This window comes from Melanerpes formicivorus, unplaced genomic scaffold, assembly GCF_026170545.1.
Source record: "Melanerpes formicivorus ecotype bairdi unplaced genomic scaffold, bMelFor1.0.p_v2 SCAF_37, whole genome shotgun sequence".
Taxonomy (NCBI): Eukaryota; Metazoa; Chordata; class Aves; order Piciformes; family Picidae; genus Melanerpes; species Melanerpes formicivorus.
In genome coordinates, this window is record NW_027142389.1 from 3467384 (window position 1) to 3608027 (window position 140644).

Genomic DNA, 140644 nt, shown 5'->3' on the forward strand with positions numbered 1-140644 from the left:
GGAGCTGCTGCTTAGAGGGCTTGTACTGAGGTGTTTAAGGTGCAGCAAAGCCCAGCCTTGGCACATGGAATGCTTCTGGGTTTTTGGAGGTGTTGAGGTGCCTGAACCTCTCATAAACCCCCCTCAGGCAGCACTTCCACCCCTTGGAGACAGCAGAAGAGATCTCCCTGATGGTAGAAGCTCTGTCAAGACAATGCAGAGACTGTGCTCAGCACTGACCTTTCATGCCCACATCCCACACTCCCAGCTGCTGGCTGCTGAACAGTGCTCCCGAGTCCTCCTGGCAAGGACAGCTGTGAAGAGCAGAGCCCCGAGGAGAGCAGAGCCCTGAGGAGGGCAGAGCCCCGAGGAGAGCAGGGGAGGCTTATTTTGTAGTGGGGACCCTGCTCACTTCTGCCAGCCCCCCAATTCCCAGCTGATGGAAGAGTTTCCCAGGACTGGCTGGGCAGAGCCTACTCTGGCAGCCTCTGCAGTGCCATGTCCCTGCTCGCTGCAGCTGTGAGTTAAGCTCCAGCATCCCAGAGCCTTCCCTGGTGTTTTCCCTCATGCTGGCCCCATCTCCCCTCACCCTGGCATTTTCCAACTCACCATCCCTGATCCTTTCTGAAGTAAATCAGGGATGAGTGTCAGCCTGTCTCATTGGGAGGACTGATGACCAAGTAAAGCTTTCCTGCCCTATCTCAACATTATTAAAGCACCCTCAGGAGAAATTTCCCACTTAGCAGCACATGCTGGGGAGGAGCTCGTGTGGGAAAGGCCCTAAGTAAACACAGAAGCATGGAAATGAACTGGCCCCACTTGGGCTAATTGTTACTTCCAGTATTGATGAACTGTTCTGCCCTGCTTGGTACCTGCAGGAAGGTTTTGCAGGGTAAGGAGAAAGGGGCTGAGTGCTTTGTGCAGCATCATTACCTGTGTGTAGGTGGCAGATGGATGACAGCAGCGTGGGGAATGGCTGCACAGAGTCACAAGTGGCTCCAGACAGTTTCCTCAGAACCTGCTGTGTGCCAGGGAGCTTGGGCATGGCAGAGGCCTCCCACTGCAGCAGCACTATGGCTAGATAGTGGTTGGAACTAGATGATCTTAAACAGCTTTTCCAATTGAAACAGCCACAAATGGAAAGCAGCTCTGTGGAGTGGGACCTGGGAGTCCCTCACCACGAGCCAGCAATGTGACCTCATGGCCAAGAAGGCCAAAGGTCTCCTGGGGTCCATTAAGAAGTGTGGCCAGCAGGTCAAGGGAAGTTCTATGCTCCTGGACACACCTGGAGTACTGGGTCCAGTTCTGGGCTACTCAGTTCAAGACAGAGAACTACTGGAGAGGGCCTAGTGGAGGCTACAAACATGAGGAGACTGGAGCACCTCCCTGCCCAGGAAAGGCTGAGTGGGGATCTGCTCAATGCTGATCAATATCTAAAGGGTGGGGGCAAGCTGACTGGGCCAAAGCCTTGTCAGTGGTGCCCAGTGAGAAGACAAGAGGTAATGGGCACGAAGTGGAACCCAGGAGGTTCCCTCTGAACAGAGGGGTTGTGGAGTCTCCTTCTCTGGAGAGAGTCCAAACCCCCCTGGACACTGCAAGCCCAGGCAGCCTGCTTTAGCAGGGGGATTAGCCTGGCTGACCTCCAGAGGTCCCTTCCAGCCCTCACCCTGCCAAGGACTCTCTGACTGCTCCCACATCGAGATCCAAACCCAGAAAAGCACACAACCACCCCGGGGGCCCAAGTTTGAATACATTTGTCATATTTATTGGCTGTATTAAATATATTATCTATTTGATAGTTACAATTTAGTAATACAATGCATGGCAGCTTTAACATAAGTTTGAGATACCTCAAAAAATTAACAATACAAGGAAAAACTGAAGATACCTACTACATGAATTAATGCCACGAGGGTACATGGTTGTGGAATGGTAACAGCTGATGGTTAAGGTCTGCACTGCTGTAGCTCACCCAGATGGTGCCTGGGAACAGGAATGTTGTGGCAATGACACACAAGAGGGAACTTCCTTTTGCTTTCCAGGAGCTGTGTGACTCGTTAGTAGTTACTCTGCAACCCTAATTTAAAACGATCAGAAGTGTTATTGCCAAAGAAGCCTCCGGGGGGGGAACTCCCTTCGGGGAGGCAAAGAAGTTAACCCTTTTGGCCACAGAGGTTTGCTGCAGGCAGTCTTCATTGGCTAAAAAGGAGGCTATGAAGAGAAAAGAAGGAGAGATTGTAAACTCTGCTGCAAACTAAGGACTAATATCTGTATATAAAACTCTTTCCACCGCTGGAGGGAGAGGTTTCTAGGAGAGAAGAAATGATTAAAGTTCTGCTACAAGTAGAACAATACATTCAAACATACTTGTTTTGTTGGGTTTGCTTTTTTTCTCCTTTCTCCAGGACCTTTCTGAAATCAAAATAAATAGAGTACAAAAGGAAGAGTATGGTTGGGGCAGGGGGAGGGGGGAAACAAAGGTTCAATTTCAGATTGCACCATAAATCTACTTTTGAAGGAGCATTTGAGTGATGCTAGGGCGCTGTTGGAGGGTTCTCCCACATCTGAAGCACAGCTAGAACACCAGGTCACTGACTGCCACAGGAGAAAGACCCTGCAAGGGATCAGTCAGGGGAAACACTTCAGGCCTGCAGCGCTGCCACATCTGACCCTGCAAGGGATCAGTCAGGGGAAACGCTTCAGGCCTGCAGTGCTGCCACATCTGACCCTGCAAGGGATCAGTCAGGGGAAACACTTCAGGCCTGCAGTGCTGCCACATCTGACCCTGCAAGGGATCAGTCAGGGGAAACACTTCAGGCCTGCAGCGCTGCCACATCTGACCCTGCAAGGGATCAGTCAGGGAAACACTTCAGGCCTGCAGTGCTGCCACATCTGACCCTGCAAGGGATCAGTCAGGGAAACACTTCAGGCCTGCAGTGCTGCCACATCTGACCCTGCAAGGGATCAGTCAGGGGAAACACTTCAGGCCTGCAGTGCTGCCACATCCGACCCTCCACGTCCGAGTGCCTCGCTCTGACTCGGGCAAAGAGCAGCCCCAGTCCCTGGGGAATACTCCAAACCTACCTATGGCAATTCCAAACCCGTTGGGGAGCTGGGAACTGCAGCTCGTGAAATGTTTGCTCTGCAGCAGCCGGCTGCCACCATTCAGCTGTGGGTTTCCCCCTCCCCGCCGTAGAAGTCGTCTGTAGTGCACAGTATCCCCTTCCCCCAACACCACCCCCACCCCCCCAAGGGAAAAAAAGAGGAGGATGAGTTTCAGAAGAGTTCATAGCAGGTGGAAAACATTCCCATCTTGGAAACAACTGGAATGTGAGAGGCTGCTACCGCCGGGATAGCGAGTCGGGTTAAAACGTCCTAGGAACGGCGTCTAAAAAGAGTTCTCGGCTAAGTCAGCTGAAGCTGGAAGGGCATCCAAAAAGCAGAGGGAACTTTTGTGGGTTAACAACAGTACAAAAAACAGGAAAAGAAAAAAAGAAAAAAGGAAAAAAAACCCAAAGGTTTGCTCAGTTTGAGCCAAATAGTGTCACATTTATCATAAATGCACTCGTTCTCCTTAAAGACAATCCCTGTGCTCTGCTGCAAGCGCTGCGGAGATCTCCCTGGGCAGCACAGGAAATTACTTTTCTCTCAGGCACTGAGAGTGAAATGTGGATTGGGCCAGGAGCTGCTCCCCGGCAGCAGAAAGCGTCTCTGTTCCGAAGCCTGCGGGGCCGAAGGGGCCCCTTCTGCAGCAGCACCTGCGCTGTAGCTACGTCACCTCCTGCCAAGGTCTCGTCCAGGGCCTCGTCTGAGGCTCTCAGCAGGCTGGGCACCCTCGGCTCCCAACACCTGAACTGCTGATTACCGGATCCAGAAGATTAGAATAAGTGAAGCGGTGCTAGCGCTACGCCAATGCTCTGCAGGCCCTCTACAGTATATTAAACCTGGAATGCTCTAGGAATGCTCTAAGCTGAAGCATCTGTGCCGCTGTATTTCGCCTACACCAAACTACGACGAGACCTGATTAAACCACTGCTCTGGCTGGACTGGAAAAGGGACTCGCTCTGGTCAATGCCTTCTCTCCCCCCCACCCCGGCCCCGAGGGCCCCACTTTGAGCGGGGAGAGAGGAAGGGGGCGTGCGCAGCCCCGCGCGCACCGTAAGGCAGTTTGTCGCGCTGTCCGATTAACAGCTAACCCTGATTAGAGAGGACCCAGGATTCATTACCCCTGCTACAAGAAATCTCTGCTCAGTATTGGGAAAGGATCTTGCCGACCCAGCCTCGCCGTCAGGCAGCAGCACGAGCGGAAACGCACCGAAGGAGGCATCCCCAGCGAGGATTCTCATTAGGACTACCCATAAATACCCGAGATAGCTCCTGCCCAGAGAGCCGAGCGCCCAGCAGGGCTCTCCTCTACTTGATGACGAAGTACTGGATGACGACGGCGAACAGGATGGCCACCACGGCGAAGCCGCAGAGCAGCACCACGGCGATGAGGCGCTCCTCGCGCAGGCTCTGCTTGCCCTCGCCCGGCTGCGGCGCCGCGTCGGCGCAGGCCGGCACCGGCTCCTGCTTCTGAGATGAGAACACCGTGCTGGGGCTGTAAGGGCCGTACAGCTCCTGCGCCCCGGCGCAGTCCTGGGGCTGGCGGCCGGCGCAGACTCGGACGCGGTATTCACAGTTTGTCTGCAGGCTCGGCAGGCGGAAGGAGGTCTCCGGTCCCTTGTACACCTGGTGGGAGGAAGAGAGAAGGCTTCAGTGGGGCTCACCTTACAGACAGCACTCGGCACCTTCCACACACACCGCTGCACCTGCACACGCAGAGCTGGGCGCTGCCTGAAGTCACGCTCTTCACGCCAACTTAGTGGAACAAGTTCTTTACCCTGGTGGTGGTGGAACCCTGGAACCCTGGCTGGGGCACCATCCCTGGAGATATTCAAGGGCTCTGAGCAACCTCATCTAGATGAGGGTGTCCCTGCTGACTGCAGAGGGGGTTGGACTGGGTGACCTTTGGAGGTCCCTTCCAAGCCAGACCATTCTGTGATTCTGTGAATCTCAGCTTTTATTTCTGAAGAATTCAGAGTCATTTCCTTGTGGATGATCCAAAGCTTCCTGCAGTGCCCCACACTGACAGACCTGGGCTGTGAAGCTCTGAACACAAAGGAAATCTCATTCTGCACAACTATTGTCCCACAAAGCTCATCCAAAAGCAGGAGGCAGGTGCTCTCTGTGACTAACAAAGACCATAAGGTTTAATAAGCAAAAGAGCCCTGGGACATGCTGGGAGCACAGGGTAAGACAGGTTTAACTCACTTCCAGATAAGCAGCTCTCCCAGTGACTTCCATGCCTGTCTTCACTCTCAAGCACAAGCACAGAGCCAACAGGAAAATGAAGCTTTGTGAGCTTCAGTCTGGGGCACCTTTCACTGCTGTAAAGAGAGGGAGCAGCAGGACCCTCCACTGAAAGCTGCCCTCAGCCATCATCAGCTTAAAGCCTAAGTGGGAGGAACTCAGATGGGAAGTGGAGCAGGCTGGGAGTCAGGACTGTAAATCAAGGCCCTTGCCCAAATTAAACCCATCCCTGCCACGAGCATCAAACACAGCTTCAGCCTTCAAACACAGACAAGTCTTTTGGCAGCAGTGTTCCCAAGTGAAAACCCCTCAAGATCCTGATGCTGAGCAGAAGGTACCTGATCAAACTCTCTCCCAGCAGAAAGCTGAAGGATGTAAACAATGGAATCTCCTTTCATGGGCTGCAGAGGCTCCCATGTGATCTCATAAGTGTTTTCTTCCAGCTGAGTTGCTTTGGGTGCTGGCAAAAAACCACAAGTGATTTTAGAAAGAGAACAATGGTCTCTACAGATCTTCTTGTGTTCGTGGTCAGGTGGAACCCTCCTGGGTTTCACTGCCCCTTGCCCTGTCACTGGGTACCAATGGAAAGAGTCCAGCCCCATCTGCTTGTCCCCCCTCCCACCCTTTAGTTATTGATCAGCATTAAGCAGATCCTCTCTCAGGCTGCTCTTCTGCAGGCTAAACAGCCCCAGGCCCCTCAGCCTTTCCTCATCAGAGAGATGCTTCAGGCCCCTCAGCATCTTTGTGGTCTTCCCTGGACACTCACCAGTAGTTTTGTGTCTCTTGAACTGGGGAGGCCAGAACTGGACCCAGTACTCCAGATGTGGCCTCAAGAGAGGAGAGGAGAGGAGAGAACCTCCCTTCACCTGCTGACCACCCTCCAAAATACCCCTGGCTGCCACCTTGGCTGCAAGAGCACACCGCAGGCTCACAGGCAACTCGTTGGGCTTGCAGAAGTTCCTGGCGTGGTGCAAGCTCACCTTTAAGAGGTGCAGGTGGAGACTTGGTTGTAGTGAAAGCATAAACTTCAGAAAATGCTCCCTCTCCAGCATCGTTGTAGGCCTGGATTTTAAAATAGTAGGTGGTGGATTCACTGAGGCGCTGGACCTTGTAGGTGTGGCAGGGACCACTATAGACTGTAACAAACCTGCAGGAACAGACAAGACACACACCAGAATCACTCAGCAGGCACAGATCTGCCTGTCAGACCAACCAGAATCACTCAGCAGGCACAGATCTGTCTGACACCAACCAGAATCACTCAGCAGGCACAGATCTGTCTGACACCAACCAGAATCACTCAGCAGGCACAGATCTGCCTGTCTGACACAAAACCAGAATCACTCAGCAGTCACAGATCTGCCTGTCAGACCAACCAGAATCACTCAGCAGGCACAGATCTGTCACAACTCAGAGTCACTCAGCAGTCACAGATCTGTCTGACACCAACCAGAATCACTCAGCAGGCACAGATCTGTCTGACACCAACCAGAATCACTCAGCAGCCACAGATCTGCCTGTCAGACCAACCAGAATCACTCAGCAGGCACAGATCTGTCTGTCAGACAAACCAGAATCACTCAGCAGTCACAGATCTGTCTGACACCAACCAGAATCACTCAGCAGGCACAGATCTGTCTGACACCAACCAGAATCACTCAGCAGCCACAGATCTGTCTGACACCAACCAGAATCACTCAGCAGCCACAGATCTGCCTGTCAGACCAACCAGAATCACTCAGCAGGCACAGATCTGTCACAACTCAGAGTCACTCAGCAGTCACAGATCTGTCTGACACCAACCAGAATCACTCAGCAGGCACAGATCTGTCTGACACCAACCAGAATCACTCAGCAGGCACAGATCTGTCTGACACCAACCAGAGTCACTCAGCAGTCACAGATCTGTCAGACACCAACCAGAATCACTCAGCAGGCACAGATCTGTCACAAATCAGTCACTCAGCAGTCACAGATCTGTCAGACACCAACCAGAATCACTCAGCAGACACAGATCTGCCTGTCAGACAAACCAGAATCACTCAGCAGCCACAGATCTGTCTGACACCAACCAGAATCACTCAGCATAAATCTGTCACAAATCAGAGTCATTCAGCAGTCACAGATCTGCCTGACACCAACCAGAATCACTCAGCAGGCACAGATCTGACACAAATCAGAGTCACTCAGCAGTCACAGATCTGTCACAAATCAGAGTCACTCAGCAGTCACAGATCTGTCACACACAAATCAGAGTCACTCAGCAGTCACAGATCTGACACAAATCAGAGTCACTCAGCAGTCACAGATCTGCCTGACACCAACCAGAATCACTCAGCAGTCACAGATCTGTCACAAATCAGAGTCACTCAGCAGTCACAGATCTGTCACACACAAATCAGAGTCACTCAGCAGTCACAGATCTGTCACACACAAATCAGAGTCACTCAGCAGTCACAGATCTGTCACACACAAATCAGAGTCACTCAGCAGTCCCAGATCTGTCAGCATTGGCAAATGCTTTCACACCTAACTGCAGCACAAAGGAGTGATAATAAGTTCTGGTGACCCAGGTGCAGTCTGAGCTCTGCTCTTTTGTCACTGACAGTTCAGTGTGTGCCTGAAATGAGCAGCACACCCCATCCATGCTGGTGGAAGTCTCAGTTTACATTCCTGGAGCATCCACTCACTGAGCTACATCCAGACACAGCTACTCATGAAGCTCCAGAGAAGAATGCTTTCCCATAGCAGGTAAGTTGGAATGTCACGTTAGAGGACAGCTGTCAGCTCCAGGTTTCCTACATGCAAACTGGCCTCTGTTTAGAATGTCCAAGCCCCAAAGAGGACAGGATGATATGGCTATTTAAACAGCAGAAGTGGAACAGCTATCAACAGCATTTCTAGTTGAAAGATAGGGTGCAAAAATGCAGAGCAGGAGGCAAACCTTGTGCTGGCAAACCAGTCACCAGTGCAAACAGAAGTGAGGATGACTGAAACATCTTAGAAACTCAAGACAAAGCTGCAAAGCACCAATGGCCTTCTGATTGTCTCACCTGCCAAACCTGTCCTCCATCTGCAGGTTGAATTGTGTAGGGTTGGTAATTAAAGCTCTGCTTGGACCTTCACCCCATTTAAGTTTAAGGCTCTGGTAGCTGAAGACCACACATTCAAGATGAGGAGGGTCAGGAGGTAGTGGTTTTGTTTTGGCTTTAATGGAATGACTGAAAGGCCCAACTCCCAAGCTGTTTATGGCCTGTATTCTGATCCTGGAGAGGGGAGAGAAGAGCAGTTACATGGTGAATTCCCTGGGGAAAAAGGTAAACCATAAACCCAAGGAATTGTTTAGGCTGGAAAAGACCTCCAGGATCATCCAGTCCAACCATGAGACTTAACACTACCAAGCCCACCACCACTACATGGCCTTTCAGTATCTCCAGGGATGGTGACTACTCCACTGCCCTGGGCAGCCCATCCCAGGCCTTGACAACCCTTTCAGGGAAGAAAGTGTTCCTCATGTCCAACCTAAACCACTCTTGCAACAACTTGTGGCTGTTTCCTCTCATCCTATGCCATGCTACTTGAAGAAAAGTCCCACCTCACTCCAGCCTCCTTTCAGGGAGCAGTAGAAAGGGAGAAGGTCTCTCCTCAGCCTTTCTACCCTCAAGCATATCAACACTCCTGCCCAGCTTGGTGTCACCTGCAAACTGATTGAGGGTGCCCTCAACCACCTCATCCAGATCACTGACACAGATATTGAAGAGAACAGGCCCCAGGACTCAGCTCAGCTGCCAGCTGGATTGAACTCCACTGACCACCACTGTGGGGACCTGGCCATCAGCCATGGTAGGTAAAGAACACTTGGCAATAAAAAAGGGTTAAAACACTCCAAACAATAGAGCAATGAAAATGCAGTTAGAAATTAACTGTAAAAGTCATTAACTCCCAAACAAGGCAACACAATTCCATTGTCTGCCACATAATGAAGCTGCAGAGTTTCTCAGCATTGTTCAGGTTTATTCTGTGCACTGAACAGGTGCCTGAAGCCTCCATGTTCACCTGAATGGTTTGGTTTCTCTCCTACTGATGCTGAGCCATGCTTTAATGAAGGCGGAGTAGAATCACAGAGTGGTTTGGGTTGGAAGTGACCTCCCAAGCTCATCCAGTCCAACCCCACTGCAGTCAGCAGGGAGATCCTCCACTAGAGCCCTGTCAAGCCTCACCTTGAATAGCCCCAGGAATGGGGCCTCAACCACCTCCCTGGGCAACCACTACCCTCATGGTGCAGAACTTGTTCCCAACATCCAATCTAAATCTCCTCTCATTTCAGACCACTGCCCCTTGTCCTACCACTGCAGGTCTTTGCAAACAGTCCCTCAGCAGCCTTCTTGTAGCCCCCTTCAGGTACTGGAAGGCTGCTATTAGGTCTCCCTGGAACCTTCTCTCCTCCAGGCTGAACAACCCCAGCTCCCTCAGCCTGTCCTCATAGCAGAGGTGTTCCAGCTCCCTCACCATCTTTGTGGCTCTCCTCTGGACCTGCTCCATCAGGTCCTTCCTGTATTGAGGGTTGCAGAGCTGGATGTAGTCTGCAGGTGAGGCCTCACCAGGGCAGAGTAGAGTGGCAGAATCACCTCTGTCCCTCTCCTGGCCACGCTCCTTTTCACACAGCCCAGGATGCCATTTGCCTTCTGGGCTGCAATGGACCACTTCTGGATCACATCCATCTTCTCATCCACCAGCACCCCAAAGTCCTTTTCTGCAGGGCTGCTCTCAATGTCATCATTCCCCAACTTGTACTGATATCTAGAATTGTTCCAACCTAGGTGCAGGACCTTACAGGAAGAGCTGCTCCACTCTTTGTCCATACACTGATCCCCTTCTGATGAGCTATTGATCATCCCATTGTACACACTGCTTCAGAAGAGAAGACTCTCAACTCAGAATCTTTAGAATAAAGCTTTGGCTGGGAGACAGAACATTCATCCTGACACAGGAATCTCAACTCTGCTCCCCAGGGTTTGATTCTGGAGATGACAATTTTGGTTTGGGTTTTTTTGGAGTTGCAGGGCCAATAGCCTGAACGAAGAACTGCTCTGAAAATGTAAACCCCACCCTCAAAGCTGCTGGTTGAGACTCCTACAGATGCAGGTTCCAAAGGAAATGGCTGATGGTTACCTGTACAGGGTGTCAGGCAGCAGGTTCTCGAGCACGTGGCTGGTACTTCTTCCAACAGCTACTAGCTGCTTCTCCCCATACTCTATATTGTAGCCAGTGATCTCTGACCCATGACAGCTTGGTTCTTCCCACTGGATTGCAAGGCACGTGGATAAAGGAAAAGGACTCTCCACTTGATCTTCCTCAAGCAGGTGCAGCACTGACACTGCTGCAGGCACTGAGGCAGGGGTGGTCACCACAGCCGTCTCGCCGAACAGCCCCGCTCCAGCCACGTTCACAGCCTGAAAGACAGACCAGCTACTGCCCACCAAACCTGGTGGGCACATCCACCACCCTGCCTCCTGCACCCCATTGAAAGCCATGTGGAAGGCAATAGGAAATGTCCCACAGAAGAGGTAAGCACCACGAAGTCTGCATGTAATGCAGCAGCGGAGCTGCGTTTCCCTGCAGTCAGGGAGGGGCTTGGGCAGAAGGCCAAGTGTTGTCACCTTCCACACAGCATGAGAATCAGGAAGGTTGGAAGAGACCTTCAAGACTGAGTCCAGCTGTTAACCCAGCACTGCCAGGTCACCACTAAACCACATCCCTCAGCACCACATCTCCATGGCTTTTAAACCCCTGCACCACTGCCCTGGGCAGCCTGATCCAAAGCTTTGCCACACTTACAGTTAAGAAAATTTTCCTCGTGGCCAACCTAAACCTCCCCTGATGCAACTTGAGACCATTTCCTCTTGTCCTATAACTTGTTACCTGGGGGAAGAGTCTGACCCCCACCTGGCTCCAATTTCCTTTCAGGAAGTTGTAGAGAGTGAGAAGTTCTCCCCTGAGCTTCATTTTCTCCAGATTACACAACCCCACTTCCCTCAGCTGCTCCTCACCAGCCCTATTCTCCAGACCCTTCACCAGTTTCACTGCCCTTCTCTGGACCTGCTCCAGCACCTCAGTGTCCTTCTTGGGATGAGGAGCCTAAAATGGAACTCAGTATTTGAAGTGCAGCCTCACTGATGCCAAGTACCTGGGGACAATTTGTGCCTTGGTCCTGCTGGCCATACTGCTGCTGCTAGAGGCTATTAGGAGATGGCAGCTCAGGACTTATCTCTAGCTGAAGTTTGTCTTCTCACTGCCTGCACTTTGCTCAGTAACACATAACAGAAGGCCTTTCCTACCTGGACTCTGCAGTAATAGGTGGTTGCAGGTGTGAGACCTTTCACTTCATGGCTGTGGCCAGGGCCGGTGTAAACGATGTGCATCGATCCTTCCATCTGCCCCCAGTCCACTCTGTACTCACTGATGTCTGCACCATTGCAGGCAGGGCTCTGGGGGGTCAAGAGATGTGTTTGCATTCAGCTGTTGCACACACAGGTTCCCCACCCAAATGTCAGCTTGTGACACTGAACAGAGGCACTGGAAGCACTGGGGTTGAAACCTGAGGTCCTCTCCACCACAGCTGCCTTGAAGTGCAGCTGGTTAAAAGGGTTCTAGCTAGACACGTGGCTATACCACCACCAGCAGCAGAGCTCAGAGCAGAGCTCTGAGTGATTCACAACCTCCCACCATCTGGGTGAACAAAACAGATATGGAATGTTAGTTACCATACCATGAGGAGGATTAAATGTCACCCAGTTGATTAAGGGGGAAACTCACCAACCTCTATAAAGAAATCCAGTCCCCCTCATCACCCCTTCCATTCCTGTGTCACACACATCCCTCCAGCAGCTCCAAAAGCCAGCTACTGATCATCACTGAAGATCACAAACACCTACCTCCCAGGAAACCACAGCACAAGTTGCACTTTTACAAGTTATCAGGGGTTTACAGCATGGATCAGGGGGTCCTGGAGCAGTTGAGACCTCTGCTTTGTCTGAGTGGGGGCCAAACTGCAAGAGAACACAACTGGATGAATCCCACAGCAGCAGCAGAGCACATCATGATGAGTAAGAGCTGCAGAAAACAAAGCATTTTTGACTTGATGGAGCAATAAACAGAAGAGTTCAGTGCTTAGTTTCACAGCCCTGGCTAAAATTCCTTTCAGGTAGTTTCTAGGCTGGCCCTGTGCCTACAGGATATCTCTAATCCTCCCACTGCTGTGCTTTTGGAACTCCTCCTTCCCCTCTAGCCAGGAGCTGGCTTCTAGGAGCAGCTAGGTACTGTTTCAGACAGACTTTTATGCAACCAGCATTTATCCCAACCTTGTTCAAACCTGGCATTACTTGAACACACCCCTCTCTACACAATGCTATTCCCACACCACAAGCCACAGAGTCCAGACCTATTGTAAACCAGAAGGCAATTTCTCCAGGCACAAGCTTCTCAGTGGCCATCCAGAGCCAGAAATGATGCCACTGCAGTCAAAGAAAGGACTAAAAGCAGCAAGAGAATGTCCAGCACTGACTCAGGAGTAGGCCCCTTTGGTGCTGACAGAAATCCAGCAAGCAACAAGAGAAATGTGCTACACAAGGAACATGCCCCATGGTCAGGGACATTCATAGTATCATAGAATCAGTCAGGGTTGGAAGGGACCACAAGGATCATCTAGTTCCAACCCCCCTGCCATGGGCAGGGACACCCCACACTAGATCAGCCTGGCCAGAGCCTCATCCAGCCTGGGCTTAAACACCTCCAGGGCTGGGGCCTCAACCACTTCCCTGGACAACACATTCCAGGGCTTCACCACTCTCATGGGGAAGAACTTCCTTCTCACCTCCAGCCTGAATCTCCCCACCTCCAGCTTCATTCCATTCCCCCTAGTCCTATCACTACCTGAGATCCTGAGCAGTCCCTCCCCAGCCTCCCTGTAGCCCCCTTCAGATACTGGAAGGCCACAATTAGGTCACCTCAGAGCCTTCTCTTCTGCAGACTGAACAGCCCCAACTCCTTCAGTCTGTCCTCATAGGAGAGGTGCTCCAGCCCTCTGCTCATCCTCCTGGCCCTTCTCTGGACACCTTCCAGCACCTCCACATCCCTCTTGGAATAGGGGCTCCAGAACTGGAGGCAGTACTCCAGGTGGGGTCTCCCCAGGGCTGAGTAGAGGGGGAGGATCACCTCCCTTGCCCTGCTGGCCACACTTCTCCTGCTGCAGCCCAGGATCTGATTGGCTTTCTGGGCTGCAAGTGCACACTGAGAGCTCCTGGTGAGCTTCTCCTCCCCCAGCACCCCCAAGGCTCTCTCCTCAGGGCTGCTTTCCAGCCAGTCCCTGCCCAACCTGGATTTGTGCCTGGGATTGCCTCGACCCAGATGCAGGACCCTGCACTTGCTCTTATTGAACTTCATGAGGTTGGCTTGTGCCCACCTCTCCAGCCTGTCAAGGTCCCTCTGGATGGCCTCCCTTCCCTCCAGGATCTGATTGGCTTTCTGGGCTGCAAGTGCACACTGAGAGCTCCTGTTGAGCTTCTCCTCCCCCAGCACCCCTAAGGCTCTCTCCTCAGGGCTGCTTTCCAGCCAGTCCCTGCCCTTTCAACCCTTCTTCAGCCCTAACTGACTGAATCTTCTAATTTTTTATGCTGTAAGAAATGTTGCTCCTTCAACAGAACTGCAACAGAAGAGAGGAACTGCAAAGCAGGATCAGGAGTGTGAGGCAACAGCATCATCACCAGGGAAGAGAGGGGCTCTCAGGAGCACAGTGCTTACCCCGACTTTATTGGCTGCTCGGATCCAGAAGCAGTAAGTCCTCCCTGGAAGCAGATTGCTCACCAGATGTTCAGCTGCTGGGCCCTGGTACACTTGCCTGCGCTCCTCCTGCTCAGAGTTTGCCATCTCTAGGATGTATTCTGTAATGCCAGAGCCTCCATCTGCAGATGGTGGGCCTAGGAAATAAAAGATTGGGTGGTTTTTTTCTCCCTCCCCCCCCCCCCATTAATGTCACAACAAACTTTTGCTGTCCAACAGTTTCTAGTCAGCCTTCTCAAGCTCAAAGTTGTGTCAGCTGAATTCTGCAAGCCAAGAATGAAGGCTTTTATCCTATGTCTGAGCAGAAACACTTCCTCAAGCTTGCTTTTGGCCCCACAGGTACTGACAGGCTACCCTAAGGTGGCCTTCACCAGTTTTTTTCACCTGTTTTCTACCTTCATTACTTTTCAATGTGTCTCCTCCACTGAAATGTAAATAAGAGGAGAGCTGAAGTTCAATTGCCAAGCATGTCAGCACTCCACAAACCTCCTCACTGCATGACCTTTATGTCTGCTCAAGTCTCAACATAGTGTTGCATATGCATCACCAACTGGAGGTGGTTAGCAAGCTTTGGTGTTAACCACCCCCCACCCCCCCAAGCAACTATGGGCATGGACCACAGCTACCTATTTGAAGTCTTTCCCTCAAGAGTTCTGCAGATCTTTCATTTCCTGGAATCATGGAGTTGTTTGGGTTGGAAAAGACCTTTCAGACCATCAAAGTGACAGGTTGGACTCGATGAGCTTTGAGGTCTCTTCCAACCTTAGTGATACTGTGAAAGTCCAACCATTCTCTGACTCTGTCAAGCCTGGGGCTAAACCATGTCCCTCACCACCTCTTTAAAACACCTCCAGGGATGGGAATTCAGCCATCCCCCTGAGGAGCCCATTCCAGTGTCTGAGAACCCTTTCAGTGAAGAAACTTCATTGACTATCCAATCTAAACCAGAGCAGCAAAGCATTTTGCTCAGCAACACTGGAGCTTACCCCACTGCAAAGTGATTTCCTTAGGCTTAGCTTTGCCCACCAGGCATGGAGCAGGACAAGGGCCAGGAGGAACAGCTGAGGTGGTGACAGTAGCAACATCAGAAGCCTGGGGGTAATAGGCAGTAGGTTAGAAGGGGAACATGAAACATGCCACTACAACATCACTAGAAATGGTGTCCAGAAGCAGATTGATTCTCCTTTTTCTCACCTGGCTTTCCCCACCTTTACTGACACAGTAAACTCTCAGTCTGTATGAAGTGCCAGGCTTGAGGTGATCACACACATGCTCTCTCTGGGAACCACTGTAGACAGGCTCCCATTTACCTCCTGAGGGAAGAAAGCAATTACTTCACCCCACAAAACCTGCAAGCATCAACCCTGGCAATTCTCCCACACAAGGATTCATTAAGATTAATGAATGCAATTAAGATTAACCTAATTGAGATGTTTATTTAACAATCTGCTTAATAACCATTAAGAGGTCAAGCCAATGAGTGACCAGTGGTGCAGAGAACACGTGGGACACAACGTGGGACATCTGGAAACAGAAGAGTAATGGCTGGAGCACGGGGCAGTGACTCAGGACAGTGACTTAACACCAGCTGAGTCAGTACTTGAGGCTGATGTCTTACCAGCTGATGTGTCTGAGAGTTCCAAGAAGTACTTAGTGATGTCTGCTCCTCCATTATCTTTGGGTGGTTCTGGAAGAAACCAACATCTTGCAGTAAGTGACAGAGGGTTTCAAAGCAAGGCATTATTCCCCTATCAGCTTCTCAGAGCACACAGCAAACCCTGACAGACTATATTCAGGTGAAAAACTCAGCTCAACCAGAAGCAGCAAACTCTGCACAACACATTTCTCCACAATGGTGATGGTGGCAGGAAGAAGGCACACCAGGAAGATGCTGCCTACTTCAGGTACCACTGCTTGAGTTGTAAGGGTATGAAAACCCTGGAGTCCTGTGTTCAGTTCTGGGCTCCTCGGCTCAAGAGAGACAGAGAACTACTGGAGAGAGTCCAGAGGAGGCTACAGAGATGCTGAGGGGCCTGGAGCATCTCTGTCATGATGAAAGGCTGAGAGCCCTGGGGCTGTTTAGCCTGGAGATGAGCAGCCTGAGAGGGGATCTGCTCAATACTGATCAATAGCTAAAAGGTAGAGGGCAAGAGGATGGGACCAGACTGTTGTCAGTGGTGCCCAGTGACAGGACAAGGGGCAACAGGCACAAACTGGAACCCAGGAGGGTCCATGTGAAATGAGGAAAACCTTTCCTGTGGGGATGTGAAAGCCCTGACCCAAGCTTCCCAGAGAGGTTGTGGAGTCTCCTCCTCTGCAAAGCTTCCAGGACCACCTGAGAGCAACCCTGGGCAAGCTGCTGTGGGTGACCCTGCTTTGGCAGGTGGGGTTGGACTGGATGATCTCCAGAGGCCCCTTCCAACCCCCACCACACTGTGACTGTGCTCACAACAAATCTGGAGGGTACTGCACCAGCCAAGAGCACTTCCTGCTTCCCTAAGACGAGCAAAACCAGCATGGCTTCAGTACCACAGCCCTGCCACGAGCCAAGCTGGAATTCTGGGCAGCACTCATGATTTCTCCTGCAATAATGGTATCTGCAGAGAGAAATCATTAGCCTGAGCTCAGCTCTGGTTTTCATCCTGCCCTGCTGGGTGACCACAAGTACAAGAGCTGCACTCAAACCCAGCGTGCACACCAGGCCACCTACCCCACATAACCTTCACGCTGTGCGAGTGGATCTTGCCCTTCACAGCTGGTTTACTCGGTGGTCCAGGCTTGTCAGGGTTGGTGCTGTGCTCTACCACCTCACTAGGGCTGCTTTTGCCTTCACTGTTGTAGGCAAAGAGCTGTTGGAGGAATGAATGGAGTAGGTAAGTAAGTGCTTGATGAACTGACAAGTAACATCCTGTTGGTTTACGAAGCTCTTCCACGACAAACAAAACCAAATCACACAGCAGGAAACACAAGAAAGAAAATGTGCTTTGGTTTAGGACTGCACCAAAACCCATCATAACTCTCCCTCTTTAGGGGGAGGCCTTCTCACTCCCTACAACTACCTGAAAGGAGGTTGGAGCCAAGTAGGAGTCAGTCTCTTCTCTCAAGGAACAAGCGATAGCACAAGAGGAAACGGCCTCCAGTTTTGCCAGGGGAGGTTTAGGTTGGACAGGAGGAACAATTTCTTCCCCAAAAGGGTCATCAAGGCCTGGAACTGGCTGCCCAGGGCAAGGATGGAGTCACCATCCCTGGAAGGATTGAAAAGCAGTGTGGATGTGGTGCTGAGGGACATGGTTTGGTGGTGACCTGGCAGACTGTGGTTGGACTTGATGGTTTTGGAGATCTTTTCCAACCTTAATGAGGAGAGAGACTTGGGGGTGCTGGGGGAGGAGAAGCTCAACAGGAGCTCTCAGTGTGCACTTGCAGCCCAGAAAGCCAATCCCATCCTGGGCTGCATCAAGAGAAGTGTGGCCAGCAGGTCAGGGCAGGTGATTCTCCCCCTCTACTGAGCTCTGGGGAGACCCCACCTGGAGTACTGTGTCCAGTTCTGGAGCCCCTATTCCAAGAGGGATGTGGAGGTGCTGGAAGGTGTCCAGAGAAGGGCCACAAAGATGAGCAGAGGGCTGGAGCACCTCTCCTGTAAGGACAGACTGAGGGAGTTGGGGCTGTTCAGTCTGGAGAAGAGAAGGCTCCCAGGTGACCTCATTGTGGCCTTCCAGTATCTGAAGGGGGCTACAGGGAGGCTGGGGAGGGACTGCTCAGGATCTCAGGGAGTGATAGGACTAGGGGGAATGGAATGAAGCTGGAGGTGGGGAGATTCAGGCTGGAGGTGAGGAGGAAGTTCTTCCCCATGAGAGTGGTGAAGCCCTGGAATGGGTTGTCCAGGGAGGTGGTTGGGGCCCTGTCCCTGGAGGTGTTTAAGCCCAGGCTGGCTGAGGCTCTGGCCAGGCTGATCTAGTGTGGGGTGTCCCTGCCCATGGCAGGGGGGTTGGAACTAGATGATCCTTGTGGCCCCTTCCAACCCTGACTGATTCTATGATACTATGATGACAATAAAGGACTGCAGGCCATTTTCTGCTGCCTCCATAGAAAAGTGTCTTAGCTAAAACTCCAGGAAAGCAGGAAGCTGTCACTGAATCAGAAACCAAATCCAGCACAAACCCTGAACTTGTAGGATGTGCTTCTCCTCAGATTTCTTAGAGTGCAGGAGAGCTCCTCGCCGTTGTACTGCGGCTGGAAACCGTAACCCTGGCAAGGAGAAGAAACAGGAACAGTCACCAACTCCTCACAACAAAGCCCCAGTCAGGTCAGGTCAACTGTTTTTGTTCTTAGCCTGAACTGCACCTTTAGTTTAATGAGCAGATGCAGTACTTGCCAGAGGCTGCAGTACTCTGCACCGTTTCATTTGGAGCTGGGATGGTTAATGCCTTTCTTGAAGCACCGCGGCCTAGGAGGCTTTTACACCACGCAGCCACCCCCAGCACTTACAGAGCCTTCTTCTTCCATGTCTAAGCTGTAAGTGAGAGAGTCATCCACGGCCACCCCGCTTGGTGGGCTCCACTTCAACGCCAGCCAGGTCACTCCTGCTTCAAGGAGCACGGGAGGTGAGGGGGCTGGAGGGACGATCCCGGCCGTGTAGTACGTCACCGGCTCGCTGAACCCGCTGGAAAGGTGGCGACACAAAAGGTTAACAGCAGAAGCCAGAGCCGAGGAGAACATCAAAGAGCTGAATGCTTGTGCTCCTTACCTCATTCCAATATCATTTTTAGCAGCTAATCTGAGTGAGTACTTCGTAGAAGGAGAGAGTTTGGTGAGTTTGTACTGCTTCAGGTGTCCGTAGTAGCACTCTTTGAAGGGTCCGTTCTTGCCCTTCGAGAAAGGGAGAGCAGCCTCAGTGTGTTTGACATGGGGACTGTGCTCTCCCTGCTAAGACCACTCCCAGTTTTCCTAAGTCTCATCAGCATAATGCAAATATGAGCAAGCCTAAGGAATGGCTGCAGACCTGGGCCAAAAGGAAGCTCAACAAGGGGAAGTGTAGGGTCCAGCACCTGGGGAGCACTAACCCCCCGCACCGCTACAGATTAGGGCTGACCTGATGGAAAGCAGCTCCATGGAGGAGGACCTGGGAGTGCTGGTGGACAAGAAGTTCCCCATGAGTGTGCTCTCACAGCCAAGGAGGCCAACAGTCTCCTGGTGGCCAGAAGGTCAAGGGAGGCTTTCCTCCCCTCCTGCTCTGCCCTAGTGAGGCCACACCTGACATACTGGCTCCAGTTCTGGGCTTCCCAGCTCAAGAGAGACAGAGAACTATTGGGGAGAGTCCAGGGGAGGCTACAAAGAGGCTGAAGGGCCTGAAGCATCTCTATGAGAAGGAAAGGCTGAGAGGCCTGGGGCTGTTTAGCCTAGGGAAGAGCATCCTGAGAGGGGATCAGATCAATGCTCATCAATATCTAAATATGGGGAGGGGGCAAGAGGATGGGGCTGGACTCCTTCTAGTGGTGCCCAGCAACAGGCACAAACTGGAAGCCAGAAAGTTTCATCTGAACATGAAGTGGGGTTGGAACTGGATGATCCTTGTGGTCCCTTCCAACCCTGACTGATACTGTGATACTATGAAAACTTCTTTCCTCTGAGGGTGCCAGAGCCCTGGTCCAGGCTGCCCAGAGAGGTTGTGGAGTCTCCTTCTCTGGACAAATTCCACACCCACCTGAATGCCATCTTGGGCAACCTGCTTTGGGGTGACCCTGCTTTAGGAGTGGCATTGGGCTAGATGACGTCTACATCATTTCAACCTCTAGAGAGGTCCCTTCCAACCCCCACCATTCCATGAATGTCACAGGGAGTATGCTGGGAGTAATCCTGCTCCTAACCCCACATTTTGACTGAGGTGTCTGTCTGGGGTTTTGGCACTGTAGGTTTGACAAAAGGGCAGCAAATGACAGCAGGAGACAAGAAGAAGTTCAGAAGCTGAGAGCTGTGTTTCCCAGCTACCAAAGGCAGAGGCCCTTTAAACAGAGCATGGGGAATAACCATACCCTGAATGACAAGAAGCCAGGGAGGGAGCTTGTCACTGTCCCCTCAGAGGATCTGCCAGGTTTGTCTTACTCTAATTTCTGCAAGCCCAGGAGTCTGATTCAAGCTTTTTGACTTGACTTTGTCCCTTTAAAACTGTCTGGAGAGGCTGCACTGAAAATAGCTGATGGACCTAAGCAGAAAGTATTTTTAAGTATAATTGGCCTACAGATGTCATTATGAGTGGGGTGTTGGTTTTTTTGCACTAGAAAAGGTCTTACCTCATCCCATTCTAAAAGAAAATTGGTTATTTTGGAACCATTGTCATTTGAGGACTGAAAACAAAGAAACAATGAGAAGAGTTAAAATCCAGTGGTAGAGCTTCTCCAAACATCATTGCAGAGTCACACACAAACCAGACCCCAATTCTAACAATTAATACACACCACCTGCCTGGGAAAGCAAACTGTTGGGCACAGGGCTGAAAGGAAGGCTCAGAGCAGAGCCTCCTCCTTCCACAGACACTCCTGTGACAAATGGAAACTACTGTGGGCACAGGAGGTGGGGTGAGGCAGGAAGGGAAGAGCTAGAAGGTGCTCCAAGGTGCTGAGCTGCTGCTTCCTGATGGCTCTCCAGCTGCTCTACTGCTTCTATTCATTCTGACTCTTTAGACTCTGAACTTTGTTTTATGAATCATGCAAATGATATTTGTAGAGCTTCCCCCCCCCCGCCTTGGTGTCCCTGCAGTGTGTGTTCAGTGCTCAACACAAGCATTCAGACAAGCAAGTGTTGTGCTTGTCATGACACACCAGTTGGGAACTTCCTAAGTGCAGGTCACACAAATAATGTAACTGATTAAACTTGCTGAGCTATATAAACTGTTTTCCAGGTGCAAGTGTAGTCATAACAACAGCAGAGGCTACCAACAAATCTTCCCAGCTGCTGTGTACATTCAAAAGTCAGGCTCCAAAACAATTAAAGCTACAAACTGGCCAAAGAAATTTACCTTTGGGTGGGTCAAAAAAGCTAAAAGAACTTTCAAGGTTTGGTAAGAATTATGTATAAGACTAGCAGTTACAAGGTTAGGTCATAGCCATTTATCAGCCAGGATAAAATACTTTCCAGCACCTGGAGGGGGCCTACAAGAAGGCTGCAGAGGGACTGTTTGCAAAGGCCAAGGGGCAGTGGTTTGAAATGAGAGCAGCAGAGTTAGACTGGATGTTAGGAACAAGTTCTACACCATGAGGGAGGTGGAAGACTGGAGTAGGTTGGCCAGGGAGATGGTTGAAAGCCCAGCCCTAGGGATGTTCAAGGTCAGGCTCTACAAGGCTTTAAGCAACCCTAGAGGTAGGCTGGACTAGATGACCTTTGGAGGTCTCTTCCAACCCAAACCATTCTATGATTCTACACCAACAGATGCTCAATCCTTCCCTGTGCTGCTGGTCAGCAGCACTCCCCTATCTGAGTAGCTCTGTGGTAGTTTCATTTGCTTCCACCTGAGCTGGTCTGGCTAAGTCAATGTTGGGGGGTGGAATTTCAACCCACCACAGGCTCAGACTTAGTGAGACCTGCTGCCAACCCTAGCACACTTAAAGCAAAGTAAGTCAACACTGCAAGAAAGAGGAACTACCACAATTCATCAATCTCAGCTGAGCAAATGAAAAGGCAACACCACCTCAAGCACAGCCTAAACTACTGACAACAGCTAGATTCAGATTGGATGTCAGGAAGAAGTTCTTTCCCATGAGGGGGGTGAGAGCCTGGCACAGGTTGCCCAGGGAGGTGGTGGAAGCCTCATCCCTGGAGGCTTTTTAAGGCCAGGCTGGATGTGGCTCTGGGCAACCTGCTCTAGTGTGAGGGGCCCCTGCCCCTAGCAGGGGGGTTGGAACTGGCTGAGCCTTGAGGTCCCTTCCAACCCTGACAACCCTCTGATTCTATGAAGCACACCACACATGAGTGCTGCAGATGCTTACCTTCCACTGCAAGCTGAGGCTGTTCTTGGTTCTGTTGATCAGCTTGGGGGCAGCTGGGCAGTCTGGCTCACAGCTCTCGGTAGTGAAACTCACCAGCTCCGAAATGGATTCTTTGATGGAACTGCTGGTTGCTGACACTCTGAAGAGAGGACAGGGAATGAGGTTGCTATTGCATTAGCACCTGAACATTAAAGGCAAGAGCTGTCAGCTTTAGAAATGCATTTCATTTCAAGCAGTGGCTCCAGCAACAGGATCAGACCAATTCCTCTTCGTTCAGCTCACTGACCCCAAGAGAGAGCCATTTCCTGCCTTTTCCTTCAGGCAGAAACGACAGAGAGTGAGGTCATGATGTCACTCCAGGCTCTAGAAACTGATGCCCATGCCACAAGGAGCACCTAGAGCAGCTCACACAGGAACACATCCAGGTGGGTTCTGAATGGCTCCAGAGGAGGAGACTCCACAACCTCCCTGGGCAGCCTGCTCCAGGGCTCTGTCACCCTCATGTGATAAAGTTTTTCCTTCTGTGGAACCTCCTCTGCTGCAGCTGGCACCCACTGCCCCTTGTCCTATCACTGGACATCACTGAGGGGAGCCTGGCTCCATCTTTCTGACACTGCCCTCCACATCTTTACACACAGGAATGAGGTCACCCTTCAGGCTCCTCCAGCCTAAAGAGCCCCAGCTCCCTCAGCCTGTCCTCACAGGGAGATGTTCCACTGCCTTCAGCACCTTTGTGGCTCTGCACTGGACCCTTTCAAGCAGTTCTCTGAGGTCCTTCTTGACCTGAGGGGCTCAGAACCGATCCCAGTGAAGAGAGGCTGAGGGAGCTGGGGTTGCTTAGCCTGGAGAAGAGGAGGCTCAGGGGAGACCTTCTTGCTCTCTACAACTACCTGAAGGGAGGTTGTAGCCAGGTGGGGGCTGGTCTCTTCTCCCAGGCAACCAGCACCAGAACAAGAGGACACAGTCTCAAGCTGTGCCAGGGGAGGTTTAGGCTGGAGGTTAGGAAGAACTTCTTCCCAGCAAGAGAGATTGGCCATGGGAATGTGCTGCCCAGGGAGGTGGTGGAGTCACCATCCCTGGAGGTGTTTAGGAAGAGACTGGATGGGGTGCTTGGTGCCATGGTTTAGTTGATGAGATGGTGTTGGGTGAGAGGTTGGACTGGATGATCTCAAAGGTCTCTTCCAACCTGGTTAATTCCATTCCATTCCATTCCATTCCATTCCATTCCATTCCATTCCATTCCATTCCATTCCATTCCATTCCATTCCATTCCATTCCATTCCATTCCATTCCATTCCACTCCACTCCATTCCATTCCACTCCACTCCACTCCACTCCACTCAGTATTCCAGATGCAGCCCCACCAGGGCAGAGCAGAGGGGGAGGAGAATCCCCAGCGACTTACCTGGCATGGTAATCAGTTGCTGGTCTGAGATCAGGCAGTGTAATTGTCAACTCTTCCCCACTGTGAAAATGCAAAGCACAAAGCTCAGTCACAACTCTTCCTCTGACTTCCTGAAGGCCCAAAGCTCATTGCAAAGCAAACCCAGGTGGAGCACATTTAATTGTCACGGTTTTTTTACCATGGTCCATGTAACTCTTAGTGACATTACTTAACATTTATGTCATGGCAGGTAGGTAGGTAGGTAGATAGGTAGGTAGGCAGGTAGGTAGGTCTGCAAGTCAACAAAGCAGCTCCTGACAGAGAGATTGCTGATGGGTTAATGTTGGAGGTTTATTTTTCGGTTGTGTTTTTTAAACATGGGAATTGTGCTTAAAGGAAGAAACTAAACTTACACATAGACAGACTTAAATTTTCCATTTTTACCACTGTTGGATATTGCTACTTCAAATGTAAATGCTGCTGGACTATGACTATGGCTCTCTCCATTCTGTGAACTAACTGGGAGATTCCAGGACAGAACGGCTGATCTTGCTTGTATCTCAGAAACCTATTGAAAGCATAAATAATGCAAGTAAGTTTGCTTTCTGAAAGAAAAGGTTTTGTTAGTCAATAACATGGTGCCTCTCTCTAGCTTGCCTCTGAGGTTCCTCACTGGAGGAATCCTTTCCTTGTTCTATCTTTGGTTTTTTTCACCTTTGTAGTGGAACTGTTGAGTCCTCATCACTTGAATCAAAACTGACTTCCTCTCTTTCCAGTGCCAAAAAGACAACACCAAAGGATTTCCCTCAGGCACAGACAGGCTCAAGTGTACCCAGAGAAAGCTTCTGTTCCAACCTGCACTGCTCACAGCACTCAATTGGAGCAAATTTGCAGCTTTGGAGTCTTGCACGCTGACACCAGGTCTATATTTAGGCAGTCACAAGGCCTAACTCTCCGCTCTACCACAATTCCCTCACACCACCTCAAGGTTTAACCACCAAGCTGCAGGCCAACCAGAGGCCCTCATTTGGAGTGCTCATGGCTCAAAAATGTTGGTCTTTTTGCTGCTTCCATCCCACACTCCCCATTTGCTCTGATAAACCCAACACATTCCTCTGTTGGCACCGAGTGCAGATGTCAGAAACAGCCACCATAAAAACCAAATACAACCAGGAGAGCAGAATGGCTAGAAAGCAGCAGCAAAAGAGCCCAACCCTTGCTTACTGTGTAGCTAATGCAAAGAAGAGTGCTCCAAATCAAGAATCTCAGGGCAGTTTTAGCCTTGAGATGGTTCAATTAACATCACCAGACTCCAACTTCCCAAGCAAGCCTGCCAATGCTCAAATATTTGCTCCAATTTCTAAGTGTAACACACACACACACACACACACACAAAACAAAAGGATGACAGCTTTTTAGGTCAATCTGATTCCCCAAGCTCTTAAATCCTCTCTGCTGATAGAAAGATGGTTCCAAGAGTGGGCAGACCTCCATTATCTTAGCAACCCCTCACACACACACTCAACAGCTTCAGCAGTGGGCTGATTCTTGCCTGATAGGCTGGGAAGCTGAGACCATGTCTTTCAGCAAGTGGGTTTCCACAGCAGGGCTGCCCTTTTCCCAGCCCTAACCTCTGACAGCTAAACCACATTTTCTCTCTTAAAAACCAAACCAACAAACATTAACAGAGGAACAACAACAACAACAAAAAGAAGAGGGGGAGCAGTGAGTTGTGATGTTACAGAAAGGCTAGGAGCAGGAAGGAATGTTTGAAGGGGAATACTTACGACTGGCTTGCCAATGCTCAAGTGAGTATCACATTTCTTGGATTCTATGTCAGAGTCTGAAAATTCCAAATACAAACCAGATCAGCCCCAAGCCCCCAGAGGGAAAAGCAGCCCTGCTACAGCAGTGCCACCACAAGATGGAGTTCTCCTCATTAAGAGCTTAACAATAGCACTTATTGTGCGAAGTTCATCTCCCCTGTTTGTTTTGGCTGAGTGAGGGGCAGAAACATGAACTGTCCAAAACCAACAGCCTTACAAAACCCCTTTTAGTACATCCTGCACAAAGGGTATATTTTCCTCATCCCAGGATAAATGGCTTTTCTCTGACAACACAGAAACATTCCTCCACAAATGGAAGGTGTCATAAAAATGACAAGATCTCATCTCCCTACTGCATGTGCTCTCTCCCCACACTGCTATTGCAAAGCACTCACTGTGAATCCCACCTTTACACTGCCCATCTCACACAGTTCAGATGAGAGAGTTCTTCCCAGAGAGAGTTGTTAGCCATTGGGATGTGCTACCCAGGGAGGTGGTGGAGTCACCGTCCCTGGAGGTGTTCAAAAAGGGATTGGATGTGGCACTCCATGGTTTAGTTGCTCAGATGGGGTTGGGTGATAGGTTGGACTTGATGATCTCTGAGGTCTTTTCCAACCTGGTTGATTCTATGACTATTCTGCCTGCAAATAAAAGCTCTTCTTCCCTTTCAGTGCACTGGCACTTTGAAACCCACATCTATTGACACTGTATTTTTAGTCTCCAATCAGTACACTTTTCATCCAGGAAACAAGCTTGATAAAAGCTTCCACCTCTGCTTCCCAACATAAAAGTCAGATTTCTCTAACCCAAGAATCACAGAATGGCTCAGGTGGGAAAGGGACCTCAGAGATCATCTGCTCCAACCTCCCTGCCACAGGCAAGGACACCTCTCAGTCAGACTCAGCTGTTCAAGACATCATCCAACCTGGCCTTGAATACCCCCTGAAGCAGACATCCACAACCTCCCTGGGCAGCCTGTTCCAGAGTCTCAGCCCCCTCATACTGAAGAACTTCTTCCTCAGCTCCAGTCTAACCCTGCTCTGCCTCAGCCTCAAACCATTCCCCCTTGCCCTGTCTCTAGACACCCTTAGGAAAAGTCTCTCTGCAATCTTTTGGATGGCAGCTCTAAGGTTCCTTCAGAAGTCTTTTCTCTGGGCTGAACAACCCCAGCTCCCTCAGCCTATCCTCACAGCAGAGGTGTTCCAGCCCTTGGATCATCTTTGTGGCTCTCCTCTAGAGTCATTCCAACAGCTCTTGCAACAACAAATGACTAAACCTTGCAGCCTGACAGCACTTAAAGAAACACACAAACCCCACGACGAGATGCACAAGTGATTTAAAGAGCCACACTGAGAAACTGCCTGCATTTCAGTGCCACTGTTTGATGTGAGGAGGAAGGACACAGATACTGCACACAAGGTGTTCCTGCACATGCAAGCAAATAGCCATAAGCTATTTAGCTCAAACATAAATAGCCATAAGCCATGAAAGCTCAAACATTCATTTGAGCAAACTAAAGCAGCCAACTGCAATGACAACAGAAAAGACCACTGCTCAACCCTTCCTGTTTCTGGGCAGCCTTAAGTAACTCCTAGTTATCCAAAAGGTACCACAAAGAATGGCACCAGAAGTCTTATTTGAGCACCCACAGGTCATCCTCTCTGGGCTTATCCTCACTGATTGATCCCAGGTGAAAAGGCAGAGGGGTTCATAGAATCAATCACAGAATCAATAAGGTTGGGAAAGGCCTCAGAGATCATCAAGTCCAAGCTCTCACCCAGTACCTGACACCTCCTGACAACTAAACCATGGCTTCAAGTGCCACATCCAATCCTTTTCTGAACACCTCCAGGGATGGTGACTCCACCACCTCCCTGGGCAGCACATCCCAATGGCCAATCTCTCTTGCTGGGAAGAACTTTCTCCTCACCTTGAGCCCAAACTTCCCCTGGAGCAGCTTGAGACTGTGTCCTCTTGTTCTGGTGCTGGGTGCCTGGGAGAAGAGACCAACCCCCTCCTGGCTACAACCTCCCTTCAGGGAGTTGTACACAGCAATGAGGTGTCCCCTGAGCCTCCTCTTCTGCAGGCTAAGCAACCCCAGCTCCCTCAGCCTCTCCTCACAGGGCTGTGCTCCAGACCCCTCCCCAGCTTTGTTGCCCTTCTCTGGACACCTTCAAGTCTCTCAATGTCCTTCTTAAACTGAGCAGCCCAGAGCTGGACACAGGACTCAAGGTGTGGCCTAACCAGTGCTGAGCACAGGGCACAAGGACTTCCCTGCTCCTGCTGGCCACACTGTTCCTGATGCAGGCCAGGAGGCCATTGGCCTTGGCCACCTGGGCACACTGCTGGCTCATGTTCAGCCAGCTGTCAACCAGTACCCCCCAGGTCCCTTTCTGCCTGGCTGCTCTCAGCCACTCTGTCCCCAGCCTGTAGCTCTGCATGGGGCTGTTGTGGCCAAAGTGCAGCCCCTGGCACTTGGACTTGTTGAATGAAACAATTAAATCTTCCTAAAGATTTTATCTGATAAATCTCCAATGAACAAACCTGCACCACCACTCTTTGTGGAGGGAAAAGGAAACCCCAACACAATGCAAAGCACTTCTGGCTACCTCTAATCCTGATTTAGCCTAACACAGTGACAAATTCAGTTCTTTCAGACACTGTTTGGCAATGAGCTTTCAGCATCTTCTGTTACAAAAGCACCCCAACAGCCTAGGTTTGTATGTTGTTACCATTTCAATGCCACCTACCTCCCATCTCTGTGTCTGGACTGCCCTTTGTTTTCCCAATCTGCTTCTGCTTTAGTGGTCCTCCTGCCCCTTGCTGGCCCTTTCCATTCCCATTCTGAACTGTGGCATTGGAAGCATTCACAACTTTATGTGGGGAAGAGGGAGGGCTGTTGAGTTTATTGTTAGTGTGACCACTGGCTTGTCTGTCTTTTAGTCTCTTCTTCAGGTGCTCTTGCATTTTAAGACTCCTTTCATCTCGCTGAATGAAGGTTGTTCTTCCATGAGAACGAGGTTCTACAATGAAAGGAGAACTTATTCCATTAGTCAGAGCAACTCCTTGGACAGCTGAGAAACACTGAATCTCAGCTTGAGATCTGAGTAACTACAGCAAAACCACCACCTGAAAACCCATGGAAACCGAGGAGCTTCACAGTGGGTATTCAGGTGGCTCTGGGCAGCAGAGCAACAGGGCAGAAACACAGCATCACACAGAATGGTAGAGGTTGGAAGGGACCTCTGGAGATCATTTAGTCCAGCCCCCCTGCTAAAGCAGGGCACCCACAGCAGGTTGCCCAGGATCACAATGTCCAGGTGGGTTTGGAATCTCTCCAGAGAAGGAGACTCCACAGCCTCCCTGGGCAGCCTGGGCCATGGCTCTGGCACCCTCACAGCAAAGACATTTTTTCTCACCTTCAGATGGAACCTCCTGGGTTCCAGTTTGTGCCCACTGTCCCTTTTCCTGCAGCTGGGCACCACTGAAGAGAGTCTGGTCTCATCTTCTTGCCCTTTACATATTGATAAGCACTGAGCAGAACCCCTCTCAGGCTGCTCCTCTCCAGGCTAAACAGCTGCAGGGCTCTCTTGTCAGAGATATGCTTCAACCCTCTCTGGACTCTCCCCAGTAGTTCCCTGGGGATCTGGGGAGCCCAGAACTGGACCCAGTACTCCACTGCCTCGCTAGGGCAGAGCAGAAAGGGAGGAGAACCTCCCTTGACCTGCTGGTCACACCCCTTTTAAAACATGCAGGTATGGCAGTGCTGACTGGAGGTCTACAGACTGGGCTCAAACCAGTGTAGGAGCACAAAGCTCAGGCAGGAGCAGAATGAAGCTTGAGGAGGGCAGAGTTAGACTGGAGATTAGGAAGAATTTCTTTACAGTGAGGGTGGGGAAGACACTGGAAAAAATTGCCCATGGAGGTCATGGATGGTGCTCCAATGAACAAACCTGCACCACCACCTCCTTGGAGGTGCTCAGGTCCAGGCCACCACTGGAACTAGAGGATCTCTAAGGTCCCTTCCAACCTAGTAAGTAGCACCCAAGTCACAGAAAGGTGTGGAAGAGCTGCTGACAGACCTCCAATAGATGCCCTGAGTGAAAGGCCACCCTGTGGATGTACACATCACCTCCCTCTCACCTTGCTCTTGAAACACGTGTGGTGGTGGATGCTGGTGAATGAACTGTGGTGGCAGCTCTCCTGTCCCAGGAACTGGAGGGTACACTGGGTGAGGTGGGTGGGGAAGCAAAGCATGGTGGTGATGCATGTAATGTGGCACATGGGGAGGAGGAGGAGGAGGATGCATAGAGGGATGGAATTCAGCCGAGTGGGGCAGCACCACCACCTTCCGAACTCCGTTTTCTTCTACCACCTGTCATGCAACAGAAGACATTGAGAAGTTAGGGCAGCAACATCTTGTGACTATTGTGCACTTAGTATCATAGTATCAGTCAGGGTTGGAAGGGACCACAAGGATCATCCAGTTCCAACCCCCCTGCCATGGGCAGGGACACCCCACACTAGATCAGCCTGGCCAGAGCCTCAGCCAGCCTGGGCTTAAACACCTCCAGGGACAGGGCCCCAACCACCTCCCTGGACAACCCATTCCAGGGCTTCACCACTCTCATGGGGAAGAACCTCCTCCTCACCTCCAGCCTGAATCTCCCCACCTCCAGCTTCATTCCATTCCCCCTAGTCCTATCACTACCTGAGATCCTGAGCAGTCCCTCCCCAGCCTCCCTGTAGGCCCCCTTCAGATACTGGAAGGCCACAATGAGGTCACCTGGGAGCCTTCTCTTCTGCAGACTGAACAGCCCCAACTCCTTCAGTCTGTCCTCATAGGAGAGGTGCTCCAGCCCTCTGCTCATCCTCATGGCCCTGTTCTTGAGCTCAGAACCACAACCTGAGAGCCAAGGACCAGTGAACTCCACTGGAAACTCAGCACTGTGTCACTGAAGAAACTGGAGTCTGAGGCAGTTTTAAGAGGCTGAGCCTCACACAGCAACCCCCTGAGCAATCTGTCTCTTATGAAGGATGTAAATACTCTCTGACATGTGAAGTGTTCAGGCTTTAGCTCCCAGTCTCCTTGTAATCCCAGTCAGAAGAGCTACTTCACACCACGTCCTGACTGACAGCTGTCCTGTACAAGCCACTGCACGCCCTCTGCTCTGAGGGAGATGCCTGCCTGCTCCTTCCTAGCCTGTGGCAGCTACAAAGCACTGCAAGTCAGCTCTGCTGTCTTCCACTCTGATCCAACCCAACTCAAATGTCAAAATAGCTCATGTTTGCCATGGGCTAAGAGCATCCAGACAAGGAACCTGTCTGTGTGTCTGAAGTGCAGGGTGGAAGCTGCCAAGACAGCACACGCACATGTATGCACACACGCAGGTCTGAGCATGTCCTCAGCTGGCAGCTCCCTCTGCAAGCATGGCATCACAGAATCACAGAATGGTCTGGGTTGGAAGGAATATCCAGAGGTCATCTAGTCCAACCCCCTCTGCACTCAGCAGGGACATTCTCCACTGGATCAGGTTGCTCAGAGCCCTGTCCAGCCTCACGGTGAATAGCTCCAGGGTTGGAGCCCCAAGCACCTCCCTGGGGAACCTGCTGCAGTGTTCCACCAACCTCCCAGTAAAAGCTTGTTCCTAACCTCCAATCCAAATCTGTTCTTGTCTAATTTCAAAACATTGCCTCTCACCCTGTCACTGCAGGCCTTTGGAAACAGTCCCTCTGCAGCCTTCTTGTAACCCCCTTCAGGTACTGGAAGGCTGCTCTCAGGTCTCCCTGGAACCTTCTCCTCTCTAGGCTGAACAACCCCAACTCTTTCAGCCCGTCTTCAAAGCAGAGGGGTTCCAACCCTTGGATCATTTCTGTGGCCTCCTCTGGACCTGTTCCAACAGGTTAATGTCCTTCTCATGCTGATCTCTTAGAAAATGCCAACTTATTCCTGTAGCCCTCTGCTGCTAACCATGGACACAATTTCTGGTGGGGGGCATCTCAAGATAAAGCCCTCAGAGCAAAGCAGAGCCTATGTTTTATCCTGTAAGTTCCTTCAAGCTCCTCTCTCCCAGTGTATTTGGTTTGGCTGTAAGGAACCACTGCAGCATTTCCTAGTTGGCCAAGGAGGCTTTAGGGATGTTGAAACCTTGCTCAAGCCAAAAGTACATTTTGCAAAGCTCCTCAGCTGCAGGCAGAGCAAACTAAGGAGAAATTACTCTTCTGAAGGGAAAGAGAATGTGTCTGCTCAGGAACTGCTGTGACAAAGTTCAGCTGTCAGAGGCCCTCAGAGTCAGCTGGATTAGCAGGGCACTCTCAACTGTCTGTAAATAGAAGGAAAAGACTACAAGAAGTCACTTAAGACTAAGCTCAGAGTGAACAGACTTTGGTTTAGAAGCAATGTGGGGAGGCTTTCTGATTCACCAACAGACCTAAAGACATCACTTGAACCCCACTACAGTGCACAGCATGGGGACACAGGCTGGAACACACACAAGCCAAAGCTCACTGTCAACTTTTCTGCCTCTCTTAGCTCTATTTCATGTATATATTAAGCAAGGAGATGTGGCACAGTTCTGAGCAGAAGGGTCTCAACACAGCAAGACTTGCACAGTGTTTAACAGCCTGGAGTTGCTATGTTCCCAGTAACCACTGCTGAATCACTTCAAAGGACCTTTCAAAGGTCCCTTCCAACCCAAACTCTCCTATGGTTCTATTCTCTGATTCATTCCACTTGGGCAGAAACCAACACAATAACTCTGGGCTCCTCCAGACAGATTTTGGGAACAAAAAGTTAGAGTCTCTTCTACTGACAAGAAGTAACTCAAGCTCTGATTTAAGACTTGTCTATCCCTGTCCTAATGACCAAGGGGAAAAGAAAACAACCCAAACCTCCCTGGTTTCATGTGACAGCAAACACAGAACAAAGGTATTTCTCTGTTTGCACACCTCAGCCTTTGCCAGTGCTTTGCTGTTGTTTGCACTGAAGACTCCACTCCATACTGATGCATAAATTCTCTGGGGGAGCTGTCTTCAGGGGTTGCATGAAAGCATCTGCTCAGGATAGCAGAAGCATGAGATGCAGAGGCAGCTGTGTGCAAAAAGCCCAACTGTCTGGAGAGCACAAGAACTCTTACAAGGTTTTCTGCTCAGAGAACTCCAGGTTTTGAGGAAGGGAGAGACTTCACCTGTCCTGTCTCAGCATTTGTTTTTCATCACCTCCCTTTAAAAATGCAGTCATTCAACAGCAAATCAAACTGGGCACCTCAAATCCCTCTGATAACACTTCCAATGCCCCCACACAGCTCTGGTCTGCAATGGCTTCACAAGACAAGGGAGAGAAAAATGGGTGAGGATGGGAATGTAAAGCTGGGAGAGCAGCCCAGAGCCTTCTTCATTTCATAGGCACCAGCACTCACACTTCTGCTCCAAGAGCAGAGCTTTGCTGGATCACAGAAAGGAGCTGAGCTCAAAGATCACCTCGCTGCAACTCCTGGAGATGTCCTCCAGGGGCAGGGTGCTCAAGGCCCCATCCAGCCTGGCTTGGAACACTTCCAGGCTTGAAGCCTCCACACCTCCTCTGGGCAAGCTGTTCCAGTACCTCACCACCTTACTGTAAGTTATCTTTTACTGCCTGGTAGTACTGAAAAAACAAATCCCCCAAAGAAGGTCACATTTCACCTCCAGTGCAGTTGAACAGTTGATAGGTTCCATGAGGAAAACACAAGCAATGCTTTTAAGAGCTGCTCCAGATAAAAATCAGCAACAGCCTGATCACTGAAGAAGCCACACCCACAAACACACTGAAATAGAAGGAAGTTTACCTGAGATACATAACCAGGAGGCACAAATATAGGTGGCATAGACCCATTTGGTGACATCATAGGAACATGTGCTGGACCTGGGAAGCAACAAGGTGCCACCAGTTAACAAACAAGGCTTTTACAAGCTCAAGAGACATTCATTCCAAAGGTGGTGGTGGCTTGCTTTGGGGCCTGAAAAGCCAGCAGCTGCATCCAGCTCTAGTTATGGAACTACTTGCAGACAAGCAGGTTTAGAAGCCAGCCTTAAAATAGCTCAACGAAAAAACACCCCCAACAAACAGGTGAGGGGAGGAACTTAAAGCATCAGGAGTGTGAGTTTAAAAAAGAACAGTGGCTGTACCAAGCAAAGTAAGGCAATTTACAATGGCTTTTAGTGAGGGATCACTCGTTTTCACACTCAAAATACATTGAGTATGATGTAGTCACCTCCAAGAAGCATCCAGAAGGTCAGGTGATGCTGCTGAATGCAGGCATGGCTGTGCATTTAACTCTACAAGAAGCACAGGTTAGATGTAACCCAACCACCACAACGTCCAGGCCCAACAGGAGGTCTTGAGTTGTTCAAAATCAAAGCAGCAGAGACTGATTTTAACTCTCTTATTTTCTGCCAGAGTTCAGTCCTGGAGCAGCAACACTGGCACCACAGGAACACCGAGAGCTGCTCTAACCAAGCTCTTCTTCATCTTAAGTGAGATTGTGTGGTGTTTTTCACATCAGACTGGAAGAAAAGCATGGCTCTCTGGGACTTGATCCCAGTAAAATGTACACACTTGATGTAGCATCATTTGAGGCCACATTCCAAAAGTCCTGAGAAATTCAGTTTGACTTCCAGGAGGCACTTTGACCTGATGGAGATGTTCAATTCTGTCACTTCCCCAGAAGGCAAAAAGCAGTTTGTGGAGGCACACACAGAGGGTAGCAAAGCTTCCCACAACACCAGCAGGCTGCTAGTGCTGCTACCTGACAGTACAGTGAGGCCACACAGCATCTAGTGAAGTTACTTGGGTTAGTGTGCACTAAACCCCATGTCAATCCATGTGGTAGGAGGCTGAGAAGACAGCTAGTCATGGCTCATTACAAAGCCAGCTGTGATGCCAGCCTGGTACAAAGCAGCAGAGTCTGCAGAGCTGCATTTCCCACTGCTGCCTCCTTTGTGCTTTAAGCACAGACTGACAAATCAGATTCATGCCCCCCCACATCTGACATCACAGAACCAAATGCTGGCAGGAATCCTGTGATATCTGCAGAAGCCCAGGTGCTCAGGCTCAGTGTTTCAGTTCTTCCTTTACCTTGAATACACTGGATGTGTCCATCTTCAGTTGTAATGGTAAATGTTTCACCTGGGTTCACCTGCACAAGAATAACCTGCAGCAAACAAGAAGGAAAATGAAATGGTTGAGTGGCTGAGGGGTTCTTCTTGAATTTCAGACATGATCTGAGCCAACCCCCCCCTCCCCCCATCTCTCCCTTATACCTGTGTGTTAGATGCAAACAATAAAGCTTTGGTAACCTTAGAGGGGGAAAAAAAAAGCCCAAAAGATGAGGAACACTGACAAGTGGAATGAAATTCCTTCATGCTTTGACATCATTCATTCTGCACAATCACTATCTTCCCTGCTTTCCTCTGATTGCTCCCAGGAGTGCTTCCCTGGATGCCCTCAAAAGAGTTAACTAAGCTTTTGTGTTTCATACTTCCACACACTGCTTTTTCATCTTTCACTGAAGCAATAGATTAGCTAAGATTCCCCCTTGCTTTCCAAGCTTTGCCTAAGAGTTTGTTGCAGCTTCAGGGCTAAACTGGCACAATCAGGACTGCATGCAGCTGGAAGAAAGGAAAAAGAAAGAAACAAGATCATTTGCCCCCAAGTCAGCTATGTTTTTCCACTGAAAGCATGCTGGCATGGATTTTGACAGTGTGAAGATGATCACAAAGCTGGAGCACCTCTCCTAAGACAACAGGCTGAGAAAGTTGGAGCAAAGAAAGCTCCAGTAAGGCCTTACTGCAGCCTTTCAAGTGTTTGAGAAGGGCTTACAGGACAGATAGAGAGGGACTCTTACAAAGGCATGGAGTCACAAGGAGGAATGGCTTCAAACTGGAAGCAGCTCAATTTAGACATCAAGCACTGGAACAGGCTGCCCAGAGAAGCTGTGGAGGCTTCAAGCCTGCAGTGTTCAAAGCCAGGTTGGATGAGGCCTTGAGCACCCTGGTCTAGTAGGAGGTGTCCCTGCCCACGGCAGTGGGGCTGGAACTGGATGATCTTTCAGGTCCCTTCCAACCTAGGCCATTCTGTGATTCTCTGATGCTCTCAAGTAGCTGAGTCAAGCCTGGAATCCCTTGGAGGCAGAAGGATGAAGCAGGCCATGCTACCACCTCTGCTTTCCAGCCCTGGATAGATCAGTCCTATCTTCTCATGTCTGTGTACCCTGCAGCTAAAGGAGTACAACTAAGAGGGAGGTTCTGCAGGTCAGTGTGGATGTGATCATGTTCACTTCCACACAAATCAATGTGGACATCTGCCAGCACTATTCCTCAGGCAGAAGTTTGCCTTGCATTGGGTAACAAACAATCACCTCATTCCACCCTGCTCTCAGCACGTGCTGCAGGCTGCTTGTAAAACACTGCCAGCTCTGCTTCAGCCTCACTGGCACACAACAGCTTCACCACAGGAGTGTTGCAGTGAGATTCTACTACACTACATAGGCACTGCTCTAATTCTTTAGTAAAATGAGGGTTTGGCTCTGTAAGAACCACAGTTGGACAGTCTAAATCCTACCCTGGTGGCAGCCAGCACAGTAAAGAATGCAAAGGCCTATTGTAAAGCCTATTTGGAAGAGTGGCTTTGGAACTCCCAAGGTGAAGTCTTCTTTCACTCTAGTGTTATGCAAGACTTTTACACTCTTCATGGAATGACAGTTGTGTCATGTGGATGTCACCTGAAGAGATCACAGAGCTGTTTCGACCAGGAAAGACCTTTAGGATCACTAAGTCTAACCATTAAACCTAACACTACCAAGCCTGCTGCTGAACCACATCCCTCAGCACCACGTCTCCATGGCTTTTAAACCCCTCCCTGGATGGGGACTCCACCACTGCCCTGGGTAGCCTGTCCCAGAGCTTAACCTTTTTCAGTGAAGAAATCACACTTGCAATTGAAATTCCAACCTGGGAGCCAAGGCTGCTTATCCAGGCAGAGACTTTTTGTCCTGCTGCCCTCACACCATTTGGTGGAAGCTGCGATAGCCACTGGCTGGTCTCTGAAATCCCCCTGGAGCAGCTCCCTTTCCTGGCAGCCTGTGCTGGGAAAGGTGAACACCTGATTTTCCTTTTTGGGGAGGGATGTTAGAAAATTGGTGATAGAAATTCTTTTTCCTGTGAGTGCCTCTGTAGCTGCCTGGCAGTAGCTATTTGAGAGTGCAGCTTCGGATGATGCAGAGAAAAGCCTCCAGAGGAGAGGTTATCAGGCCTTAGAACAGGCTGCCCAGGGAAGTGGTGGGGTCACCATCCCTGGAGGGCTTTTGAAGAGGTGTGGAGGTGGTGCTGAGGGACATGGTTTGGTTAGTAGTGGCTTAGGAGTAGTGATGGGATGATGAGCTCTAGGTGAGTGGACCGGGAGGAGCTCAAAGCTCTCTTCCACCCTCAACAACTCCATGATTCTATGAACAACAGACTGGAGATTTGCCAGACCACAAAGAACCAGGAGAGAGGAGGTCTGCTGCTGGGGATGGGCACAGGACTCCATAGGCAGGTATTAAAGCTAACAGCAAGTCTCATCTTGGACAGCAAGAACATTCAGAGGCAGGTAAGGCCATCGCTCAGGAATTCCGAGCCCCTGAACGGTCAAACCTTCAGACAGGCTTCAATTAACTGAAGCTCTCACAAACACTTCAGGAAACTATTAAGTGAAGCCAGTTGCAAGGATCCTAAGTGAGTGGTGTAATCACAGGGCTGCAGGGCAGTTCTGAGAAGGGAATTTCAGGAATGCATGGGGCAATGTCATAGAGGAATGACTCACTATAATTAATGAAGCAAACACAGTTCCACCTCCCTCTCACCAAGGACAGCTTCCAGGAAGCTTGAGAGCTTCTAATGAGTTAATCTAAGCCCAGCCAGAGGACAGACTGCTGCTAGGAGTGACAGCAATGTCAGGCTGACTGTAAACCACTCAGGTGTCCAATGCAACCATCTTAGCCCTGGTGAACTGAAGCTCTTCCCAAGCACTGCTCAGTGCTTTGCCTTCCTCCTTTCATCACTTTCCATTGCTGGCATTCTTTTCTGAGCAGGAAACCCCTCCAGGCTTTATGTGAAATGAAACTCCTGAGCTCAGTGCTGCAGCTGACTGTTTGAAGTGACTGGCCAAACAGCCAAACAAGTTTTATTTCTGAGCACAAACCCCCTGTGCAATAATCTGCAATCAGCCTCCCCTCTTCTGGCAGCAAAATAATTAGCCTCCCCCTGTGTTAATCAAGCTTCTAAGCTAATCCTCTACCCAAAAGCAAAGTTGCAAATGCAAGAGCGTGGCTCAGAAGCACCTCTGTAGGGAAAGTGTCCCAAAGAAGGGCAGCAAGTGTATTTGTCAGGCACCCAAAGGGCAACAGCTTGAGCTGGTGGTTTATGTGCAGGCATGGCAGAATGAGAACCCTTGGCACATGAAATCACAGTTTTGGTCCCATGAAGATATTTTCACCAGACTGGGCTAGACATGCAGAGCCCCAGGCTCGAGGAAGAGAGGCTGGAAAGCTGCCCAGCAGAGCAAGACCTGGGGGCATCCATCAGCAGCCTGCTGAAGATGTGCCCAGGTAGCCAAGAAGGCCAACAGGCTCCTGGCCTGGATCAGCAATGGTGTGGCCAGCAGGAGCAGGGCAGGGACTATGCCCCTGTACTCAGCACTGGTGAAGCCACCCCTTGAATACTGGGCTCAGTTTTGAGGCCCTCACTGCAAGAAAAATATCAAGGTGCTGGAGTGTGCCCAGAGAAGGGCAACGAAGGTGACCAAGGGTCTAGAGCACCTTCTCACTGTTTTGCTACCCAGATTTGTCCTATCTGTAGCTGCTAGGGCTGGGAGAAGTTGCTTCTTAAATTAAGATGCAGTGTAAGATGTCAGGATGCCTGGAATATTTCTGAGTGCCCTGGAAGTGTCTCTCCACATGATGGGAGGAGCTCAGCACTTACTGTGCAAGGCACTCAGCCTCTGAAACAGTGAATGCACTTCAACTTCACTGCCAGCTTACCCAAGCTTGGCCTTCCATCTATTTTGCTTTCACTTTTGTCTGTACTCCCAGCCCTACCAGACACCTCTGGCTGGCTGTGCCCAAGAAAACTCTAAAGTTTCAACTAAATGCACTCAGGTTTCACCCCTGGGCTGTAATTATTAATTAAGGTACTTCACAGCAGAAAGCCAAGATCCTTCCTCTTATTTCCCTGCAACAGGCTCCCTGGCTTAGGGCACTGCAAACTCTTGCTGATCTTTATTGATTATTTAACATGAGCTGCAAGAAGAACATCCAAACCCTTCATGCTTTATTAAATCCATTTTATTGCTTTTCCTCCTTTTATTCTTTGACATCTTTGAGTTTTGTAGATGAATGCTGAAGTGTTTAGATGCACAGAGCAAACATCCCTTGCAGTCTACAAAATCCCTTTAAATTTCCTCTACATTAATGTTTAAGCCCAGGCTGGATGAGGCTCTGGCCAGCCTGATCTAGTGTGGGGTGTCCCTGTCCGTGGCAGGGGGGCTGGAACTAGATGATCCTGGTGGACTGATACTATGAATGTGATAGGATGAGGGGCAGTGGTTGGAAATTAGAGCAGAGTGGATTCAGACTGGATGTCAGGAATGAGTTCAACACCACGAGGGTGGTGGAACACTGCAACAGGCTGCCCAGGGAGGTAGCTGAGGCCCCATCCCTGGAGCTGTTCAAGGTCAGGCTCTACAGGGCTCTGAGCAATCTGCTGCAGTGAAGGATGCCCCTGCTGACTGCAGGGGGGTTGGACTGGATGACCTTTGGAGGTCATTTCCAACCCAAACCATTCTATGATTCTATGCTGAATGGTTTCCCTCCTGCTTGCACTCCTGGTTTACTGATACTGGCTTTTCCATGGAAGCTGAACAACAAACAGCTTTGCAGCCTCCCTCTTGCCACTTGCTGGCACAGCATGCCATGGCTTACACCAAGGAATGTACTTGCCTGCTGTATGCTGTCCCCATTAACCATGTGAGGTAGAAGTGGCACTTCATTCAGTATGGGTGTAGCTTCTAGTGGAGGTGGCTGGTCGGCCATCATGTCTGAAAACCACTCATGGACAGCTGCTCACGGACACCACCTGGCAAAAGAAGAGAGGGACAGAGTTAGCCAGGCCTCCCCTCTGCCCCACACCATTCTCTGCTGCTTCTGCCAACCATGGGACCAATGCTTCTGAAGGAGAACACAGCCCTGCCTTCAGGGCATTGGTGGTTTTCTCCTCCACAACACCAAGACCTCAACTGTCTCATTAACAGACTCCTTTAAGGACAGCAAGTCAGGAGCACGTGAGAGCCAACAGGAAAATGTCACCAGACTTCAGCAGCCTGTCCTAGCTTGTTAGAATCATACAATGGGTTGGTTTGGGAGGGACCTCCAAAGGTCATCTGTCCACATCTGTCCATCCTCCACTAGAGCAGCTTGCTCACAGCCTTCTCAAGCCCCACCTTGAATAGCTCCAGGGATGGGGCCTCAACCACCTCCCTGGGCAACCTGTTGCAGTGTTCCAGCACCCTCATGGTGCAGAACTTGTTCTAACATCCAATCTAATCTGCTCTTCTTTCATTTCAAGCCACTGTCCCTTGTCCTATCCCTGCAGGCCTTTGCCAACAGTCCCTCTGCAGCCTTCTTGTAGCCCCCTTCAGGCCCTGGCAGGCTGCTGTTAGGTCTCCCCAGAGCCTTCTCTTCCCCAGGCTGAACACTCCCAGCTCCCTCAGCCTGTCCTTGTAGCAGAGGTGCTCCAGCCTCTGGTCATTTATCATCAATTAGAACAGAACTAATTCTGGTCACTGACTGTGCTTTCTGGCTGGCTCTGCTCTACAGGACAGAGAGTAAAAGGCACAATCTCTGCAGTGCCTGCTCCCTGCAGTAGTATCACTGATGGGCTGGGCTGCAGAAAGGCTCTTGCTCAGACCTGCTTCTGTGGAGACCAAGGTCACTGCTAAATCTTGTGTGCCACATTGAGGGGCAGTAAGAGGTGGTGTCTGTGGGAGGAGTGAACAGTTCAGGTGAGCAACAAGGGACTCCAGCCCATGTATCTCCTATTCAGTGTAAAGCTGAGGCATCACCAGGGTGAAGCCTCTCCTCCAATGGCCAGGAGGATTCTCCCTCTTCTGCCTTTGATCCTGACCCTTCTGTTCCTGAACCTGGTTCCCATCTGCTGCAGTGTCCAGCCTGGGCCTTGCCCAGTGCCTGCCCACAGCATCAGTGGTGAGGCTGATGAAACTATCATCAGGGGGCTGGGTTTGGTACTGGCCTGTACCTATCTGTATCCATTTCATGTCACTGTTATTATTTTCTTTAAAGCAGTGTTAGTTTTCTTTCCCAAGCCACCAGCCTCTTTAATTCCCTTTCTCTGCCCTTTGGGAAGGCAGAGGGGCTGATGGGGAGCAGCTGTCACTCATTTAGTGGCCAGCCCAGCCTTGACCCTTGGCACCTCCACAGATTTCCCCATAAACTAACTTTAATTGGGAACAGAAGTGACTGTGAACACCCTCAGCCACCTCCACTGCACAGTTAAACACTTGTGCAAACTGACAGTCTCAGAAGGGTGGAGAGGGTCTCCTGCCATACTTGGGCTCTGTGGTTCCCATGTCATAGACTTGAGCTCTTAGAATCACAGAACTGTCAGGGTTGGAAGGGACCTCAAGGATCATCCAGTTCCAAGCCCCCTGCCATGGGAAGGGACTCCTCACACTAGATCAGGCTGCCCTCTTCACAAAGGCCTGCACTGGAGCACTCCAATGGCTCAGCCTACTTCCATGTTTCAGCCCTGCACTGAAGCAGCACACATCCCTCTCCCCAGAATATGTTCCCATGGATATGCACCTTGACATGCCCTGAGGGATGAGATGGGGATGCAAGTGAAGCAACTACACAGCAACAGAATTTGCACTTAGGAGGCTCATTAAAGTTGGAAAAGACTTCTGAGACCATCAAGTCCAACTGTTAAGCCAGCACTGCCAGGTCACCACTAAGCCATGTCCCTCAGCACCACAGCTGCCTGTGTTTGAATGCTTCCAGGGGCAGTGATCCTGTCACTTCCCTGGGCAGGCTGCAGCAGGGCTTCACCACTCTGTCAGTGGAGAAACTGTTCCTCATGTCCAACCAGGTGCAACTTGAGGCCACTCCTTCTCATCCTATCACTTGTTATTTGGGAGAAGAGACACCCTCCAACCTGCTTCCAACCTCCTTCCAGAGAGTTGTAGAGAGCCAGAAGGCCTCCTCTTAGCCTCCTTTTCTCCAGCTCAAACAACCCCCACTTCCCTTGGCAGCTGCTCCTCTTGTGCCTTAGACCCTTCACCAGCTTCACTGCCCTCCTCTGGACATGCCCCAGCACCTCAGTGTGGAGTGAGGGGCCCAAAACTGAACACAGCATTTGAGATGCAGCCTCAGCAGAACTGAAAGGAGAGGGACAACCCCTGCCCTAGTCCTGCTGGCCACACTATTGCTGATCCAGGCCAGGGTGCTGGTGGCCTTCTTGGCCACCTGGACACAAACTGGCTCACCTTCAGCCACCTGTCCCCCAACACCCCCAGGTCCTCTCCAGCCACTCTTCTCCCCAGACTGGAGTGTTCATGGGGTTGCTGTGACTCCAGTGCAGGACTTCATTCCTAAATTGGCAGTCACAATTACCAGAGTTGCTTGTACTCCAGAACCCAAGATTTAAGCCAAAGAATTCACATCCTGCCTGCACATTTCAGTCCCAATCACAGAACGTTAGGGGTTGGAAGAGACCTCCAAAGATCATCCAGCCCAACCCCCCCTGCCAGAGCAGGTCACACAGGAACACATCCAGACAGGTCCTGAATGCATCCAGAGGAGGAGACTCCACAACCTCTCTGGGCAGCCTGCTCCAGGGCTCTGCCACCCTCATGGTGAAAAGGTTTTTCCCTATGTTCAGATGGAACCTCCTCTGCTCCAGCTTGCACCCAGTGCCCCTTGTCCTATCACTGGACATCACTGAGCAGAGCCTGGCTCTGTCCTCCTGACACTCACTCCTCAGAGTCCTCTTCTCTTAAGCTAGAGACCTAGCTCCCTCAGCCTTTCCAAGATGTCATCAATACAGAAGTCTGAGAGGTTGGACAAAAAGCTGAAGGCACCACAAGAGTGTGCAGCATTTTGTCCAGAAGGCTTTCAACTGAGTGCCAGGGAAAAGTGCTGCATAGTTTTAGGCTTCCAGTGAATAATCTGCAATTACAGAAGGCCAAACTGCAGCCCCAATGTTAGTGAATTTTCAGTGCACAGTTAATTCAGCATCCATAAAAAGCACAAGATAACAGGATACAGGAAATGCTGACATTTCCTCCCTTCCCCATTACCTCCTAGAAACCCAGACAGAAGGCAAAATGAGGTTGGGAGAGTTCAATTCACTAAGTCACAAAAGCCAAAGCCAACAGGAAAACATTTCCCCCCACTCAGGTCTGTGCATGAACCAAGACACTCTATGTACAGAGACAAATCCTCCTTCAGTTCTCTCTGACTAGTATGGAAAGCATGAAATCATAGAAGAGTTTGAGCTGGAAGGAGCCTTAAAGTTTATTTAGGTCCAAGCCTGGCTGCCATAGGCAGGGACACCTCCTGCTCTAGTAGCAGCCCCTTGCAGTGCTAACTTGAGGGGAAATGGCTGTGAGCTGGAAGAGAGGGGACTGAGACTGGAGATTAGGAAGGAATTCTTTCCAGTGAGGCTGGTGACACACTGCAACAGGTTGCCCAGGGAGGCTGTGGATGCCCCTTCTCTGGAGGTGTTCAAGGCCAGCTTAGACTGATCTTAAAGGTCTTCTCCAGCCTAAACAACTCCATGATTCTCTGCTTCTGAAGCACTCCTTTAGGACAGCTGGAAGAAGGAAGAGTGAGGCATTCAGAGAGGCACTGGAACAGGCTGCACAGGGAATTTCTGGAGACTCCAACACTGGAAGTGTTCAAAGCCAGGTCAGATGGGACCTTGATCAACCAGGTCAGGTATGAGGCATCCCTGCCCATGCCAGGTCCCATCCAACCCAAACCACGCTTCTCATTGTTTCTGCAGCAGAAACAGCCTGAGCTCCTGCCTGCTTCCACAGCTTGTTTAAGGCAGAGGCTTGTCAAGAGCTGAGCTTTCTGTCATTTCCCAACATCACCCAAGAAACTCAAACTGCATTCCTGCTCGGCTACTCACTCCTGTTTTGCAAGCACCCCGACGCCGTGCTGATGTCACAGCACATGGTTAATCATGTTCACCAGATCCAAGAGGAGGCAACAGTTTCCACTGCCACTCTCCACGCTACAAAGGCTCCTAAGAAAAACAGCACCTCCTCAGGACCAGCCTTCCAGAACACAATCACAGCACACAGCGCCTGGGCCTGACCTCACTTCCTGACATAGTAAAACTGCTGAGGCTCTGGAAGGCTCAAACATCGGCCTTCCCTTTTCCCCAGCCCAAATTCTTCCCCAGCCGGGCTGCAGCCAGCCTGGCCAGCGGCCAGCTGCCGAGGCTCCGCGCCCAGCTCAGCGCTCAGTGCTCAGTGCTGGCCGGCGCCTCAGCCCGCACGGCACAGCCAATGGCACAGCCAATGGCACAGCCAACGGCACAGCCAACGGCACCGCCAACGGCGGGACTCGAGGGCTAAGTGACACCAGCTCATCACCCCTGAGGTCTGCAAAGCATCATAGATGCCCATGAGACATTCTGAACTCCAAATCAGAAATAGGGCTGGGGGCAGGAGTTGATCTGCTGGAGGGTAGAGAGGCTCTGCAGAGGGACCTGGACAGGCTGGACAGATGGGCAGAGGCCAAGGGCAGGAGATTGAACACATCCAAGTGCCAGGTGCTGCACATTGGCCACAACAACCCCAGGCAGAGCTACAGGCTGGGGTCAGAGTGGCTGAGAGCAGCCAGGTAGAGAGGGACCTGGGGGTGCTGACCGACAGCAGCTGAACATGAGCCAGCAGTGTGCCCAGGTGGCCAAGAGGGCCAATGGCATCCTGGCCTGCATCAGGAACAGTGTGGCCAGCAGGAGCAGGGAGGTCATTCTGCCCCTGTACACTGCACTGGTTAGGCCACACCTCGAGTACTGTGTCCAGTTCTGGGCCCCTCAGGTTAGGAAGGAGGTTGACTTGCTGGAACGAGTCCAGAGAAGGGCAACAAAGTTGGTGAGGGGCTTGGAACACAAGCCCTATGAGGAGAGGCTGAGGGAGCTGGGGTTGCTTAGCCTGGAGAAGAGGAGGCTCAGGGGAGACCTTCTTGCTCTCTACAACTACCTGAAGGGGTGACCTGGAGACAGGAGGAGGTTGGTCTCTTCTCCCAGGCAACCAGCACCAGAACAAGAGGACACAGTCTCAGGCTGCACCAGGGGAGGTTTAAGTTGGATGTTAGGAAGAAGTTCTACACCGAGAGAGTGATTGCCCATTGGAATGGGCTGCCCAGGGAGGTGGTGGAGTCACCATCAGTGGAGGTATTCAGGAGGAGCCTGGATGGGGTGCTTAGTGCCATGGGTTAGTTGATTAGGCGGTGTTGGATGATGGGTTGGACACCATGATCTTGAGGGTCTCTTCCAACCTGGTCTATTCCATTCTCTACTCAGCACCGGTGAGGCTGCACCTTCAATACTGGGTTTGGTTTGGGGCCTCTTGCTCACTACAAGACAGACACTGGGGTGCTGAAGCAGGTCCAGAGAAGGGCAATGAAGCTAGTGAAGAGTCTAGAGCACATGTCCTATGAGGAACAGCCAAGGGAAGTGGGCTTGTGTAGCCTGGAGAAAAAGAGGCTCAGGGAGACACCGTACTGCTGTCCACTACTTCCTGGAAGGAGGCAGGAGGGAGGCGTGGGGCAGTCTCTTCTGCCAGGTAATGAGCAGGAAGACAAGAGGAAACAGCCTCAAGCTGTGCCAGGGGAGAGGAAGAAGAAACCCAAACCACTCTCTCATTCTATACTAAAAATCTCTTTCCAGAAAGATCTCACACAGAAACTCAGTGAGGGGGGCACCTCAGATAAAAATGGGTCAGCTTCATTCCACTGTCCAGAGGAGAAGCTGAACACATTGCATAAACACTAAAACCCTCCCCAAATGTATAAACACCACCACCCCCCAGCAGCTATCACAAAGCCTGCATTTTCATTATAGGAAGAGTTGGATTTAATATGAGAAAGTTCCTATGCCAGGAAGCTTACTGCTTAACTGAAGACCTTTATTTTCCTTTACCCCCTTTTAAACAGAGCCTGCCTGAGCTGGACAGCAGAGAACAATGTGTCCAGGAGCAGAGAGGAAGTCTGATGGAGAGCTAGAGACTTGGCTTGGACTTCCTGATTTCTAGGTTCAGAGCCTTATGCAACCTTCCAGCCTGATCAGAAGTTTCTGCAGGAAGTAAACCACTACAACATTGCTATTTATTAAGAGCAGTAGTACATAAACCCTTCAAGCTTTAATTATACTTCTCTGCATTAATAGAATTACCAATGAGTGCTATAGAGTGACTAGAGTGACTATACTTTGATGTATTACATAGAATGGTTTGGGAGGGAAGGAACCTTCCAAAGCTCATCTAGCCCAACCCCCCCTGTAGTCAGCAGGGACATCCTCAACTAGAGCAGGTTGCTCAGAGCCTTCTCAAGCCTGACCTTGAATAGCTCCAGGGATGAGGCCTGAACTACCTCCCTGGACAATCAGTTCCAGTGCTGCACCACCTTCATGGTGCAGAACTTGTTCCTAACATCCAATCTAATCTCCTCTCATTTCAAACCATTGCCCCTCATCCTATCACTGCAGGCCTTTGGGAGCAGTCCCTCAGCAGCCTTCTTTTAGTCCCCTTCAGGTACCAGAAGGCTGCTGTTAAGGTCTCTCTGAAGCCTTCTCTTCTCCAGGCTGAACAACCCCAACTCTCTCAGCCTGCCTTCATAGGAGAGGTGCTCCAGCTCTTGAATGATCTTTGTGGCCATTCTCTGGACCTGCTCTAACAGTTCCACAACCTCCAGGTAGGTTTTCCTGAGACTGGAGCAGAGCAGCAGAATCCCCTCCCTTGACCTGCTGCTGAAGCTGCTTTTAGTGCCCCACAGGGGACAGCTGGCTTTCTGGCCTGCAAGTGCACACTGCTGACTCATGTTGAGCTTCTCCTCAACCAGAATCCCCAAGTCCTTCTCCTCAGGACTGCTCTCCATCCATTCTCCACTCAGCCTGTATCTGTGCTTGGGATTGCCCAGCCCAGGTGCAGAAGCTTATGTGTGGCTTTGTTGAACTTCATGAGGCTGCCTTGGGCCCACCTCTCAAGCCTGTGAAGGTCTCTCTGGATGACTTCCCTTCCCTCCAGTGTGTCAACTACACCACACAGCTTGCTGCTGTCAGCAAACTCAACGATGGTGCCCCCATCCTACTGTCCATGTCACTGTCTCCATGTCCCTGGTGACTAAGACTTCTGAGAATTTTAAACATATTCCAACCCATCAGTGAAATTTTGCATCAGAGATCACCAAAGGTTGTTAGAAAGAAGAACAACAGACTCAACCAAAAGTCCTCCTCAACCTCAGGCTAAGGAGCAGCCTCATCACAAAGGTCCAGCCCTATTTGTGAGCTCTAAAGCCACTCTCACTCCACCAGATATGGAATTGTGCCCCACACAATCCTGATACAGGAAACATTTTGGAGAACAGATACAAGCTACCCTGCCCCCCACAAGTGAGGGTTTTTTCCCCCCCACATAAACAGTGTTAACAAGGTGTTTAAGCTACCACCCCAACCCTAAAATAGCTCTCCTCTGCCACAGGACCACCCCTGAGATGTGGCAAGGCGGATTGGTTTATTTTAGCAAGATTAAGGGAAGGAGAGAGTGAACAAAACTCAGGCTTTAACAGAAGCTCAGTTACAACTTCAGCTCTGAAGAGACCACCCCCACTCCATAACAGTCATCTGTTCAAAACTCAATCCATGTTTTGATTCAAATGTTGGGAATCATTTCTAATGACACCCCAGTGAGTTTGGCTGCACCAGCCTGCGCGAAGCTTGGCCTCTAGCCAGGAGGGCACCACAGCTTCCATACTGAAAACCTTCTTCATGGCTTTACCCAGCACAAACGTGCTCAGTCCAGCATTTTTAATGTCATTTAGACCTTGCTGTTGCTGGGACGTCACAGTTCTGACCTAAGTGAGGTCTGGGACCCAAGTAAAACAAAGAAACCTCAACAAAACGCCGGTGCCAGCTCCGCAGACATCGTGCAGGGCTTCATAGAATCACCAAGGCTGGAAGAGACCTCAAAGGTCATCAAGTCCAACCTGTCACCACAGAGCCCATGACTAAACCATGGCACCAAGTGCTACATCCAATCCCCTCCTGAACACCTCCAGGGATGGGGACTCCACCACCTCCCTGGGCAGCACATTCCAATGACGAACGACTCTCTCTGGGAAGAACTTTCTCCTCACCTCCAGCCTAAACCTCCCCTGGCACAGCTTGAGACTGTGTCCTCTTGTTCTGGTGCTGGCTGCTTGAGAGAAGAGACCAACTCCCTCCTGGCTACAACCTCCCTTCAGGTAGTTGTGGAGAGCAAGAAGGTCTCCCCTGAGCCTCCTCTTCTCCAGGCTAAGCAACCCCAGCTCCCTCAGCCTCTCCTCGTAGGGCTTGTGCTCAAGGCCTCTCCCCAGCCTTGCTGCCCTTGTTTCCACACACTGTGCCAAGTGTTTCCCTCTAGAAATCCTCTCTTCATTTCCCTCTTTTGACAGCTAAAAAAGTGAAAATTCCAAACCACTCCTCTTGTGTTTTTGAAGAGGTCTAACTGTTACTCAAGTGCTTATTCCAAAGTCATGCTAATAGCTCCCACAGTAAAACCCAGAGGTGGCCACAAGCCTTTTATCACAAATAATCCTTCTGCCCTCACAAGAGCCAGCTGGAGGTCAAACACTAGAGGTCCTTCTGGTGATGGGCCTGATGTAACTTCCCAAATTCTGCAGAAAGCTGACTCCTGTGGCTGCTGCCAATGACCCATGGAAGGAGAAGTCAAGGTATAAATGCTCTGCAGGGGAGCAGAGGAAGGAGGGAAAAAGAACTCAACCCAAAGATCAACCAGCAAGTGATTAAGTAGTAATGCTCATTTCTTGGGGTGCCGAGAGCTGATTGCCCATGGAAATTCCCCCTTGAAGGTGACTGAGAGAAAAATACCTCACATCACAGCCACCAAAAAAAAAAGCCCTGAAACTGCAGAGGAACAGCAGCTCCAACGTACCAAGACACACAGGAACTCTGACATAAGTGATAACATCAAGCTTCACCCTCCCTTACCAGTCAGGATCAGGTTCCTGATGTGACTGTGCCAGGAAAGCAACAAACAAAGAAATAAACCAACCAATTTGCTCTTCCCCACCCTCCAAGAGAAACTACCCAAGCAACCACCCATAACACTTCAGAATTATTTTCCAGCCTGAATACACTCCCTCAAAGTCTGAGAGCTCTGCTCCACAGGGACAAAAAAGCCAAAGGCAGAGCCTGGAGGGTGGTGCTCATCCTGCAGGGCTAGATGCTTTTTCCCAGGGACTGCAGAACTTCTGGCTGCTCTTTACAGGAGAAACTCCACTGTTAGGAGCTGCTGAGCTGAGCAGAAAGTGTCTGTCAGTGGCCAGAGTACAGGAGATTTGACTTGCTCTGAGCTGCTCTTTAACACTGTGCCATTTGGTCACTTCAGGGCCACGTCTGTCCTCCTTCATTCTTTGTTTATGAGGCCTGGAAAGCCTGCATTCAGTTTCTAGCATGCAAACAAGACATTACATTTAGATAAATATTTTCCCTTCATTGTTTTAGTTATTTTATGGCTTTGCTCTTCTTGCCAGAAAAGCAGAGTCATATTCCCAAGCACTTCTGTGCTGCTTCCTAAGCAAACAGCCCCAGCAAACGAAAGCAAGCTGGCCCTGAAAGACCTGATGCCTGCCTCTAGAAGGGTTCAAGACAACTGAACACCTCCAAGGACTTGAGCCCTTGCAGTGTTTCATTCTTCTTTCAGCTTTTTAAAGGACCAGGATTAAGACATTTTCCCAACTGCAGCAATGTTGTTTAAAACAAACAAAAGGAAACTGAAATGCCAAACTGCTTCGTTCCACTGGCTGGGAACATGCCATGCCCTGGCCCAAGCTGATTTGCTCATTTTGATGTCCTGAAGCAACACAAAGCATGAAATTTACATGAATTTATATGAAAAAGCTTTCAATCAATGGAGTGTGACAGTGTCTTTGCTTCAAATCTGATTTTGTAAGTGTAAAACTGTGCCCTATGCATTTCCAAGCAACCTTCTGTCCTTCAGGCCTTGCAGGAAATCAGTTCATTGACACCTTAACAACTGGAATATTTGAAGGGGACCCACAGGATGGATGGAAAAAGACTTCTTACAAAGGCATGTAGGGAGTGGGTGAGGGGTAATGGCTTGAAACTGGCAGCAGCATGATGTAGATCAGGCCTTAGGAGGAAATCCTTCGCCATGAGGGCGATGAGGTACTGCAACAGGCTGCCCAGGGAAGTTGTGGAGACTCTAAGCATGGAAGTGTCCAAAGTCAGGCTGGATGAGGCCTTGAGCAACCTGAGCTAGCAGGAGGTGACCCTGTCCATGGCAGTGGAGTTGGAAGTAGATGGGGTGGCTGGAATACATTTCCTGTGAGGACAGGCTGAGGGAGCTGGGGTTGTGCAGCCTGGGAAAGAGAAGGCTTCAGGGACACCTAAAAGCAGCCCTCCAGTACCTGAAGGGGGCCACAAGAAAGCTGTAGAGGGACTGTTTGCAAAGGCCTGCAGTGATCAGGGGCAATGGTTTGAAATGAGAGGGGATATAGATTGGATGTTGGGAACAATTTCTGCACCATGAGGGTGGTGCAACACTGGAACAGGGTGCCTGGGGAGGTAGTGGAGACCTCATCCCTGGAGCTATTCAAGGTCAGGCTTGAGAAGGCTCTAAGCAACCTGATCTAGTGGAGGATGTTCCTGCTGACTGCAGAGGAGGTTGGACTGGATGACCTTTGGAGATCCCTTCCAACCCAAACCATTCTGTGAAATTCTACACCCAAATATCTTTCTCAATCACTCAGAAGTTAAGGCAGAGGCACCATATTTATGGCACCACATAGACAATGGTCTAGGGAAATAGACCAAATACCAGAATTTCTGCAAGAGTCACCAGATACTGTTGAAACAGCAACAGAAACCCAACCCAACCCAAAGCAAAACACCAAAAAAATGAGAAAGGAAAACCCTACAGAGAACAAAAGCAGTGATGGTGTCCTCCCAGGCCTGATGGTGCAGCCATGATCTTCAAAGTGGTAAAGAGCAGCTGGAGATAATGGTATTCCTCTCCAAACTAAATACACAGCTGCAGAAAGACAGCCCTGGACTCTGAAGACCACAAGCCCTTCTGCAGATCTGAAACTACATCTTGTGATCATGCAGCAACAGCCACAGGGAAACTTTTAACTGTTCAGCAAATGGGCAGCTGGAGTTTACACCTTTTAGTAACTACAGATCTGACCAGGTGGAGCAAAATGTTTAAAACCCTGCCAAGATGTGCAAGATGGGAGCTGCAAGTTTCTACAGGGAGCTGCATGTGCTTCACAGCTCTCAAACTAGGCTTAAGCATCTGGAGAGCCAGGTAGACTTCTTCCCTATGGGGCAAACTTGGTCTCAAAGTGGAACACAAAACTGAATCCCCTTCATGATACTGTGTTCACCCCCCTCAAAAGAGACAGCATGCCCATGTGTTTACCAAACCTTCTTCCACTTCAGGGGGAAAAAAAATGTCTCAAAATCTGGAAGCAAACCAAAGAGAAGGCTACTGGCTGTGCAGAGAAGGCCACAAGAGGAACACCTACTGCACTGCAGCTGGCTCACCTGAGTTTCCTCCCTGTAATGAGGAATATCTAGTTCATAGTGAGGAACAAGCAGCTCAGTATTTTTAGAAGCTTTTCTTGTCATCCCCAAGGAAGAGCTGGCCAAGGCCCAGCCAAAGTGCCAAATTTAAGTCCTCCTGAGCTCTACCTGAGGTCTACGGAGTCCTATGTGATGCATTTCCTGACACCAAACATGCCACATGGGTATCACTTTGCCAAGCCAAGGAAACCTCCTGGCACTACACCATGGAAGCACCAAGAACTCCAACCTTTGAAGTGCCACAGCTGGCTAATACCTGTCCCAAACTAAGCTAGAGAGTGCTATGGGATGGCAGAGACAGGCACAAAGTTGGGACAGCTGGTATGACCCCACCAAGATGGGATCCAAGAGTCCAGTTCTGGGGCCCTTCAGTTTAGGAAGGAGGTTGACTTGCTGGAATGAGTCCAGAGAAGGGCAACAAAGTTGGGGAGGGGTTTGGAACACAAGCCCTATGAGGAGAGGCTGAGGGAGCTGGGGCTGCTTAGCCTGGAGAGGAAGAGACTCAGGGGTGACCTTATTGCTCTCTACAACTCCCTGAAGGGGTGACCTGTAGACAGGAGGAGGTTGGTCTCTTCTCCCAGGCAACCAGCACCAGAACAAGAGGACACAGTCTCAGGCTGTGCCAGGGGAGGTTTAGGTTGGGTGTTAGGAAGAAGTTCTACACAGAGAGAGTGATTGCCCATTGGAATGTGCTGCCTGGGGAGGTGGTGGAGTCACCATCACTGGAGGTGTTCAGGAGGAAACTTGCTGGGGTGCTTGGTGCCATGGGTTAGTTGTTTAGGTGGGTTGGATTGGTTGATGGGTTGGACACAATGATCTTGAAGGTCTCTTCCAACCTGGTTTATTCTATTCTGTTCTCCAAGTGCTTGCATTGCAAATCTTGGACACTGTTTAAACATGACCAAGAAAGAGCAATCACACAGCTCATGAAGATGAAGAGCAATAAAACTATTCCCAGGAAAGGTTTCCTACCATGACCACAAACTGGTCAGAGCAGACAGCTGCCATCTAACCCAACACAACAGAAGGGAAATCAGGACTTCTCAAGACTAACACAGGCAGGAGTTTGCTTTCTGTAGGTGCTGGGAAAGCCCAGGCTGATTTGCCCCTAGCTCCCACTGGCTCTGAAGTGTTTGATGTCTCCTGTCCAGCTATGGCCACAGACAAGCTTTGTAATTTAAAACTCCCTGACAGACCACCACTTCAAAACCAAGCATAAAAAAATCCTCTGCAAGCAAAGGAGTGCTTCAAATTCTAAGAGATTATGCAAACTCCAAGCAAGGAAGAATTATGGTGATACCCCAACTGGAGCCTGTTTTCCTTGAGCAACATGAGAAGAGGCTGGGGCTGGAACGCCTCAGCTGCACGGCAGATCAATTAGGCCAGTCAAAACAGGTTACACTTCGACCAAGGGCTAAAACACACCAATAAACTACTTCAATTACCACATCTGAGCAGGCTCATGGTAACAGCCCATGTGCATGCTGTTTAGCTCATGGAAAACACGAGGTGGACTGCAAGGATGAGATCATACACATGGGGTTTCAGCAAGCGCAGCTCGCCCAGCACTTGTGTCAGGCCAGGGACAGGCTGGGACTGTTTATCACTGCTCAGCTGGGGCAGGGGAACACACCAAAAGAATTTGCTCCTGTAGCCAAGCTCTAAATATTTATTGGTAAATCAGTTACCTTGTGTTTACATCCCCAAACTTGTTACATCTTGACATAAGCGAAGTGGAAACTGTCACAGGTTGGAAGAGTCCAAGGATGGCAGCTTGTGTGTTTAGAAACATTGGATTGTTTAGGTGGGAAGAGACCTCCCAGATCATGAAGTCCAAACATTTACCTAACACTAACAAGTCTGTTGCTAAACTAAGTCCCTCTGCACCACATCTACACTGCTTCTAAACCCCCCCCCAAGGATGGCAACTCCATCACTGCCCTGCGCAGCCCTTCTTCCCACTAGTGAGGCTGTATCTCAAATACTGAGTTCAGTTTTGGGGACCTCACTGCAAGAATAGAATAGAATAAACCAGGTTGGAAGAGATCTTCAAGATCATCATGTCCAACCCATCATCCAACACCACCTCATCAACTAAACCAAGCACCTCCTCCTAAACACCTCCAACGACGGTGACTCCACCACCTCCCCGGGCAGCCCATTCCAATGGAAGGACATTGAGGTGCTAGAGCTGACCCAGAAAAGGGCAATGAAGCTGCTGAAAGGTCTAGAGCACAACTCTTGTGAGGAGCAACTGAGGGAGCTGGAATTGTTTAACCTGGAGAAAAAGGAGGCTGAGGGGAAGCCTTCCTGCTCTCTACAACTACCTGAAAGGAGGTTGGAACAAGGTCAGTGTTGGTCTCTTCTCCCTAGTAACAAGTGACAGACAAGAGGAAATGGCCTCAAGATGCACCAGAGGAGGTTAAGGCTGGACATGAAGAACAATTTCTTTCCTAAATGGTTGTCAAGGCCTGGAACAGGCTCCCCAGGGAAGTGGTTGCATCACCATCCCAGGAGGGGTTTATGAGATGTGTAGATGTGATGCTGAGGGCTGTGGTATCACTAAGGTTGGAAGAGACCTCAAAGATCATCAAGTCCAACCTGTCACCACAGACCTCATGACTAGACCATGGCACCAAGTGCCATGTCCAATCCCCTCTTGAACACCTCCAGGGATGGGGACTCCACCACCTCCCTGGGCAGCACATCCCAATGATGAATGACTCTCTTGGTGGAAAACTTTCTCCTCACCTCGAGCCTAAACTTTCCCTGGTGCAGCTTGAGACTGTGTCCTCTTGTTCTGGTGCTGGTTGCCTGGGAGAAGAGACCAACCCCTTCCTGGCTACAACCTCCTTTCAGGTAGTTGTAGAGAGCAATGAGGTCACCCTGAGCCTCCTCTTCTCCAGTGGAGAAGTGGAAGGCTTGGCAGTGCTGGGTTAATGGCTGGACTTGATGATCTTAAAGGTATTTTCCAACCTTAATGATTCTATGACCAGAAAATAAGTCAGAGGAATCTTCCCTAAAAGCACAGAAGGTTGGAGAACTCTTGCTCTCACAAGGGCCAACTTTCCAACAGATTTCTTTCTGCCTTCCCAGGAGGTCAGTGCCACGAGCTGATCGATTCCATGACCGAGAAGCTCAGGGCCATGAGTTCCAACTAAAAATAACCTAAGGCCACCTAGTTAGTCATTTATCAGTATGCTGCTACCACCCACCTGTGCTGTGCCCTACACAGGAGATGCACTTCACTAAACCCAGAATTTACTTTGCTTATCCAAAGGCCAATTAATACAAGCCCCCTCAAGACAAAACTTCCAGCTGTGTGTTGAGGAGAGTGAGAGAGTAGAGTGAAAAGAAAAGTGAGGCTGGAAAATCTGAACCTCTCTTACCTCAGGAACCCTATCAGTTCTCCCTTCCTTAATTAAGTTTTTCCATAGATATATCATCCAAACTTTCTTCCAGGAAAAAACTGTCCTCTAAATTTAGCATAACCAACTCAAATATTTGATGTTCTGGTGAGACCTCACCTGGAGCACTGTGTCCAGCTCTGGAGCCTCAGCACAGGAAGGACATGGACCTGATGGAGTAGGTCCAGAGGAGGGCCATAAAAAAGCTCAGGGGGTTGGAGCACCTCTGCTATGGAGACAGGCTGAGGGAGCTGGGGGTGTTCAGCCTGGAGAAGAGAAGGCTCCAGGGAGAGCCTTCTGATACCTGAAGGGGACTACAAGAAGGATGGAGAGAAACTGCTTACAAAGGCCTGCAGTGATAGGACAAGGGGCAATGGCTTCAAATTAGAGCAGAGCAGATTTAGACTGGATGTTAGGAACAAGTTCTTTACCATGAGGGTAGTGAAACACTGGAACAGGTTGCTTGGGGAGGTGGTTGGGGTCCCATCCCTGAAGATACTCAAGGTCAGGCTCAACAGGGCTCTGAGCAACCTGATCCAGTTGAGGATGCCTCTCCTTACTGCAGAGGGGGTTGGACTAGATGACCTTTGGAGGCTGCTTCCAACCCAGACCATCCTGTGAGTCTGATTCTTTCCCTGTGAAGTGTTCCTTAGAGAGAATGGGGGGAATGCTTTATGTGTAAGTGATGTCCAATTACCGTTGACACTTTCCTGACTTGAGTTTGCTCCTGTTGAGAACTGCCACCCGGTCAGTGCCTCCTGGACTGGCTCCTGCTCTTCTTTCTGCAGACAAGAGGAAAAGAAGAGTCATTTTCTTTGAAATAACTTGGCAAGCATAAAGCCTAAAGAAGGAAACAGTGCAGAAGACAGCCAACACTCAACAAACCAGCAAACAGATCAGAGAGCAGCCAGGGATTAACTCCACCAGGATCAGCAAACAAAACTCAAGGCAGATGCCGCTGGGGAGGAACCAGGAGAACTTCTGCAGCCTTCTTGGGTGCAGGACACAGCCTGACAGCTGCACCAACACTGCACATACATTTAACACCACATTAGCCCAAGACACTCCACTGGCTTATCTGTGATCTAATCAGTGATAGGTGATTTGAATGCTGGGAAGATGGTTCCACACACTTAATTACCATAAAATGAGCTTTGTGTTTACTTAGTTACCTACTCAGTGCCCTGTTCCCCTACACAGATGCACAGAATGGGTTGGGTTGGAAGGCACCTTTCAAGGTCATCTAGTCCAAACCCCCTGCAGTCACAAATAGAGCAGGATGCTCAAAGCCCCAAGAAACCTGACCTGGAATGGTTCCAGGAATGGGACACCCACCACCTCTCTGGGCAACCTGGGCCAGGTCTCACCACCCTCAGTGGGAAAAAATTCTTCCTTGAGTCTAAATCTCTCCTCTCCTAGTTTTAACCCATCAGCCCTTGTGCTGTTGTAACAGGCCATGCTACAACATCTGTCCCCATCCTTCTCACAGGCCCTTTAAAGTACTGAAAGGCCACAAGAAGGTCTCCTCTTTAGGCTGAACAACCTGAACTATCTCAGCCTGGCTTCACAGCAGAGGGGTTCCAGCCCTCCAATCACATTTGTGGCCTTCTCTGGACTTGCTCCAGCAGGTTAATGTCCTTCTTGGCCACAACAGGATGAAAACAAACAAACAAAAATCTCCATTTCCAAAAGGTATGTGAATCTACCCAGACTGAACATATTTATCCTCTGATAAGGCATACAGACAAATTGTGCAATCTGGGAAACACAGCCACAGTTTACTGTCACAGGGCAGCACAGTTTTACCCTGGAAACTGTTACTCCAAAGGTGCTCCACCAGGAGAAGGTAATGAAGAGCTTCAGGATGTTCAACTGAATGATGTCAACCCCATTACCTTTCTCAAGCTACTACATCCAGTACCAAACTCCAGTTCCCAAGCCACCTGCACACTGAGGACTACAAATTGTGCTGTCTGGGCTCTCCCAGCTTCCAAAGTGTTTGCAAATGGCAGTCAATCCCCAACACAGCTTTGCTAAAGAGGAGGCAGAGGCAGGTGTGTTCTGCACTTCTGCTGGCACCCTCCAAGGAAGCCCTGCCCTGCAGCTGGCTGAGGGAGTTAACAGACCAAGCTGGCTTCACTTTGCACCAAGCCAGGCAGCAGAAGCTCCCAGCTTCCTCCAGCAAACACAGCAGCTCCATTGTTGCTCTCCCCAGAAAGGTGACACTGTCTGGAAGTTGCAGATGTTGCTGAAGTCATCGCTTAATAAATGGAATGATAGAATCGTTTTGGTTGGAAAAGACAACTTTAAGATCATCAACTCAAACCATTATCTAAGCCTACCAAGACTGCTGCTAAACCATGCCCCTAGGGATGGGGATTCAATCACCTCCCTGGGGAGCCTGTTCCAGTGTTTGAGACCTCAAAAAGTTTCTTCTAACATTCAACCTAAACCTCCCCTGGTGCAACCTGAGGCCATTCCCCTTTGTCCTGCTGCTTGTTACCTGGAAGAGACCAACACCTACCTCTCTCCAACTCCCTTTCAGGGAGCTGTAGAGAGTGAGAAGGTCTCCCTGAGCCTCCTTTTCCTCTGAAGGCCTGTTCTCCAGACCCTCTATGAGCTTTGGGGCTCAGATGTTCCTCCTGAACTTTTAATAAGATGTGGGCAAAAAACCCAACCCCACACAAAACCATCAGGCTCCAATGCTGGAATCTTGAGCAAATAGAGGCATTTTCCACATCAATCAAGATAGTGGGAACAACAGGAGATTTACATTGAGATTGGAAGGGAGTGAGGGCTGTGAGCCAGGGGCCTGCCTTTGCTGGTCCCCACACAGAAAGGATTGTGTTAGCACCACCGAGAGAATAAATTATCGCCGCTTTTACAATAAGCTCTTCAAGAATGCAATAAAGAGTTCAGTGTGTGCTGTGTGTGCTCCTCACTCAGGAATCCAAAACTTTGCAGTGCAGGTCTGCCTCACAGCAAAGATAACAGCTGAACACCAACCAGCTCGACCTTGGGAAGCGCTTCATGACAGCTCGCTAAAAACACGTGGATACTAAAACCGAATGAGAAGGATACCTTGGGGACTCTATCAACCTGGAACCCAGAGCAGTAAGCTACCACAACTTTTAGACACCCAGAGCTCACCCTGTGAGCATTGTGAGGTCCAGCAACAGCAGAAGTGAGAAATGCAACTTCCCAGCCTCCCGCAGTACTGCAGCATCACAGCACCGTCAGGGTTGGAAGGGACTCCAAGGAGCATCCAGTTCCAACCTCTCTGCTGTGGGCAGGGACACTTTCCACTAGATCAGGCTGCCCAGAGCCTGGCCTTAAAAACTTCCAGGGATGGGGATTCCACCAGCTCTGGGCAACCCCTTCTCATAAGCATCCCTTATGGTGAAGAACTTCTTCCTTATGTCTAATTCAAATCCACCCTCCTCTAGCTTGGATCCACTCCCCCTAGGCCTGGCATCCAGAAAAGGGTAATGAGGCTGGGGAGAGGCCTTGAGCCCTATGAGGAGAGGCTGAGGGAGCTGGGGTTGCTTAGCCTGGAGAAGAGGAGGCTCAGGGGAGACCTTATGGCTGCCTACAACTACCTGAAGAGAGGCTGCAGCCAGGAGGGGGTTGGTGTCTCCCAGGCAATCAGCACCAGAACAAGAGGACACAGTCTCAAGCTGTGCCAGGGGAGTTTTAGGCTGGAGGTGAGGAGAAAGTTCTTCACTGAGAGAGTTGTTAGCCATTGGAATGTGCTGCCCAGGGAGATGGTGGAGTCCCCATCCCTGGAGGTGTTCAAGAGGGGACTGGGTGAGGCACTTGGTGCCATGGTTTAGTAGTCATGAGGTGTTTGGTGACAGGTTGGACTTGATGATCCTTGAGGTCTTTTCCAACCTTATTGATTCTATGACCATCCAACACCCTAAAAAGTCCCTCCCCAGCTTTCTTGTAGCCCCCTTCAGATATTGGAAGGCCACAATTAGGTCTCCTCAGAGCCTTCTCTTCTCCAGACTGAACAACCCCAACTCTCCCAGCCTGTATTCACAGGAGAGGTGCTCCAGCCTTAACACTGAAGTTTTTAAACTACTCTCAGAGATAAATTCAAAGTTCTTCTCTGATGGAATGAAATTTTGGCAGGAAGTTAAGACACTTTTTACCTAGGGAAGGCCTTCTGACACTATTTCACACCAGCTTGTGACTCTGATACAGAATACTGTAAGAATGCCTCCCCAGTTGTTCGTTTGCCTAGAGGTTAGGAGCTTGCTTTAACAAGAAGTCTTCTAAATGGGGCACTTAGCGGGGGGGGGGTGGTCATCAAACAGAAGTGACAGTTCCAGTCTTCCAGGCCCCAAACACCCGTTTTAATTTGCTTGAAATTCACCCAAAGGGGATTAAAAATAATCATCATCACCATCTGTTTTAATAATGGGTGCACAAATGGGTATAAAAATACCTACACGGCGCTGCTCAAAAGCACTGCACTCCCAGGGGGCATCTGCCAAGGCTTGACTCTTTGCACAGGACACATGAAATCTCCCCTTTTTTTTTTTTCCTTGTTTTTTTAAAGGAGTCACCAAACCTTCCCCCCCAAAAAATAAACACACACACAAACAAAAAGATGAAAGGCTGGTGGCATGGGTGTGACAAGCCACACAAATCGACACGACGCAAACACCGGCCTCCAAAAAAACCACCCCAAGACAAAAGCGAGCTGCCAGCCTTCTAGAGAGCATTTATAGTCAGCTTTGTTGCAGATTTGGTTTCAGTAGATCAAAGAAAGATGCAGTTTGTGATCAAGGGTTGTGGCAGGAAGCTCGTTTGTGTAGAGCAAGTTGTCTTCATTCTCTCTGAAGGTGAGGACACCCAAGAGCGATCGGTTTAAAGCGCTCTAACCCCCAGAGTCTCCAAAGCAGCGGCAGGTAAAGCACTGCAGTGAAATCAAGTACCCTGTTTTACTACCCTTTTTTTTTTGATCCTCTTATCCTTTTATCCAGGCTGCAGAATGGATCTGGGCAGATCCAAAACGCTGCGATAACTCCACCTCATTGTCAAAGTGCTGCTTAATTGCAGCTAAGGCCAAGCTTTTCAACAACTTGCTGCAACAATACCGAGCCTACAACCAAGTGAACAACTTGTAATAGCTTGCTCCAGGAGACATTTAAGACAGCCAACACAAGTCCTGTTTATTCAGATTGCTGTTATGAGGAGTCACAAATCTGTGATCCAACATACCAGCGAACCCCACGTCTGCTGCTTTCAACTCAGCTTTACAGACCATCAGATTTATTTGATCCCAGCTACGAACAAATTATTCCCAGACAACACCAGCACTCCAAAACTTGCAGGGATTTGGAAGGCAGCAAGATGAAAAGACCTAAGAGAGAGGACAGTGTAATAGCTGGCTGGTTTTCAACAGGCATGATCACACACTCAGAGCCTTGAGAAAGTCAACATCTCTTCCCTAGTTTCCCACCTCATCCTTTTCCACACACAAGCGACAAACACCCAAGGAAAGGAATGCAAGTGTGGGAAGCTCTGCTCCTTACAGAGACACACAAAACACAAGCACTTTCTTCTACACTGGATAGGAACTCCAAGGTCGATCTATTGGCTTAAAATACAGCCAGAGGATGCTTCCCTGGTTCAAATGCTAATCTGAGTCTCAGGAAATCTAGATTCAATTCCCTGCCTCACCACATACTTCCTGCGTGACCTTGGGCCATAAATATTTCGGTGCCTCAGTCTTTCCATCTGTGACGGTGATAGTATTTCCCTATTGAACTAAGTGTTGTATAGATAAATGCATTAGAAGAGCATTAGGTATCACAGACCACAGGCATATGCACACCGGGCTGCGGGAGAGCTTATCTGCGGCAGGAGGTGTGCCAATAGCCACTATTAGCCAGCAGGTAAAGCAAGGAAGGGCTGCCGGCCTTAGGATGCCAACCTTCCAGCCACCACGGGACACAGCACAGACAGAAAATATTCCAGGCATGGCTAGGAATTGAAACCTGGGTTATGAAAATAAATTAGCCTTGCAGAAAAATTTCCACCGTTCCAGCTAGAAGCCCGAGAAGCAAGTCTGAAACGGAAACAGAACGCAAGGGACCGGCTGGGAGCGAGCTGCTAGAGGAAGCAAATCCACCTGCCAGCAGGGCGGTATGAGCCCGCTGCCTGGGATTAGCCCCACGCACAAGCACCGCCAAAAAGACTTGTCAGCAGAGGGGCTGGCTTCAGGCTGGGGGGGTCACCAATCCCTGCAGCCTCTCCCCTCAACCCCGGGTAGGAAAGCAACCGCGTTGCTGAAGTCAACAGCCTTTTGTAACAGGCAGTAAATAGGATTGGGCTGAAAAGCAGTCACAGTAGGGTCCCCACCTTTGCTGCTGCCCCAAGGCAGAGGGGGACAAAGCGGGATGGGGGAGGGTAAAAGACGGTCACCACCCAAACAGTAGATGACAGGACTGACCTCCCCCTGCCCCGACCCCAGGAGGAGCTGGGGGAGGTGTCTGGTACTCGAGCTGCTGATCAGCCAAGGGGAACAACTAGAACGCGACGTGGCATTTGCAGGCAGCAGCTCCGGCTGCCGAGGAGGGAGAACGCAGGCGGGGGGGGAGTGGGGGGGAAGCTGTGGGGAGGACACGACTTCAGATCTCCACTCCTTCTCCCCAGAGAAGCAAACAGGAGAGGAAGGGGGGAAAGAGAGGGAACCAGAGAGTTCGTGTTGAGAAGAGAAGCGGGAAGGCGAGGAGGGAAGGGGATCGCGCTGGCACCAGCCCCATGCAGGGAAGCACTGCGGGGCTCGCCGGAACAGCCGGGACACTGCCGCGACCCCGGCTCACCCCGCCCGCCCGGCAACCGCCCCGTTAGAAGCGGCCCCGCCGCACAACGCACCGACCCCAGCCCCTGCACCCCAACCCCCCTGCGCAGATCCCAGCGCCCCGGGGGGCAGCCCACCCATACAGCGCTCCTCTAGCCCCAGCTTCCCCTTCGCCCTGCCTCCCCATAGCCTGCCCCATACCCCAGGCACCCCACCTTCCCCCCAGCCCGCCCCATGCTCCAGGCTGCCCCGTTCTCCACGTCCCCCCCCCAACCTGCCCCGTACCTCCAGCTCCCCGTCCAACACCCTCCCCACACCCCGGGATGCCGCTTCCTCCCCTCCCTCGCCCCACGCCTCGGCTCCCCCTGCTCTCCCCAGCGGGCAGGCTGATGCCCCCTGCTCCGTCTCGCACGGCGGATCCCCGCTGTCGTTCCGCCGTCCCCACTCTCCCCCGCCGCCGTCCCGCACCCTGCCACCTTCCCCCCTCTTCCCTACCGCCACCCCGCTCGGCTTCGCTCCCCACCGCGAGGCTGCGTTCCGCTCCCCGCAGCCGGCGGGTCGAGCCGGCCGCCCGCTCCTGGCACTGCCCACCGCGCACTGGGTGGGGAGCGCCGCTCTCCCCCCGACCCGGCCCCGCCGCTCCCTCCCTCCCTCCCGCCCGCTTGTCCCGCGGGGGGCAGGGGGAGCCCAGGGGAGCAGTCCGCCTCCCGGGCCGCGTCGCGGCGAGCCCCGCGGCAGCACTGACCGTACGCGGCACCGCAGCCCCTGCCTCAACCCCGGCGCTGCCGACCGCCAACCGACCGTTCCGCCATGATGGAATGCGGGCACTGCGCCTGCGCCGCCGCCGGGCCGGGGGCGGGCGGGCGCGCCAACCACAGGCCGAGCCGATCTGCGTCTTCAGCCTCCCGCTGCCGCGAAAAGAGGCGCGGGGGGGCGGCGGGGGAGCCCGCAGGTGGCTGGGAGGACCCGGCCAAAGGGAACGCGGGGCTGAGGGTGCCTGACAGTGGAGCAGGGCTGGGAGCGAGGGAGGGCAGATAGACCTTCGGGGCAGAGGCAGCACCCCCTAGAGACAAAGGTGCCACGGTGGCCGGCCGGCACCCACCCTCCCGCCGTGGAGGAGTCCCGCGGTGCCCCTGGCGCTGGGTAGCCGGTGCTGTGGCACCTGGTGGCCGGCGCCTTGCCTGGGCACTGCCTGTCACCCCTGCCCCTCGGCAGCAAGTATGGGTGGCGTCTGACAGCAGGTGTCCTGCCTGCTTGTCGCCCCATGGCACAGCCGGCGCCGTTGTTTGTGCCCTGACCCTGGCAGGTGAAGCGCTGCCTGGCTCTGCCCGGGAGGTCTGCAGCCTCCGTCTCCCATCATCCATCCCCAAACCAGGACAAATGTGGTGTTTTAGACACATTTCATCTCTTCCCCGTCTCACTGAGCGCACACATGGGTCAGAGCACGTTCAATAAAGCTATATTACCGTGTCGTAATATAATGTAAGAAGCATTAATGCATAAGAAGTGAGGGCTACGATGCCAGCTGTTTACATGGGCAAAGCCAAGAGGAAGGCAAGATTTTGTTAGTGGCTTGTTAAAGGTGTCCTGCTGTGTGGCTCCACCTCCCTACCATCAGAGCATCCCAAGCCCCCGGGGGCACTGAGCCCTGCCCCCAAAAGGATCAAGGGCAGGGGCTGAACAAACGAGCAGAGACCAAGGAGCCCGCCTGGCACATCCATTTTTGTCTGGCAGTTAATGCAGCAGTAAATTTTGTGCTCTTCGGCGTGTTTCCAGGGGACAGTTTGCACCAATCCGTTCCCATGAAGGTGTTTTAAGCGTGTCAGAGGCACACACTTATTAAAGCAGCGACTGAAGGGACGTTTTGTGCACAGCATGGAAGTCGGCTTCTGCGTGGATGCAAAACAAATGTGACAGCTGTGCTCCTTTGCAAGCGCCACGTAAACGGTGGATCACAGCAGTTTGGAGGGAAAAGGTCACACTCCACCTTTCTACACAAGCTTTTCAATACACATGTAAAGAACCCAACCTTTTAAACTGAATCATGGCCCTGTGCTTGCCACTGGAGGGATGGTAGAGCTGTTTTTAATGACTACAGGAAATTTCCTAATGAATGGAAGAAATTGTGCCCTCCCCCCACTCCCCCAACCCATGTCAGGGAATTTTCCCTCTGGAGGCTTGTGGAAGTGGTTGCTTTGCCATCCCTGTGCTAAACAGGGCTGAAATAAACTCCCATCCATCTTTCCAAATAAGCAGGCAGTGTCAGGGGAGGCCAGAGGTGGTGGTGTCTGCTGGATCTCCAAGTGCCTAATAACTTAACCTTGCTCAATAAATGCCACCAAAAAACCCCAACTCAGTGTGATTTTACAAATGGATTTTACTCCTGTTGGCCCATAAAATGATTAACTCTGCAAACTAATAGCAAGCAGGGAAAGGATGGATCAAATCATCCTCAGATCCTCTGTTTGTGTGTGGCACGTGCTGAAGAGCTGTCTTTTCTCTTTCAGTGAATTTAGTCGCTGCGTAGTAAGACTTCAGTAATGGTTTTTGAACCTTACATTTGTTTGGGGGAGAAAACAGGCAAATGCTATCACTGTGCTTCAGTATCCCTGGAAATGTGCATTTGGTGCAGAATGACACTGCTGGTGCAATTTGAAGAAAGGCTCTTCCAGGAGACTGTTACCTTTCCATTCTCTCATCTCTGCTGACACCCCTCTTTATTTCAGCTTCTGAGCGCAGAGGAGAGCTGCTCTGCCTGAACAGCTCATTGTCATGTCCTTTGTAGTCTGAAAAGCAAAGTCTGGTAGCTGAACTGCTGGCCAGTTCCAGGTGGAGAAGGCAGGTTCTGGTGTGATCTCACCTGGAGTACTGCATCCAGCTCTGGAGCCTTCAACACAGGAAGGACAGGGACCTGGTGGAGTGGCTCCAGAGGAGGGCAATGAAAATGATCAGGGCCGGAACACCTCTGCTGTGAGGACAGGTTGAGGGAGCTGGGTTGTCCAGCCTGGAGAAGAGAAGGCTCCAGGGAGACCTAACAGCAGCTTTCCTGAAGGCAACTACAAGAAGGCTACAGAGGGACTGATTCCAATGGCCTGGAGTGATAGGATGAGGGGCAATGGTTTGAAATGAGAGAATAGATTTAGATTGGATGTTAGGAACAAGTTCTGCACCACGAGGGTGGTGCAACACTGGAACAGGTTGCCCAGGGAGGTAGTTGAGGGCTCATCCCTGGAACTATTCAGGGTCAGGCTTGACAGAGCTCTGAGCACCCTACTCTAGTGGAGGACATCCCTGCTGAGTGCAGGGGGGTTTGGACTAGATGACTTTTGGAGGTGCCTTCCAACCCAAATAATTCTATGATTCCTCAGAGAAACCTTTTGCACCTAACAAGACAACAGGTGAGATCTCTGTCATGGTCTCTCCATGGAAACCTCCTCTTCTTTCTTCCTCTTCCACAAGTTTTACTGCACACATGAGACTACTGGCCTGGTTCTGCTACAGAAAAGCAGCAGCTCTGCTGTTGCTCTCTGGAATGGTGTGGATCAGCACAATCAATAATTCTTCACAACTATAGAATAGATTGAATCTTCCAAAAAGGATTGAGGGGGGGGGAAAAAAGTTGCTCTTCATTTCAATCAATCATGGAATCAACCAGGTTGGAAGAGACATCCAAGATCATCCAGTCCAACTTATCACCCAGCCCTATCCATTCAACTAGACCATGGCACTAAGTGCCTCATCCAGGCTTTCCTTGAAGACCTCCAGGGATGGCAACTCCACCACCTCCCTGGGCAGCACATTCCAGTGGCAATTCTCTCTCTCTGTGAAGAGCTTCCTCCTAATATCCAGCCTGAACCTCCCCTGGCACAGCTTGAGACTGTGTCCCCATGTTCTGGTGCTGGTTGCCTGGGAGAACAGACCGACCCCCACCTGGCTACAACCTGCCTTCAGGTAGTCGTAGACAGCAATGAGGTCTCCCCTGAGCCTCTTGGAGTCAAGTCGAACTTTTGCCAATGATGAAATGAAATTCTTGAATTCCAGCTCAGATTTAAGGCTTAGAAAAGAGAGGAGACAAGAGCAGTGTGGGGCTGGCTGAATGCAGACCTGCCTTCTGCATTGTTGTGCTCAGGAATCTTCTAACTCCACAGGCTCCAACTGATCTGCAGTGAAGTGTGTCCAGTGCCCTGGGGATTTCATTGCTGAAGTGAAATGTTTGTGCTTCATGTTAGGGAGATCCTCTGAAAGAAAGCCATCAGAATGTGAATTGGGGAGCTGCAAGAGGTTGCATTAGATGAATGCTGCTGCAGAAGGCAGAAATTCAAGGACTGTTTTGACTCTGCAAGGCTTGGTATTTATTCACTGCCAGCTAAACCTTCAGAGTTATGACTGCTGCTGGTGGTGTGTGATATGTGAAGGTCTGATCCTCTCCCCATCATGAACATGCTGTGTCTGATAGCCAGAAGAAAGAAGGTCTTTGGGGGTGACTGCTGAGCAGTCTTTGCACTGAAGGCTACTGGACCTCCCAGCTTCAGTTATTACAAGAATTCCTTTGTAGGTAATAATGCAGCATTTTAGCACTCAGAAAAATCCTTTGGCTTTCACTCCAGCCTCTCACTAAATCATTTTTCCACTCTAAACACACTTTATATCCTAGCAAGGTATCCACTGGTGATTCTAGCAAACACAATGTCTGGAGGAAAAGCTTTGCAGAGCTGCAACTAGTGGCTAGTGAGACTTAGGGGGAAAGATCTAAAACCTGCCCACATTCCACAAGCTCCAGGGCTCCTTTAATACTGAAATTGCTTCAAGTTAGAGACCTATTCCCACACCATGGACAAGCATTGAGTGTTTGCTGCTTAACATCCAGCACTCAGATTGCTATGGGATGACAGTAAAGGAAAATTGTGGTTGGTTGGGGCATTTTTTGGGCATAAACTGGAAACTCTATGGTCAGTTGGTGATGCTGAAGGCTGCTCCAGATGGCAGAGCTGCAAAGGGGAGGGTTGGACTAGTTGAGCTCTTGAGACCCCTTCCAGCCCCTAACATTCTGTGAAAGGAGAAGGAGAAAAGAAGGAGCAGCTAAAAAAAGGGAGAAATATTTCATGTGTGCAGCACAGTGGCCAAGCTGCCTGGAAAGAAGGTCCTGGTTAGATGGGTCAGAAATGACAGAATGCCATGGAACAAGTTTTATGGAAGCTTTGACTCTGGTTTGAAATTCCTGGAGAGCTGTTAGGACCGTGCGAGGACAGCGGCGATGCTGGGCTCACAGAGTCCCAGCAAGGTGGGGGCTGGAAGGGACCTCTGGGGAATCATCTAGCCCAGCCCCCCTGCTAAACAGGGTCACCCACAGCAGGTCCCCCAGGATCACAATGTCCAGCTGAGTTTGGAATCTCTCCAGAGAAGGAGGCTCCACAACCTCTGTGGGCAGCCTGCTCCCATGCTCTGGCACCCTCATAGCAGAGGAGTTTTTCCCTCGTGTTCAGATGGAGTCTCCTGGGTTTCACTTTATGTTCCACACATGAAGGCAGGCAGTGCTCCTCTCGAGTCCTGGATCAGAACTGGATTTTGAGGAAATGATTGCCCAGGCAGTCCTTTGAATCTAGAGAGGAAAAGGGCAGGGAGCCATCTGATATCAGGTCAGGCAAGGATCCAGGCCTGGGAAGAAGGAATTAAAAATAGCAGAACATAAGATCAGAGAACATTTGGAGAAAGGAAAAGGAAAGAGAAAAGAAACAGCCAAAATGGGAAGTGGAAATGAGTCAGGAGGGAGGGAAAAGAACACAAATGGGAAGAAATCTGGGCTTATAAAGGAAGGGCAGTCTGCAGAATGGAAAAGGAGAGTTAAGGAGAGTCAGTCTTAACAAAACAATGGCACAAAGCAGTGCCAAGCCCAAGCTAATTCTCCCAGTAGGGAAATTGATATTGTAATTTCTCCTTTTTCTTTGGGCTAATTTGACTCTTCAAGGTGAGTTAATAAAGAAAAGGAAACCAACCAACCAACCAACCAAACAAGAGAAGGGAGAAAGAAATATATTAATGAAATAGAAAAGCCTTTGACAAGAAAGGGGAGAAAAGAGAGCTAAGGAATATTGCAATTCCAACACAGTCCAATCTGACCATGGGTGGGAAGGGCACTGAAAGGCTACAACAAGAAAGCCCACAGCCTTCTGCTTATGGTTGGCTGCAGTAAATACTGGGAAGCACTAAACCCATCCAAGCCAACACACTGCACACAGGCTCAGGGTTGGAAACGACCTTTGAGACCATTGAGTCCAGCCACTGTCACATGCTACCACGTCTGGGGCTAACCCATGTCCCTCAGCACCACATCTCTGGGTCTTTTAAACACTTTCAGGGATGAGGAGACAACCACCTCCCCAAGGAGCCTGGTTGAGAACCCTTTCAGTGAAGAAATTTCTTTCTGCTGCCCAACCTAAACCTCTCCTGGTGCAACTCAAAGTCATTTCCTCTCAGCCTCTCTCTTGTTAATTAGGGAGAACAGACCAACACCCACCTGGCTCCAACCTCCTTTCAGAGAGTTTTAGGGAATGAGCAGACCTCCCTCAGCCTCCTTTTCTCCAGGCTGAATAACCCCAGTTCCTCAGCTGCTCCTCACCAGTCCTGTTCTCCAGACCCTTCAGCACCTTTGTTGTCATTCTCTGCACCTGCTCCAGCACCTCAGTGTCATTCTTGTAGCAAGGTCCCCAAAACCAAACCCGGTACTGAAGGTGTGGCTTCATCTGTGCTGAGTGCAGGGGGATAATCACTTCCCTGGTCCCCCTGGTCACATATTCCTGGTACATGATGATTATGATTAACCTCTGCTCTGGAACTCTAGCTCCAGCCTGTGCTAAAGACATTTTTCTCGCCCAATACTTGCATGGCAATAGAACAGATGATTCTGGTTTGTTAACTGCTGTCTAGCAAAGCCTCCCACCTCTTGAATTTATCAGGACCTGTGAATGAGGTTCTGGAGCACATTCACTTGATTTTCCCTTCTTGATACACAAAACACTGTTGTGTACACTTCAGGAGGGACCGAGGCAACACAACCTGGCAAACAAATTTGTATCAAGCAGCACTTTGTTGGAAGCCTGTGTGCTTGGATCCTCTACAGTAAACAGTGTACACTAGAGCAGACTTTCCACCACCATGGGCTGGCATCGCTCCATCCACCCCTGGTGGAACAAGGAGTGTTTTCTCCCACTGAGGAGCTGGTCCACTGGGAGCAAACCAGTGCTCTGTGAGGTGTGTTTGGAAAGAAGCACAATGGGGAAAGCCCCTGGGGCTGCAGAAGTGGGAGTTTCCCTTGCAGGTCGATGAAGCATGCCTGCTGTGCTTGCATGTGCAGCTGCACTCATCCCTGCCCCAGAGCTTTGCTGTTTGTTTGCAAGTCATCACCAGCAGAGAGCACAGAATCACAGAACAGAGGGGTTGGAAGGGACCTCCAGAGATCATCGAGTCCAACCTCCCAGCCAAATCATTTAACATCAGTCAAAACTATCTAAACAAGTAGCTGATGCCATAGAATAAACCAGGTTGGAAGAGACCTTCAAGATCACTGTGTCCAACCTATCATCCAACACCACCTAATCAACTAAACCATGGCACCAAGCACCCTGTCAAGTCTCCTCCTGAACACCTCCAGTGATGGTGACTCCACCACCTCCCCAGGCAGCCCATTCCAATGGGCAATCACTCTCTCTGTGTAAAACTTCCTCCTGACCTCCAGCCTGAACCTCCCCTGGTGCAGCCTGAGACTGTGTCCTCTTGTTCTGGTCATCATCTCTTTGGTGATGGTGAAGCTGACTTGCCAGAGGGATGTGCTGTCATCCAGAGGGAGCTGGACACATTTGAGAAGTGTGCCTGTGTGAACCTCATGATGTTCAACATAGCCAAACACAAGGTCCTACACCTGGGCTGGGACAGTTCTCCGTATTAATACAGGCTGGGGGATGAAGGGCTGGAGAGCAGCCCTGTGGAGAAGGACTTGGGGGTGCTGGTGAGTGAAAAGCTGGACATGAGCTGGCAGTGTGCACTCCCAGCCCAGAAGCCAGCCCTCTCCTGGGCTGCATCCCCAGCAGCGTGGGCAGCAGTTGTTTACATTCCTGGTACAACTGGAACAGTGGTAATGTTCCAGAAAGAAAGAGACAACTTATGCAGGCAGAAGGCAGGTTCCTGTGATAAGTCTGAGCAGGCCAGAATGGATTGATGGAGTGCTGGAGGTGCAGACAAACAGCAAATTTGGCTGTCTGCACTTCTTTCTCCAAGCAGGAGCCTGAAGCTCCCTGTGAACCCACCACTCCAGACCTTCCATAGATGGAGAACCTCACATGAACTCCCTGCATGTCACCACTGTATCCACACTGCTGTGGGTGATGATAAAGGTGCAACCCACAAGCCCTCCAGAGCCCGCAGCAAACAGCCCTCAGGTTTATGGCTGTTGTCAGCAGCAAAGGATGAAGTTCAGTGCCTGGGCAATTTGCACTTTGCACAGAACATCTGGTTTATGGTTCTTTCTCTGCCTCACTGTACCTACAGTCTGGGTGCAAACACCATGTGTCCTGACCCAGAGCTGCACCCGCATCTCCCTCCAGTCCTGCCCTACGACTTGACTGAGTTCCTTGGAAACACCACAGGGTTTATCAGGAAAAGTAAAATAAACCCTGGCTCGTTGCTGCAGCTCCACTGCCGACCTCTGTGTGCAAGGAGGGGAAGCTAAGCTCATCCTTATCACCCTCACAAGCTGTTGTAACATCAGGAACAAGGATGGCTGGAGGTCCCATCTTGCTTGCTGCCAGGGGCTGCCTGTAAATAGCAACAGAGGATACCGGGAAAGGCAGCACACAGGAGCTCGACACAGGCTGCTGATCAGCTGTAGCAAACTAATTGCTCTCTGGCTGCTTTTGAAATGAGGGGGGAAGGCAGCTGGAAGGGGCTTCTCAGAGCCAGAAGGATCTCTGTAGGCTGAAGGTGCCTGTTGGTTTGTGAGAGCCAGGAGCATTCATCTGAGTGCCTGCTAACGTGTAGCAGCAGCTCTGACTCCTCACTGAGCTCAGTCCCTGTAACTGACACATTCATTTTTGCTCTTTGCTTAATCACAGCAGTCCAGAGGCAAGCAGAGGACTCTCTGTCAGAGGGTTCTAGTGGCCAGTCCCAGCAGCTCTGCAGGGCCTTGAAAAAGCACCTGTGAGCACAGGAACTCTTTGGCTTTCTGGCCAAGGGGAGCACGGTAGCCTTCAGCCCCTCTTTACCATTTGGTTGGCTGCCACGGCCTTGAGCACCAACATTTTCCTTGCCTGAAGTCCTGGTGTGGAGTGGGATGGTCATTGCTCGCTTCTCTTGGCCTCAGCCTGGAGCTGCTGCTCTTCTGCAGCACCACCACAGAAGGAGATGGCCATGGGACACCTGCCCAGCCCCTTCCACATGCCTTTACCACCTTGTGCAAGGTCTTTCTGCTCAGTACCTCCTGAAACTGTGCAGCAAGAGCTCAGATTGGAATCAAATATCCTGATCCAGTCTCATTTCAAACCCTAGCTGTGTTTACCCATAAAGTTATAACTCTTCCCTCAAGCCAAGAAGCAAACATATTAAAAAGAGAGAGAGAGAGAGGGAGAGAGAGAGAGAGAGAGAGAGAAATCAAACAAGCTGAAGAACTCTGTGCTGCAACATAGCTCTGTGAACAGGCAGGCCCAAGCAGAGGTGGAAGAGCATGCAGTGTAGCACTGTACCTTGTGCTCCAGAGGAAAACATCCTGCTAAAAGAACACAGAATCTTCTTGCAAACAGCTTCTCCTTGCAGGAGGGAGCTCAGCCTGGCCTCACTCCCTGGTGCTGCAGCATTCCCAGAGCACACAGGAGCTGGGAAGGTGGTGGGAAGGTCAGGCTCTGTGGAGCTGGAGCAGGGAAATTGGTGCCAGGGTAAATACACAGGCAGTTCTTCAGCTGACCTGGTAGCACAGCTAATGGAGCTAAGGCAGGTCTGCTTGCCTGGGACATCGATGTTGTCACAGTTCAAAACAACCCGAGGAGCTGGACCCTCAGAGATGCTCCAAACAACCCTAATTTAAACACACTGGGGCTGGAGGGTGCTTGTCCTCACTCTGGCAAGAGGAGGAGCAAGCCCCAAAGAGGGTCTTATAAACCAGACCATCAGGTCTTAGAAACTAGACTGCAAATGTTTAACCCCCACCTCACTGACATGTTTTACTGTTGCTCTGCATGAGGATAAAATCTACAAGCTGCTGAAGCACCCAGGGTGTGTTTTTATCCCTAGGAGGGGGGATTTGGATGGAGTGGGTTCACTCCCAGGGCTGGGCAGGGGCTCATTTCCTGCTGCCTGAACCTCAGCTGTGAAAGGTCTTTGGAGAGCAAGAAGAAAGCACCCAAGCCAATTTCTGAAGAACAGAGAGGAAGGGAAGGACAAAAAAGGAGAGCAAGCAGAATAAATCTGAACTGTAGCAGAATTGTGGGCTGCATTGAAGGCTCCACATTTGGAACTGATTGTTGCCATCAGACAAAAGGCTGAGGCTTTAGTTCTGGAAACCCTGGTCCCTTTCCTAACGCGTTTGAAGCAGCCTGTCTGGGGGAGCTGCAGGTGAACCAGAAGCAATGAAGAGCTGATGCAATCCGGCAAGGCTCCGGTGTTGAGTGTAACGTGATGCTCTTCCCTTTGTCCGCGCTGTTTCCTCCCCCGCTCTGCCTGCGCTGCCAGGTTCCACCTCCCGGCAGGTGACGCAGGGTCATTCATTCCTCTGGCTGCTGCCCATTTCCCAACCCTCTCCCACTTCACATGTTGAGGGTCGAACCCCCCTCTCCCTCATGGCAACACATCAGCAGCATTCAAAACCGCAAAGCATTCAAAGCCTCAGCTCAGCTACGTGTGCAGAGAGTTTTCTGTGCATCCCCTAAGCTGGGTGGGCTGGGGGTGGACAAAGCTGCAGCACCTTTGTGGAGAGCTCCTGGGCTGTCACCAGCCACCCCCTGCTCGCTTTTACCAGGAGGTTTCCAATTATTTCCCTCCATTCCTCCATTGTCTTTCTTCCCAGCACTATTCCTTTCCTATCTGGCATTTTCTTCTCTGTCCCCAAACAACCTCTTTTACTTGCTCTCTCCTACAATAACCCATTCCTCATTATTGTTTCCATTCCTTTTGTTGTTGTTGTTAGGTTTTTGTTGGGTCCCCCGTCCCCCCCCCCCCCCCCCCCTTGATAGAGGCCTGGGGGCTTCTGCTCTGCATTGGGAGTTCCTCTCCTCTGCAGACACGTCATACCTGGAGCACCATCTCCTTCACCTCAGACTGGTGTCTGCACCACAGCAGAAGAGGTTTGCCATGCTCTCCAGCGAGGGTTTTCTATCTGCTGTGCAGGAGCAGGCATAATCTATCCAAGTGCAGAGCAGTGATGAATCAGGTCTTTGATGCAAATAAGAAGCAGCCCCCTGGCATGAAGAGTTTGGGAGCACTTCAGGCTAAGAAGGGGGGTGGGGGGAAAGAAGAAGAAGAAGAAAACAACAGAAAAAGAAAGGATGCAGCTGTGAAGAATACAAATATTGGCTCCTCGAGGAGCCCTCCATATTGTATCCATTACTGCAATCTACTTATTTGTCCAGGCCTAATGCTCTCCAGTTTGAGATTGCCATGAGTCTGGTTTCCCATCCTCAGAGAGCCAATGAGAAGGTCTAAGCAGCAATATTCTGCCCGAGGTGGCTGCATAAGGAGTCTTTCTCTGCTGTCTGGCTGATGGAGCAGATTGCTGTGTGAGACAACCTGTATTAAAATGAATAAAGACCCTTTTGTCTGTGGAAAAAAAAGATATAAATTGGCCTCTTCCCACCTTCCCCATCTGCCCTGCCTTGCCTGCTGCAGCTATTGTGGAAGCTGCTGGAAGAGGGCAGGTTTTACACAGCCTCTCGAAAAGCTCCTCCGCAGGAGCACAGAGCTCTCGCCTTGCTGAGTTTCCGGCCAGCACCAGGCTCTGGAGAAGGAGCTGGAGGCTCTGAGTGTGACCCTGAGCAGCTGCCAGCTGAGGTCATCCATAGGGATCATCGTGGGGCTTGTCCCTGCCATTCCAGCAGTGAATTTTCCCCATCATCTGCAGGAAAAGCAGGAGTGTGGGGCGTAAGCGGCACACCGAGCGGTTCCACGGCTGGGAGCGTGCTTTCACGCCTGGAGCCTGGCTAGCCGACGCCTCCGGCCGCCCCCGGGGGCTCGCTGGTGGTGAGCTCGGGATGAGCGTTTCAGCTGGTGATGCTTTGACATCACTGCCTCACTTCTTCATTCACACGCCGGGAGTAACAGTTGCTGGCTGCTTAAGGGGGAAGTCAGGAGCCCGAGTTCGTTAGAGGTCACTCTGTGCTGTGATAAGGAGGGCGAGATAAACGTGGCAGCGCTGGAGGACAGTTTGCTCCTGGAGCTGCAAGAGAGGGGTGATGAGCCTCTGCCAAGAACTCAGTGAGACCCTTGAGCCAAATACTCCTCTGCTAGGAGGAGTCAACTCAGGCAGAACCTGCAGATGAGGCCCCAGGTCACAGCTGGTGCTCCATTAAGGGCCAGTTTTGCTTTGCATTCCACTCACAACCTGTTCCCTGTGATGTGGGATAAAGCTGCAGCACACACTGTGACATTTGTGTGGGGCTCTGAGCAGCCTGGGCTACCTGAAGATGTCCCTGCTCACTGCAAAGGGGGGTGTCTAGATGACCTTTAAAGGTCTCTTCCAAACACAATCATTCTATGCTTCTGTGAAACACGTGAGGAAGGAGACCTGGGAGCAGATTCCCTGCAGCACAGCCTCAGCTACCAGAGTGTTAGCAATAAAAGGTTTGAAATTACTCTTGCTGCCCTCATTCATCCTTAAGCATTTCAAAGACAGCCAAAGGAAAGCTCCCAAAATGAAATGTTTGTACCTATGGGCAGTGACCACCTGCAGGGAGAGGCCCAAATCCTTCCCCCCCTCTACACATGTCCTCAGTGTCTATTGCAGGCACTTCTCTAAAGCCAAGAAACATAAAGCACATGTGTGAGAGAGCATAAAGCACATGTGTGAGAGAGCATAAAGCACATGTGTGAGAGAGCTACAGGACACCAGCTTCATGCAAAAAAAAAGCAGCAGCAATATGCTTTTCACTTCCCCTTTTGGCAGTTACTTCAGCCTGAAGCCCCACATGGTGCCAGTGGGGTGCCACAGCTGTGCCAGCAGCGTGTCCTCAGGGGTAAAACACAGAATCATTAAGGTTGGGAAAGACCTTAAAGGTCATTGAGTCCAACTGTTGACCTAACACTGCCAAGGCACCACTAAACCACAACCCTCAGCACATCTCCATGGCTTTGGAATCCCTCCAGGGATGGAGACTCCACCACTGCCCTGGGCAGCCTCTTCCAGGGCTTCACCACTCTTCCAGGGAAGAAATTGTTGCTATTGTCCAACTTAAACCTCCCCTGGTACAACTTGAGGCCATTTCCTCTCCTCCTGTTGGAGAAGACACCAACGCTCACCTGGCTCATGAGGTTCACCTGGGCCCACCTCTCCAGCTTGTCCAGGTCCTTCTGGATGACTTCCCATCCCTCTAGCATATGGACAGCACCACTCAGCTTGGTGTCTTCTGCATCAAGAGTAGGGCTTGGGTTAGGGTTAGCTAATTGCATATCCCTGCTGCAGAGTCTGTGCCCATGGAGGAGGCCACGAGCTGAGGAGAGCAGTGCTCTCATATTTCTGCAAGCTCAGTGTAGCACACAATGTTTGATGGGGTTGCTTCATCTGAAGAGCTTCCCACCACGAGAGGCTTTGTACTAAGTTTAATGTGGGTGGCTGCCACAGCTGAACTGTGGGTGCTGCTTGCTGTGACTGTCAGTTCTCCTGCCCAGCCCTCACTTGCTACAGTGCCATCTCCTATGGACCAGCCAACCACACCTAGCCCACACTGATGCTCCAGGAATGTTTGGTGACCCTCAGAACAACCTCAGATCGCAGTGATTGGGTTTTAATTACTAATCTCTGCGGTCAGCTCAGTATTAGCAGCACAGTTTGGACGTGAACAGGCTCCTGGTAGATCACAAGACGAAAGGACCCAGGACTGCCTGTGCAGAACTGTCCCTCCAGGGCTTTGGCAACAGTGTCTCACATCCCTGCTTTCCCTACCACAGGATATGATTAACCCTGACTGAAGTCATCACACTGCATCCCAAAGCAGAAAATCCACCTGAATTCAGCACAGCCTCTTCCTGCCTTGAGTCCTGCCCAGCGAGACCAAGTAGACACCGTGCATGGCTCACGGATCTCTGATGGGGCAGGCCTTGTGGGCTACCTTGTGCACGCAGAGCCTCGCTGGTCTCCTTTGCCCAGGGAGGGAGCAGGGTGCTGCCCCAGGGCCAGCTTGGAGCTGGGAACCATGAGTCCTGCTGCACAGGGTGAGGATGCTGCTTGAGTTCCATCCAGGAGCTGCAGCGATGTTCTTCTCACCCAGGTACCTGGGACCAGGCAAGGAGGAACAGAAACCAGCTCTGGAGCTCTGTGAACCTCTGGCTTAGTAACTCGGTGTGATGAAGGACACGGAGGCACGTGGGAGGAGACGCTGCTGACGGGAGGCAGAGGCTCAAGGTCAGTTCTGGGGAACTTCTCATTCCATTTTCCTTGAAAAGCAGTGGTGAGAGGCCAGGGCAGCGTTCCTCAGCCCTCACTCACGTCAGCAGCCAGCGCTCGGCGCTCCGGCGAGCTTCCTGCTCTGAGTAACGGGGAGGAAGAACAGGGCAGGGAGCAGGGACTGTCCCGGTTCAGCTGGTTACTCAGAAAGGAAACAGAGCCCAGGCTGAGCCCTGCCTGGGATAGATGCAGTTCTTCACCAGAGTCAGGCCACAAGCTCACCTTCTGCAGCAAGCGCTTGCAAAAGCGAGCAGCTGCCGACTCAGCCCCTCACGGCACCCCCAGCATGGCCTTTGCTAGACAAAATATCTGCAGGAGCCTCCTGCCTTGTGCTGAGGGCAGTTCCAAAGTGGTTACACACAGCACTGCTCTGCCTTTTGCCCTTAAGGAATTATCTGGTGGGGGGGAGGAGGGAGGAGTGGTGGTTCACAGGGGCTGCGTGGAGCCTTGTTGAAGTTAAAAGCGAAGCAGAGCATCACAGAGGTTCTCCTCCCAAGTAAAGGGATTTCCAGGGGCTAAACCAAAAGCAAACTCTGTTTAGTCTTCAGTACTCCTAACAGAGCCAATGCATCAATGTTCCTGGAAAGGGAGCTTTTATTAATGACCAAAAGAGGGTGGTTTTGCTGCCTCCACCCTTTTATCTCCTGCCCCAGCCTGGTGAATATCCATCTGGAATATATTTATTGAACTAACCCAGGGTCCTCGCTTGGTTCCCCTGAAGCATGAGAAGCAGCACTGACAGGAAAGGATTGGGCACATTTCACCCTCGAGTGAAGTCTGCAAATACTCCAAATGCTTGTTTGAACGTGTGGTCACTTGCAGGGCTGCAATTAAGAGCCTGGGAGAAGCAGGGCTGAGTTCCAAATCCTGCTGACCCACACGCTGGGAGATGGATTTGCAGGCTGGGCTCCTCCTCAGCCCTCAGGTTGCCTCTCAGTAGCACTTCCAAGACATTTTATTGCTCACACTGATGGCACTTTAAACTCCAACCTACTGCCCTTCAGTTTTGCTGCTCATCCCCTCCACCCCCCCGCAGTAATCAGGTCATACCCTCCTCTGCTGTATGTGAAGGATAAAGAGCTCAGTGTTCACCCTCCTGCCATATGGAAAAGGTCCCTCTTCTAATGTCAGACTGCAGTGGAAATGGGAGGAAAACCTGCCAAATCAGGATTCACTGTGAGAATGAGCTGCTGCTAAAGGACCTGCAGCACCTGGGGGCACAGCCCCCTACTGCAGCTAGTGTTTGTGTGTGTGGGGGGAACTCAGGAGCTCCTCCATAGGCTGCAGAGACCCCTCCACCCTGCCCTTCCAGCCCTACAATAGGTGCCCAGGCTCCTGCTGCTAGTGAGGACAGAAAGCACCTTGCTCAGAGCAGGAAATCTGCTTTTTATTGCCAGTGCATGGAGTTTATTGCTTGTTAAACTAAAAGGTTGCTTCCTTCTCACATCCTGCAAGCTTTTTATGTGAAGACACTTGGTGCAGAATAAGGGTGGGTACATCCTGTGCAGAGTTTCTGACTTTTCCCAGCCTGTGGCATTGGATTTAGGTCCCACTGCAGGGAAAAAAAATGGTGTGGAGTTAAAGAAAAACCCCAGCAAACCCAAACCAACACAATCCAAACCAAATGACAACTTGGGTGAGCTTCACAAGTGTCAGGAAAGGAAATATTCTTAAGCCTGGGGAGAAAACATTGCTGAAGGCTTGCAAACAAGAGAGATATGCCACAGGATAGTGGAACTAGGGCTTCATCTGCTGTGATCTGTAGCTTGTTCAGGCATGCACATGCAGGTGGCAAGACAAAAAAAGCCCAAACAAAAACTCCCCCCAAAGGCAACCTTTCCAGAAGCAACCAGCAGCTCTGACTGATGGGGTTTGGGTGTGCACAAGAAGTCAGAAACTGCCCTTCTCCCTGCAGTCAGAGTCAGACAGTGTTGCTGTTGCTGAAGAATGTTAAGAAAAGTTAAAAGCAAGAGAGGCTCCTGCCTGAAAATCCTCTGCACAGCACCTGCCTGGCAGCAGGTCTGAAGGAAGGCAGCGAGGTGCATGCTGGAGGCCATCACAGCATCCCAGCATGGTGAGGGTTGGAAGGGACCTCTGGAGATCACCCAGCCCAACCCCCACTGCTAAAGCAGGGTCACCCACAGAAGGCTTCCCAGGATTGTAATGTCCAAGCAGGTTTGGAATGTCTCCAGAGAAGGAGATTCCACAGCCTCTGTGGGCAGCCTGCTCCAGGGCTCCAGCATCCTCACAGGAAAGAATCTTTGCTCAAGTTCAGGTGGAACCTCCTAGATTGCAGTGTGTGCTCACAGCCCCTTGCCCTGTTGCTGGGCACCACTGAAGAGAGTCTGGCTCTCTTGCCTCTCCCTCTGTAGATACTGCTAATCATTGAGAAGATCCACCCCCACCCCCCCCCCGCCAGGGATGCTCATACCCAGCAGCTGCTGAAGAGGATTGCAGAGCTGTCCAAGCCAGGGTTAAGTGGAAAGCAGGATCTGTGCTGGGGTTGGTTTATTTTTGCAAACAGAAATCTAGTTTGTGGTTAGCTTCTGGCAGCAGGTGGCTGCCTGGGACCTTCTCTGAAAGTGAGCACAAATAAGAACACGTTTTAGCCTGCTGCAGAGACAGACCAGCACCCATATGGCTCTCTCTGCTTGCACAGAGGTTTCCCCTGAAACTGATCCCCCAAGAAGTACAGAGGAGAGGATTTGGCCTGTGGGGGAGGCACTGACTCCTTGACATCTGCTAGACCAGGATTCCTTGTGTGTCAAGGGTGACCTCATTGCTGTCTACAACTACCTGAAGGGAGGTTGTAGACAGGCAGAGGTTGGTCTCTTCTCCCAGGCAGCCAGTACCAGAACAAGAGGACACAGTCTCAGGCTGTGCCAGGGGAGGCTCAGGCTGGAGGTCAGGAGGAAGTTTTACACAGAGAGAGTGATTGCCCATTGGAATGGGCTGCCTGGGGAGGTGGTGGAGTCACCATTGCTGGAGGTGTTCAGGAAGAGACATGACAGGGTGCTTGGTGCCATGGGTTAGTTGGTTGGGTGGTGTTGGATGATAGGTTGGACATGATGGTCTTGAAGGTCTCTTCCAACCTGGTCTATTCTATTCTATTCAAGGGCAACTCTCTGCCCTGTCTTCCTATGATGGAATGTGAACTTTACTTGCTGTGCTGTAATCCCCCACCCCCCAAATCACTGTGTCCATCAAGCCAGGATGCTGATTTCTCTCTCCTGTGTTTAAATGTTTCGTTCCACTTCATGCTCTGAGAAGTTGGTGGTGCAAATTCAGCCCACTGGGAAAAGATCAAGATTGGGGAAAAAAAGGGATAAAGAACAGGAACTACAATATTATAGAACCATTGAATTCTTTAGGTTGGGTAACAACCTTTAAGATCATCAAGTCCAACTGTTAACCCAGCACTGCCAGGTCACCACTAAACCATGGCCCTCAGCAGCACATCTACACAGCTTTTAAACCCCTCCAGGGATGGGGACTCCACCACTGCCCTGGGCAGCCTGATCCAGGGACTGACATGAAGTTGTTCCTCGGGTCCAACCTAAACCTTCCCTGGTGAGGCCATTTCCTCTTCTTCTATCCCCCCCTTTTTTTTTTTCCTTCTTGGGAGCAGAGGCCTACCCCCACCTCAGTCCAACCTCCCTTCAGGGAGCTGTAGGGAGCAAGAAGGTCTCCCAGGGTCTGTTACAGTCTTGTATGTATGGTTGGCATACTGAAACCATGAAAGGAGAACAAAGAACTGGTGCCTCCTCAGAGCCTCAGCCCTGACTATCCCTACACCTGCAGGCTGTAGGTACTTCCATGTGCTACAAGCTTCAGCTGAGGTCAGGCTTTTTGTGCCCCTCCACACAGGAGTGAACCCTTTGCCCTACCAAGGGCTGGTGGAAGGAGTGAGCAGTCTGACTTGAAGCATCACTTGTTTCCTGCCCTGAGTGATGCTCAGGGGATCCAGCAACTTCACAGTCATAAAACCCAGCAGTGAGAAGGGGCAGGTTCCAGCACTTACTTTCTTTCATAGCAAACACACTATGAATCAGTTTGAGTTATTTCAGCCTGTAGAATACACTCACCACACAGCCTGAGCCCCAGCTCATCCTGATGACACTTTCTGTCAGAGCTATACTGGGTTGTTTGGGTTTTTTCCCCAGCAATAATCTTCCAAGACAAAGGAAGGCCAAAGTGATGGACTTCTGGTGTGATGATGTGATGCAAGTGGGTTGTAGTTACCATCAGAGAACGGTGGGGTTTGGAAGGGTCCTCTGGAGATCACCTAGTCAACCCCCCTCCTGCTAAAGCAGGGTCACCCACAGCAGGCTGCCCAGGATCTGAGTGTCCAGGCAGGTTTGGAATCTCTCCAGCACAGGAGACTCCACAGCCTCTCTGGGCAGCTTGCTCCAGGGCTCCAGCACCCCCACAGGAAGAAATCAGCTTCCAGCAAATGGTTTGCAGGTCCAAGCTCTGTGCTGGGACATCAACTCAAAAGAGAAGCAGCGTTTTGCAGTGCTGTTGGAACCCAGGACAGGAGGATGGACACCACTTGGGTGCTGTTGGATGCTCTTCTGTGGCTGGCTCCTTCCCAGCCTGAGATTCCTCCCCTGGAAAACGGGTTAAAAACCCAACCCAAAACACGAGAGGAAGGCAGAGAGAGAAAACCTAAGGATGATGAAATACAATTCGGGCAGGGGTGGGAAAGAGGAGGAACTGGACATGACCAGCCCCGGAAAAACCAGGCCAGCATTACGTGTGAGGAGCTGGGGCTTGGCCGGCTGAAGAAAGGAAGGAGAGCCTTTGCTGGGGGGTGCTCGGGAGCTGCTCAGCACTAGGGGACACTCTTGCACCGTCAATCGCAGCACGTCCGGCAGAGGCGAGTCCCGATTTAGCAACAGACCCAACACCTCACTTTCCTTTTTGAGGCGTTTCTAACACCGAAACTGGTCCGGGATGTCCCTTCGCCTCCTCTTCCTCAAGCCCGGCGTTTTCCAGCCCCTGCGAGCGCCGCAGCTGCTGACTCACCGCCGCCCTCCAACGGGTCCTGGCTCTCCGCACGTAGCTCTCTCCAGGTCTCGGTTCCCAGTCCTTGCTGCCAGGATGGCACTTTTCTGTGTGCCACGGCAGGGGACAGCTGCCCTCACCTCTCACCTGGAGCTGGGCTCCTGCCGAGCTGCAGATCTTGTACCTGTTTGCCTAGAACGGCTCAGGTTGGAAGGGACTTCAGAGATGATCTACTCCAACCCCTCTGCCATGGGAAGGGACACCTCTCCACCAGGCTTGGGAAAAGCCAGGTAGAAAACCTCCTCTGAAGACTTTCAAAACCCACCTGGATGCATTCCTGTGCAGGCTACCCGATGGGACCCTGCTCTGGCCGGGGGGTTGGACTCCATGGTCTCTGGAGGTCCCTACCAACCTCTAACGTTCTGTGGAAACATTCTCAGCAGACTTTTCCCTGCAGGAAGCTGTGTGTGATATGTGGCCACACAGGACACCCAAATCCTCCATCCTCACCACAGCATCGCTCCCTCCAAGCGTCTGCAAGCATTTCCTACCTGCAAGTACACATTCAGCAATGTCCTAGCTGCTGGTTCCTGAGGGGCTCCACCTCTGCAAGACCTACCAGCACCCCAGTTACCATCAGAAATGGTTTAGCTCCAACAGGTCCTCACACCAGCACCCCAGACAGTGCCATGAGTTCAGTGAAGTCAGGCTACAGCAGGGACCTGGGGGTACTGATTGACAACCGGCTGAACATGAGCCAGCAGTGTGCCCAGGTGGCCAAGAAGGCCAATGGCATCCTGGCCTGCATCAAGAATAGTGTGGCCAGCAGGAGCAGGGAGGTCATTCTGCCCTGTGCTCGGCACTGGTTAGGCCACACCTTGAGTCCTGTGTCCAGTTCTGGGCTCCTCAGTTTAAGAAGGACATTGAGAGACTTGAAGGTGTCCAGAGAAGGGCAACGAGACTGGGGAGGGGTCTGGAGCACAGCCCTGTGAGGAGAGGCTGAGGGAGCTGGGGTTGTTTAGCCTGAAGAAGAGGAGGCTCAGGGGAGATCTCATTGCTGTCTACAACTACCTGAAGGGAGGTTGTAGCCAGGAGGGGGTTGATCTCTTCTCCCAGGCAAGCAGCACCAGAACAAGAGGACACAGTCTCAAGCTGTGCCAGGGGAGGTTTAGGCTGGAGGCGAGGAGAAAGTTCTTCCCAGAGAGAGTTGTTAGCTGTTGGAATGTGCTGCCCAGGGAGGTGGTAGAGTCACCATCCCTGGAGGTGTTCAAGAGGGGACTGGATGTGGCACTTGGTGCCATGGCTTAGTAGTCATGAGGTCTGGGGTGACAGGTTGGACTTGATGATCTTTGAGGTGTTTTCCAACCTTACTGATTGTATGGTCCACCCAAACTGGCCATCCAAAGTCCAGCTTTGAGACACAGGCTCAGTGAGTCCACCAACATCTCAGCCTGCTCCAGGAGTTGCCCTCAGCAACTTCTGTGCTGCTTTTACTACGTCTTTTAGTGCATCACTATAAATGAGTCTGTGAATACTACACTCCAGTGCTGGCTGTAGGTAAAAATGTGTTGTAGGGAAGAGGAATCTGCCTGCAGAGTCCTGAAAAAACCAAGGCACAGAAACCAGAAACTGCTAAAATCCTACATTTAACAGTTTCATTTCATTTCCAGCACTCTCTTTTTAAACAGCCTATCCCATTGCACAAAACCCTCTGTCCTTTCTCTTACCATAACCACACAAAATAAAGATAAAAAGAGACAAAAAAGTACCTCTGGTATAGCAAAAAATGCACAGTTTGCCATGCTCCACTCTACACTGACTCAAACTGTGGCTGCTTGGCTGGGCAGATAATTCTCTGGATACTCTGAAACTCTTTTCCATGATGAATTTCTGTTTCCAAAGGGCCTTTAATGCTTGGAGACCAAACTGCTGATACTCACTGCTAACCCTTGAAAAGAAGGGTCAGCCAGCTCCTGCTCTCACCTACTCAAAGCAGCCTGGTGGTTTATCTAGCAGAATAGGGCAGAGTATGGCAGAATAGGGCAGAGTATGGCAGAATAGGGCAGAATAGGGCAGAATAGGGCAGAATAGGGCAGAATAGGGCAGAATAGGGCAGAATAGGGCAGAATAGGGCAGAATAGAGCATACCAGGTTGGAAAAGACCTTTGAGACCATCCAGTCCAACCTATCACCCAACACCATCTAATCAACTAAACCATGGCACCAAGTTTCCCATCCAGTCTCTTCCTAAACACCTCCAGGGATGGTGACTCCACCACCTCCCTGGGCAGCACATTCCAATGGCCAATCTCTCTTGCTGTGAAGAACTACTTCCTAACATCCATCCTAAACCTCCCCTGGTACATCTTGAGACTGTGTCCTCTTGTTCTGGTGCTGGTTGCCAGGCAGAAGAGACCTAAGGTCTCCCCTGAGCCTCCTCTTCTCCAGGCTAAGCAACCCCAGCTCCCTCAGCCTCTCCTCTTAAGGCTAGAGGCTCCTGTGGGTTTAGAGGGAACTGTAAAGCTCCCCTCCATCAGGAGCTTCCAGCCCTCTTCCACTCCACAGATCCTTGGCATTTCCTAAAGGGGTTTCAGATCTCACTGGAAATTCACAGAATCCCAACGTGTCAGGGTTTGGAAGGGACCCCTGGAGATCATCTACTCCAAACCCCCTGCAGGGTCACCCACAGCAGGTTGTCCAGGAAGGTTTAGAATCTCTCCAGAGAAGCTTCTGTAACCTCTCTGGGCATCCTGATCCAGGGCTGCAGCAGCCTCACAGGAAAGAGCCTCCTGGGTTCCAGGTTGTGCACATTGCACCTTGTCCCATCACTGGGCACCACTGAATAGAGTCTGGGTCCATCCTCTTGACCTTTGCCCTTTAAATACTGATAAGCATTGAGCAGATCCCCTCTCAGGCTGCTCTTCTCCAGGCTGAACAGCCCCAGGGCTCTCAGCCCCTCCTCATCAGAGATGCTCCAGGCCCCTCAGAATCACAGAACTCTTTTGGCTGAAGCACCTTTATGATCACTGACTCCAGCCATTCTCCAGCTCTACCAAGTCTGGAGCCAACCCATGTCCCCCAGCACCACATCTCTGTGTCCTCTGAACACCTCCAGGGATGGGGATTCCCACCTCCCTGGGCAGCCTGTTCCAGTGCTTAAGAACCCTTTCAGTGAAGAAATTTCTTCCAATACCCAACCTAAACTTTCCCTGGTGCAACCTGAGGCCATTTCCCTTTGTCCTATCGTTTGTTACTAGGGAAAAAGAGACCAACACTTGCCTGACTACAACCTCCTTTCATGGAGCTGTAGAAAGCCTCTGCTGGACTCTCTCCACTCCTTGGCTCTCTGGAGTTGCAGAGCCCAGAAGTGAACAGAGTAGCCCAGAAGTGGACTCACATCCAGCAATTGTTCTGCAGCCAACTTTGCCTTCTAAAGTGCCTTTTTCCAGCCCAGAAATACACAGACTGTGGCCCAAAGAGTGACCTTCCCCTCTGTGTATCTGTACAGACCATTTCTCGAGCAGAGCTCTCTCCCCAGGAAGCTCCTTTTGCTCACTCTCATTTCTCAGCCTTAACACTGCTTGCTTCATTGAGGGTAACATGAATCAACTGGCTAAATACCACATCAAAACACACTTGCTGCTTGTTTATCAAGAGCTTTGCCATCTAAAAGCCTCACTCCTACAAGATTTTCTATTTCTGTCTTGCTGTAGCACACATCTGAGGCTGGGCTTTGCTCCAGCAGAAGGCAGAACCGTGCTGCCTCTCCACGGGTTCACTGGAAAAGCACAGGAGTGTCTCCTTCTGCCCAAGATTTTGATTAAAGACATAAGCAAAGCTCTTTTTCACCATGCTGCACTCAAGAGTCCCTCGTGTTCTATCCAGACTCAGACTCTCAACCTCCACTTCTCCCTGGAGATCCCTCCAAGGGCCTTGGGTCGCCTCACACTGCAAGGTGTGAGCACATTGAACACTCTCAAACAGGGTCAGCTATCATTTATCATTACTTTTAATGACTTATCCATTATGCTTCTTAATTATGTTCTTATTTCTTTCAAAAGGCTTGGCCAACAGCTCAGGAAGGCAGGGCTGAGCTTGCACTGTGCCCCAGGCACCCAGAGCTCTGCTTTTAGGTAAGACCTCCTGAAGAACTGGAGTGATAATCCGGATCCTGCAGCCTTCTAGACAGGACTAGTCCCAGTGCAAAAGGTTTCAGGTGCACACACAGCATACTGCAATTCTAAACAGCTCCCACAGACAGAAATGTATGGCAGGTCTGCTGCTCACGAGAGTGAGTCTGAAGAGCTGCTCATTGAGGGTGGCAGAGGGGCTCAAGCCTGAGTTCTTGGATTTGCAGACCCATTGCCCACAGGAGCAAGTCTGAAGAGCTGCTCATTGAGGGTGGCAGAGGGGCTCAAGCCTGAGTTCTTGGGTTTGCAGACCTGTTGCCCACAGGAGCAAGTCTGAAGAGCTGCTCATTGAGGGTGGCAGAGGGGCTCAAGCCTGGGGTCTTGGGTTTGCAGACCTGGCCACCAACCCTGCAAGTCTAGCACACGTAATTGCCTTGAAAACCCAAACCCAAAGCAGAGGCGGCTGTGAGCAGGGCAGGACTCGTCCCAGCCGCTGCTGTGTGCACACAGCGGCTGTTTGAAGGCTCACTGAAGCCTCTGCCCTCTCTGTTTGTCAGCAACTGCTCAGGCTGTGCCTCTGGCCAGTGCTGTTTACATTTCCCACTGGCTGGGGGAAGGATCACTCTTTGCAGAGTGGTGGAATGAAGAAAATGCACAAATAAAGGCTTTGAAGAGCTTGTGAGTTTATCATCACATCAACAGCTTTCTGGTGCTGGCTGGTGGTGGCTCCTCCGTCTTAAGTGGCTGTCCATGTCCAAGCAGCGCTCCTGAGGAAGACTCCGGACCATCCACCATCATTATTACACAGCTAATGGTGACAAAGGCTCACGATCCTCTGTCATGTCTTCTGGAAGGCTTCCAAGACCTCTGCTGGCCACCTGAGATCCTAAGGGAAGGTCTAATCCCCTTACAAAGGGGACACAGCTTTCTTCCCGTTCGCCCTTTCTCCAAAGGGTTCCTCATCCTTCTCTTTGATGGAGAACTTTTTCCTGAAGGCTTGTGTCAGGCTGGAGGAAGAACCTTTCCTGAGGGTGCTCAGCCTCTTCCGAAAGTTGCCTCCCGAGAAGAAATAGAGGAGAGGGTCGAAGCAGCAGTTGGCAGCTGCCAAGGGGAGGGTCACCACGACGGACTTCTGCAGCTTGACGGCGTCCTCGCAGCCGGTGTTGAGCCGCAGCACGTGGAGGTGGACGGTCCGCAGGACGTGGTAGGGGGTGAAGCTCACCAGGAAGGTGAGCGTCACGATGACGATCATCCAGACGGCCTTCCTGCGGCTGCCCTGGTTCTTCCTCAGCGAGTTCTTCAGCAGGGTCCTTATGATCATGGTGTAGCAGATGGTTATGACGACGAAGGGGACGATGAAGCCCACGAAGAGGGCGATGAGATCCAGGATCACCACCATGTTTGTCTTCTGGGAGTCCTCGGGGGGTTCGAAGCACTTGGTCTTGTTGCCGCGGCGGTAGGTGCCGTTGCGCAGGAAGGGAGTGCTGGTCAGGGTGACGAACAGCCAGACCCCCACGCAGACAAACTTTGCCTTCTTCTCCGTCACCAGGTGGATGTTCTGGACCGGGAAGACGATGGCTATGCAACGGAAGAAGCTCATGGCGGTCATGAAGAAGATGCTGCAGTACAGGTTGACGTAGAGGGCGTAGGAGCTGATCCTGCAGAGGAGGTCGCCGAAGAACCAGTTGCCTTTGTGGACGTAGTAGATGACGCGCAGAGGCAGGGTGCACACGCAGAGGAAGTCGGACACGGCCAGGTTCATCATGTAGACCTGGAAGGCTGTCCTCTGCTGGTAGGTTTTGATGAGGACGTAGAGCACCACCCCGTTGCCCACGAAGCCCACGATGCTGATCATGGAGTAGAGCGTGGAGTAGACGCGGTTCCGGAAGTCATCGATGGAGTGCTGGCACGACAGGTTACCGAGCAGCCCCGACATCTTGCCTGCCTCTGGCGCTGCCCTTGCCTGGCGATGAGAGTAAGGCCTGAGGAGGAAGAGCTCAGGTGAGCTGTGTAAAGCAGCACATGGAAATAAACCCTCATTTTTAAGTAGGAGGAAACGGCCTCAAGTTGCACTGGGGTAGGGGTTTAAGTTGGATGCGAGGAACAACTTGTTCCCCAAAAGGGCTGTCAAGCCCTGTAACAGGCTGTCCAGGGCACTGGTTGAATCCCCATCTCTGGGGGGTGGTGGTGTGTGTTTAAAAGCCATGCAGATGTGGCAGAGGTTGCCCAGAGAGGTGGTAGATCCCTCTTCCCTAGAACCATTCCGGGTCAGGTTGTTTGAGGCTCTGAGCAACCTTCTGTAGTAGTCCCTGCGGACTGCAGAGGGTTGGACTAAATGACTTTTAAAGGTCCCTTGCAACCCAAACCAACCTGTGACTCTGTGAAAAACCTTGTCCCACACAGAGGAGGGGATGGGGATCTGTGCAGAGCTATGTTATTGTGATCATCCACCACAGCCACCCTGACCGTGGTGCCAACAACTAGGGATGTACAATGAGTCCAAGTCAACCAGCACCAGTACAAGAGGACACAGTCTCAAGCTGTTCCAGGGGAAGTTTAGGCTGGAGGTGAGGAGAAAGTTCTTCACTGAGAGAGTTGTTAGCCATTGGAATGTGCTGCCCTGGGAGGTGGTGGAGTCACCATCCCTGGAGGTGTTCAAGAGAGGACTGGACGTGGCACTTGGTGCCATGGTTCAGTCATGGGGTCTGTGGTGACAGGTTGGACTTGACAATCTTTGAGGTCTCTTCCAATCTTGGTGATTCTGTGAGAATCACATTTAAGGTAAGTCATAGAATGGTTTGGGTTGGAAGGCATCCCCCAAAGTCACCTAGTTCAACCCCCCTGCAGACAGCAGTGCTCATTTGAGTGCAGTGATACATGAGGCTCTTCATTTGGGTTGTCATAAAGTAAAGCAGGAGAAAAAGCACACACTTACATATTCTCCCCCTCCCTCCCACCCCCCATTCATTTGCAATTTCTCATGCTCCAAACACAGAATCTGACTTGCAGTGAGACCTTGCAAAGCTGTGGTGAGAGCTGCAGGCTGCATGCAGGATGAAATACCAGGACTTAAGAAAAACCACCCTGAAAGCAACAGCTAGGGAGACCTGCACCGTGTATGTGCTCAACACTGATGTTAAATTGCATGCATTCTCACCCATAAACACAGCCTGGCAGCATTAGAGTGGAATTTCTCTCTGCCTCCAGGATTTACTGGGAATCCAGAACCTCGCTGGGGTGCTCAAGGCTTCCAGGTTTCAGTCAAGTACATTAAACCCCAGCACCTACCAGCACAGAGGAGATGAGGGAAACCTCGAGGCAAGAGAGGATGGTTTTTCTTTCCTCGGGCTACTTCGGGACTCGCTGGGGTGCCTGAGCCACCAACCCTGTGACTGCACAGAGGTCTTTGGCCAGAAGAGGCAGCCGAGGCTCGGCACAGCTGTCACAGATCAGAAGGCAGCAAATTCACAGCCACGTCCCCTCCACACCCCACAGATGCTGCCCTCGCTGCAGCCTGGTTCTGGTGGTGGCAAAATTCAGATCTCAGACCCAGCTTGGATGAGTCTGGGGGCTTCTCAGATCCAGAGGATGGGAAGCCCAGGGTGGGTCTGAGCACCAGCAGACATCACTCCTGTGAGCTTCTCATGGCTCTATCCATCTCTCCTCTGCAAGGACCAGCCAGCAACATGGAGCTGCTGCCCTGGTGGAGCTGTGAGAGGACACCAAGCCCTGGGTGCTGCTGAGATCCTGCCTTCATCCCACACTCGTGGCATCTTTGCTTGCCTGAGGGCTTCACTTCAGGCTTGAGGTTCAAGTCATGAAAAGACAACACCCCAACAAAAGGCTAAAATGAAGCTTGTGGTAACACTGGTCTGGTGAACCCATTGTTTGGGTGGAGCAGATAGTGCAATACTCTGAGTTTTAAAAGCTCATTGCTTGTGCTTTTGAACTGTCAAGATAATCTAAGAGAGGTGCTGAAGCACTTCCTAGGGTTACCCTTATCTCTGGGTTAGTGCTGAGCAAGCAGACCTGCCAAGCAAACCCTTCCACACTGTGCACTGCATGAACACAGCAAGGTCAGTGCCTCAGCCAGCTCAAGAACTCGTCTCTGAGCTTCCCATGGCATCACAGATGTGTTTAATGTCTGAGAAAAGACCTAACACAACCAAGGTGTTTGAGATCAAGAGGCTGAAATGAGCTCTTCTGAGCACTGAGGCTTTCCCCATCTGCCTGCACCCCCAGGCAGCAAGGACTGGGATGAAGGAGGAGTGGAAAATGGGACAAACTAAGATGCATGGCCAGCTCATGGGATAGAGAGTTTGTCCCAAAAGCAGCAATGTGATGCAGCACTCAGAGACAGGGCTGCAGGTGGAGAAGTGGAGAGGAACACTGAGGGGAACCAGGCAGTGCAAGCAGAACCTGCATCCCCTGCCCATTTGGGCTCAGATGCTCATGTGGCTTTCCAGAGAGCATGAGCCACGTGTGTCTGCAGAAGGACTTGTGACCTTCTGCCACTGTGGGCTTCTGCCCATTTAGCTGTCCTGCCTGGGAGAGAACCAAGGGAATTACAGAATCCCATGTTGGAAGGGACCTCGAAGATCACCTGGTCTAATCTTTCTTAGGAAGAGCCAGGTCTAGATCACGAGGAGATAAACATTTCAGCCCATTAGCTAAACTTCCTTATTTGATCTTTGTGCCTGGGCACACTGCTCATATGGCTTTGAGCTGCAACATAAACATTCCATCACCTTTGGGGACAAACCTTCAGCCTTCCAGCTGCTGTTGTTAGAGGCGTTAGCAGAGGGTGAGCAACCACACAAGGGACTTGTCTGGAAGACAACTACAACCTGCTGCCTGGAGGATGTCTAAACAGGATTTAAAGTGGTGACTAAAGGAAAGCTGCTGAGTTCAATACTGAAGTGGGCTGTTGAAGCATGAGAGAGCCCCACAGCTAGAAGTATAGCTGGAAAGGCCAAACCCCCCAACCCACATTTCCTAGCTGAGGCTTTAGACCAGGTTAGCATCACAAAGACAATTCTCACTCCTGCCACGTTTTATTTCACAGAATGCTTTGGGTGGGAAGTGACCTCCAAAGGTCATCTCATCCAATCCCCCTGCAGTCAGCAGGGTCATCCCCAGCCAGATCAGGCTGCTCAGAGCCCCGTCGAGTCCAGCCCCAAACGTCTCCAGGGATGCCTCCCTTGCCCCAACCCCAGGCAACCTGCTCCACTGCCTCACCACCCCCCACAGCAGAGAACCTCCTCCCAATGCCCAATCTAAATCACAGAATTGTTGTGGTTGGAAAAGACCTCTAAGATCGCCGAGCTGGGGCTCATCAGGGCTGTGCACGAATTAGGAGGTGAGGTGGTGATCACCGGCTGAGAAAAGCCACAGGAGATAAGCAAACCCCGGCAAAGGAGCACCGCCGTCTTGCTCTCCCTGCCTCACGCAGCACACCTGGTTCACAGCTGTCATAAGCAAACTACACTACAGTTAAGTACACAATCCTAAAGCACACGACCCAGGAGGATGCTGTTGCTTGTTTTGAGCTCAGAAATGAAGCACCACTGGTCCTTGGACCACTGCGAACCCCGAGAAAGGATTAGGAGCTGCTTCAAAACACCTCAGAACGAACTCCCTTCGGCAGGAGGAATAGGCTTTGGGCTTAGAAAGAGGAGCAGAACGAAGAACCCCAGCAAGGAGCAGCAGCTAGCGAACCCCCCGGCTCCTTAGCGCTGTGTAACCTTGCTCCGCGGGCACGAAGCCGGCTGCAAACCGCCTCCCGAGTCAGGATCCTGCCGCTGCCCGGGGACTGAGCCCGGGAGATCCGGCCCGGCACCCCCACCTCCTAAAGGAGACGACCCCTATGAAAACTCACCGTAGCCGAGCCGGACCGCAGCTCTGCCGGGGCCGCCCCTTCGGAGCCCTTAAAGCGGGGCGCGCCCCGGCCGGCCCCGCCCCACCGACTCCAGCCCCGGAGGGCTGCCGGCCGCCCCCGCCCCGCTTCCGTCGGGGAATGCTGGTCCCTGCTGGGAGAGGTAGGGCTGCCCCGCTCCCCCTTGCTCTGGTGATGGGGCAGCCCTTTGTGGGAAGCCCTAGTGTGTGGTGGGGGTGGCTCCAAGCTGCACCTACTGCAGCATCTGAGACCTGCCGTGAAGAACAGCTGCTCAGAGCTGCATCCCCAGCTCCTGGAACCCACCTGGTGCTGGTGTCCCCTGGTAAAACCTCGGCCAGCTCCTTTGCGATGAGCCGGTGTAAGCAGTGACAGAGGGCGCTCCTGCCCTAAAGGCGTCTGCACCAGCAGCAGGGCAAGGAGGCTTCTCCTTCCCCTGTACTCAGCCCTAGCGAGGCTGCAGCTGGAGCACTGAGGCCAGTTCTGGGCTCCCCAGTTCGAGAGGGAAATACTGGAGAGAGTCCAGTGAAGGTTATGAAGATGCCAACCGCACTGGTGGAGGCAGATCTTTACACCTGGTGGCAGGTCAGCCACTGGAAAATCCTGACTTCCAGTTGCACTGAACCAACACATGCACCTCAGAAGAGCTTTTCCTGCCCTCAGGTGCCAGCTTTGCCCCTCTGCTGCCCTGGAAGTGGTGGCAGCATGCCATGGTTCTCAAAGGTACAGCTCCTGGGATCTTGACCACAGACAACAGTAGAACTGTTTGGCCTGTCCCCACATCATCCTCATCCCTGCAGCCCTGGGTCAGAGACCAAGATGAGCAAAGCTCTCTGCCAGACTTTCCTTGGATTGGAAAGGTCACACAGAGATGCTGCAGTGGCCAGGAAGGAGCTGGCCACTGACAACCATTTGGGAGCCAGAAAGGTGATTTTCTCTCATCTGGCCCCTGGCAGGCACTCCAATAGTAAGCTTTAGATCCCATGGGAAATAACAATACTAAATTACACTTCCTCAGAATTAACTTCAAAGTGGCAGGCACACACACAGACTGAAGCAGAGTAACCAGCTGAACGCTGCCTTCTGCTCCTGGGACATACATCTCAGCACGTCCTCCCTTTCCCATCACAGCTCTATGATGTGGAGGTCATGTAAGGGTCCCCTCCCTGCCTCTCCATGCCCCTGTGTATGAGGCTGCTCCTGTCCACAGCCCAGCTGCTGCTCAGCAAGACACCCCACGCTCATTTAGGGGTGCTCAGTGCAGGAAGGAAACATTCCTGCTCTAGGACTTGCTCCCCCAGGTTGGCATGGGTGGAATTCCATGGGGAGGAAAGCACGTGGTGAAAAGGAGAGGGGATTCTTCCAGCCCTGCTCCCACAGGAGCCCCTTGGGCCCTAGTGTCATGGCTGTGGCTGGTCCTGTGGCTCTTTCTGAAGGGAAGGGACTGGTGCTTGGTGCTTATGAAGTTTCTCCAGCTTGTAGGCTTCCTGTAGGCTGCTTCTATGTCTTCCAGCACAACATTGGGTAATAACATCAACAGATCTCCTGCAGAGGGTTGGGCAGTGACATCCAGGCTCTTGGGCTTCCCAAACTCTCCTCACTAACAGAGAGCAGATTCCAGCAGCAGGAGGCACCCAGCCCAAACTGCCACGGTGTCAGCTGGATAAGAGCCAGAGCCTTTGCCTGGGGCAGGACCAGAAAGGGCAACCCAGAGGCATGCAGGGGCAAAGGGATGAGCGAGGCCCCGTGCCAGTACTGAGGTGGAAAGGTGGCACCAAGGGTCTGTGCTGTGAGAGCTGGAAGGGTGCACAGCTGAGCAGTGTCTGGGGGAAGGCTGCTGGAGAGCACCAATTCCACATGGAGCCCCCTCAAAGCTTTGAAATCAGTGGTTTAGTTCCAAATCAAAGCCTGATCATCTCCCAAGAGCCACTTGGCAGCGTGGAACGCTCAAATCATAGTTTCATGGAATAATGCAGGTTGGAGGGGACCTCAGGAGATGTCTGGTTCAACCTTCTGCTCAAACCAGGCCAGGCCAGGTTGCTCAGGCCTTTATCCCACCTGCTCTTTAAGACTCCCAAGGATGGAATCCTGAGCACCTCCCAAACTGTGCAGCCCACTGCACCACCTCCTGTTGTGTGCCCTGGTTCTGTACTTTGCTTTGGCTGTGGTGCCCATGGTGGTGTTACTTGGTTCTGCCATTCCTTCTGCTTTTGTGGGTCAACTTTTTTTCCCCCTTCTTGCTATTCCTTCTGCTTTTTGCTACTCAGCTTTGTTATTTCTTCTCCTTTCTCCTTGCTGTTCCTTCTTCTTATCTTTTCTGCTGTTTACTCTCACAAACAGGAAGGTTTCTGCTTGTGAGGTCAGGCTGAGGTTGGAGTGGGATTAAGAAGTCTGCTGCTCCAGATGTGCTGGCAGAAGAGGCAGACTTACAGCATAGGAAGGGTTTCTTCACTGGCTTCCTACAGAGAGGTTAAACTGTAGCTCTGCTACAAGGCCAAGAAGGCACAAGGTATTTGATGGGGTGCAGACACGATGAGCAGGACTGGGGTGCACACTGTGAGGAGCTGGATGAAATCTTTAGTCCTCTGGAATGGCTGGCTGGAAGAGTTGGGGGTGTGGTGAAGGCTGAAAGTAAAGAGGAAAGAAGAGAGAAAGGGATGCCAGCAAGGGAAGGAGGGCTGCCCTTCAGCACCTGGGACTGGGCAAGGGCAGCTGTCCCCTCTCATTTCACTTCTACTGCACTGCAAAGTGATCTCTTTGCTCTCCTTCCAGGTCCCTAGAAGTCTGGGCTAACAAACTGACAATCTGAACTCCAGCCATAGTGTGGAAGAGGTCATTTAGCTGCTTTAGTAAACCACATCACAGATGCTGAGGAGATGAAGCAGCCACCACCCTGCAGACTTTGCTCAGGGACTTTCAGAGCACTTTGGAGAGCTGAATGATGTGGCAGATGTTCACAGACACCTCGGTGAAGCTCATTAGTGGCACTTCCTGCATGCCAGCAGATGTCCATGTGAGTGGTGTCTGCATTGGAGGCATCAGCTCCTCCAGTGCTTCCCCAGAGGAACTTGCCTAGATAAGATGCCCTTTGCCTGCTATGAAAAGTGATTATTAATTAGCAACACAAATTTTAATGGCTTGGCAGGTAACCAGAGGCTGAAGATGTGTTGTGTTGGTGCTTAATAAGGGCAATTTGATGCTTTGATGGTGAATCAGCCTGATTCCCCTCTCCAAGGACAATGGGATAAGGCAGATTTAAGGGCATGGGCATTGGAGATCTGCCTGGGACCATCTGGAAAGAGCCTGATCATAGCATCATAGCATTGCTAGGGTGGGAAGGGACCTCAAGGATCAGCCAGTTCCAACAACTCACACTACAGCAGGTTGCTCAGAGCCACATCCATCCTGGCCTGATTTGTCTTTTACCTCCCTGTGGCAATTCCAGGATTGGCTTTACAGGCTGCTGAACACCTCTAGATCTTGCTGTCATCATAGAATGGGCTGGGTTGGAAGGGACTTCCAAAGGTCATCCAGTCCAACCCCCTCTGCTCTCAGCAGGGGCATCCTCAACTAGATGAGGTTGCTCAGAGCCCTGTCAAGCCTGACCTGGAATACCTCCCATGGATGGGGCCTCAACCACCTCCCTGGGCAACCTGTTCCAGTGTTGCAAAACCTTCATGGTGAAAAGCTTGCTCCTGGCATCCACTCTGAATCTGCTCTTCTGTAGTCTGAAGCCAATGGCAGGCAGAGATCCCTGGTGCCTTGCAGCTTAGCATCTCAAGTCCCTTTCATGGTTAACCACCTTGGAAAAGAATAAAAGCTAAAGCAATTGCAGAGAGTCTTGCAGTGCTGATTTGAGAAGCCAGGGTTTCCCTGGGCTGTGGTTTGTTTTAGAGTCCCAGCATGTCAACCTGCAAGACAGAGGGAAGCCACTTTATCAGAGGATCTGTCCTGATACAGCCAACTGCTGCTTCCTCTTCCTGTTTTTGTTCACTTATCAAGCGAGGGCTGCAGCAGAGGGGGGACTTGGGGCTTTCTTTAAGCTGTGTCTTATGTCACAAGTCACACTGTGTGCCCCAGACACACCAGTCAAGGGCTGAGCCACCTTCAGCATCCCTTTGGGGATGACCCCTTTTCAGGCAACACAGCAGAAGGCTTTTCCCCATGCCTGGAGGCTTCATTCATTTATCACACACTCAGAAAGCATAGTAGAATAGAACAGAACAGAATTAACCAGGCTGGAAAAGACCTTTGAGATTGAGTCCAACCTATCACCCAGCACCATCTAACCAACTAAACCATGGCACCAAGTGCCACATCCAGGCTCTTCCTAACCACCTCCAGTGATGGTGACTCCACCACCTCCCTGGGCAGCACATTCCAATGGCCAAGCTCTCCTTCCATGAAGAACTTTCTCCTCACCTCCAGCCTAAACCTCCCCTGGTGCAGCCTGAGACTGTGTCCTCTTGTTCTGGTGCTGGTTGTCTAGGAAAAGAGACCAACCCCCACCTGGCTACAACCTCTCTTCAGGCAGTTGTAGAGAGCAAGAAGGTCTCCCCTGAGCCTCCTCTTCTCCAGGCTAAGCAACCCCAGCAATGCTCCAGGCTGGGGAAGAGTGGCTGGAAACTATTTGGTGATAGAGGACCTGGGGGTGTTGGTTGACAGCTGAAGATCACACAGTGTGTGCCCAGGTGGCCAAAAAGGCCACTGGCATCCTGGCTTGGATCAACAAGAGTGTGGCTAGCAGGACTTGATTGTCCCCCCTGTGCTTGGCACTGGTGAGGTCTCTCCTCAGAAACTGGGATCAGTTTTGTGTCCTTCACTATAAGAAGGACAAAGGGTCTGGAGCAAGTCTTCTGAGGAGCAAGATGATGGGACTGGGGCTCTTTGCCCTGGAGAAAAGGAGGCTAAGAGGAGACTTTCTTGCTCTCTACAAGCCTGTGGAAGGAGGTTGGGCTGAGGTGGGGGTTGGTCTCTTCTAACACAAGGAAGAAGTGGTAGGACTAAAGGAAATGCCTCAAGTTGCCCCAGGGGAGGCTCAAGGTGGATGATGCCCCAGGACAGGCTCAGGGTGGTTGAGAGGAACAATTTCTTCCTCAAAATGTCAAGCCCTGGAACAGGCTACCCAGGGCAGTGGTGGAGTCTCCATCCCTGGAGGGGTTTAAAAGCCGTGGAGATGTGGTGCTTAGGGCCATGGTTTAGTGCTGACCTGGCAGTGCTGGGTTGATGGTTGGAGCTGATGATCTTAAAGGTCTCTTCCAACCAAAACAACTGTCTGTAACCTCTGTTAGGTGCAAACCTGCCCCAAGCACTGCACCATTCTGAGACCTTTTACCAGAGAGGGACAGACCTGAGGTGCATTTATGGGTTCTTAGACTAGAACTGGGTGGGAAGGTCTGTGCAGGGTGACCCTGACTTTAGCCTTCAAAAGCTGGGTTCCAGGTCAGCATCTACTCTTCAAACTGCTGACAGCCTGGGCCCCAGTTTTGGTTCAGATACTGACACTCATTTTATGGCTTCTTGCCACATTTTTGGGGGGTTAAAGCCCCCATTCTGACACAAAGCTAAACCAGTCCATTGGAGCTCTGTTAAATGATGTTTTCCCCTCCCACACCACTGCATTTGAATCCTCTGATGTTTAGGTTTTGATAGCAGTTTATTTTCTGACTATGTAAACAACCAGGCTTCCTCATTTCCCCCCACCCCCCGGAGATAGGAAAACAAACACGTCCCTGGAAATGCAGCAGTCCAAACCTTTCTCATGGGCAAACTGTTTTCATCTGCTTTTGGGAAGTAATCCCAAAAGACAAAAACAGTCCATGTGAGTTGGCTTTCTCCTCTGTGGAAAGGGAATGGAGGAAGGGGCATGGAAGTATGTGACTTCTAGAGAATGGCTCAGGTGGGAAGGGAGCTCAGCTGCTCCAACCTCCCCACCATGGGCAGGGACACCTCTCAACTAGACTCAGCTGCTCAAGGCTTCATCCAACCTGGCCTGGAACACCTCCAGGGAGGAGGCAGCCACAGCCTCCCTGGGCAACCTGTGCCAGAGTCTCACCACCCTCACAATGAAGAACTTCTTCCTCAGCCCCAGTCTAACCCTGCTCTCCCTCAGCTTCAAACCATTCCCCCTTGGCCTGGCTCCAGACACCTTGATGAGAAGTCCCTCTGCAGCCTTCCTGCAGGATCCCTTCAGGAATTGAAGGACAGCTCTATGGTGCCCCTGGAGCCTTCTCCTCTCCAGGCTGAACACCCCCAGCTCCCTCAGCCTGTCCTCACAGCAGAGCTGCTCCAGGCCTTGGATCTTCTTTGTGGCCTCCTCTGGACTCACTCCAGCAGCTCTGTGTCCTTCTTATGCTGGGGACACCAGAGCTGGAGGCAGTATTTGAGGTGGGGTCTCAGCAGAGCCAAGGGGCAGAATCCCCTCTCCTGCCCTGCTGCTCACACTCCTCTGGCTGCAGCCCAGCACACAGCTGCCTGCTGGGCACTGCATGAGGGCACTGCTGGCTCATGATGAGCTTCTCAGCTACCAATGTACCCAAACCTCTTCAGAGCTACTCTCAACCCACTCTGCACCCAGCCTGTGTTTGTGGCTGGGGCTGGCCAGACCCAGGTGCAGGACCTTGCATTTTGACTGAGCTCCAGTCTGACCCTGCTCTGCCTCAGCGTCAAACCATGCCCCCTTGGCCTGTCTCTAGGCACCCTTAGGAAAAGTCCTGCTCCAACCTTCCTGTAGGAGCCTTGCAGGCATTGGAATTTCCACCATGAAAATCATTTCAGGTCCTGTATGACCTAGAAAATGTTTGAACTGTGAAGTGAAAGGTCAGTTCATGTCTGTTAGGGACTCTGAACACTGCCAATGGAGCCACTTTGCAATTCATGAAGCCTCTACTTATCTCCTGCATCGCTGGGGAGATGCTGCTGTGAGGCTTTTGAGGATAATGATCTGTGACAAGCTCTGCTCTAGTCAAGTAAATTACTACAGACATCAGATCCCATGGCCTGATTGACCCAAGTTGGGTGTTTGGGGTTGTTTTGTTCTGAGTTTAATGAAGAAGAAATACCAGGGCAGATCAAATCTCTACCATTAATCTTTGCTGACCCAACACACACCACCCTGGCCTTAACCTTTTAATTACCTCACCTACCAGCTTCTTCCCATTGATCAAGCCTGCTCTTATGCTCATAGAATGGGTTGGGTTGGAAGGCACCTCCAAAGCTCATCCAGTCCAAACCCCCTGCAGTCAGCAGGGACATCCTCCACTAGAGCAGGTTGCTCAAAGCCCTGTCAAGCCTCACCTTCAATATCTCCAGGGGTAGGGCCTCAACTACCTCCCTGGGCAACCTGTTGCAGTGTTCCATGACCCTCGTGGTGCAGAACTTGTTCCTAACAGCCAATCTAAATCTGCTCTTCACTCATTTCAAACCTTTGTCCCTCATCCTGTCACTGCAGCCCTGTGCAAGCAGTCCCTCTGCAGCCTTCTGTTCTTATTCTTATCTGGAGGTGCTGGAAGGTGTCCAGAGAAGGGCCACGAGGATGAGCAGAGGGCTGGAGCTGCTCTGCTGTGAGGACAGACTGAGGGAGTTGGGGTTGTGCAGGCTGGAGAAGAGAAGGCTCTGAGGAGACCTAATTGTGGCCTTCCAGCATCTGAGGAAGGGTACAAGAAAGCTGGGGAGGGACTTTTGAGGGTGTCAGGGAGTGATAGGGCTGGGGGTAATGGAGCAAAACTAGAAATGGGTGGATTGAGATTGGATGTCAGGAAGAAGTTGTTCCCCATGAGGGTGGTGAGAGCCTGGCACAGGTTGCCCAGGGAGGTGGTGGAAGCCTCATCCCTGGAGGTGTTTGCAGCCAGGCTGGATGTGGCTGTGAGCAACCTGCTGCAGTGTGAGGTGTTCCTGCCCATGGCAGGGGGGTTGGAGCTGGCTGAGCCTTGAGGTCCCTTCCAAGCCTAACAATTCTATGATGCTGTGATTCCATTCACAGCTGTACCCTAGAAAGAGAGGACACAAGGCTATGACTAGGAGTTGGACCAGATGACCTTCCAAAGTCCCTTCCAGCTCCAACCATTCCATGATTCTGTGATCCCAAGCTGTTTCCCCAGGAGAAAACTCATGCTTTAAGGCCTAGACATGAGCTAGCAGGACGACTCATGGTTGCCAGCATGGTATGCCTGGCAGCTCTGCACACAAAGGTTGTTTTGCCCTACTGTAAACGCTGGGGAGAGAGAGGGCAGAGGGGGCAGCTCTCTAATGCCAACCAAAAGCACCCCAATGACCCAAACAATTTAATGGCAATGCAGCAACAGCTAAACACTTTGCTTTGTCTACCAACTAATGCAAGGGCAGGATGTGAAATTGAGTGATGAGAACTCGCGTCAAGAAGAATTGAGACATCCAGCATCAGGGTGATGAACACAGATCAGCAGATATGCAAAGGGATTTGCTTCAGATCACCAGAGAAAATCATCTCAGAAAGTTCCTGTTGTTCTTTGCTTTGTTCTTAACTCCCACCCCCTCCCCTCCTTTTGTCTTGTTGATTTTAACTGAGAAATGTCAAGAGAAACCTCCCTGGTGAAGGAGAGAGAAGGCTCTTTGCTCAAATCCAAGACTGAGATAAAGGGATCTCATATACCTGTGATAGGAGAAGGCTCTGAGGAGCCCTGATTGTGGCCTTCCACTATCTGAGGGGGGCTACAAGAAAGCTGGGGAGGGACTTTTGAGGGTGTCAGGGAGTGATAGGAATGGGGAGAATGGAGCAAAACTAGAAGTGGGTAGATTGAGATTGGATGTCAGGAAGAAGTTGTTCCCCATGAGGGTGGTGAGAGCCTGGCACAGGCTGCCCAGGGAGGTGGTGGAAGCCTCATCCCTGGATGTGTTTGCAGCCAGGCTGGATGTGGCTGTGAGCAACCTGCTGGAGTGTGAGGTGTCCCTGCCCATGGCAGGGGGGTTGGAACTGGCTGAGCCTTGAGGTCCCTTCCATCCCTGGCAGTTCTATGCCAAAGATGCTGTGACAGCTACAGGTGTCCATCTACCCCACTTTGGTACTTCTGCATCTAGAACAGGTCACAGGAGATAGCACTGAGCAGCTTTAGGTAGCAGTAGAAGTTTGACTTTAACAGGTACATCCTCTCAATGCCTGAATGTCACCTTCTCAGTCAGAGGGATGAGTTATGTGGCACAGACCCCTTGCTGAGCTGCTTTTGCTCTCATACAGTTGTTATCCACTGCTTCCAAACTTCCCCAGTTTAGGAAGGAGGTTGACTTGCTGGAGTGTGTCCAGAGAAGAGCAACAAAGTTGGTGAGGGGCTTGGAGCACAGCCCTGTGAGGAGAGGCTGAGGGAGCTGGGGTTGCTTAGCCTGGAGAGGAGGAGACTCAGGGGTGACCTTATTGCTCTCTACAACTACCTGAAGGGAGGTTGTAGCCAGGCAGAGGTTGGTCTCTTCTCCCAGGCACCCAGTACCAGAACAAGAGGACACAGTCTCAGGCTGCGCCAGGGGAGGTTTAGGCTGGAGGTTAGGAGGAAGTTCTACACAGAGAGTGATTGCCCATTGGAATGTGCTGCCCAGGGAGGTGGTGGAGTCACCATCACTGGAGGTGTTCAGGAGGAGACTTGATGGGGTGCTTGGTGCCATGGGTTAGTTGATTAGGTGGTGTTGGATGATAGGTTGGACTCAATGATCTTGAAGGTCTCTTCCAACCTGGTCTATTCTATTCTATTCTATTCCCATACTTCTGTCCCATGCTTCTCACTTGCACTTAATTATGCCTGGTCTCAGGCCCCTAATGATGTGCCTGCTCCAGGTTGACCCCAAGCTTCTGATCAGCCCCCAAACCACCTTCCCCAAGCTGTGAACCAAGCCCTTCAATTATAACCTGCTGCTCTCTGTACCTGCCCTTATCAGATGTGCTGAGAAGCAGCTGCTGGCTCCTGGAGAAACCTTTCAGTTCTGAGCAGAAGCACAAGACTCAGTTTTCTCCTGGCATTACTCCCACTGAGCAGAGAGGAGGACCATCCCAGGGGGAAAGGGATTTCTTCTTTAGAAATCTGGGCATGCAAAGCTTAGACACCAGCTCCAGCCAGGCAGGGACACACAATGTGGATCTAATTCCTGGAAACCAAACCCCACTTGGGGCCTCTCCCTATCAGGAAGTTTTCCCAATGTTTAAGAGAAAAAAGGTTCATTTGAGTGTAATTCAGGGCTATTATTTCCAGCTCTAACCTGAAACCTCACTTCCAATAATTCTTCTCTCTTCCTGGTGTTAATAATATCTGATTGCTGCCTCTTCCCCTCCTTTGCCTGAGCATTTCTAAATCCCTCTGCAGATCTCTGGCTGGGCTGAAGCACAGTGACTTAACCCTCTTTGGTTTGATATCAGATGTCTTCAGCCATTTAATTGCTTTTAAGGTTTTAATCCACCATCCTTCCCCTCAGTGCCTCACACTCTCTCTGCTTTCCTGCTCCCTGCTGGTGTCCCTCCCATCTGCCCTGCTGCTAAGTGTTGCCCAACACCAGTGTCCTCTTCTGTGCCAGTTCAGACCACCTGCTGCCCACAGCAGCCTGATTGACAGCCCACAGCAATCCTTTTGGTAGCCACCACCCTTGCTGACCCACACAGCCATGGCATCTGCTCAGCTTCCACTCCAAGGCATGGTCATCTGCAAGACCCCCCCAGGGTGGGAAGAAAAAGCCACCAGCAAGAAGTGACCAGACAGCTCTGGAACCCAAAAGTCATTCAACCCAATTCCTGTTTCTCTTCCTCTTTTGCAGCCAGATGAGTCAACACAACCACCACATCAGAGCAACTTCAACTCAAGAGAAGTGACCAGAGGAGGAATAACTGCAGAGTGAAGCACGAGACAGCAGCTGTGTCACATGGCTGTCACAGAATCACAGACCTGTCAGGGATGCTGGATGTCTCAATTCTTCTTGACGCGAGTTCTCATCACTCAATTTCACATCCTGCCCTTGCATTAGTTGGTAGACAAAGCAAAGTGTTTAGCTGTTGCTGTGTTGCCATTAAATTGTTTGGGTCATGGGGTGCTTTTGGTTGGCATTAGAGACCTGCCCCTTCTGCCCTCTCTCTCCCCAGCATTTACAGTAGGGCAAAACAACCTTTGTGTGCAGGGCTGCCAGGCATACCATGCTGGCAACCATGAGTTGTCCTGCTAGCTCATGTCTAGGCCTGAAAGGATGAGTTTTCTCCTGGGGAAACAGCTTGGGATCATAGAATCATGGAATGGTTGGAGCTGGAAGGGACTTTGGAAGGTCATCTGGTCCAACTCCTAGTCATAGCCTTGTGTCCTCTCTTTCTAGGGTACAGCTGTGAATGGAATCACAGCATCATAGAAAGGACCTCAAGGCTCAGCCAGTTCCAACCCCCCTGCCATGGGCAGGGACACCTCACACCACAGCAGGTTGCTCACAGCCACATCCAGCCTGGCTGCAAACACCTCCAGGCAGGAGGCTTCCACCACCTCCCTGGGCAACCTGTTCCAGGCTCTCACCACCCTCCTGGGGAACAACTTCTTCCTAACATCCAATCTGCATCTACCCATTTCTAGTTTTGCTCCATTGCCCCCAGCCCTATCACTCCCTGACACCCTCAAAAGTCCCTCTCCAGCTTTTTTGTACCCTCCTTCAGATACTGGAAGGCCACAATTAGGTCTCCTCAGAGCCTTCTCCTCTCCAGACTGCACAACCCCAACTCCCTCAGTCTGTCCTCACAGGAGAGCAGCTCCAGCCCTCTGCTCATCCTCGTGGCCCTGCTCTGGACACCTTCCAGCACCTCCAGATCCTTCCTGGAATAGGGGCTCCAGAACTGGACACAGTCCAGTCCTTTATCACTGCTCTTAAAGAAGGTTCTGAGCACCACCTGGGTAAAACAGAGGTGTTCCATGCCAGAGGCATTCATCTTTCTGTTCTTTGATGATACCAGGCTAGATGAAGTACCTCAGTATGAACAAGAGCTGACTTTCTGAACACTCAGCCTCACTTGCACAGCCACACTAAGAAATCATGAAACAGCCTTCAGGAAATCAAACTCCTGCAGTAGCCACACACACAAGAATGGAGCAAGAGAGACAGGCCAAGCCAGAGGGGAAGAACAGGGCTCTGAGCAGCCTGATCTAGCTGAAGATGTCGCTGCTCACTGTGTGTGTGGGGGTTGAACTAGATGACCTTTAAAGGTCCCTTCCCATTCAAGCCACTCCATGATGCTGTGATAATGAACAAAATGCCATTTTTTTTGTTTAATAAGTGCTTATGCAGCTCCAGGCTTTCCCTCAGTGCAAGAGAACAGCAACAGCTCACACGAGACCCCAAAAGACTGCACAGGAGCTAGAGCAGGAGAAAGTGAAACAGGAGGTGATGATGCAAAGGGAAAAGGCAAAGGCTTGAGCAAGCAGAAGAGGAAGGTGCTGATGTCCTCACCTCTGACTCCTTGCTTGCTTCCTCAGATGAGTTTTCAGGCCAAGGGAGGATTTTCACTGCAGTGAACACCAACTAAGCCTGCAGCGAGCCCTAAAGAGGTGAGATTGGGTGGCTTAAGTACCTTCAGGAAGAGGGAAAGTGGAATCACTTGTGCTGAAGGTCTGCTTGGGCAGTCAGAGGGTTGCAGAGATCCCCCTCCATCAGAGCTGGGAGGCTGTGGGGAGAAGGCATGCACTAATAAAGCACAGAGAGTTTTCCAAGGAGACCAGAGCTGAAGGTGTGCTGGAGGCTCTGCCTGGCTTGGGAGTAACATATTTTGGCCAAGACTGAGACATGCACAACTCCATCCTTCCTCCACTTGTATCCCAGCTAACCTGGCCAAATCCACTCCCCTCCTCCTCCAAACTGACCTTCTCAGCCTCAGCTGGGCCCTGGCCAACGAGCCCTCCTGCTCTGCACACCTTCCACTGACTGACCTGGGACTGCTCCCAGGAGCTGCTGTGCTGCCTTTGGGGGCTGAGCTCCATGAGAAACCCCAAGGTGTTCATCTCCCTTTGAGAGCAAAGCACAGTGAGAACCTTTAACAAGGGACAGGGATCTGCTGGAGAGGGTCCAGTGGAGGGCTGTGGGGATGATTAGGGGACTGCAGCACTGCCTTATGAGGAGAGGCTGAGGGACCTGGGGCTGGTTAGGCTGGAGACTTAGAGGGGATTTAATAAATATCTGAGGTCTGGGGGTCAGGAGGGAGGGGACAGGGACAGGCTCTGCTCACTTGCTCCCTGGGATAGGACAAGGAGCAATGGATGCAAGCTGCAGCACAGGAGGTTCCACCTCAACACAAGGGGGAACTTCTTTACTGTAAGGGTCACAGAGCACTGGAACAGGCTGCCCAGAGAGGTTGTGGAGTCTCCTTCTCTGGAGACTTTCAAGGCCTGTCTGGATGTGTTCCTGTGTGACCTGAGCTACATTGTATGGTCCTGCTCTGGCAGGGGGGTTGGACATAGAATCATAGAATCAATAAGGCTGGAAGAGACCTCAAAGTTCATCAAGTCCAGCCTGTCACCAAACACCTCATGACTACTAAACCATGGCTCCAAGTGCCACATCCAATCCCCTTTTGAACACCTCCAGGGATGGGGACTCCACCACCTCCCTGGGCAGCACATCCCAATGGCTAACAACTCCCTCTGGGAAGAACTTTCTCCTCACCTCCATCCTAAACCTCCCCTGGTGCAGCTTGAGACTGTGTCCTCTTGTTCTGGTGCTGCTTGCCTGGGAGAAGACTTGATGATCTCTTTGGGTCCCTTCCAAGCCCTGACACCCTGTGATCCTGCCACAAAGCCATTCCTGCCTGTGCAGTCATTTCCCCCCCAGCTAGCTGCAGACTTCCCTCCTCCACATGCCTCTTGGTGAGTGCTGCAGGTGCCTACGTGCTGCTGGCTTCCACCAGCCTGTGGTCAGTTGCATTCTTGACTGTCCAAACGCTGCAGTGGAACACAAAGAAATGTTGGCCATGAGGGACGGGGGTCAGGGTTTCAATGCATTAAAAAACAAACCCTAACCACTAAATAAGCTGAAATCAGTCCCTCAGGAGCACCAAATGATCGTCTCTGGTTGCCAGGGAGGCTGCTCAGAGGGTCTGAAGTCTGACAGTGGAGCAGTTAGGTCACTCTCTTAATTAATTGGGGGTGTTTTTAATAGAGGTTATTTTTTTGCCCACCTGTGCAGTCTTACTGGGAAACATTATAGTAAGCTCTGTCATCTGTCCAAGTAAAACACATCTCCTAATCAGGGACCTCGTGGAGTACTGCACTCTGCTTCCTCCTGTGAGGTAACACTCACACTCTCAATAGCTCCCCAAAGCTTTTGTTGAAGAACCAACCAACTTTTCTATCACCCACCTTTCCCCCACATCAGCTGAAGGTCAGCAGTGTTAGTCTGCCACTCCCAAAAAGCAGCTTTCTGGCAAACACTGAAGGCAGTGCCAGTACATCTCTCACCTTCCCTCAGGACAAGGGGTAAAGGGCTCAGACTAGAAACCAGGAGGTTCCATATGAACATGAGGTCAAAATTCTTTGGTGTGAGGGTGCTGGAGCCCTGGCCCAGGCTGCCCAGAGAGGTTGTGGAGTCTCCTTCCCTGGAGAGATTCCTGACCCACCTGGATATCATCATAGAACCATAGAATCAATAAGGTTGGAATAGACCTCAGAGATCATCAAGTCCAACCTATTACCTAATACCCAGCACCTCCTGACAACTAAACCATGGCTCCAAGTGCCACATCCAATCCTTTTATGAACACCTCCAGTGATGGTGACTCCACCACCTCCCTGGGCAGCACATTCCAATGGCCAATCTCTCTTTCTGGGAAGAACAACTTCCTAACCTCCAGCCTAAACCTCCTCTGGCACAGCTTGAGACTGTGTCCTCTTGTTCTGGTGCTGGGGGCCTGGGAGAAGAGACCAACCTCTGCCTGTCTACAACCTCCCTTCAGGGACTTGTGGAGAGCAAGAAGGTCTCCCCTGAGCCTCCTCTTCTCCAGGCTAAGCAACCCCAGCTCCCTCAGCCTCTCCTCACAGGGCTGTGCTCCAGACCCCTCCCCAGCTTTGTTGCCCTTCTCTGGACACCTTCCTGCATCTCAGCATCTTTCCTAAACTGAGGAGCCCAGAACTGGACACAGGACTCAAGGTGTGGCCTGAGCAGTGCTGAGCACAGGGGCAGAAGGGAGTTGGACTAGGTGATGTCCAGAGGTCCCTTCCAGCCCCCAGCATGCTGGGATTCTGTGATGCTGGAGGCTTTTGCTCTGCTCTGCCATGCAGGTCTCTATGTGGGAGGAAACCTCTGCTCTGGGTCAATGAAACATGGAACAACACTGCTTCTGCTCATGTGTGACCTACCAGAGCTGATCTGGGCTGGGCCCTCATGCCACTGGTCCTCTGTCTCTCCAATCCCAAATGAAAGCCACCAAGACCTGGTCAAATCTGTTTCCTGGCACTGTTAGGAAACAGGAACCCCATTCTCCTGAGCTCAACCACTTGCAACATGTCCAAGTGACCGAATTTTCAGTTCCAAGGTTTCTGATGCTTTTACTTAATGCTGAATTGATTTGTTTACAAGTCTAAACAAAACTATTCTCTTTAAAAAGCCCCTAACCAAAGCAAACCACCCCCCAGCCATCAGGAAAACCCCCTCCCCTCTGCCCCCAAAAGAGCAAACCTCCACCTCAGCCCAAGATAGCTTTGGGAAAGAAAGGATGCCGAGCTGAAAAACACATTTGCAAATGTTTTCTTCTAATGCAGCCCCAGTCACTGGAAAACCATTTCCTTAATGTCCTCTCGTTTCCCTCAGGGAGAAAAAGAGACAGATTAGGGCTGCTGCTCAGAGGAAGCATCACAAATGGTTGAGAAGAAAATGACTGCCAAAGAAAGTTCAAGGCAGCAGTAAATGTTCATCCCCCAGGGTCTCAAGAGCAGCAAGAGAACGTTTTTCTGGGAAATCTGTGTTGAACCCACTCCAGAAGAGTAGCAGGCACCACACAGCTGCATCAGCACCTCCCTGTGCTCCTGTGGCAGCAGCCATCCAGCCCGTGCTGCTGCTGCTGCTGCCATCATGGACTGCATCCATATGGAAAAGACATCATCCAAGGCTTGCCAGTCCTGAGTATCTCCACGGCTCTTTGCCACCTGTGCAAGGGCAGATGATGAGAAACACACCACTGGCAGCCAATGCCCCCCTGCCCTGCCAGGACTCAGGGCTCACAAGCAGCAAGAGCTGTTTGCAAAGGCCTGCAGCGACAGGACAAGGGGCAGTGGCTTGAAATGAGAGAAGAGCAGCTTTAGATTGGATGTGAGGAACAAGTTCTGCACCAGGAGGGTGGTGGAACACTGCAACAGGTAGCCCAGGGAGGTAGGTGAGGCCCCATCCTTGCAGATAACCAGAGTCAGGCTCAGCAAGGCTGTGAGCAACCTGCTCTAGGTGAGGATGTCCCTGCTGGGTTGGACTGGATGACCTTTGGAGGTCTCTTCCAACTCAAATCATTCTGTGATTCTATGATTCCCTGGTGCCTGGCTGGCCAGTAAGCAGCACCCACCAGCACCAATGCCTGGAGGTGCTCAGGCTACAATAATGAGGCTCAAAAGTCAATCTGCTGTCACCAGTAGGCACAGCAACAAATAGCTTCAAGTGGTCCAAGCCTACGTAGCAGCCTTGTTATATCTGATCATACTACGGCTACACCTCAGAGCAGCAGAAGGCAAAGAGAGAAGGGGCAGTCTGGGGAAGCAGAGCAATATGGGCAGGTGCCTGGGGGAGCACAAAGCTGGGGTGCATCACAGGCAGAGGAGAGAGGACAGCCTGCTCCTGGGAGGTTTCCAGCAGGACTATGAGCCAAGGATGGCCTCAGAGCACTCCTAAAGGCTGAGCAGTGGTGGTGTGGAACATGAAGTGCACTTTGCTGCAGTTTCATCTGCTGTGGAGCAAAACTCAACGCTTGGCAGAACTATTCCATGAATGCCAACAAGGTAACCCAAAATCTGTATGGTGATGTAAGGGAGAGAGTGGACCAGCTGCTCTCAGGGCCACAGCTCAGGCCCATTTTCCCTCTGCTTGCAAGGGCTGGACACTTCCCCAGACCCTTGGCTGCAGGCAGGCTGAGGTGACCTTGGCAGCTACTGTGGGAGCAAGTGAGATCTGCATGAAGGTTTTTGTACCTAGTTCTTGTCCCCCCAGGTTTTGGAGTCATGCATTTATCTGTAATCTTGATACAGTCAATACCTTAGAGGGGAAAAGAAATGATGCCAGCAGCCTCTTCTCTGCTTCTCTGGAAGGAAATCTTTCCTGTCAGCTGTGCAGAAGGGGCTGATGAAGTCCTGGAAGTCACTGGCAAGGATGTTTTGTCACTGGACTCAGTGCCCAGAAGGAATAGCCATTACATTAGCAATGCTTTGTGCCAGCATTTGCCCTCATTAAAAGTGAATTTCCTTTTCTGTGGTGAAAACAGAGACAATCAACCAAGTGAGGTGATTAGACTCACTGCTGATGAGCTGCTTGGAAAGGTGAGCAGTGGAAAGTTGCTCTTGAGGGAGCTGCAGAATACATCCAGGTCACCCCTCTCTCTACTTGCCTCTTCGTGTTTTGCCAAGGGGATTGTGCCCCCCCTGGCAGAGGACAGTGACTATAGAATCACAGAAAGGTTTGGCTTGGAAGGGGCATCTCAACCCCCCCTGCACTCAGCAGAGGCATCTTCAGCTAGAGCAGGTTGCTCAGAGCCTTGTCGAGCCTGACTTGAGTATCTCCAGGGATGGGGGTCTCAGCTACCTCATAGATACTGGAAACCACCTCCTGCCACTGCAGAAACCAATCAAAGATGCTGCCTTCATTCTGCTGGAGATAAGGGAGATACTGGTGGGCTCAGAGAGGAGCACTGAGAGCCAGAAGTCAGCAGGAGCAGGTGAGGATTAGCTGAGGGGACTGATGGAAGACTTCACTGCAGCTCCCCTTCCCATGGCCAGTCCCCTCTCTCCCTGCTGGCTATGGAGGTGCCTCCCACCCTTGCCTGGTGAAGTGGGGCATGGCTCTGGAGTGCCCCAGCTCACCCCCTGCCTTCCCTGCGATTCCTTGCAGTGGAAGGAGGCTGATGCAATGGGGTGGTGCCCTGGAGAAACGGAGAGGGTTTGCCTTATCTTTCTGCAAGTCATGATGAAATTTCAAGCTGCTGAGAGAGCTGCGTGGGTTGTTTGTAGACTTTATGCCCCAGCAGTTGGCCCTGGTGTTTGTGGGCAAGCAAAGTAAGCAAACAGTAGTTGTGAAAAGCAAAAGGGCCGTGGAGAGCCTCTGGCAGAAGTGAACTCCCTCTCGTTTACAATCGGATAGCAGAATAAACATTTACACACTGCAAGCACAAATTGTATGAGTTACCAGCCAGTCAAACCTCTCCTTTCCAAGGGCTTTCTCTGCCTTTGGCAGCTGTCCCCTCCTCAGCACTCCGGCGCAAGGCCGGCGCTGCTGCTGCTCTCCGGGCTGGCAGGAGAGCGCAGGGCTGCCCCTTCCCGGGACAAGCCTCGGGCCGTGGCCTGGACAGCAGTGCGCTCGGGTTTGCAGCTGCTTTATCTCTCTGCAGCTTTCTGCCACTCCAAGGAGCGGTGAGGGGAGTGGTGTGCTGCTGGTGGTGAGCTGGCAAATCTGTACCTGACGATCAGAAACCGAGGCAGCGTCACTGCCTTTCATGCCCTGCAGTCGCAAACCGGCTCCGGGAGAGGGATGCGCCGCGGCGGGGAGGCTGGGAGCCGGGAGCCCTGCCCCTGCGGCTGTGAGCGCACCGCTTTGCTATGCACCACGGCTGAGAGATGCCCCTCTGCCTTCCCACCACCCCGAGACCTTGCGAGGAGAGTCCCCTGCCCCGGAGCAGGGCCGAACTTGGCTTAACCAACGTCATACCTGGAGGACAATAGAGGAGGGTTAGCTGCAAGGTAGTCAGCATCAACCCGGGGTAGCCCGGGCAACACCAACACAAACACTCCCCGGGGACAGCCCGGTGCTGCTTTTCACGCCAGGGCAGACCTTTGGTCAGAGCAAAGCAGGGTTTTTACTCCTGGCTGATCGGTGCTAGCTCATGTGGCGGCCAGACAGGCGCAGGCTCCCACCCTGTAATCTGCCCCATCTCCGAGAGTGCATTTGAGGAAGTGTCTGGGACTCCTCTTCCACACAGGGCATCAATTTTTCCAGGCAGCTGAAAGTTAATAGCTACCATGATTCAGGCAAAGCAGTTCTTGTGAAACCAGCTCGGGAGATGTTGCCTAGCAAAACAATTCCTGCCCGTGGAGCCCCGTGCTCTGACGTGGTGCTGAACACACAGCACCAGCTATATAAAAAGCAGGAAGCAATCCAGGGCAAAGGACACGTTTTAGCCCTGCTGCAGACCACAGACAGAATAAAGTGATGCAGAAAACTCTTCCCAGCTGCTTTGTCCAGGAATTGTAAGTAATTTTTTAAGTTATTCTTTATTTCCCCCCCTTTTAAAAGGAATCAGAAGCTTCAACACTGCCCTGCAGCCAGGACATGCAGTGGGAGTCTGGGTTTCCAGTTTGGTATCCTCCTCTGTCTGTTCTCTGACACAGTTCCAGAAGGAGTTTGGAAAGGAAGCATTTGTTTAGGAGCAGGAGATATTTCTGTGTACCTCTCAGGCTACCAATGACAAATGTGAAGTTCTTATTAACTGAGAGTACCAAGTGTCCCAAGAGAGCAATCTCCGAGGAGCTAAAGAATCAGTCTGACTGGAAACACAAGATGCTGGTGCATGAGACCTCACATGAGCTCAGGCTGAGGTTTCACCTCAATAAAAACTGTTCAAGTGTCACTGTCCATGTGCAGTGGTCCCCCCTGCAGCTGACCTTTAAGGAATACTGCAAGAGGCTGCTTTGGGAACAGTAAATAATCAGAGAGGTTGGCTGAGGTTGCCTTCTTCACCAGCTCCAGCCATTCTGGCAGGATGGAACTGCCTGGACTGGAAGGAATTCCTTTCTCCCTCTGTATGTTCCCAACTGGCTCCATCCCAGATGTGATCCTGCCTGCCCAGGCTGGGCAGATGGAGGGCAGCTGCCTTCCCTGCCAGCCTGTCCCTGCCCTGGTGTAGGCAGAGGGAAGGGTCTGCTAATGGAAGGCACCTCTACCTCTTCTCCATTCCCTGAGGTCCTTCGTGGGCTGGCAGGTTTTCCTAGCTGGAGGGAAGTGGCTGGACTGGCTGTGGAGGAGGGTGTTGGCAGTGGGAGCTCAGGAGAACCATGCTGGCAGCCACCTTCTCCAAAGGAGTAGCCTGTGGCTTCAGGCTTTGCTTTGCACACCTGCCCTTTATCAAGCAACTTCTTAATCTCACCCATGAAAACGTGATGTCTGACCAGGGAAGTGCCCTGGCCTGATCTCTGGCACTGAGCTTGGCTAGAGCAACGAGGATCATACCCTCAAACCATCCTTGCAGCGTGGACCACCCTCCTGGCCTCCTGCTAAAGCCCAGTCCACATCCACACAGCATTCAGAGCCTCCAAAACTGTGCTGTGGACCATTGGAAGTCTCTCAAGACGATGAGGAGCTGAGCTCCAGCACCCAGGAGCATCTCCCAGCTCTTCTGAATTTAGCAGAGCAGATGAATCCATCCACGGAGCAAGCATCTGAAACTGGGATGCTCTTTCCCACCTCCACAAGTGCCTGTGTAGTGCCCCACGAGCCTTTTCCTGCTCCCTGCCCCTTGGCCCAGGGTCTCAGATGTTTTCCTACCCTCTGACCAGATTCCTTAGGTGGCACAAAAAGCATCCCCACCTCAGGACAGCCTCAGCTTGCTGGTTGGGACATCCATGAGAGATAAACATCTAACTCCCCTGCGGTGAAGGAGGAAATCAAACCTCGCTCTGCCACATTCTGGATGAGAGTTTTAACCACTTAAATCATAGTGTGGAAGGGGTGGAGTGGGGCAGGATGAAGCCATAAGAAAGATTCCTGTCTCCTGGGTCAGCTGAGGCTTCAGAGGAAGGACAACACTGAAAAGTCTCTAACAGAAAGCTGGAAGACATCTTCCAGCCAGAAAGTGCAGCTGGACATTCCTCATGTTCCTGCCCAAGGAAGGAGGAGCTGGAATAACAAGATCAATCACAGAATCACAGAACTGTGAGGGGTGGAAGGGACCTCAAGGCTCAGCCAGTTCCAACCCCCTGCCATGGCCAGGGACCCCTCACACTACAGCAGGTTGCTCACAGCCACATCCAGCCTGGCTGCAAACACCTCCAGGAATGAGGCTTCCACCACCTCCCTGGGCAACCTGTGCCAGGCTCTCACCACCCTCCTGGGGAAGAACTTCTTCCTGACATCCAATCTCAATCTACCCATTTCTAGTTTTGCTCCATCCCCCCATGTCCTCTAATTAATTAGTACTTGACTGAGCACATCACAGCTTGGATCTCCTCCCCTTCCAGGGGGTGAGCTGTAGGAGTTTTCACACTGTGGTTTCAGGTGGTTTTGTTCCAACTGATCTTAATTTCATTGGTGCTCTGTATGGAAATAAAAGGTCAAACCACCACTCAGACTTCAACCCTCAGAGGCTAAACCTCCTCTCCACCACCTCCTGCAACCTCAGCAGTGAAGCAAAGCCACCCCTTGGTAAGCCTGCACTGCAATGGCTGCAGCAGGATGAGTGGCAGAGCCTCTTGACTTAATGGCAGGAGCAGAGAGTGTTGATTAGAGGAAGGTTTTGCTTTCACCAGAAAGAGAGGAATCAATTTTCGAGTTAATGACTGTGGAAAACCAGGGTAAGGTGAACTGGATCATGGCAGAGTAGAACAGAACAGAACAGAACAGAACAGAATAGAATAGAATAGAATAGAATAGAATAGAATAGAATAGAACAGAATAGAATAGAATAGAATAGAATAGAATAGAATAGAATAGAATAGAATAGAATAGAATAGAATAGAATAGAATAGAATAGAATTAAGCAGGTTGGAAAAGAGCTTTGAGATCATCAAGTCCAACCTACCACCCAACACCATCTGATCAACTAAACCATGGCACCAAGCACCCCATCCAGTCTCTTCCTAAACACCTCCAGGGATGGGGACTCCACCACCTCCCTGGGCAGCACATCCCAGGGCTCAAGTACAAGCCTAAGTTTTTCCTTCCTCTTCCCTGAAGGATTCCATTGATGAGTTGGCCAAACACTTAAAAGAGAGGAATAGGGCATGGGGGCCTTGGGTGAGTCAGCCTGTAACAAATCCTTCTACAGCAAGCAATGGGAATCCCACCCTTTGAGAAGCTGCCTTGGTGCCTTTCTTTCATCACTCAGGATTTTAATCTTCCCATCAGCTCAGCAAAGATGCAAACAGGCCAGGACTGAAGCAGCCACCCAGACCTGCTGGGTAAGTGCACAGGGAAAGCTCTGCTGTACAGGCTCCGAGGTGCTCCCAAGATCAACACTGAGGATGCATGGAAGGAGATAAGTGCTCAGCTGTGAATCACAGGATGTGACCTCCAGAGATCACCCAGTCCAAACCCCCTGCCAAAACAGGGTCACCTAGGGCAGGTCACACAGGGACACATCCAAGTGGGTTTTGAAAGGCTCCAGAGAAGGAGACTCCACTCCACAGCCTCTCTGGGCAGCCTGCTCCAGGGCTCTGTCACCCTCACGGTAAAGAGGTTTCTCCTCGTGTTGAGGTGGAGGCTGCTGTGTTCCAGCTTGTCCCCCACTGTTCCTTGCCCTGTCACTGGGCACCAGCAAAAAGAGCCTGGAACCTTCCCCCTGACACCCACCCCTCAGATACTGAGAGACATTGATCAGATCCCCTCTCAGCCTTCTCTTCTCCAGACTACACAGCCTCAGGTCCATCAGTCTTTCTTCATAGGAGAGATGCTCAAGCCCCCCAGTCATCCTTGTAGCCTTCCCTGGGCTCCCTCCAGCAGCTCCCTGTCTCTCCTGGGCTGGGAAGCCCCAAACTGGACACAGTATTCCAGGTGTGGCCTCACCAGGGCAGAACAGAGGGGGAGGAGAACCTCCCTTGAGCTGCTGGACACAGTTTGCTTAATGCACCCCGGGGTGCTGTTGTCCCTCCTGGCCACAGGGACACCTTGCTGTCCCCTGGACACCTTGCTGGTGGTGTTAGGAACCTGTGATTCCCTCTGGCTCCTTGACACTTCCTCAGAACTGCCACTTTTCTTGAACCATTGGCCTCAAAACTGCCCTCAGACTTGAGTCAAGACCCAGCTTCTCCTGAGCAAAGCCAGGCTCATCCCACGTGACCTTGGACATTCCTCCTGCTCATGCATCACCAGGCGGCATCTGCCCTTTGTGGCACAAAGGCTGCTGACTCCTGCTGCAGGTGTTGCCACCCACAGGCTGTACCAGCAGGCACTTGTGCCAGCAGCTCTGCCTGTGTCAGCCACCCTCCTGCCCTGCCTTGCTCCCTGCTCCTGCCCACGTCTGCTCTTCCTCTCCCTGACTGCTGCACAGGTGCCAGATGTGGTATGGAGCTGAAGCTGTCCTGCAGAGGGGGGATCAGTGACTGGCTAAGCATCAGCTCTGTTCCTTGCTGCAGCTGGTGGAAATGCACCAGCTCTCAGATCTCTGCAGAAGCCCATGGGCACCTCTTCTTGCTAATTGCTGCTGATTAGCCTTTTCCTCGTTTCCTCTCCAGCTAGGCATGATTTAATCAGAGCTCCATCGAGCCCCCACTTCCTTAGCTTGCCCCTGGACAAGAAGGCCTCATGAAACAATATTGGAAGTCTTCATAACATTCAAGCCATGTGACACTCTTGGCTCACCCAGGAGATCAATTACCCTGCTGCAGAGGGAAGCTGGGCTCAGGAACTGTGCTTTGGCTGTGAGAAATCCACACCTTTCTTCCTCATTTCCTCTCTAACGTTTAGACAGCCATTTGCTTGGTCACTGCAGCAGTTTTCTGGGGACTGAAGCTGCCCTTGCCCTGCTCTCCCCTTTTAGAGACAGGAACCCTCTTGGCTGTTTCTAGTTCTCTCAGAACCACAGAGTCAGTGTTGGGGTTGGAAGGGACCTCAAAAGATCATAGAAACACAGAATCATAGAATCAATAAGGTTGGAAAAGACCTCAGAGGTCATCAAGTCCAACCTCTCACCCAAACCCTCGTGACTAACTAAACCATGGCTTCAAGTGCCATGTCCAGTCCTAAACCCACCACACCATGTCCCTGTGCACCACACCTGCGCTGGTTTTGAACCCTTGCAGTGCTGGTGACTCCATCACTTCCCCAGGCAGCCTGCTCCAGGGCTTAACCACTCTTTCAGTGCAGAAATTGTTCCTGCTGTCTGGCTTAGACCTCCCATGGAGCCACCTGAGGACTTTTGCTCTTGTCCTATTGCTTGTTACCTGAGAGAAGAGACTGATCCCTACCTGGCTCCAGCCTCCTTTCAGGGGGTTGTAGAGAGTGAGGTCTCTCCTCAGCCTCCTTTTCTCCAGACTGAACAACCCCAGTTCCCTCAGGAGACTTTGCAACCTTCTCCCACCCATGGCTGGTTTACACTTTGGCCCTTTTGCAGCAGTGCTCTGGAAGTTATGGCAATACCTAAACACCTCTGGGAGCTTTAGAAACTCCATTCCTGTCCTCAGATCTGAGTGTGCAAATACACTGTGAGCTCCTGAGCCGTGAGTCATCTCCAAACAGTCCCTTGAGTCACGCAAAGCTGCGCTGGGAGGTGATAGCTACTTTGCATGTAGAGGAAATGAGTAGAGCCCTGGGATGCAGCCCTGCCTTGTCAGGCACCTTCAACATGCTGAGATGAAACAGCTGTGGACAGCTGCTGAGCAGATTTAACCTCACTCTTGCATAATACTTCACCTGAAGCTGCCCACCGAGATGAGAAGGATCCCCAGGCAGAAGTTCATCATCCAGACACCTCGTCCCACTGGGGTTAAGGCAAAAGGAGTGCTGGCAACTTCTGACAGGAGATGACAGGCAGACAGAGAAGGGCTCCCACTGCACCCCATGGGAGCTGCCTCCAAATGTTGCCTAAACTCAGCCATTTTTTGGTGGCTGGTTGTGTTGGGCAGTGTTAGCTAACAGCTGGAGAGATGAGGCTTTCCCTCTTGCCTGCTCACCCTGGGGAGCTGAAGCTTCTATCAGGCCTGTGAAGAGAGACTCCACCAGTGGCTGGTAAGTTTGGAAGGACTCTAGGCACCCAGGAGCAGCAGCAGCAGCAATGGATGTGGTCCTCCTCCAACTGCCTTCATCCCAAGGCTGCTTGGTGCAACTTCCCATGGGTCTTTCCATCGAGTTCTGGATCAGATCTCAGAGGAAAATCCAGCTGGATGCATTAGAAGAGTCCACTAATAAACAAGCAGGAAACAGCATGGCTGTCTCAGGGGGGAGTTAGAGGTGCATTTAATTGTGGCTCTGCTAAGCCCAAGGAGAAAAATGCCAGTGGTTGCCAACAGGCAGCCCAGCAGCGGGACAGCAAGTTGGGTTTGCTCATGGTGCTTGGGACAGGGCAACTTAGGCAACATGCTTTGCCAATGAGGCTTAGAATGGCTCCTGGCTTTTGGGTAGCTCCCAAAGAAATGAAGCCATAAAGCCAGAACATGGGAGAAGTGACTTCAGTGGTGCCTTGGCTGGGCCTGGGCACCAGCTGGACCAGCTCCCAGCTACCCAGCACCTGGTGTGCCCCTGGCAAGATCCACTCCTGTGCTCAGAGCTGAAAGCTCACCAGGGACCAGGAGTTCCAGCGTGTACCAGGATGCTGTCACCAGCCACAGGTGGAGGCAGAGACCATGTCCCTCCTCAGCCATGCTTAAAACAACTCCTTGGGCTTCTGCAGCCAGCAGCTCTGAGCTTGTGACAGGACAGGTTGGACTTGATGATCTTTGAGGTCTCTTCCAACCTTGGTGAGTCTGTGATTCTGTGGCAAGGGGCAGCAGGCACAAACAGAACACAGCAGGATCCACCTGAACAGGAGGAGAAACTTCTTTCCTGTGAAGATGCTGGAGCCCTGGAGCAGGCTGCCCAGAGAGGCTGTGGAGTCTCCTTCTCTGGAGAGAGTTGAAACTCACCTGGACATTGCCATCCTGGGCAAGCTGCTGTGGGTGCCCTGCTTTAGCAGGGGGGTTGGACTGGAGGATCTCCAGAGGTCCCTTCCAACCCTCACCATGCCAAGGACTCTGTGAGTCTGTGCTGCTGTATCAGAGAGTGCTGCTGAGCCCAGCCTAGATGCCAAAGAGGATGTGGTGAGCCAGGAGCAGGAAACCAGATGGGCATTTGCATGGGGAATTCTCAGCTGCTGATTCACCTGGGACATTTCTTGGATAGCATTCCCTTTAGTTCATGACTTCATTTCCCAGCATGAGTAATAAACCTCTCATTTACCCTTCTGCTCAGCACAACTGGGAAGGTTTTTCTTGCTGCAGTGATAGAGAACATATTTTTATAACGAAATTAGCCCTGGTCAGACCTCAGCTTTTCCAGTACCAGCCCAGAGTCATTCCAGTGCTCTGCAGTCACTCCTGGGTTAGTGCCAACGAAGTGCTGTCGCCTGGGCTCATATGCAACATGTTTAATAGCTGTCCTAACCTGAGGATCTCACAGGCTGAACACCTCTGCAGCTGGGTCACCAACCAACACCATCATGGTGCTGGAGCGTGGAGGACACCAGCCTGTGTCTGCACAAATCACAGAATGGCTTAGGCTGGAAGGGACCTTAGAGATCACAGAATCAAATGGTCTGGGTTGGGAGGGACCCCCAGAGGTCATCCAGTCCAACCCCCCCTGCAGTCAGCAGGGACGTCCTCCACTAGGTTGCTCAGGTCTTCTTCAAGCCTGACCTTGAGTAGCACTGAAAACACAGTACCCCTGTTCCTGGGGGCTCAGCACTGGGACACCAAACAGAAGACACTTCACTATCATCACTTCAACCCCTCTGGGGTTGCCCAGAGCCCTCTTGAGCCTCACCTTGAATATAGAAGTTACATAGAACAAACCAGGTTGGAAGAGACCTTCAAGGTCCAACCCACCAACCAATCCAACCCACCCAAACAACTAACCCATGGCACCAAGCACCCCATCAAGTCTGCTCCTGAACACCTCCAATATCTCCAGGGATGGGGCCTCAAGCACCCCCCTGGGCAACCTGTTCCAGTGTGCCACTACCCTCATGGTGAAGAACTTGTTCTTAATGTGCAACCTCCCTGCCACGGGCAGGGGCACCTCTCAGCTAGGCTTGCTTGGTGAATTTGTGTGGAGCCTATGGCACTAATGTCCCATTTCATCACTCCTTTCTGTATGTATTCCAGGTATGGTTCCCTGTCTGGCATTTCTATGGAGAGAGACCACATGAAAGACCTCAGAAGATACCTGGTACTTAAACACATCCAATACCTTGTGCTGTCTTCTTCAAACGCTCTCAGCACTTTGCTGGGCCTGCTGGGCAGCCTGTATGCAATAATCCTCCTGCAGTCGGCAAAGGTCTCAGCCAAGTCCACTGCCGTCCTCATTTCGAGCCTGGCAAAGGCAGACATCCTGGTCTCCATCAGCGTGGCTGCTGGGGCGGTCACAGGGACGTTTGGGGGCAGTGCCTCCCCTGCAGGGCTGACAGCAGCCCTGCCGCAGAACCTCCTCACTGCCAACGCTCACATCAGCTGCCTGCTGCTCAGCTGCGTGGCCCTCGAGGCTTACCTGATCACCTTCTTCCCCACAGAGTCTCGCCACCTGCGGACAGTGAGCAATGCCAGGCGGGTGTCTAGGATCATCTGGAGCCTGGTGGCCGTGGAGTGCATCCTCCTCCAGGTGGATGACCTCCTGCAGGCCAGCAGCGCCTCTTGGGGGCTGACCGTCTGCAGCACGGCCGCAGCTCTTCTCAGGTCCCTCAGCTACTTCCTGGGGGTTGCTTTGAGGATCCTCAACGTCTACCTCTACTACAAAATCTTTTTCAGCATCTCTAACAGATCTGCACTGAAAAGAAAGTAGTCCCTGCTCCTGGGGGCACAGCACTGGGACACCAGACAGAGGACACTTCGCCCCCATCACCTCGAGCTGGTGGTCTGCAAACTGTTCAAGGAGCGGGCCCAGGGCTCAGGGGCTGCAACCCCACCGAGTTCAAACCACCCTGCTTGCTGATGCTGCTCAGCCTCAGCCCTCGGGAGGAGCTTGGGCTTGAGCTGCCCCTCAGCACTGAAAGACAACAGAGCTGCTCTGGGGATAGCTGGGTGGCCAGCCTTGGAGCTCTGCAGGCTTGCTCTGGTCACTTGCAGCCCAGAGGTTCCTCACCCTGCAGGTGACACAAATGACATTTCAGGAGATGGAGAAACTCAAGCAATTCAAGTATTTATTTATTTTTGTATCTATATAAGGGTGCTTAGAGGCTTACTCAGGGATCTGTTGAGCCATGAGCTGTAAAGCTGCATGCTGCAGACATAGAGCCAGAGCAGAATTGTTTTGGGTTGGAAAAAGCCTTTTAAGGTTATCAATTCCAAGCACTAACCCAGCACTGCCAGCTCACCACTAAACCATGTCCCTCAGCACCACATCTGCACAGCTTTTCAGTCCCTCTAGGGATGGTGACTGCACCACTGCCTTGGGCAGCCTGTTCCAGGCCTTGGCACCCCCCTCTGGAGAAGAAACTGCTCCTCACATCCAACCTAAACCTCCCCTGGTGCAACTTGAAGCCATTGTGTCCTATTGTTTATTCCTTGGGAGAAGAGACCAATCCCCACCTCACTGCAGCCTCCTTTCAGGGAGCTGTAGAGGGCAAGAAGGTTTCCTCTTGGCCTTCTTTTCTCCAGGCTAAACAACCTCAGACATGATCTTTGTCCTAAAATACCTCTGAACCAAGTGCCCCACCACTTTCAGCCAGTAAGATCAAGAGACAAGGAGTGCAGGAGACTGGCCTAGCCCAGCTGGCTTTGTCCTGCAGATGGCATCAGCCTCACCGTGAGAATCCTCAGGACATGCCTAGAAGTGCTCTGCTGGTAGCATTAATTTGGCACTTAGAATACTAGGGCTGAAAACTGTATCTGTGGCCACTTGCAGTCCAAAGCCAGCAGAGGCACAGGAGCCGTGGGCTGAACTCAGATCAGACTTCCCAGACCCAAGGGTGGAGGAGCTCCCTGCTCTTTGCTCTGCTCACCAGCCACTTCCTCAGTTTCACAGCCCTGTCCATTTGCAGCAGGTCTCAGAAGTCATTGCTTTGCCTCCTGCACCAGGATGAGCTTGGCCGAAGGGCGACACTCAGAAGAGGAGCAGTGAAACCAGGCACACCCACAGCAGCCCTGGGGCAAGAGCCCAGCCCTGGGAGGGCCTTTCCTGGACTGTCCACACCACAGACAGGTGAAAGGAAACTAAAGACTTGCTTTTTTTTTTTCACCTCAGTGGAAGACAAATGTCCCACTGCAAGGAGCCTGACATTGTTTCTCCTCCTCCTCCTCTACTCTGCCCTGCTGAGACCTCACCTGGACTACTGCATCCAGTTCTGGGCTCCCCAGTTCAGGAGGGAGAGGGATCTGCTGGAGAGAGTCCAAGGCAGGGCAGTGCTGCAGTCCCTTCAGCATCCTGGTAGCTCTATGAGGAGACACTGTGGGACCCGGGGCTGGTTAGGCTGGAGGAGACTGAGAGGGGATTCAATCAATGTTTATAAGTATCTAAGGGGCTGGGGGGCAGGAGGGAGGGGACAGGGACAGGCTCTGCTCACTTGCACCCTGGGATAGGACAAGGGGCAATGGATGTAAGCTGCAGCACAGGAGGTTCCACCTCAACATGAGGAGGAAATTCTTCACTGTGAGGCTCACAGAGCCCTGGAGCAGGCTGCCCAGAGAGGTTGTGGAGTCTCCCTCTCCTTCTCAAGCCCTGTCTGGATGAATTCCTGTGCAACCTCTGCTGGATTCTATGGTGCTGCTCTGGCAGGGGGGTTGGACTGGATGATCTCTGGAGGTCCCTTCCAACCCCTAACACCCTGTGACCCTGTGAAAGGGATCACTGCTGAGTGCTGGGCATTCAGTCAAAGCAGAGATGTCACCAAGTCACCTAACAAAACTTTGCTGCACCTTGCCTAAGCAAGCTGACTCCTGCTGCAGGAGCTGGATGCACTGTGATACACTGCTCTTATCCTGGGAGCCTGAGGTGCCACTTCCAGGGGAGCTGAAATCCTACTTGATGTGCTGTGGTTAATAAAAGTTGGGTTTTGCTAAAGTGGGTGTGCATTATTTATGTGCATTTTTCTTGAGGATGTGCAATGCTCTCAGCTCCTGCAGAAGCCCTTGCAGATGGCTGAGTGCTCCTGAGCATTCCCAAGCCACAGCTGGCACACATGCAGGACTTTGCATCTTTGAATTCACCACTTCACTCATAATTGCTCTTTTTTTCCCCTCTGGTTTTCTGCTGCCATCTGCTCTAGGTGATGCTACTGTAGGAGGGAGAGGGAAGGGAAGGGAAGGGAAGGGAAGGGAAGGGAAGGGAAGGGAAGGGAAGGGAAGGGAAGGGAAGGGAAGGGAAGGGAAGGGAAGGGAAGGGAAGGGAAGGGAAGGGAAGGGAAGGGAAGGGAAGGGAAGGGAAGGGAAGGGAAGGGAAGGGAAGGGAAGGGAAGGGAAGGGAAGGGAAGGGAAGGGAAGGGAAGGGAAGGGAAGGGAAGGGAAGGGAAGGGAAGGGGGAAGGGAAGGGAAGGGAGAAGAGAAGAGAAAAGAGAAGAGAAGAGAAGAGAAGAGAAGAGAAGAGAAGAGAAGAGAAGAGAAGAGAAGAGAAGAGAAGAGAAGAGAAGAGAAGAGAAGAGAAGAGAAGAGAAGAGAAGAGAAGAGAAGAGAAGAGAAGAGAAGAGAAGAGAAGAGAAGAGAAGAGAAGAGAAGAGAAGAGAAGAGAAGAGAAGAGAAGAGAAGAGAAGAGAAGAGAAGAGAAGAGAAGAGAAGAGAAGAGAAGAGAAGAGAATTAACCAGGTTGGAAAAGATCTTTGAGATCATCCAGTCCAACCTATCACCCAACACCATCTAACCAGCTAAACCATGGCACCAGGTGCCTCATCCAGGCTCTTCAACACCTCCAGTGATGGTGACTCCCTGGGCAGCACATTCCAATGGCCAATCTCTCTGGCTGGGAAGAACTTCTTCCTAGCATCCAGCCTAAACCTCCCCTGGCACAGCTTGAGACTGTGTCCTCTTGTTCTATTGCACAGGAGAAGAGACCAACCCCCACCTGGCTCCAACCTCCCTGCAGGGAGTTGCAGAGAGCAAGAAGGTCTCCCCTGAGCCTCCTCCTCTCCAGGCTAAGCAACCCCAGCTCCCTCAGCCTCTCCTCCCAGGGCTGTGCTCCAAACCCCTCCCCAACTTTGTTGCCCTTCTCTGGACACCTTCCAGCAGCTCAACATCTTTGCTAACCTGAGGGGCCCAGAACTGGACTCGATGATCTCCAGAGGTCCCTCCCAGCCCCCACGACGCTGGCACTCTGGAATTATCCTGGCAAGTGCCCGTGCCCTCAGGGCCATCTATTTCTTAATGCATTCATTTGTGGCTTGGCTCAAGCAGCACACAGGGTGAAATAAAAAGACAACCTCCAGCAAAGCACTGCAGGTATTGACTTGTGCCTGGAGATCAGGATCCCAGGTCCCATGCTGGAGCAGGACCAAGCTGCACGTGTACAAGCGGATGCCGTGGGTGTTACCACCTCCTGCTCTCTTGCCTGGGGCAGGGGGACATGGGGGACACTGAGCCCTGAGGAGGATCACAGGAAGTGAGGAGAAGTGGATTCAGCAGGATGTTATTTTTCATAGATAATAACCTGCTGTAGCTTTTAAATCAGTCCCTGTGCGAGGCTGCTGAGCCTGGTGCCCACCAGCATGCCAAAGTTCTTCCCAGAGAGAGTAATTGGCCTTGGGGATGTGCTGCCCAGGGAGGTGGTGGAGTTCCCATCCCTGGGGGTGCTCAAAAAAGGCTTGGATGTGGCACTTGGAGCCATGGTTTAGTTGTCAGGAGGTGTCAGGTGTTAGGGAATAGGTTGGACTTGATGATCTCTGAGGTCTTTTCCAGCCTGGTTGATTCCATGATTGCAAGCTGGCCTGGCTGCTGGGGGGCACAGATGGGACACAACCTGAACAGGAGGAGAGAAATGGATAAATCAGAAAGTGGTTGCTCTCCCCTGCCAGCAGAAAGCCACCAGGCAGCTTGCAGATCCAGGCTCAGCTTGTGGCTTCAGTCCTTGAGTGCTGTGGAGGGGAGACCTTCCTCCTGCCACCCAGAGCTGAAGGGTTGAAGTAAGTCCCCAAGGGGCTGAGCAGCCCCAGATCATTCCATGAACTTAAACTTTGCCTCTTGGGAGCAAATCAGTTTAGCTTTCCAAGGTTTAGGTGTGTGTCAGCCAGGGATCACAGCACTGCAGCAGGACTCTGTGAGCAGAAATGAGGTGAAAGAAAAGGCCTTTGGAGGTAGCTACGTGGTGGTGCAGAGGGAGGGAGGTTTCCAGATGATGGGAATGAGCAGGGCAGCTGAAAGAGGCAGCTGAGGCTGAGCAGCCTGTCTGCCTCCATCATCCAAGCAGAGGAAGGAGCCTCTCTCACATCTGTGCTGGGAACCCCCTGCAGCACAAGCCTGATAACCATCCAGGGAGCCATTTCTGAGAAGTCAGACAGGAAAGCACTTGGCTACAAGTAGGTCACCTTTCAGAGATCTGTTTTATTCAGCACTGATAATCCAAACCAAGGGCTGCAATGCAGGCCTCACACAACCCCCACCAACACACTGAAGAGATGGGTTAGCTCCCTGCAGTGAAGCAGGTTGCTGAAAGACAGCTTGGAAGAATAATTGAAGGCTCCAGAGAGACCTTCCAGTACTTAAAGGGGAGCTGTGAGAAAGATGGGGACAGAGTTTTTAGCAGGGCCTGTTGGGACAGGACAAGGGGGGATGTGTTTAAACTACAAGAGAGGAGAATTAGTCTGGATAGAAGGAAGGTTACACTGAGGGTGGTAAGACACTGTCCAGGCTGCCCAGAGAGGTGGTAGATGCCCCATGCCTGGCAGGAGAGCAGGGCACTGAGCAGCCTGCTGTGGTTGCAGATGGCCCTGCTGACTGCAGGGCAGTTGGACTGGATGGCCTTTAAAGATTCCTTCTAACCTAAGGCACTCCATGGTCGTAGGAACTGTGTGGGGGATAGCTGCTGCTTTGACATCAGTGCCTCAACACTCTGGAAATGAGGAGCATTTGCTCTCTGCCCACCAGATGCTGGATCCATTTTATTCAGGTCAGAGAAAACTCTGCAACTTAAGTTTGAAACAACTCTGCAGATGTTTTAGAGTGGACCCAAGAGCTCCTCAAAGTGCAGAAGGGATTTGGGTGCTCTGGCTGTGGGCTGGGAGGAATCAGCAGTCTCTGTGTGTGTGTGTGGTTTCTCGCGAGGGCCAGCCAGAGCCTTTGCAGGGCACTGGGGGGCACACTGAGCCCCACAGCACCCTGCTTTTGGGGTCTCTGGCTCTGCAGGCTTGTTTCTCGGCGCTGCATCCTCTCTGCCATCCCAGCAGGCGGGGGCAGCCGCCGCTCTCCCTTGCGCATCGTGCCCTCTGCTGGGACAGCAGGCGGCGGGGCTCCAAACGGCTTCCCCACGGGGAATGAGAACCCCTCTTGCCTGCCACGAAGGCGACCTCCGGGAGGGTGGTTAACTTCCTTGCTGCTCACAGCCTTCTGCCAAAGCCATCAACACAGCCAAAGCCAGGCCAGCCGAGCCCAGAACATGAGTGCTGAGGGAGGGGCTCGGTAGGGGCAGCGTTTGCAGGGGAAACGAAGCCCAGGGGGTAGAGTGCTCGTGATTAATGAACACTACATGCAACAGGGAGGGCAGGAGCATCCTGTCCAGCTTTGCTCACCCAAGGAGGCTGCTCTGGAGCAGCAGCAGGTAGCCCAGCTCAAGGTGCAGGTGGGCACACAGAGGGTTTAAGCTCAGAGCAAATAGTTGGCCCTGGAGCACACACAACTGCTTTGCAGGTGGTTTGTACACCAGGGCTGTGTGAATCCTCTCCTAACAATTTTCTGGCCACTCCTCCATGGGACAACCAGCAGCAGCATGTCCCCAAGAGTCCTGCCCCATTCTGCAACCGCCTGGCTCAGGATCTGGCCCTGCTGGGGGCACCCAGAGGTGCCAGGAGCTGCCAGTTTGCCATAGCAGAGAGACAGTGCACTCATCTGAAGATGAAAAGTCAGTTCTCTGGGTGCAGACAGTGACCCCGTGCAACAGGGCTCAGATCAGAGCTCCTACTCATACCCCATGCCCCAAGGGGTGCACAGGGAGGGCACAGCCAGGCAAAGCTCCCTCCATGGCACATGGCTTTCCATCCACCAGGAGCTCACAGGGTACCAGAAGATGCTGGGGCTTGGAAGCCACCCCACAGCCTGAAGTGCTGGACTGCAGCTGCACAACCCAGCCCTGCTGGCACCCTGGACACCCCTCCCACAGCATGGCTAGGGAGAAAAGCAGATGGCAGCTACAGATGTGGCACCAGGAGGCTGTGCCCACAGAGCTCAGCACAAGGCTGTGAGGATGCAGCAGGGGTGAGGAAGAACCATAAACCATCAGAGCAGAGGCGAGCTCTCACCCACACTTCTCACCTTGCCAGCTTCCCATTTGCTGCAAGAGGTGAGGGAACTGTCTGGTGCTTGTGGAGTTCAGTTGGAAGAGACCTTTAAGATCATAGAATCATGGAATGCATGGGGTTGAGAGGGACCTCTGGAGGCCATCTAGTCCACCACTACTGCAGTAAGCAGGGAGGTCTGCAACAAGCTCAGGCTGCTCAGAGGTTCATCAAGCCTGACCTCGAGTGTCTCTAGGGATGCAGCCTCCACTACCTCCTTGGGCAGCCTGTTGCAGTGTTCCACCACCCTCACCGTAGAGAGCTTCTTCCTAATGCCCAGTCTGAAGCTACCCTTCTCTGCATCATCAAGTTCAGGCCATCCTCTAACTCTTCCAAGCCTGGTACTAAACCATGTCCCTCAGCACCACATCTCTGCATCTGTTAAACACCTCCAGGGAGGGTGATCCAACCAGAGAGGTGCTAGAAGCCTCACCCCTGGAAACACTTCAGGTCAGGCTGGAGAGGGTTCTGAGCAACCTGATCTAGTTGAAGAGGTCCCTGCTGACTGCAGGTGGCTGTCTAGCTGAGCTTCAGAGGTCCCTGCCCACTGACACCAGCCCCTGACTCGATGACATTTCACATGGGGGTAGGGTGTGTGTTCAAACAAGCAGACAGGAAATAATGCAACAGCAGAGTCCACAGCAAATGTTTCACCTTCTCACTGCAGCACAGCAGGGAGGGAAACCAGGCAAGTGCTGCTCAGAGCTGTGCAGGGCTGACCTGCTGCAGGCGTGAGGGCATCCAAGCCAAGGCTGGTCACAGATGGAGGGAGCTGGTGGCGCTCTGCAGCGAGGTGCCTGTGAGATGCAGGCACTCTAAGCCCACCAGCACTCTGAGGAGGGTTTCTCCTGCTGCATTTCCTGCTACAAACCCTGCCCTGCAATCTGCACAAGCGGGGATGTGCCAGTCCATGCATTTCCAGTCCTTTCTCTTCCTCCTCCTGATCCCCACCTTGTCCTGAAATTCAGCTGGACAGGCACCCAAACCAGGAGCATCTGCTGCTCCTTCCAGTGTCAGCAGTGCAAACCAGGTGTGTTTGTGAGACTTTGGTTTCACAAACATATTGGTTTGGGCTTTTCTCTGAGCCTGCTGTGGAGCTTCACTGCAGAGCTGGATGGACTGATGAGCCTGGCTCTGACCTCTCACCAGGCACACAGAAGCCTCTTTACAGACCACTGGAAGTGTGGAGCCCTGCCTGTATCTCACAGGAACTGTGATTTACTCTCTTCTTTTGCTGGAGCAGCTCCTGGGAGAGCAGCTGCTGAAGGGGTGATGGAGCTCGCAGGGGCTGGGGGTGCCAGACCCCATGGCTAGCAGCCGTGAGTCATTCACCACCTTTCCATCCTGCTTCAGCCTCCACCCTGGCTGAGCTAAAATTGTGCTTGTTGCCACGGTGGGGAGCTAGCACCCTTCTGGAAGGGTGGTTTGGCTGTCTGTCTGTCTGCCAGCTCACACAGATGAATCCCCAGGGTGTGCTAAAGCCTTCCTGACGTTTAGAACCGGTTACCCAAGCTTTGGCTGCTGCTCATGCAGCTCCCTGCAGCTCATTTTGGGCAGAGGAACCAAGCACCTCGATGGTTTAAAACTCAAAACAGATGCATGCCCATTATTCAAATCATAGAATCAATAAGGTTGGAAAAGACCTCAGAGATCATCAAGTCCAACCTGTCACCCAACACCTCATGATTAATTAAACCATGGCTCCAAGTGCCACCTCCAATCCCTTTTTGAACACCTCCAGGGACACCACCTCCCTGGGCAGCACTTTCTCCTCACCTCCAGCCTAAACTTCCCCTGGTGCAGCTTGAGACTGTGTCCTCTTGTTCTGGTGCTGGCTGCTTGAGAGAAGAGACCAACTCCCTCCTGGCTACAACCTCCCTTCAGGGAGTTGGAGAGAGCAAGAAGGTCTCCCCTGAGCTTCCTCTTCTGCAGGCTGAACAACCCCAGCTCCCTCAGCCTCTCCTCATAGGGCTTGTAACATGCTGTGGCCCTGAGCACACAGAAAAGAGGCATTTGCCTTGCAAAGAGCAGCACAGTGGCTTGCTGGAATCCACCCCAGAAGGGACAAACCCCTCAGGTTGAGAGGTCACACTAAAAGCAGACACTTTACCATAGTTCACATCTTCAGCTCTACAGACACATCAGCTTTTCCTTTGCCTACAAAAGAGGAATGCTGAATATGAATCCAGCACTGACCTCAGTGCTGCCCTACTGCAGGGGCTGCCTCTGGGACCTCCAGGCCTTGCAGATCCCATGTGGCCCCAGTTCTGCTCTGTGCATCTCTCCTTGACAACTCCTATGGCATCAGACAGAGCTGTGACTTGTGTCCTCCCTCTCTCCTCCCCTTCCCCTCCCTTCTGCTCCATGCTCCTCTCCTCTCCACCTTCCAGACTGGAGGGGTTAGCTGTGCTTCAGCCTGCTGCACCTGAGTGTGGAAGTGCTTTCTGCCTAATAAAAGTCAGTCCTGGAGCTTAGCAGCTACCCTCAGTGTGAGAAAATGCAGACTTGGCTGTTCCATGGCTGACTCAAGGTGCAGGAGAGGCTCAGAAATGTAGAGGAACTGTAGCATGGAGGGAAGTTACTCAGAGGGCAAGCTTTGTCCAAGGAGATAAATAACAAAGACTAGGGGGATATAAAAAACACCATCAAAAGGAGGGGGATTTTCTGAGCAGAAACAGGGCTGTTCTCCAAGTGACTATCAGAGGGAGGAGACATCAGTGCCTCTAGCCCCTGTGGCTTGTGGAGCTGCTGACCTTCAGTCCAGGCAAAACTCTTCTCCTTGCTGAGGTCAAAAGTTGTGTTTGCTTTTTGAGAAATGCCTCAGAGCTGTGGCCTCCTTCACCCCCAAGCAGCAGCACCACAGTTACTGGGGAGGAGGAGAGGAGAGGAGACGATTGCAGGCTGAAACTGATAGGGAAGAGCTGCTTCCACACAGCCTCCCTCGCAGGGCAGGGCTCCTGCTCAGGGCTGGGTAAGGCAGAGCTGCCAAGGCCTGTGTCACAGGGCAGCTGTGCTGCTCAGCAGTGTTCTCATGCCAACCCATGGCAAAAGCCAAAGAATCAGCTACTGCTAGATGCTTAACCAAAAGAAGCTGCTCACCCAGCAAGCCAAATACTCTTGAGGTGGATCCTGGGCTGAACCACAGCTTAGCTCCTAAATGCCCCAAGTGAAGAAGGGAGATGTTGGAGGCTGAGAAAGCACTTTGAAAACCTCCAGGTAGAAAGGTGGGAAAAGGTTTTAGGGGTGATGAACCTTGTAGAGTAGGGCTCTGGGTTGGACTTGGTGATCCTGAGGGTCTTTTCCAACCTGAGTGCTTCTGTGATCTCAGCTTGAAACCATAGAATGAGCTCAGCCTTGCTTCAGATTCATGGCACACTTCAGGCTCCCCTTGCTGTTTCATACAATCATAGAATGGTGGAGGTGGCACTGAACCTTTAAAGGTCATCTAGTCCAACCCCCTTGCAGTGAGCAGGGACATCTTCAACCAGATGAGGCTGCTCAGAGCCCAAACCAACCTGACCTGGAATGTTTCCAGGGATGGGGCATCCACCACCTCTCTGTTCCATCACCCTCAGCATAAACAAAGTTCTTCCTTCTCTCTAGTCTAAATCTCCCTCTCTCTGTTTCAAACCATCACCTCTTGTCCCAGCACAGCAGGTCCTGCTAAAAAGCCTCTCCCCAGCTTTCTTCTAGGCCCCCTTTAGGTACTGAAAGGCCACCAGAAGGTCTCCTCCAGGCTCAACAACCCCAACTCTCCCAACCTGTCCTTGCAGCAGAGGTGCTCCAGTTTCTGAGGAGTTTTTCTCACCTTCCTGTACGTGAAGGCAGCTGACATCACCCCTTTAATCATTTGCATGTCAAAGAAGCAACAGCCTGTTTCAAAACCATTTTGGAATTCAAATAGCTGCCTGTTTCATTGACAAGACAGGAGACATACAAAGCAGCTGGAAGGGGGGGGGGGAAAGGCAGTTTTGAATACCTACATGGCTAAAGAGCAGAGATGAAAAGCAGATGTGGGAAGCAGCTGCAGAAAGAAAACACAGAGTGGGCCAGAAAAGAGATCACCAGGAAAGACCCTCCCCAGAGATGTGCTCCTCAGGCACCATCTCTGCCTTGCTGCTCCCAGCAGCCAGGTTTGCAGCTGGCCAGCTTTGCAGACACCCTCCTCTCTGCCTCTTGGCTCAGGCTGTGCCACTTGGCAGCCCTGCCAGCGCCCAGGGCCGCAGAGAGCCCTGAAGAGGCATCACTCCAGCTTCCCCCCGGGGCTGGCTGATGGCTCCATGCAACTATCTGATCAATCTTGTGCACCTCATCATCTCCCCTGCAGTAGTTACTGGGGGTAGGAATAGATGCTTAGACATGTTGATCTTGCTGCAAGATAACATCCAGGGAGCCCAAATACGCTGCCTCCAAACAACATTGCCACACAGACTCATCAGGTGAATGCACTTGGAACAGCTGAAGCTGAGAGGTCGAAAAGGTTAAGGCTGGATTAAGATTGTGCTGCTTCTTGTTTCTTTCCCTTTCCCCCCTCCCCCCAAGATTTCCATCTTTAAAAGCCATTGTCAAGCTAGAGGAGGAGCATCTCAACAGGAGAGGGCAACACTCCATGGGGTGTGCTTGCTTGAATTATGCTCTACCTGAGTTTTCATTAAAAGCAAGGAAATGAGAGAAGAAATTAATCACCACTTCTACTCTCTCCTTCCATTAGAAAGGGGAAAGAAAAAGGCAACAAAAGGGAGGGGGGAAGGAAGGGTTATCTAGCTACAAATAAAAGTGCTTTGCTTCCTCTGCAAAGTAAAATGCCTTTCACAATCTTCTTCATCAAAGCCTTCAAGGTCATTGCTGCTGCTAATTAATTTATGGACAGACACCTCCGTGCTGCCTTTTCATTTCCACTGCCAGAGACCACTCTGTGCTCCCCCTGGATGTCAGAACCACACCATGTCCTGCAGGGCCACCTCAGTGTCCTTCCCTCAGTGCCACAGAGGGGAGTGGAGCAGCCACCTCGGCACCCACAGTGCCACCCTCCCGCAGCCAGCAGCTGCTCAGCTTGGGGCACATCCCCTGCTAAACCCCAGCCCAGGCACTCATGGGTAAGTGAAGGGAAATGAAGCCCAGCCTGCAGATTTGTAACAGGGATCAGTGCCCAATTCTTTCCAGAGACTTCAGAGTATCAGTGTCAGAAATCAAAGCTGGGGCTTTGATGGAGATAAAACTTACTGCATCTCACACAGAACCTCTGGAGGTCATCTTGTCTAACCCTCTGCTAAAGCAGGGGCACCCACAGCAGGCTGCCCAGGGCTGCAATGTCCAGGTGGGTTTGGAGTCTCTGCAGAGAAGGACACTCCACAACCCCTCTGAGCAGCCTGGAACAGGGCTGTGGCACTCTCAGGGGAAAGAAGTTTTGACTAGTCTTCAGATAGAACCTCCTGGGTTCAAGTTTGTGCCCACTGCCCCTTGTCCTGTCACTGAAAAGAGTCTGGCCCCACCTCTGGAGGTGGGGAGATTCAGGCTGGAGGGGAGGAGGAAGTTCTTCCCCATGAGAGTGGTGAAGCCCTGGAATGGGTTGTCCAGGGAGGTGGTTGGGGCCCTGTCCCTGGAGGTGTTTAAGCCCAGGCTGGATGAGGCTCTGGGCAGCCTGATCTAGTGTGGGGTGTCCCTGCCCATGGCAGGGGGGTTGGAGCTGGATGATCCTTGTGGTCCCTTCCAACCCTGACTGATTCTATGATACTCTTGACCCTTGTCCTTTAGCTGTTGATCAGCCTTGATCAGAACCCCTCTCCAGGCTCCACAGCCCCAGGGCTCTCAGCCTTTCCCCCTCACAGAGATGCTCCAGGCCCCTCAGCATCTTTGTAGCCTCCACTGGACTCTCTCCAGTAGCTCCCTGCCTCTCAAACTGGGGGAGCCCAGAAAACTTTAGCCAAGACCCTGAGCTACGAACCCACTTGCCCTGGTGGCTCTCCCTTTGATACAAACCCAGATGCCACATTGCATTGTCTGCAGCAGCTCTCCGAGGGGAGAAATCCAGGCAAGGGAAATAGTCTGGCATCTCACCAACTATTTAAAACATTTAACAATGACCTTGAGAATGAGGGAAAGCTCCATTTAAAGCCAGAGTTTAAGGGGGAGGGAGGGGGGGAAACCCCAACAACAAAACACCCCAACAACAAAACACCACCAAAATCACACACACACACACACCCAAAGCCAAAAATCCCTGCAGAATCTGCTCCTAATGTGTGCTGACTGCACAGCTCCCCTCAGCTCTGCTCTGTGCACAACGAAAAGGAGCTTAAAGGCAATGAAAGAGAGGGGGGAAGCTGAACTCTGTGCCCCTGCATGTGTTTGGAAGTCAAATTCATTTCCAGAATGCTGGATCACTTCGTTCCAAAGAGTCCAAGCACTGCTCAGAGCAAGGACAAGACACTGCACTGCTGGTTAAGTGTGTGTGTGTGTGTGTGTGGAGGGGGGGTTTGTTTTGTTATGTAGAAGGATATTTGTGGCTCACAAACATCTCCAGCTGGCAGAGGAAATGAGCCATGGATCTGCCTTAGAAAAGACCACTCAGGGCAAAGCTCCCAAAGCATACCAAAGGCTTTTGCACCTCCTAGGCAAGGGCAGACCATGTGGAGAAGCCCAAATGGTGAGGCCAGAGCTCTCTGCCATTGATAGGAGGAAGTTCTTCCCCATGAGAGTGGTGAAGCCCTGGAATGGGTTGTCCAGGGAGATGGTTAAGGCTTAAGGTTGAGGTTTAAGACCAGGCTGGACAAGGCTCTGGCCAGCCTGACCTAGTGTGGGGTGTCCCTGCCCATGGCAGGGGGGTTGGAGCTGGCTGATCCTTGTGGTCCCTTCCAACCCTGACTGATTCTGTGATACTATGACAGTGTGCTCCTGGAGACCAGCAGCAGTCACAGAATCACAGAATGTTAGGGATTGGAAAGGACCTCAGAAGATCATCCAGTCCAACCCCCCTCTGCCAGGGCAGGTCACACAGGAACACATCCAGACAGGTCCTGAATGCCTCCAGAGAAGGAGGCTCCACAGCCTCCCTGGGCAGCCTGCTCCAGGGCTCCAGCACCTTCCCAGTGGCAAAGTTTTCCTTTATGTTCCTGTGGACCCTCCTCTGCTCCAGCTTGCACCCACTGCCCCTTGTCCTATTGCTGGACATCCCTGAGCAGAGCCTGGCTCCATCCTCCCTACACTGCCCTGCACAGCATGAATGAGGGCACCCCTCAGGCTGCAGGACCCCTGCAGGAGCCAGCAGGGGAATATCTGCACATCTCCAGTCTCACCTACCCTACCCTTTGTGTTTCCCACCCATACCATGCCATAATGGGGCTAAGTTTGGCTGAGAGGAACAGAAGGCCACTTCCCTGGCCAGTTGAACTGGGCACCACAGGGACAGCTGGGTGGGGAGGGGGATGTCAGAAGGGAGCTCACATCACCCCATGGGCTCTGTTCTCTGGGCTTTGGACACAGGCAGATCAAGCTGCTGCTTCTGCCACCACCATGCCCTTCCTGCTATGAAACTACAACTGCTCCCAACTTATTGCTTGTTTTTTTCCAGAGTGCTTCTCCCTGCCACTTACTGTGGTTGCCAAACCCAAGCACAGCTTCAGCACACGTTGAAGATCATTTTGTGCCAGGACTTTAACCTGAGAGGGGTGCAGTGAGCTGCCTGCTGCTGTGGTGTGTTGCCTGCATGTCAAAACTGTCGCTTTGCTCTTCTGACAACCTGCAAACCCAACCCCTGGAGCTCCAGGTGTTTCTTCAGCATGGCTTTTGTGGTGCAACAGACAGGAAGGGGAGCTGTTTGGTAGGGAGATGCTGTTGGTCCTTACAGACCAGAGCAGCTGCCTGCTTGAGCTGTGGCCCTCTGCAAGGCTGAGAAGCTCTGTGACTCCTTTTTCCCATGTGATGGAGCCTGACAGATTTCCCTTGTATGTCTTAGCAGATGTAGCCCCAGGGGGAGAACCCACACCACAGCCCTGGGGAGGCAGGGCGCATGTTGGTCTCTTCTCCCAGGCAGCCAGCACCAGAACAAGAGGACACAGTCTCAGGCTGTGCCAGGGGAGGTTTAGGTTGGATGTTAGGAAGAAGTTCTATACAGAGAGAGTGATTGCCCATTGGAATGGGCTGCCTGGGGAGGTGGTGGAGTCACCATCACTGGAGGTGTTCAGGAGGAGACTTGACAGGGTGCTTGGTGCCATGGGTTAGCTGTTTGGGTGGGTTGGATTGGTTGATGGGTTGGACACGATGATCTTGAAGGTCTCTTCCAACCTGGTTTATTTGATGGTATTCTAAGATGGGCCTGGAGCCAAACAGCAAAGAAATGTAGCTGTCCACAGCCTGGAGAGCTCAGAACAGGGCAAGAGGACAGATGTGATGGCCTGTGGTACTCATGGTCAGATGAGTGTGTTGGAGATCCCTGTGCTTTAACCTCTGATAGCCCTCCTCTGCCTTTTTTTTAATGGACTATGAACTGTCAGCTGCTTGCCAATGTCCCAGGGGCACAGAAATGAGAAAGGAAACTACAACCATCTCCATTTTGCCAGCACAGGACTGTTTGCCTCAGCCTAGGCATTTAGGTTTGGCCACAGATCCAACAATGCCACCAAGAATGCACAGGGCCTCTGCTTAGCCCCAGTCTGCCTTAACAGACAGAAGGGTGTTAGGTAAGCTTGGTCAAAGAGACATCTCAAGGGAAAGGAAAGGCATGGGCCTGTTGGAGCAGGTCCATAGGAAGCCAGCAAAATGATTTTCCCTTGTAGTGGGTCTTCTCCAGCTCCCCAGCACTCAGTGATGCTCTTCCCATAGGTTATCAGAGGGATTTGGGAAACACCCAAAAGCTTCCAGGCTTCCAGCCACAAGTCACAGGCAAAGCTAAACCAAGTCATTGACATTCTGCTCCCTTTGTCACTGAATATCCCTGCAGACTACCACATCTCTGCTACATTTGCAGGAGCTGCCTGCTCCAGCAGGACCTGGGTTATCCACCCTTGCATCCATGCTGAGTTATTACAGACCCAGCACCAACCCTTCTCCTAGACACAGCATGCGACCAGCAGGGTTTCTTTCCCCCCCAAGACACTGATTTCAGAGGGAAAAAGAAAAAACCAAGCCCTAAACCCAACAGCATTTGGAGTTTTCATTACCTTGTACCTCTTAAGAGGCTGCAGGAAACCACGTCATGGATCAACACTTCACAGTATTATCCAAACACAGAGCAAAACAAAGCACTTGGGATTGAAAGAGCACGTAGAGAGTTATGCAAACAACCTCAAGGAGATCCAGCAGTGCCACCAAGAATGCACAGGGCCTCTGCTGAGCCCCAGTCTGCCTCGGCAGGCAGAGGTGGTTCAGGTTAAGCTTGGTCAAAAAGCTGCCCCAAGGGAAAGGGAAGACAATGGACCTGCTGGAGCAGGGCCAGAGGAGGCCACCACAAGGACCTGAGGGCTGGAAGCCCGCTGCTCTGAGGCCAGGCTGAGAGAGATGGGCTTGTTCAGCCTGGAGAAGAGAAGGCTCCAGGGAGACCTCGGTGTGGCCTTTCAGCACTTCAGTAAGAAAGCTGGGGACAGAGTTGTTAGCAGGGACTGCTGTGAGGGGACAAGGAGTGAGGGTTTGAAACTGGAAGAGAGAGATTTAGATCAGACAGAAAGAAAAGGAGTAGATGCTGAGGGCCACTGCCCCAGGCTGCTCAGACAGGGGGCAGATGCCCCATCCCTGGAACCATTCCAGGTCAGGCTGGCTGGAGCTCTGAGCACCCTGCTCTAGTTGCAGATATCTCTGCTGATCACAGGGGGTTTGGGCTGGAGGACCTTTAAAAAGCCCTTTCAGCCCACACCATTCTGTGATTCTATGACACTGTGCATGGGAAGTAGCCAAGGGAGGAGTCAGCCAAGCAGTGGGAGGCTCATCTGCAGCCTCTGGAACTGGCCATGCCATAAAGCTTGGGTTTGTTCCATGCCCAGAGCTGGGAGAAAGCAGGCACATGAACCCCAGCTCCTGTACACACCAAGGCTGCCCATGGCAGTGCAGCAGTGCCCCTTCTCCTCATGCTTCAAGGCCAGAAGTCTGGGTGGAATTCACCTGAGCAGCTTCTCTCCCCATTCTCAGACCTGCACATTTCCAATATTGATTTCCCTTTCATAAAATACATCAGAGAATTGTCAGGGTTGGAAGGGACCTCAAGGCTCAGCCAGTTCCAACCCCCCTGCCATGGGCAGGGACACCTCACACTACAGCAGGTTGCTCACAGCCACATCCAGCCTGGCTGCAAACACCTCCAGGGATGAGGCTGCCACCACCTCCCTGGGCAACCTGTGCCAGGCTCTCACCACCCTCCTGGGGAACAACTTCTTCCTAACATCCAATCTCAATCTATCCAGTTCAATTTTTTTCCATTCCCCCCAGCTCTATCACTGCTTCTAAAGTCCCTCCCCAGCTTTCTTGGAGCCCCCTTCAGATGCTGGAAGGCCACAATTAAGTCTCCTCAGAGCCTTCTCTTCTCCACACTGAGCAGCCCCAACTCCCTCAGTCTGCCCTCACAGCAGAGAAGCTCCAGCCCTCTGCTCATCCTCATGGCCCTTCCCTGGACACCTTCCAGCACCTCCAGATCCTTCCTGGAACAGAGGCTCCAGAACTGGACCCAGAGCTCCAGGTGGGGTCTCACCAGAGCATTGTTTTTGTGCACTATCTGCATTGTTTGTTAGCACACTCCAAGTGCTAACTGGTTGCTGTTGTCAATAACATGCTTGCAAAACCATTGTTCTGGCTGGCTTTGTGGACTGCTTGCCAGCTGGACAGAATGTGGATCCCAGATCCTGCTCTCCTGAAGTGTTTTTCGAGGAAACCACGATTTCTTTAGGGGGGTGGAAAGTGTTTGCTAAGGTTTGAGTTGGTTTTCTCTTCTGCCTGCAGTCTGGGCATCTGCCATAGCTCCATCCAGATTTGCTGATGAATGGCAGGGACAGGAGGGTGTCAAAAATTAGAACTTAGAATTAGAATTAACCAGGTTGGAAAAGACCTTTGAGGTCATCGAGTCCAAATGTCACCCAACACCATCTGATCAACTAAACCCTGGCACCAAATGCCTCATCCAGGCTCTTCCTAAACACCTCCAGTGATGGTGACTCCACCACCTCCCTGGGCAGCACATTCCAATGGCAAATCTCTCTTTCTGGGAAGAACTTCCTCCTCACCTCCAGCCTAAACCTCCCCTGGTGCAGCTTGAGACTGTGTCCTCTTGTTCTGGTGCTGGTTGCCTGGGAGAAGAGACCAACCTCTGCCTGTCTACAACCTCCCTTCAGGGAGTTGTAGAGAGCAATAAGGTCTCCCCTGAGCCTCCTCTTCTCCAGGAGAGCATGGTGAAGTCTAAACCCACCTCAGCTGCTGTCAGGCATCACTGTTAATGAAGAGGAAGAGATGCAAAGAATCACAGAATCAGAGGTTTGGGTTGGAAGAGACCTGCAAATGTCACTTAGTCCAACTCTCTGCAGTCAGCAGGGACATCCTCCCCTCAGATCAGGCTGTCCAGAGCTGCATGTGTGTAGCACAGGCAAGGAATGAACTCCTCTGGAATATAAACCCACATCTTAAAAAAATCCTTCACTGTCAGAGTAAAATCAGTGATGGCCTCCAACAGGGAGCCCAGGGGGTGACAACAGCAGGGCCCAGCCCTGTCCTGCTGGGCTGGCAAAGTCCCTCATGCAGGAAATGCCAAACATGTCCAGCTCAGGCTTGGAAGATAAAGCTCATGTTGGATTGCACAAACAACAAGAAACAGTCACAGGAGGTCAGGTTAATCACTTACATGTGCCTATTATTAGTTAAAAAGGTTAAAGGAAAGGGAAAGATCAAGTGACACAAAGCTTTGCTTCACAGTTTCCAGCAGCAACAGCATGGATGTGTTTGAAACCCTGGGTGCAGGAGCTGTGCTGGCACATGCTCAGGCACAGATGTGTTTGAAACCCGGGGTGCAGGAGCTGTGCTGGCACATCTCAGGCATAGATGTGTTTGGAACCCTGGGTGCAGGAGCTGTGCTGGCACATGCTCAGGTATAGATGTGTTTGGAACCCAGGGTGCAGGAGCTGTGCTGGCACATGCTCAGGTCCCACACCACTCACCGTGCTGGTGGTGAGGGTTCCAGTGCTGGCAAAGGCTGCATGAAGCACCCCCAGCCCTGGGCCACAATCACAGAGTAATGAAAGCCTTACAGCTACCCAGGCTGAGCTTTCAACACCTAGAAAGTTGTCTCTTGTCTCAGATGGTGTGTTGGGCTCTGGCGTGGCTCTGCCCCTGGCTGTGAGGACCCTTTCACAGGCTCACAGAATCCCAGCAGGGTGGAGGTTAGGAGGAACCTCTGGGGATCATCTAGCCCAACCCATCTGCTACAGCAGGGTCACCCACAGCAGGCTGCCCAGGGCTGTGGCCAGCTGGGTTTGGAATCTCTCTGGAGAAGCAGACTCCACAGTCTCTGTGTGCTGCCTGCTCCTGGGCTCCAGCACAGAAGTGTTCAGATGGAACCTCCTGGATTCCAGTTTGTGCCTGCTGCTGGGCACCACTGAAAAGAGTCTGGCCTCATCTTCTTGACTCTTGCCCCTAAGCATTGAGCAGATCCCCTCTGGGGCTGCTCTTCTCCAGGCTAAACAGCCCCAGGGCTCTCAGCCTTTCCTCGTCACAGAGATGCTCCAGGACCCTCAGCATCTTTGCAGCCTCTGCTGGACCTCCTCCAGCAGTTCCCCTGCCTCTCTTGAAGTGAGAAGTTCAGGACTGGACCCAGCATTGCAGCCGTGTTACACAGCTCCAGTAGGGACCAAGGACACAGAGCAACACTTCCCCCAACAGCAGGACAGCAACAACCTTCCAGGAGCCGCTCCGGGGCTGCTTTTCAACGCAGCTCCACGCCGAGGTGTGAGGGAGGCTGCCCAAGCGCAGGGTGATGTTCACTTCAAGCTGTTCCCAGCACCTTTATCCCTTAAGGAAAATGTATCGCCCAGAAAGCAAACAGAGGGCGTTTGGTGCGAGCTGCAGCTGCGGTGTCAGCCAGGGGAAGCTTTTCACGGCTCTGCCTAAATATTTGGGTTTCTGCTCTCTTGCCTGTTTCCATCAGCCTCCTAGTCATCCTGGAAAAATAGAAACTGCTCTTTTAAGGAGATAATTAACTAACCCCGAGCAGCTGCAAGGAATCAGACAGGGCAAAAGACACTGAGCCCAGCAGTGCTCGCAGCCAGCTGCATAACATCACTGCTTCCTACCAAGGTCTTTCCTCGACATCGGGGAGGGGGGGAAGTAAATGATGACATAAATCAGGCAAAGTCTATTTGCTCTTTTCCAATATAGCCTTAACTGCCTTGTGCAGTCTAACTTGTCCGTGCAGAGCTGAGCAATGCCCGGCCCCTGGAGCAGCTCCGGGAGCAGCCCATGCTGGAGCAGCCTCGGTCCCTGCCAGCTCAGCAGGAGCCGCGCTGGGATTTCACCCTGCGGATGGCTGCGCCCCTTGCTGTGCAGCTCTTCAAAACGTGTCAGCCCGAGCGCAGCCCCTGACCACTGTCCTGCACGCCTCCTACAGCCCTGAGCGAAAACGCGCATCTCAGAGATGATAAATGACAGGGACGTGCTGCCCGGGGCTGTCTGCGGTGGGTTGGAGCAGCAGGGAGAGGGAGCAGTCACCACCTGACGACTGAGGAACTTCCAGGGCAAGAGCAATTTGGGCAAGCTCTTTGCTTTGTCTGTGTGTTCTCCTCGGCAGTTATCCGACTGGATCCCATTACCACAAGCACAGAAATGATCACCCTGAGTACCAGATGCTGCAGGTTGGAAGCAACATAGCAGAAGGTTTCATACTTAAAGCTGCCCCTGGTGCCAGCCTGCCACAAGCAGCCTCTCCAGCTACCGATGCCAAAGAATCTGGCTGGTTTGTTTGCTCTGGCTTCCAAGAGAAACAATTCACATGGTTCCAGGTAACCATCTGCTGTGGCAGCACTGCACAGGTTGTTCAGGGGGAGGTGAGAGCAGGCTCCAAGCGTGCTCTGAAGAAGAGAAGCCTCCAAGCTTAAAATTGTGAGGATATTTAACGAGCTACCCAAACCACAAGCTCCTTTTTTTCCAGCATTCTATGAAAAGCAGGAGCAGAACACATTTGCAGTGACCCTCAGAGGCAGAATTTGGCAAAGCACTAAATGCTGTTTGGTGAAATAAAACAGTTGGGGGGAAAACTGTGCCCTGCAATCCTTTCCCCTTCCCCCCTTTTTCCCCCCTTGTGATATCAAGTGTAATATTCAATGGTCTTCCAGGACTGGAAACTGCTCTGCTGGGTTTGGATTCAAATGAATTGGTTGAAGTGTAAATTAACAACAGCTGGCTTGTGGGAATGTTTATTCCCATATTTACAGTTTGGGGCTATTCTTCATTCTTTAAAGGTATTAGAGCAGAAGGTGGCTTGGGCAGGGCTCTGCTGGAGCTCCAGGTAGGCAGCAAAAGGCACTGTGCCTGGACTTGGCCATCACTGCTCTCTCTCCTGCACATTCAGAGTAGCTTCCTTATCTGACCACCCAGTTTTTGCTCCCTGCCCTCAGCACCGCTGCTATAAAAGCAACAAGAGGCAAACCAGGAAGAGGCAATGCTGTCCATGGTAACACCCAGCACGCTCAGGGCGTCGGGGATCTGCCTCAGGGCTGCAGGAGCAAATGGATTTGCTTTCTGTGACCTGACTTTCTCTGCGAGCTCGAGTGGTGCCTGCAGCTCCCTGGCAGCTCAACCCACCCTGCTTGGTGCAGGAACACCTGAGCTGAACAAAGTCTCTCAGTCCTGGAACACAGCAGGGCTGTCAGCAGGCTGGTCCTCCCTGGCTGGCAGGATCTGTTTCTCGGCAGAGTTAATTAGCACAGGGTGAGCTGCCTCTTGCTGCCTCTTCAGCAGCAGCTCAAGCCACTGCACAGCACTACCCTGTAA

At 51.7% G+C, this 140644-nt stretch overlaps 3 protein-coding genes across 5 annotated transcripts; 1 reads left to right on the forward strand and 2 right to left on the reverse strand.

Annotated features, from left to right (window-relative positions):
* Window positions 1-3222: 3222 nt before the first annotated feature.
* LOC137450749 (fibronectin type-III domain-containing protein 3a-like) lies at window positions 3223-62327 on the reverse strand. 2 transcript variants are annotated; one of them, XM_068157633.1, is made up of 27 exons: window positions 62248-62327; window positions 55386-55470; window positions 39368-39503; window positions 34471-34546; window positions 33182-33258; window positions 29502-29733; window positions 28109-28381; window positions 25320-25375; window positions 23946-24100; window positions 23554-23613; window positions 22149-22287; window positions 20457-20510; window positions 18914-19035; window positions 18655-18829; window positions 18328-18414; window positions 16880-17018; window positions 15788-15856; window positions 15364-15482; window positions 15156-15261; window positions 14131-14306; window positions 12267-12380; window positions 11670-11819; window positions 10504-10784; window positions 8385-8597; window positions 6312-6478; window positions 5670-5791; window positions 3223-4710 (listed from the first exon to the last, which is right to left on the reverse strand). In XM_068157633.1, exons 3-27 carry the CDS (start codon window positions 39461-39463, stop codon window positions 4393-4395), a joined length of 3576 nt encoding a protein of 1191 aa, XP_068013734.1. In that variant the 5' UTR covers window positions 39464-39503; window positions 55386-55470; window positions 62248-62327; the 3' UTR covers window positions 3223-4392. The 2 variants fall into 2 exon arrangements, with proteins under 2 accessions (XP_068013734.1, XP_068013735.1); XM_068157634.1 differs by lacking the exons at window positions 39368-39503; window positions 55386-55470; window positions 62248-62327 and adding an exon at window positions 33608-33671 and having other exon boundaries at window positions 34471-34494.
* A 22839-nt stretch (window positions 62328-85166) lies between these two features.
* CYSLTR1 (cysteinyl leukotriene receptor 1) lies at window positions 85167-94941 on the reverse strand. Of its 2 annotated transcripts, none has more exons than XM_068157491.1 (2): window positions 94841-94941; window positions 85167-87256 (listed from the first exon to the last, which is right to left on the reverse strand). In XM_068157491.1, the coding sequence occupies exon 2, from the start codon at window positions 87208-87210 to the stop codon at window positions 86182-86184; it is 1029 nt and encodes a 342-aa protein (XP_068013592.1). In that variant the 5' UTR covers window positions 87211-87256; window positions 94841-94941; the 3' UTR covers window positions 85167-86181. The 2 variants fall into 2 exon arrangements, with proteins under 2 accessions (XP_068013592.1, XP_068013591.1); XM_068157490.1 differs by lacking the exon at window positions 94841-94941 and adding an exon at window positions 91153-91158.
* A 15559-nt stretch (window positions 94942-110500) lies between these two features.
* Window positions 110501-121269, forward strand: LOC137450674 (cannabinoid receptor 2-like). The gene is made up of 2 exons (XM_068157493.1): window positions 110501-110570; window positions 118389-121269. The coding sequence occupies exons 1-2, from the start codon at window positions 110533-110535 to the stop codon at window positions 119059-119061; spliced, it is 711 nt and encodes a 236-aa protein (XP_068013594.1). The 5' UTR covers window positions 110501-110532; the 3' UTR covers window positions 119062-121269.
* The last annotated feature ends 19375 nt before the right edge of the window (window positions 121270-140644 follow it).

Bases quoted from the DNA above. Each gene is read 5' to 3' on its own strand.
- LOC137450749 (XM_068157633.1), bottom strand. From the start codon at position 39,463: ATGATGGCCGACCAGCCACCTCCACTAGAAGCTACACCCATACTGAAT. The intron at 34,547-39,367 runs GCAAGTACATTC...TGTTTGCTGCAG, and splicing joins ATGGGGACAGCATACAGCAG to GTTATTCTTGTGCAGGTGAA. The intron at 14,307-15,155 runs GTAAGCTCCAGT...TTTATTTCCTAG, and splicing joins GGAAATCACTTTGCAGTGGG to GCCCACCATCTGCAGATGGA.
- CYSLTR1 (XM_068157491.1), bottom strand. From the start codon at position 87,210: ATGTCGGGGCTGCTCGGTAACCTGTCGTGCCAGCACTCCATCGATGAC.
- LOC137450674 (XM_068157493.1), top strand. From the start codon at position 110,533: ATGCAGAAAACTCTTCCCAGCTGCTTTGTCCAGGAATT. The intron at 110,571-118,388 runs GTAAGTAATTTT...TATGTATTCCAG, and splicing joins AGCTGCTTTGTCCAGGAATT to GTATGGTTCCCTGTCTGGCA.